General features: G+C 57.3%; 3 protein-coding genes across 7 annotated transcripts; 1 reads left to right on the top strand and 2 right to left on the bottom strand.

The window, feature by feature from the left end:
- Positions 1-46214: 46214 nt before the first annotated feature.
- Positions 46215-50810, bottom strand: med31 (mediator complex subunit 31). Of its 5 annotated transcripts, none has more exons than XM_048557512.2 (5): positions 50563-50810; positions 49672-49803; positions 48628-48702; positions 48041-48137; positions 46215-46854 (listed from the first exon to the last, which is right to left on the bottom strand). In XM_048557512.2, the coding sequence occupies exons 2-5, from the start codon at positions 49709-49711 to the stop codon at positions 46662-46664; spliced, it is 405 nt and encodes a 134-aa protein (XP_048413469.1). In that variant the 5' UTR covers positions 49712-49803; positions 50563-50810; the 3' UTR covers positions 46215-46661. The 5 variants fall into 5 exon arrangements, with proteins under 5 accessions (XP_048413469.1, XP_048413468.1, XP_048413467.1 ...); XM_048557511.1 differs by lacking the exon at positions 49672-49803 and adding an exon at positions 49029-49104 and having other exon boundaries at positions 50563-50668; XM_048557510.2 differs by lacking the exons at positions 49672-49803; positions 50563-50810 and adding exons at positions 49029-49104; positions 50425-50554.
- Positions 50527-68541, top strand: LOC132211031 (tRNA uridine(34) hydroxylase-like). Its single transcript, XM_059655438.1, has 4 exons — positions 50527-50660; positions 55806-55940; positions 62581-62689; positions 67233-68541. The coding sequence occupies exons 2-4, from the start codon at positions 55830-55832 to the stop codon at positions 67502-67504; spliced, it is 492 nt and encodes a 163-aa protein (XP_059511421.1). The 5' UTR covers positions 50527-50660; positions 55806-55829; the 3' UTR covers positions 67505-68541.
- A 3435-nt stretch (positions 68542-71976) lies between these two features.
- LOC125464739 (Na(+)/citrate cotransporter-like) lies at positions 71977-133729 on the bottom strand. Its single transcript, XM_059655437.1, has 11 exons — positions 133621-133729; positions 130981-131117; positions 130343-130557; positions 128143-128341; positions 123741-123863; positions 121173-121388; positions 88807-88928; positions 86823-86938; positions 81990-82151; positions 75450-75587; positions 71977-72980 (listed from the first exon to the last, which is right to left on the bottom strand). Exons 1-11 carry the CDS (start codon positions 133717-133719, stop codon positions 72852-72854), a joined length of 1656 nt encoding a protein of 551 aa, XP_059511420.1. The 5' UTR covers positions 133720-133729; the 3' UTR covers positions 71977-72851.
- Between the last annotated feature and the right edge of the window lie 1256 nt (positions 133730-134985).

Genomic DNA, 134985 nt, shown 5'->3' with positions numbered 1-134985 from the left:
GTCAGTGCTGAGGGAGTGGGCATTGTCGGAGGGTCAGTGCTGAGGGAGTGGGCACTGTGGGAGGGTCAGCGCTGAGGGAGTGGGCACTGTCGGAGGGTCAGTGCTGAGGGAGTGGGCCCTGTCGGAGGGTCAGTGCTGAGGGAGTGGGCACTGTCGGAGGGTCAGTGCTGAGGGAGTGGGCCCTGTCGGAGGGTCAGTGCTGAGGGAGTGGGCAGTGTCGGAGGGTCAGTGCTGAGGGAGTGGGCAGTGTCGGAGGGTCAGCGCTGAGGGAGTGGGCACTGTCGGAGGGTCAGCGCTGAGGGAGTGGGCACTGTCGGAGGGTCAGTGCTGAGGGAGTGGGCACTGTCGGAAGGTCAGTGCTGAGAGAGTTGGCACTGTCGGAGGGTCAGTGCTGAGGGAGCGGGGACTGTCGGAGGGTCAGTGCTGAGGGAGCGGGCACTGTCGGAGGGTCAGTGCTGAGGGAGTGGGCCCTGTCGGAGGGTCAGTGCTGAGGGAGTGGGCACTGTCGGAGGTTCAGTGCTGAGGGAGTGCCGCACTGTTGGAGGGTCAGTGCTGAGGGAGTGGGCCCTGTCGGAGGGTCAGTGCTGAGGGAGTGGGCCCTGTCCGAGGGTCAGTGCTGAGGGAGTGGGCACTGTCGGAGGGTCAGTGCTGAGGGAGTGGGCCCTGTCGGAGGGTCAGTGCTGAGGGAATGGGCACTGTCGGAGGTTCAGTGCTGAGGGAGTGCCGCACTGTTGGAGGGTCAGTGCTGAGGGAGTGGGCCCTGTCGGAGGGTCAGTGCTGAGGGAGTGGGCACTGTCGGAGGGTCAGTGCTGAGGGAGTGGGCCCTGTCGGAGGGTCAGTGCTGAGGGAGTGGGCCCTGTCGGAGGGTCAGTGCTGAGGGAGTGGGCACTGTCGGAGGGTCAGTGCTGAGGGAGTGGGGACTGTCGGAAGGTCAGTGCTGAGGGAGTGGGCACTGTCGGAGGGTCAGTGCTGAGGGAGTGGGGCACTGTCGGAGGGTCAGTGCTGAGAGAGTTGGCACTGTCGGAGGGTCAGTGCTGAGGGAGTGGGCACTGTCGGAGGGTCAGTGCTGAGGGAGTGGACACTGTCGGAGGGTCAGTGCTGAGGGAGTGGGCAGTGTCAGAGGGTCAGTGCTGAGGGAGTGGGCCCTGTCGGAGGGTCAGCGCTGAGGGAGTGGGCACTGTCGGAGGGTCAGTGCTGAGGGAGTGGGCAGTGTCAGAGTGTCAGTGCTGAGGGAGTGGGCCCTGTCGGAGGGTCAGCGCTGAGGGAGTGGGCACTGTCAGAGGGTCAGTGCTGAGGGAGTGGGCACTGTCGGAGGGTCAGCGCTGAGGGAGTGGGCTCTGTCGGAGGGTCAGTGCTGAGGGAGTGGGCACTGTCGGAGGGTCAGTGCTGAGGGAGTGGGCACTGTCGTAAGGTCAGTGCTGAGGGAGTGGGCAGTGTCAGAGGGTCAGTGCTGAGGGAGTGGGCCCTGTCGGAGGGTCAGTGCTGAGGGAGTGGGCACTGTCGGAGGGTCAGTGCTGAGGGAGTTGACACTGTCGGAGGGTCAGTGCTGAGGGAGTGGGCAGTGTCAGAGGGTCAGTGCTGAGGGAGTGGGCCCTGTCGGAGGGTCAGCGCTGAGGGAGTGGGCACTGTCGGAGGGTCAGTGCTGAGGGAGTGGGCACTGTCAGAGGGTCAGTGCTGAGGGAGTGGGCCCTGTAGGAGGGTCAGCGCTGAGGGAGTGGGCACTGTCAGAGGGTCAGTGCTGAGGGAGTGGGCACTGTCGGAGGGTCAGTGCTGAGGGAGCGGGCACTGTCGGAGGGTCAGTGCTGAAAGAGTGGGCTCTGTCGGAGGGTCAGTGCTGAGGGAGTGGGCACTGTCGGAGGGTCAGTGCTGAGCAGTGCGCCCAGTCGGAGGGTCAGTGCTGAGGGAGTGGGCACTGTCGGAAGGTCAGTGCTGAGAGAGTTGGCACTGTCGGAGGGTCAGTGCTGAGGGAGTGGGCCCTGTCGGAGGGTCAGTGCTGAGGGAGTGGGCACTGTCGGAGGGTCAGTGCTGAGGGAGTGGGCACTGTGGGAGGGTCAGCACTGAGGGAGTGGGCACTGTCGGAGGGTCAGTGCTGAGGGAGTGGGCACTGTCGGAGGGTCAGTGCTGAGGGAGTAGGCCCTGTCGGAGGGTCAGTGCTGAGGGAGTGGGCACTGTTGGAGGGTCAGTGCTGAGGGAGTGGGCACTGTCGGAGGGTCAGTGCTGAGGGAATGGGCTCTGTCGGAGGGTCAGTGCTGAGGGAGTGGGCACTGTCGGAGGGTCAGTGGTGAGGGAGTGGGCAGTGTCAGAGGGTCAGTGCTGAGGGAGTGGGCCCTGTCGGAGGGTCAGCGCTGAGGGAGTGGGCACTGTCGGAGGGTCAGTGCTGAGGGAGTGGGCAGTGTCAGAGGGTCAGCGCTGAGGGAGTGGGCACTGTCAGAGGGTCAGTGCTGAGGGAGTGGGCAGTGTCAGAGGGTCAGTGCTGAGGGAGTGGGCACTGTCGGAGGGTCAGCGCTGAGGGAGTGGGCACTGTCAGAGGGTCAGTGCTGAGGGATTTGGCACTGTCGGAGGGTCAGTGCTGAGGGAGTGGGCCCTGTCGGAGGGTCAGTGCTGAGGGAGTGGGCACTGTCGGAGGGTCAGTGCTGAGGGAGTGGGCACTGTGGGAGGGTCAGCGCTGAGGGAGTGGGCACTGTCGGAGGGTCAGTGCTGAGGGAGTGGGCCCTGTCGGAGGGTCAGTGCTGAGGGAGTGGGCACTGTCGGAGGGTCAGTGCTGAGGGAGTGGGCAGTGTCAGAGGGTCAGTGATGAGGGAGTGGGCCCTGTCGGAGGGTCAGCGCTGAGGGAGTGGGCACTGTCGGAGGGTCAGTGCTGAGGGAGTGGGCAGTGTCAGAGGGTCAGTGCTGAGGGAGTGGGCACTGTCGGAGGCTCAGCGCTGAGGGAGTGGGCACTGTCAGAGGGTCAGTGCTGAGGGAGTGGGCACTGTCGGAGGGTCAGTGCTGAGGGAGTGGGCACTGTAGGAGGGTCAGTGCTGAGGGAGTGGGCTCTGTCGGAGGGTCAGTGCTGAGGGAGTGGGCACTGTCGGAGGGTCAGCGCTGAGGGAGTGGGCCCTGTCGGAGGGTGAGTGCTGAGGGAGTGGGCACTGTCGGAGTGTCAGTGCTGAGGGAGTGGGCAGTGTCGGAGGGTCAGCGCTGAGGGAGTGGGCCCTGTCGGAGGGTCAGCGCTGAGGGAGTGGGCACTGTCAGAGGGTCAGTGCTGAGGGAGTGGGCACTGTCGGAGGGTCAGCGCTGAGGGAGTGGGCACTGTCGGAGGGTCAGTGCTGAGGGAGTGGGCACTGTCGGAGGGTCAGTGCTGAGGGAGTAGGCCCTGTCGGAGGGTCAGTGCTGAGGGAGTGGGCACTGTTGGAGGGTCAGTGCTGAGGGAGTGGGCACTGTCGGAGGGTCAGTGCTGAGGGAGTGGGCTCTGTCGGAGGGTCAGTGTTGAGGGAGTGGGCACTGTCGGAGGGTCAGTGCTGAGGGAGTGGGCAGTGTCAGAGGGTCAGTGCTGAGGGAGTGGGCCCTGTCGGAGGGTCAGTGCTGAGGGAGTGGGCACTGTCGGAGGGTCAGTGCTGAGGGAGTGGGCACTGTCGGAGGGTCAGTGCTGAGGGAGTGGGCAGTGTCCGAGGGTCAGCGCTGAGGGAGTGGGCACTGTCAGAGGGTCAGTGCTGAGGGAGTGGGCAGTGTCAGAGGGTCAGTGCTGAGGGAGTGGGCACTGTCGGAGGGTCAGCGCTGAGGGAGTGGGCACTGTCAGAGGGTCAGTGCTGAGGGATTTGGCACTGTCGGAGGGTCAGTGCTGAGGGAGTGGGCCCTGTCGGAGGGTCAGTGCTGAGGGAGTGGGCATTGTCGGAGGGTCAGTGCTGAGGGAGTGGGCACTGTGGGAGGGTCAGCGCTGAGGGAGTGGGCACTGTCGGAGGGTCAGTGCTGAGGGAGTGGGCCCTGTCGGAGGGTCAGTGCTGAGGGAGTGGGCACTGTCGGAGGGTCAGTGCTGAGGGAGTGGGCCCTGTCGGAGGGTCAGTGCTGAGGGAGTGGGCAGTGTCGGAGGGTCAGTGCTGAGGGAGTGGGCAGTGTCGGAGGGTCAGCGCTGAGGGAGTGGGCACTGTCGGAGGGTCAGCGCTGAGGGAGTGGGCACTGTCGGAGGGTCAGTGCTGAGGGAGTGGGCACTGTCGGAAGGTCAGTGCTGAGAGAGTTGGCACTGTCGGAGGGTCAGTGCTGAGGGAGCGGGGACTGTCGGAGGGTCAGTGCTGAGGGAGCGGGCACTGTCGGAGGGTCAGTGCTGAGGGAGCGGGCACTGTCGGAGGGTCAGTGCTGAGGGAGTGGGCCCTGTCGGAGGGTCAGTGCTGAGGGAGTGGGCACTGTCGGAGGTTCAGTGCTGAGGGAGTGCCGCACTGTTGGAGGGTCAGTGCTGAGGGAGTGGGCCCTGTCGGAGGGTCAGTGCTGAGGGAGTGGGCCCTGTCGGAGGGTCAGTGCTGAGGGAGTGGGCACTGTCGGAGGGTCAGTGCTGAGGGAGTGGGCCCTGTCGGAGGGTCAGTGCTGAGGGAATGGGCACTGTCGGAGGTTCAGTGCTGAGGGAGTGCCGCACTGTTGGAGGGTCAGTGCTGAGGGAGTGGGCCCTGTCGGAGGGTCAGTGCTGAGGGAGTGGGCACTGTCGGAGGGTCAGTGCTGAGGGAGTGGCCCCTGTCGGAGGGTCAATGCTGAGGGAGTGGGCCCTGTCGGAGGGTCAGTGCTGAGGGAGTGGGCACTGTCGGAGGGTCAGTGCTGAGGGAGTGGGGACTGTCGGAAGGTCAGTGCTGAGGGAGTGGGCACTGTCGGAGGGTCAGTGCTGAGGGAGTGGGGCACTGTCGGAGGGTCAGTGCTGAGAGAGTTGGCACTGTCGGAGGGTCAGTGCTGAGGGAGTGGACACTGTCGGAGGGTCAGTGCTGAGGGAGTGGACACTGTCGGAGGGTCAGTGCTGAGGGAGTGGGCAGTGTCAGAGGGTCAGTGCTGAGGGAGTGGGCCCTGTCGGAGGGTCAGCGCTGAGGGAGTGGGCACTGTCGGAGGGTCAGTGCTGAGGGAGTGGGCAGTGTCAGAGGGTCAGTGCTGAGGGAGTGGGCCCTGTCGGAGGGTCAGCGCTGAGGGAGTGGGCACTGTCAGAGGGTCAGTGCTGAGGGAGTGGGCACTGTCGGAGGGTCAGCGCTGAGGGAGTGGGCTCTGTCGGAGGGTCAGTGCTGAGGGAGTGGGCACTGTCGGAGGGTCAGTGCTGAGGGAGTGGGCACTGTCGGAGTGTCAGTGCTGAGGGAGTGGGCAGTGTCAGAGGGTCAGTGCTGAGGGAGTGGGCCCTGTCGGAGGGTCAGTGCTGAGGGAGTGGGCACTGTCGGAGGGTCAGTGCTGAGGGAGTTGACACTGTCGGAGGGTCAGTGCTGAGGGAGTGGGCAGTGTCAGAGGGTCAGTGCTGAGGGAGTGGGCCCTGTCGGAGGGTCAGCGCTGAGGGAGTGGGCACTGTCGGAGGGTCAGTGCTGAGGGAGTGGGCACTGTCAGAGGGTCAGTGCTGAGGGAGTGGGCCCTGTAGGAGGGTCAGCGCTGAGGGAGTGGGCACTGTCAGAGGGTCAGTGCTGAGGGAGTGGGCACTGTCGGAGGGTCAGTGCTGAGGGAGCGGGCACTGTCGGAGGGTCAGTGCTGAAAGAGTGGGCTCTGTCGGAGGGTCAGTGCTGAGGGAGTGGGCACTGTCGGAGGGTCAGTGCTGAGGGAGTGGGCCCAGTCGGAGGGTCAGTGCTGAGGGAGTGGGCACTGTCGGAAGGTCAGTGCTGAGAGAGTTGGCACTGTCGGAGGGTCAGTGCTGAGGGAGTGGGCCCTGTCGGAGGGTCAGTGCTGAGGGAGTGGGCACTGTCGGAGGGTCAGTGCTGAGGGAGTGGGCACTGTGGGAGGGTCAGCGCTGAGGGAGTGGGCACTGTCGGAGGGTCAGTGCTGAGGGAGTGGGCACTGTCGGAGGGTCAGTGCTGAGGGAGTAGGCCCTGTCGGAGGGTCAGTGCTGAGGGTTTGGGCACTGTTGGAGGGTCAGTGCTGAGGGAGTGGGCACTGTCGGAGGGTCAGTGCTGAGGGAGTGGGCTCTGTCGGAGGGTCAGTGCTGAGGGAGTGGGCACTGTCGGAGGGTCAGTGGTGAGGGAGTGGGCAGTGTCAGAGGGTCAGTGCTGAGGGAGTGGGCCCTGTCGGAGGGTCAGCGCTGAGGGAGTGGGCACTGTCGGAGGGTCAGTGCTGAGGGAGTGGGCAGTGTCAGAGGGTCAGCGCTGAGGGAGTGGGCACTGTCAGAGGGTCAGTGCTGAGGGAGTGGGCAGTGTCAGAGGGTCAGTGCTGAGGGAGTGGGCACTGTCGGAGGGTCAGCGCTGAGGGAGTGGGCACTGTCAGAGGGTCAGTGCTGAGGGATTTGGCACTGTCGGAGGGTCAGTGCTGAGGGAGTGGGCCCTGTCGGAGGGTCAGTGCTGAGGGAGTGGGCATTGTCGGAGGGTCAGTGCTGAGGGAGTGGGCACTGTGGGAGGGTCAGCGCTGAGGGAGTGGGCACTGTCGGAGGGTCAGTGCTGAGGGAGTGGGCCCTGTCGGAGGGTCAGTGCTGAGGGAGTGGACACTGTCGGAGGGTCAGTGCTGAGGGAGTGGGAAGTGTCAGAGGGTCAGTGATGAGGGAGTGGGCCCTGTCGGAGGGTCAGCGCTGAGGGAGTGGGCACTGTCGGAGGGTCAGTGCTGAGGGAGTGGGCAGTGTCAGAGGGTCAGTGCTGAGGGAGTGGGCCCTGTCGGAGGCTCAGCGCTGAGGGAGTGGGCACTGTCAGAGGGTCAGTGCTGAGGGAGTGGGCACTGTCGGAGGGTCAGTGCTGAGGGAGTGGGCACTGTAGGAGGGTCAGTGCTGAGGGAGTGGGCTCTGTCGGAGGGTCAGTGCTGAGGGAGTGGGCACTGTCGGAGGGTCAGTGCTGAGGGAGTGGGCCCTGTCGGAGGGTGAGTGCTGAGGGAGTGGGCACTGTCGGAGTGTCAGTGCTGAGGGAGTGGGCAGTGTCGGAGGGTCAGCGCTGAGGGAGTGGGCCCTGTCGGAGGGTCAGCGCTGAGGGAGTGGGCACTGTCGGAGGGTCAGTGCTGAGGGAGTGGGCACTGTCAGAGGGTCAGTGCTGAGGGAGTGGGCCCTGTCGGAGGGTCAGCGCTGAGGGAGTAGGCACTGTCAGAGGGTCAGTGCTGAGGGAGTGGGCACTGTCGGAGGGTCAGTGCTGAGGGAGTGGGCACTGTGGGAGGGTCAGCGCTGAGGGAGTGGGCACTGTCGGAGGGTCAGTGCTGAGGGAGTGGGCACTGTCAGAGGGTCAGTGCTGAGGGAGTGGGCCCTGTCGGAGGGTCAGTGCTGAGGGAGTGGGCACTGTCGGAGGGTCAGTGCTGAGGGAGTGGGCCCTGTCGGAGGGTCAGTGCTGAGGGAGTGGGCACTGTGGGAGGGTCAGCGCTGAGGGAGTGGGCACTTTCGGAGGGTCAGCGCTGAGGGAGTGGGCACTGTCGGAGGGTCAGTGCTGAGGGAGTGGGCACTGTCGGAAGGTCAGTGCTGAGAGAGTTGGCACTGTCGGAGGGTCAGTGCTGAGGGAGAGGGCACTGTCGGAGGGTCAGTGCTGAGGGAGCGGGCACTGTCGGAGGGTCAGTGCTGAGGGAGTGGGCCCTGTCGGAGGGTCAGTGCTGAGGGAGTGGGCACTGTCGGAGGTTCAGTGCTGAGGGAGTTCTGCACTGTCGGAGGGTCAGTGCTGAGGGAGTGGGCCCTGTCGCAGGGTCAGTGCTGAGGGAGTGGGCCCTGTCGGAGGGTCAGTGCTGAGGGAGTGGGCCCTGTCCGAGGGTCAGTGCTGAGGGAGTGGGCAATGTCGGAGGGTCAGTGCTGAGGGAGTGGGCCCTGTCGGAGGGTCAGTGCTGAGGGAGTGGGCACTGTCGGAGGGTCAGTGCTGAGGGAGTGGGCCCTGTCGGAGGGTCAATGCTGAGGGAGTGGGCCCTGTCGGAGGGTCAGTGCTGAGGGAGTGGGCACTGTCGGAGGGTCAGTGCTGAGGGAGTGGGCACTGTCGGAAGGTCAGTGCTGACGGAGTGGGCACTGTCGGAGGGTCAGTGCTGAGGGAGTGGGCACTGTCAGAGGGTCAGTGCTGAGGGAGTGGGCCCTGTAGGAGGGTCAGCGCTGAGGGAGTGGGCACTGTCAGAGGGTCAGTGCTGAGGGAGTGGGCACTGTCGGAGGGTCAGTGCTGAGGGAGCGGGCACTGTCGGAGGGTCAGTGCTGAAAGAGTGGGCTCTGTCGGAGGGTCAGTGCTGAGGGAGTGGGCACTGTCGGAGGGTCAGTGCTGAGGGAGTGGGCCCAGTCGGAGGGTCAGTGCTGAGGGAGTGGGCACTGTCGGAAGGTCAGTGCTGAGAGAGTTGGCACTGTGGGAGGGTCAGCGCTGAGGGAGTGGGCACTGTCGGAGGGTCAGTGCTGAGGGAGTGGGCACTGTCGGAGGGTCAGTGCTGAGGGAGTAGGCCCTGTCGGAGGGTCAGTGCTGAGGGAGTGGGCACTGTCGGAGGGTCAGTGCTGAGGGAGTGGGCACTGTCGGAGGGTCAGTGCTGAGGGAGTAGGCCCTGTCGGAGGGTCAGTGCTGAGGGAGTGGGCACTGTTGGAGGGTCAGTGCTGAGGGAGTGGGCACTGTCGGAGGGTCAGTGCTGAGGGAGTGGGCTCTGTCGGAGGGTCAGTGCTGAGGGAGTGGGCACTGTCGGAGGGTCAGTGCTGAGGGAGTGGGCAGTGTCAGAGGGTCAGTGCTGAGGGAGTGGGCCCTGTCGGAGGGTCAGCGCTGAGGGAGTGGGCACTGTCGGAGGGTCAGTGCTGAGGGAGTGGGCAGTGTCAGAGGGTCAGTGCTGAGGGAGTGGGCCCTGTCGGAGGGTCAGCGCTGAGGGAGTGGGCCCTGTCGGAGGGTCAGCGCTGAGGGAGTGGGCACTGTCGGAGGGTCAGTGCTGAGGGAGTAGGCCCTGTCGGAGGGTCAGTGTTGAGGGAGTGGGCACTGTCGGAGGGTCAGTGCTGAGGGAGTGGGCACTGTCGGAGGGTCAGTGCTGAGGGAGTAGGCCCTGTCGGAGGGTCAGTGCTGAGGGAGTGGGCACTGTTGGAGGGTCAGTGCTGAGGGAGTGGGCACTGTCGGAGGGTCAGTGCTGAGGGAGTGGGCTCTGTCGGAGGGTCAGTGCTGAGGGAGTGGGCACTGTCGGAGGGTCAGTGCTGAGGGAGTGGGCAGTGTCAGAGGGTCAGTGCTGAGGGAGTGGGCCCTGTCGGAGGGTCAGCGCTGAGGGAGTGGGCACTGTCGGAGGGTCAGTGCTGAGGGAGTGGGCAGTGTCAGAGGGTCAGCGCTGAGGGAGTGGGCACTGTCAGAGGGTCAGTGCTGAGGGAGTGGGCAGTGTCAGAGGGTCAGTGCTGAGGGAGTCGGCCCTGTCGGAGGGTCAGCGCTGAGGGAGTGAGCACTGTCGGAGGGTCAGTGCTGAGGGAGTGGGCCCTGTCGGAGGGTCAGTGCTGAGGGAGTGGGCATTGTCGGAGGGTCAGTGCTGAGGGAGTGGGCACTGTGGGAGGGTCAGCGCTGAGGGAGTGGGCACTGTCGGAGGGTCAGTGCTGAGGGAGTGGGCACTGTCGGAGGGTCAGCACTGAGGGAGTGGGCACTGTAGGAGGGTCAGTGCTGAGGGAGTGGGCTCTGTCGGAGGGTCAGCGCTGAGGGAGTGGGCACTGTAGGAGGGTCAGTGCTGAGGGAGTGGGCACTGTCGGAGTGTCAGTGCTGAGGGAGTGGGCAGTGTCGGAGGGTCAGCGCTGAGGGAGTGGGCCCTGTCGGAGGGTCAGCGCTGAGGGAGTGGGCACTGTCGGAGGGTCAGTGCTGAGGGAGTGGGCAGTATCAGAGGGTCAGTGCTGAGGGAGTGGGCCCTGTCGGAGGCTCAGCGCTGAGGGAGTGGGCACTGTCAGAGGGTCAGTGCTGAGGGAGTGGGCACTGTCGGAGGGTCAGTGCTGAGGGAGTGGGCACTGTAGGAGGGTCAGTGCTGAGGGAGTGGGCTCTGTCGGAGGGTCAGTGCTGAGGGAGTGGGCACTGTCGGAGGGTCAGTGCTGAGGGAGTGGGCCCTGTCGGAGGGTGAGTGCTGAGGGAGTGGGCACTGTCGGAGTGTCAGCGCTGAGGGAGTGGGCAGTGTCGGAGGGTCAGCGCTGAGGGAGTGGGCCCTGTCGGAGGGTCAGCGCTGAGGGAGTGGACACTGTCAGAGGGTCAGTGTTGAGGGAGTGGGCACTGTCGGAGGGTCAGTGCTGAGGGAGTGGGCACTGTCGGAGGGTCAGTGCTGAGGGAGTGGGCACTGTCGGAGGGTCAGTGCTGAGGGAGTGGGCCCTGTCGGAGGGTCAGTGCTGAGGGAGTGGGCACTGTGGGAGGGTCAGCGCTGAGGGAGTGGGCACTTTCGGAGGGTCAGCGCTGAGGGAGTGGGCACTGTCGGAGGGTCAGTGCTGAGGGAGTGGGCACTGTCGGAGGGTCAGTGCTGAGGGAGTGGGCACTGTCGGAAGGTCAGTGCTGAGAGAGTTGGCACTGTCGGAGGGTCAGTGCTGAGGGAGAGGGCACTGTCGGAGGGTCAGTGCTGAGGGAGCGGGCACTGTCGGAGGGTCAGTGCTGAGGGAGCGGGCACTGTCGGAGGGTCAGTGCTGAGGGAGTGGGCCCTGTCGGAGGGTCAGTGCTGAGGGAGTGGGCACTGTCGGAGGTTCAGTGCTGAGGGAGTTCCGCACTGTCGGAGGGTCAGTGCTGAGGGAGTGGGCCCTGTCGCAGGGTCAGTGCTGAGGGAGTGGGCCCTGTCGGAGGGTCAGTGCTGAGGGAGTGGGCCCTGTCCGAGGGTCAGTGCTGAGGGAGTGGGCACTGTCGGAGGGTCAGTGCTGAGGGAGTGGGCCCTGTCGGAGGGTCAGTGCTGAGGGAGTGGGCCCTGTCGGAGGGTCAGTGCTGAGGGAGTGGGCACTGTCGGAGGGTCAGTGCTGAGGGAGTGGGCCCTGTCGGAGGGTAAATGCTGAGGGAGTGGGCCCTGTCGGAGGGTCAGTGCTGAGGGAGTGGGCACTGTCGGAGGGTCAGTGCTGAGGGAGTGGGCACTGTCGGAAGGTCAGTGCTGAGGGAGTGGGCACTGTCGGAGGGTCAGTGCTGAGGGAGTGGGCACTGTCGGAGGGTCAGTGCTGAGGGAGTGGGCAGTGTCGGAGGGTCAGTGCTGAGGGAGTGGGCCCTGTCGGAGGGTCAGCGCTGAGGGAGTGGTCACTGTCGGAGGGTCAGTGCTGAGGGAGTGGGCAGTGTCAGAGGGTCAGTGCTGAGGGAGTGGGCCCTGTCGGAGGGTCAGCGCTGAGGGAGTGGGCACTGTCAGAGGGTCAGTGCTGAGGGAGTGGGCACTGTCGGAGGGTCAGTGCTGAGGGAGTGGGCACTGTCGGAGGGTCAGTGCTGAGGGAGTTGACACTGTCGGAGGGTCAGTGCTGAGGGAGTGGGCACTGTCGGAGGGTCAGTGCTGAGGGAGTTGACACTGTCGGAGGGTCAGTGCTGAGGGAGTGGGCAGTGTCAGAGGGTCAGTGCTGAGGGAGTGGGCCCTGTCGGAGGGTCAGCGCTGAGGGAGTGGGCACTGTCGGAGGGTCAGTGCTGAGGGAGTGGGCACTGTCAGAGGGTCAGTGCTGAGGGAGTGGGCCCTGTAGGAGGGTCAGCGCTGAGGGAGTGGGCACTGTCGGAGGGTCAGTGCTGAGGGAGCGGGCACTGTCGGAGGGTCAGTGCTGAAAGAGTGGGCTCTGTCGGAGGGTCAGTGCTGAGGGAGTGGGCACTGTCGGAGGGTCAGTGCTGAGGGAGTGGGCCCAGTCGGAGGGTCAGTGCTGAGGGAGTGGGCACTGTCGGAAGGTCAGTGCTGAGAGAGTTGGCACTGTCGGAGGGTCAGTGCTGAGGGAGTGGGCCCTGTCGGAGGGTCAGTGCTGAGGGAGTGGGCACTGTCAGAGGGTCAGTGCTGAGGGAGTGGGCACTGTGGGAGGGTCAGCGCTGAGGGAGTGGGCACTGTCGGAGGGTCAGTGCTGAGGGAGTGGGCACTGTCGGAGGGTCAGTGCTGAGGGAGTAGGCCCTGTCGGAGGGTCAGTGCTGAGGGAGTGGGCACTGTTGGAGGGTCAGTGCTGAGGGAGTGGGCACTGTCGGAGGGTCAGTGCTGAGGGAGTGGGCTCTGTCGGAGGGTCAGTGCTGAGGGAGTGGGCACTGTCGGAGGGTCAGTGCTGAGGGAGTGGGCAGTGTCAGAGGGTCAGTGCTGAGGGAGTGGGCCCTGTCGGAGGGTCAGCGCTGAGGGAGTGGGCACTGTCGGAGGGTCAGTGCTGAGGGAGTGGGCAGTGTCAGAGGGTCAGCGCTGAGGGAGTGGGCACTGTCAGAGGGTCAGTGCTGAGGGAGTGGGCAGTGTCAGAGGGTCAGTGCTGAGGGAGTGGGCAGTGTCAGAGGGTCAGTGCTGAGGGAGTGGGCCCTGTCGGAGGGTCAGCGCTGAGGGAGTGGGCACTGTCAGAGGGTCAGTGCTGAGGGAGTGGGCACTGTCGGAGGGTCAGTGCTGAGGGAGTGGGCACTGTCGGAGGGTCAGTGCTGAGGGAGTTGACACTGTCGGAGGGTCAGTGCTGAGGGAGTGGGCACTGTCGGAGGGTCAGTGCTGAGGGAGTTGACACTGTCGGAGGGTCAGTGCTGAGGGAGTGGGCAGTGTCAGAGGGTCAGTGCTGAGGGAGTGGGCCCTGTCGGAGGGTCAGCGCTGAGGGAGTGGGCACTGTCGGAGGGTCAGTGCTGAGGGAGTGGGCACTGTCAGAGGGTCAGTGCTGAGGGAGTGGGCCCTGTAGGAGGGTCAGCGCTGAGGGAGTGGGCACTGTCAGAGGGTCAGTGCTGAGGGAGTGGGCACTGTCGGAGGGTCAGTGCTGAGGGAGCGGGCACTGTCGGAGGGTCAGTGCTGAGGGAGTGGGCACTGTCGGAGGGTCAGTGCTGAGGGAGTGGGCCCAGTCGGAGGGTCAGTGCTGAGGGAGTGGGCACTGTCGGAAGGTCAGTGCTGAGAGAGTTGGCACTGTCGGAGGGTCAGTGCTGAGGGAGTGGGCCCTGTCGGAGGGTCAGTGCTGAGGGAGTGGGCACTGTCAGAGGGTCAGTGCTGAGGGAGTGGGCACTGTCGGAGGGTCAGTGCTGAGGGAGTGGGCACTGTCGGAGGGTCAGTGCTGAGGGAGTAGGCCCTGTCGGAGGGTCAGTGCTGAGGGAGTGGGCACTGTTGGAGGGTCAGTGCTGAGGGAGTGGGCACTGTCGGAGGGTCAGTGCTGAGGGAGTGGGCTCTGTCGGAGGGTCAGTGCTGAGGGAGTGGGCACTGTCGGAGGGTCAGTGCTGAGGGAGTGGGCAGTGTCAGAGGGTCAGTGCTGAGGGAGTGGGCCCTGTCGGAGGGTCAGCGCTGAGGGAGTGGGCACTGTCGGAGGGTCAGTGCTGAGGGAGTGGGCAGTGTCAGAGGGTCAGCGCTGAGGGAGTGGGCACTGTCAGAGGGTCAGTGCTGAGGGAGTGGGCAGTGTCAGAGGGTCAGTGCTGAGGGAGTGGGCACTGTCGGAGGGTCAGCGCTGAGGGAGTGGGCACTGTCAGAGGGTCAGTGCTGAGGGATTTGGCACTGTCGGAGGGTCAGTGCTGAGGGAGTGGGCCCTGTCGGAGGGTCAGTGCTGAGGGAGTGGGCATTGTCGGAGGGTCAGTGCTGAGGGAGTGGGCACTGTGGGAGGGTCAGCGCTGAGGGAGTGGGCACTGTCGGAGGGTCAGTGCTGAGGGAGTGGGCCCTGTCGGAGGGTCAGTGCTGAGGGAGTGGACACTGTCGGAGGGTCAGTGCTGAGGGAGTGGGCAGTGTCAGAGGGTCAGTGATGAGGGAGTGGGCCCTGTCGGAGGGTCAGCGCTGAGGGAGTGGGCACTGTCGGAGGGTCAGTGCTGAGGGAGTGGGCAGTGTCAGAGGGTCAGTGCTGAGGGAGTGGGCCCTGTCGGAGGCTCAGCGCTGAGGGAGTGGGCACTGTCAGAGGGTCAGTGCTGAGGGAGTGGGCCCTGTCGGAGGCTCAGCGCTGAGGGAGTGGGCACTGTCAGAGGGTCAGTGCTGAGGGAGTGGGCACTGTCGGAGGGTCAGTGCTGAGGGAGTGGGCACTGTAGGAGGGTCAGTGCTGAGGGAGTGGGCTCTGTCGGAGGGTCAGTGCTGAGGGAGTGGGCACTATCGGAGGGTCAGTGCTGAGGGAGTGGGCCCTGTCGGAGGGTCAGTGCTGAGGGAGTGGGCACTGTCGGAGTGTCAGTGCTGAGGGAGTGGGCAGTGTCGGAGGGTCAGCGCTGAGGGAGTGGGCCCTGTCGGAGGGTCAGCGCTGAGGGAGTGGGCACTGTCAGAGGGTCAGTGCTGAGGGAGTGGGCACTGTCGGAGGGTCAGTGCTGAGGGAGTGGGCACTGTGGGAGGGTCAGCGCTGAGGGAGTGGGCACTGTCGGAGGGTCAGTGCTGAGGGAGTGGGCACTGTCAGAGGGTCAGTGCTGAGGGAGTGGGCCCTGTCGGAGGGTCAGTGCTGAGGGAGTGGGCACTGTCGGAGGGTCAGTGCTGAGGGAGTGGGCCCTGTCGGAGGGTCAGTGCTGAGGGAGTGGGCACTGTGGGAGGGTCAGCGCTGAGGGAGTGTGCACTTTCGGAGGGTCAGCGCTGAGGGAGTGGGCACTGTCGGAGGGTCAGTGCTGAGGGAGTGGGCACTGTCGGAGGGTCAGTGCTGAGTGAGTGGGCACTGTCGGAAGGTCAGTGCTGAGAGAGTTGGCACTGTCGGAGGGTCAGTGCTGAGGGAGAGGGCACTGTCGGAGGGTCAGTGCTGAGGGAGCGGGCACTGTCGGAGGGTCAGTGCTGAGGGAGCGGGCACTGTCGGAGGGTCAGTGCTGAGGGAGTGGGCCCTGTCGGAGGGTCAGTGCTGAGGGAGTGGGCACTGTCGGAGGTTCAGTGCTGAGGGAGTTCCGCACTGTCGGAGGGTCAGTGCTGAGGGAGTGGGCCCTGTCGCAGGGTCAGTGCTGAGGGAGTGGGCCCTGTCGGAGGGTCAGCGCTGAGGGAGTGGGCACTGTCGGAGGGTCAGTGCTGAGGGAGTGGGCACTGTGGGAGGGTCAGTGCTGAGGGAGTGGGCACTGTCGGAAGGTCAGTGCTGAGAGAGTGGGCACTGTCGGAAGGTCAGTGCTGAGGGAGTGGGCCCTGTCGGAGGGTCAGCGCTGAGGGAGTGGGCACTGTCGGAGGGTCAGTGCTGAGGGAGTGGGCAGTGTCAGAGGGTCAGTGCTGAGGGAGTGGGCCCTGTCGGAGGGTCAGCGCTGAGGGAGTGGGCACTGTCAGAGGGTCAGTGCTGAGGGAGTGGGCACTGTCGGAGGGTCAGCGCTGAGGGAGTGGGCTCTGTCGGAGGGTCAGTGCTGAGGGAGTGGGCACTGTCGGAGGGTCAGTGCTGAGGGAGTGGGCACTGTCGGAAGGTCAGTGCTGAGGGAGTGGGCAGTGTCAGAGGGTCAGTGCTGAGGGAGTGGGCCCTGTCGGAGGGTCAGTGCTGAGGGAGTGGGCACTGTCGGAGGGTCAGTGCTGAGGGAGTTGACACTGTCGGAGGGTCAGTGCTGAGGGAGTGGGCAGTGTCAGAGGGTCAGTGCTGAGGGAGTGGGCCCTGTCGGAGGGTCAGCGCTGAGGGAGTGGGCACTGTCGGAGGGTCAGTGCTGAAAGAGTGGGCTCTGTCGGAGGGTCAGTGCTGAGGGAGTGGGCACTGTCGGAGGGTCAGTGCTGAGGGAGTGGGCCCAGTCGGAGGGTCAGTGCTGAGGGAGTGGGCACTGTCGGAAGGTCAGTGCTGAGAGAGTTGGCACTGTCGGAGGGTCAGTGCTGAGGGAGTGGGCCCTGTCGGAGGGTCAGTGCTGAGGGAGTGGGCACTGTCGGAGGGTCAGTGCTGAGGGAGTGGGCACTGTGGGAGGGTCAGCGCTGAGGGAGTGGGCACTGTCGGAGGGTCAGTGCTGAGGGAGTGGGCACTGTCGGAGGGTCAGTGCTGAGGGAGTAGGCCCTGTCGGAGGGTCAGTGCTGAGGGTTTGGGCACTGTTGGAGGGTCAGTGCTGAGGGAGTGGGCACTGTCGGAGGGTCAGTGCTGAGGGAGTGGGCTCTGTCGGAGGGTCAGTGCTGAGGGAGTGGGCACTGTCGGAGGGTCAGTGGTGAGGGAGTGGGCAGTGTCAGAGGGTCAGTGCTGAGGGAGTGGGCCCTGTCGGAGGGTCAGCGCTGAGGGAGTGGGCACTGTCGGAGGGTCAGTGCTGAGGGAGTGGGCACTGTCGGAGGGTCAGTGCTGAGGGAGTGGGCACTGTCAGAGGGTCAGTGCTGAGGGAGTGGGCCCTGTCGGAGGGTCAGTGCTGAGGGAGTGGGCACTGTCAGAGGGTCAGCGCTGAGGGAGTGGGCACTGTCAGAGGGTCAGTGCTGAGGGAGTGGGCAGTGTCAGAGGGTCAGTGCTGAGGGAGTGGGCACTGTCGGAGGGTCAGCGCTGAGGGAGTGGGCACTGTCAGAGGGTCAGTGCTGAGGGATTTGGCACTGTCGGAGGGTCAGTGCTGAGGGAGTGGGCCCTGTCGGAGGGTCAGTGCTGAGGGAGTGGGCATTGTCGGAGGGTCAGTGCTGAGGGAGTGGGCACTGTGGGAGGGTCAGCGCTGAGGGAGTGGGCACTGTCGGAGGGTCAGTGCTGAGGGAGTGGGCCCTGTCGGAGGGTCAGTGCTGAGGGAGTGGACACTGTCGGAGGGTCAGTGCTGAGGGAGTGGGCAGTGTCAGAGGGTCAGTGATGAGGGAGTGGGCCCTGTCGGAGGGTCAGCGCTGAGGGAGTGGGCACTGTCGGAGGGTCAGTGCTGAGGGAGTGGGCAGTGTCAGAGGGTCAGTGCTGAGGGAGTGGGCCCTGTCGGAGGCTCAGCGCTGAGGGAGTGGGCACTGTCAGAGGGTCAGTGCTGAGGGAGTGGGCACTGTCGGAGGGTCAGTGCTGAGGGAGTGGGCACTGTAGGAGGGTCAGTGCTGAGGGAGTGGGCTCTGTCGGAGGGTCAGTGCTGAGGGAGTGGGCACTGTCGGAGGGTCAGTGCTGAGGGAGTGGGCCCTGTCGGAGGGTGAGTGCTGAGGGAGTGGGCACTGTCGGAGTGTCAGTGCTGAGGGAGTGGGCAGTGTCGGAGGGTCAGCGCTGAGGGAGTGGGCCCTGTCGGAGGGTCAGCGCTGAGGGAGTGGGCACTGTCGGAGGGTCAGTGCTGAGGGAGTGGGCACTGTCAGAGGGTCAGTGCTGAGGGAGTGGGCCCTGTCGGAGGGTCAGCGCTGAGGGAGTAGGCACTGTCAGAGGGTCAGTGCTGAGGGAGTGGGCACTGTCGGAGGGTCAGTGCTGAGGGAGTGGGCACTGTCGGAGGGTCAGTGCTGAGGGAGTGGGCACTGTGGGAGGGTCAGCGCTGAGGGAGTGGGCACTGTCGGAGGGTCAGTGCTGAGGGAGTGGGCACTGTCAGAGGGTCAGTGCTGAGGGAGTGGGCCCTGTCGGAGGGTCAGTGCTGAGGGAGTGTGCACTGTCGGAGGGTCAGTGCTGAGGGAGTGGGCCCTGTCGGAGGGTCAGTGCTGAGGGAGTGGGCACTGTGGGAGGGTCAGCGCTGAGGGAGTGGGCACTTTCGGAGGGTCAGCGCTGAGGGAGTGGGCACTGTCGGAGGGTCAGTGCTGAGGGAGTGGGCACTGTCGGAAGGTCAGTGCTGAGAGAGTTGGCACTGTCGGAGGGTCAGTGCTGAGGGAGAGGGCACTGTCGGAGGGTCAGTGCTGAGGGAGCGGGCACTGTCGGAGGGTCAGTGCTGAGGGAGTGGACACTGTCGGAGGGTCAGTGCTGAGGGAGTGGGCAGTGTCAGAGGGTCAGTGATGAGGGAGTGGGCCCTGTCGGAGGGTCAGCGCTGAGGGAGTGGGCACTGTCGGAGGGTCAGTGCTGAGGGAGTGGGCAGTGTCAGAGGGTCAGTGCTGAGGGAGTGGGCCCTGTCGGAGGCTCAGCGCTGAGGGAGTGGGCACTGTCAGAGGGTCAGTGCTGAGGGAGTGGGCACTGTCGGAGGGTCAGTGCTGAGGGAGTGGGCACTGTAGGAGGGTCAGTGCTGAGGGAGTGGGCTCTGTCGGAGGGTCAGTGCTGAGGGAGTGGGCACTGTCGGAGGGTCAGTGCTGAGGGAGTGGGCCCTGTCGGAGGGTGAGTGCTGAGGGAGTGGGCACTGTCGGAGTGTCAGTGCTGAGGGAGTGGGCAGTGTCGGAGGGTCAGCGCTGAGGGAGTGGGCCCTGTCGGAGGGTCAGCGCTGAGGGAGTGGGCACTGTCGGAGGGTCAGTGCTGAGGGAGTGGGCACTGTCAGAGGGTCAGTGCTGAGGGAGTGGGCCCTGTCGGAGGGTCAGCGCTGAGGGAGTAGGCACTGTCAGAGGGTCAGTGCTGAGGGAGTGGGCACTGTCGGAGGGTCAGTGCTGAGGGAGTGGGCACTGTCGGAGGGTCAGTGCTGAGGGAGTGGGCACTGTGGGAGGGTCAGCGCTGAGGGAGTGGGCACTGTCGGAGGGTCAGTGCTGAGGGAGTGGGCACTGTCAGAGGGTCAGTGCTGAGGGAGTGGGCCCTGTCGGAGGGTCAGTGCTGAGGGAGTGGGCACTGTCGGAGGGTCAGTGCTGAGGGAGTGGGCCCTGTCGGAGGGTCAGTGCTGAGGGAGTGGGCACTGTGGGAGGGTCAGCGCTGAGGGAGTGGGCACTTTCGGAGGGTCAGCGCTGAGGGAGTGGGCACTGTCGGAGGGTCAGTGCTGAGGGAGTGGGCACTGTCGGAAGGTCAGTGCTGAGAGAGTTGGCACTGTCGGAGGGTCAGTGCTGAGGGAGAGGGCACTGTCGGAGGGTCAGTGCTGAGGGAGCGGGCACTGTCGGAGGGTCAGTGCTGAGGGAGTGGGCCCTGTCGGAGGGTCAGTGCTGAGGGAGTGGGCACTGTCGGAGGTTCAGTGCTGAGGGAGTTCTGCACTGTCGGAGGGTCAGTGCTGAGGGAGTGGGCCCTGTCGCAGGGTCAGTGCTGAGGGAGTGGGCCCTGTCGGAGGGTCAGTGCTGAGGGAGTGGGCCCTGTCCGAGGGTCAGTGCTGAGGGAGTGGGCAATGTCGGAGGGTCAGTGCTGAGGGAGTGGGCCCTGTCGGAGGGTCAGTGCTGAGGGAGTGGGCACTGTCGGAGGGTCAGTGCTGAGGGAGTGGGCCCTGTCGGAGGGTCAATGCTGAGGGAGTGGGCCCTGTCGGAGGGTCAGTGCTGAGGGAGTGGGCACTGTCGGAGGGTCAGTGCTGAGGGAGTGGGCACTGTCGGAAGGTCAGTGCTGACGGAGTGGGCACTGTCGGAGGGTCAGTGCTGAGGGAGTGGGCACTGTCAGAGGGTCAGTGCTGAGGGAGTGGGCCCTGTAGGAGGGTCAGCGCTGAGGGAGTGGGCACTGTCAGAGGGTCAGTGCTGAGGGAGTGGGCACTGTCGGAGGGTCAGTGCTGAGGGAGCGGGCACTGTCGGAGGGTCAGTGCTGAAAGAGTGGGCTCTGTCGGAGGGTCAGTGCTGAGGGAGTGGGCACTGTCGGAGGGTCAGTGCTGAGGGAGTGGGCCCAGTCGGAGGGTCAGTGCTGAGGGAGTGGGCACTGTCGGAGGGTCAGTTCTGAGGGAGTGGGCACTGTCGGAGGGTCAGTGCTGAGGGAGTGGGCCCAGTCGGAGGGTCAGTGCTGAGGGAGTGGGCACTGTCGGAGGGTCAGTGCTGAAAGAGTGGGCTCTGTCGGAGGGTCAGTGCTGAGGGAGTGGGCACTGTCGGAAGGTCAGTGCTGAGAGAGTTGGCACTGTGGGAGGGTCAGCGCTGAGGGAGTGGGCACTGTCGGAGGGTCAGTGCTGAGGGAGTGGGCACTGTCGGAGGGTCAGTGCTGAGGGAGTAGGCCCTGTCGGAGGGTCAGTGCTGAGGGAGTGGGCACTGTCGGAGGGTCAGTGCTGAGGGAGTGGGCACTGTCGGAGGGTCAGTGCTGAGGGAGTAGGCCCTGTCGGAGGGTCAGTGCTGAGGGAGTGGGCACTGTTGGAGGGTCAGTGCTGAGGGAGTGGGCACTGTCGGAGGGTCAGTGCTGAGGGAGTGGGCTCTGTCGGAGGGTCAGTGCTGAGGGAGTGGGCACTGTCGGAGGGTCAGTGCTGAGGGAGTGGGCAGTGTCAGAGGGTCAGTGCTGAGGGAGTGGGCCCTGTCGGAGGGTCAGCGCTGAGGGAGTGGGCACTGTCGGAGGGTCAGTGCTGAGGGAGTGGGCAGTGTCAGAGGGTCAGTGCTGAGGGAGTGGGCCCTGTCGGAGGGTCAGCGCTGAGGGAGTGGGCCCTGTCGGAGGGTCAGCGCTGAGGGAGTGGGCACTGTCGGAGGGTCAGTGCTGAGGGAGTAGGCCCTGTCGGAGGGTCAGTGTTGAGGGAGTGGGCACTGTCGGAGGGTCAGTGCTGAGGGAGTGGGCACTGTCGGAGGGTCAGTGCTGAGGGAGTAGGCCCTGTCGGAGGGTCAGTGCTGAGGGAGTGGGCACTGTTGGAGGGTCAGTGCTGAGGGAGTGGGCACTGTCGGAGGGTCAGTGCTGAGGGAGTGGGCTCTGTCGGAGGGTCAGTGCTGAGGGAGTGGGCACTGTCGGAGGGTCAGTGCTGAGGGAGTGGTCAGCGTCAGAGGGTCAGTGCTGAGGGAGTGGGCCCTGTCGGAGGGTCAGCGCTGAGGGAGTGGGCACTGTCGGAGGGTCAGTGCTGAGGGAGTGGGCAGTGTCAGAGGGTCAGCGCTGAGGGAGTGGGCACTGTCAGAGGGTCAGTGCTGAGGGAGTGGGCAGTGTCAGAGGGTCAGTGCTGAGGGAGTCGGCCCTGTCGGAGGGTCAGCGCTGAGGGAGTGAGCACTGTCGGAGGGTCAGTGCTGAGGGAGTGGGCCCTGTCGGAGGGTCAGTGCTGAGGGAGTGGGCATTGTCGGAGGGTCAGTGCTGAGGGAGTGGGCACTGTGGGAGGGTCAGCGCTGAGGGAGTGGGCACTGTCGGAGGGTCAGTGCTGAGGGAGTGGGCACTGTCGGAGGGTCAGCACTGAGGGAGTGGGCACTGTAGGAGGGTCAGTGCTGAGGGAGTGGGCTCTGTCGGAGGGTCAGCGCTGAGGGAGTGGGCACTGTAGGAGGGTCAGTGCTGAGGGAGTGGGCACTGTCGGAGTGTCAGTGCTGAGGGAGTGGGCAGTTTCGGAGGGTCAGCGCTGAGGGAGTGGGCCCTGTCGGAGGGTCAGCGCTGAGGGAGTGGGCACTGTCGGAGGGTCAGTGCTGAGGGAGTGGGCAGTATCAGAGGGTCAGTGCTGAGGGAGTGGGCCCTGTCGGAGGCTCAGCGCTGAGGGAGTGGGCACTGTCAGAGGGTCAGTGCTGAGGGAGTGGGCACTGTCGGAGGGTCAGTGCTGAGGGAGTGGGCACTGTAGGAGGGTCAGTGCTGAGGGAGTGGGCTCTGTCGGAGGGTCAGTGCTGAGGGAGTGGGCACTGTCGGAGGGTCAGTGCTGAGGGAGTGGGCCCTGTCGGAGGGTGAGTGCTGAGGGAGTGGGCACTGTCGGAGTGTCAGCGCTGAGGGAGTGGGCAGTGTCGGAGGGTCAGCGCTGAGGGAGTGGGCCCTGTCGGAGGGTCAGCGCTGAGGGAGTGGACACTGTCAGAGGGTCAGTGTTGAGGGAGTGGGCACTGTCGGAGGGTCAGTGCTGAGGGAGTGGGCACTGTCGGAGGGTCAGTGCTGAGGGAGTGGGCACTGTCGGAGGGTCAGTGCTGAGGGAGTGGGCCCTGTCGGAGGGTCAGTGCTGAGGGAGTGGGCACTGTGGGAGGGTCAGCGCTGAGGGAGTGGGCACTTTCGGAGGGTCAGCGCTGAGGGAGTGGGCACTGTCGGAGGGTCAGTGCTGAGGGAGTGGGCACTGTCGGAGGGTCAGTGCTGAGGGAGTGGGCACTGTCGGAAGGTCAGTGCTGAGAGAGTTGGCACTGTCGGAGGGTCAGTGCTGAGGGAGAGGGCACTGTCGGAGGGTCAGTGCTGAGGGAGCGGGCACTGTCGGAGGGTCAGTGCTGAGGGAGCGGGCACTGTCGGAGGGTCAGTGCTGAGGGAGTGGGCCCTGTCGGAGGGTCAGTGCTGAGGGAGTGGGCACTGTCGGAGGTTCAGTGCTGAGGGAGTTCCGCACTGTCGGAGGGTCAGTGCTGAGGGAGTGGGCCCTGTCGCAGGGTCAGTGCTGAGGGAGTGGGCCCTGTCGGAGGGTCAGTGCTGAGGGAGTGGGCCCTGTCCGAGGGTCAGTGCTGAGGGAGTGGGCACTGTCGGAGGGTCAGTGCTGAGGGAGTGGGCCCTGTCGGAGGGTCAGTGCTGAGGGAGTGGGCCCTGTCGGAGGGTCAGTGCTGAGGGAGTGGGCACTGTCGGAGGGTCAGTGCTGAGGGAGTGGGCCCTGTCGGAGGGTAAATGCTGCGGGAGTGGGCCCTGTCGGAGGGTCAGTGCTGAGGGAGTGGGCACTGTCGGAGGGTCAGTGCTGAGGGAGTGGGCACTGTCGGAAGGTCAGTGCTGAGGGAGTGGGCACTGTCGGAGGGTCAGTGCTGAGGGAGTGGGCACTGTCGGAGGGTCAGTGCTGAGGGAGTGGGCAGTGTCGGAGGGTCAGTGCTGAGGGAGTGGGCCCTGTCGGAGGGTCAGCGCTGAGGGAGTGGTCACTGTCGGAGGGTCAGTGCTGAGGGAGTGGGCAGTGTCAGAGGGTCAGTGCTGAGGGAGTGGGCCCTGTCGGAGGGTCAGCGCTGAGGGAGTGGGCACTGTCAGAGGGTCAGTGCTGAGGGAGTGGGCACTGTCGGAGGGTCAGTGCTGAGGGAGTGGGCACTGTCGGAGGGTCAGTGCTGAGGGAGTTGACACTGTCGGAGGGTCAGTGCTGAGGGAGTGGGCACTGTCGGAGGGTCAGTGCTGAGGGAGTTGACACTGTCGGAGGGTCAGTGCTGAGGGAGTGGGCAGTGTCAGAGGGTCAGTGCTGAGGGAGTGGGCCCTGTCGGAGGGTCAGCGCTGAGGGAGTGGGCACTGTCGGAGGGTCAGTGCTGAGGGAGTGGGCACTGTCAGAGGGTCAGTGCTGAGGGAGTGGGCCCTGTAGGAGGGTCAGCGCTGAGGGAGTGGGCACTGTCAGAGGGTCAGTGCTGAGGGAGTGGGCACTGTCGGAGGGTCAGTGCTGAGGGAGCGGGCACTGTCGGAGGGTCAGTGCTGAAAGAGTGGGCTCTGTCGGAGGGTCAGTGCTGAGGGAGTGGGCACTGTCGGAGGGTCAGTGCTGAGGGAGTGGGCCCAGTCGGAGGGTCAGTGCTGAGGGAGTGGGCACTGTCGGAAGGTCAGTGCTGAGAGAGTTGGCACTGTCGGAGGGTCAGTGCTGAGGGAGTGGGCCCTGTCGGAGGGTCAGTGCTGAGGGAGTGGGCACTGTCAGAGGGTCAGTGCTGAGGGAGTGGGCACTGTGGGAGGGTCAGCGCTGAGGGAGTGGGCACTGTCGGAGGGTCAGTGCTGAGGGAGTGGGCACTGTCGGAGGGTCAGTGCTGAGGGAGTAGGCCCTGTCGGAGGGTCAGTGCTGAGGGAGTGGGCACTGTTGGAGGGTCAGTGCTGAGGGAGTGGGCACTGTCGGAGGGTCAGTGCTGAGGGAGTGGGCTCTGTCGGAGGGTCAGTGCTGAGGGAGTGGGCACTGTCGGAGGGTCAGTGCTGAGGGAGTGGGCAGTGTCAGAGGGTCAGTGCTGAGGGAGTGGGCCCTGTCGGAGGGTCAGCGCTGAGGGAGTGGGCACTGTCGGAGGGTCAGTGCTGAGGGAGTGGGCAGTGTCAGAGGGTCAGCGCTGAGGGAGTGGGCACTGTCAGAGGGTCAGTGCTGAGGGAGTGGGCAGTGTCAGAGGGTCAGTGCTGAGGGAGTGGGCAGTGTCAGAGGGTCAGTGCTGAGGGAGTGGGCCCTGTCGGAGGGTCAGCGCTGAGGGAGTGGGCACTGTCAGAGGGTCAGTGCTGAGGGAGTGGGCACTGTCGGAGGGTCAGTGCTGAGGGAGTGGGCACTGTCGGAGGGTCAGTGCTGAGGGAGTTGACACTGTCGGAGGGTCAGTGCTGAGGGAGTGGGCACTGTCGGAGGGTCAGTGCTGAGGGAGTTGACACTGTCGGAGGGTCAGTGCTGAGGGAGTGGGCAGTGTCAGAGGGTCAGTGCTGAGGGAGTGGGCCCTGTCGGAGGGTCAGCGCTGAGGGAGTGGGCACTGTCGGAGGGTCAGTGCTGAGGGAGTGGGCACTGTCAGAGGGTCAGTGCTGAGGGAGTGGGCACTGTCGGAGGGTCAGTGCTGAGGGAGCGGGCACTGTCGGAGGGTCAGTGCTGAGGGAGTGGGCACTGTCGGAGGGTCAGTGCTGAGGGAGTGGGCCCAGTCGGAGGGTCAGTGCTGAGGGAGTGGGCACTGTCGGAAGGTCAGTGCTGAGAGAGTTGGCACTGTCGGAGGGTCAGTGCTGAGGGAGTGGGCCCTGTCGGAGGGTCAGTGCTGAGGGAGTGGGCACTGTCAGAGGGTCAGTGCTGAGGGAGTGGGCACTGTCGGAGGGTCAGTGCTGAGGGAGTGGGCACTGTCGGAGGGTCAGTGCTGAGGGAGTAGGCCCTGTCGGAGGGTCAGTGCTGAGGGAGTGGGCACTGTTGGAGGGTCAGTGCTGAGGGAGTGGGCACTGTCGGAGGGTCAGTGCTGAGGGAGTGGGCTCTGTCGGAGGGTCAGTGCTGAGGGAGTGGGCACTGTCGGAGGGTCAGTGCTGAGGGAGTGGGCAGTGTCAGAGGGTCAGTGCTGAGGGAGTGGGCCCTGTCGGAGGGTCAGCGCTGAGGGAGTGGGCACTGTCGGAGGGTCAGTGCTGAGGGAGTGGGCAGTGTCAGAGGGTCAGCGCTGAGGGAGTGGGCACTGTCAGAGGGTCAGTGCTGAGGGAGTGGGCAGTGTCAGAGGGTCAGTGCTGAGGGAGTGGGCACTGTCGGAGGGTCAGCGCTGAGGGAGTGGGCACTGTCAGAGGGTCAGTGCTGAGGGATTTGGCACTGTCGGAGGGTCAGTGCTGAGGGAGTGGGCCCTGTCGGAGGGTCAGTGCTGAGGGAGTGGGCATTGTCGGAGGGTCAGTGCTGAGGGAGTGGGCACTGTGGGAGGGTCAGCGCTGAGGGAGTGGGCACTGTCGGAGGGTCAGTGCTGAGGGAGTGGGCCCTGTCGGAGGGTCAGTGCTGAGGGAGTGGACACTGTCGGAGGGTCAGTGCTGAGGGAGTGGGCAGTGTCAGAGGGTCAGTGATGAGGGAGTGGGCCCTGTCGGAGGGTCAGCGCTGAGGGAGTGGGCACTGTCGGAGGGTCAGTGCTGAGGGAGTGGGCAGTGTCAGAGGGTCAGTGCTGAGGGAGTGGGCCCTGTCGGAGGCTCAGCGCTGAGGGAGTGGGCACTGTCAGAGGGTCAGTGCTGAGGGAGTGGGCCCTGTCGGAGGCTCAGCGCTGAGGGAGTGGGCACTGTCAGAGGGTCAGTGCTGAGGGAGTGGGCACTGTCGGAGGGTCAGTGCTGAGGGAGTGGGCACTGTAGGAGGGTCAGTGCTGAGGGAGTGGGCTCTGTCGGAGGGTCAGTGCTGAGGGAGTGGGCACTGTCGGAGGGTCAGTGCTGAGGGAGTGGGCCCTGTCGGAGGGTCAGTGCTGAGGGAGTGGGCACTGTCGGAGTGTCAGTGCTGAGGGAGTGGGCAGTGTCGGAGGGTCAGCGCTGAGGGAGTGGGCCCTGTCGGAGGGTCAGCGCTGAGGGAGTGGGCACTGTCAGAGGGTCAGTGCTGAGGGAGTGGGCACTGTCGGAGGGTCAGTGCTGAGGGAGTGGGCACTGTGGGAGGGTCAGCGCTGAGGGAGTGGGCACTGTCGGAGGGTCAGTGCTGAGGGAGTGGGCACTGTCAGAGGGTCAGTGCTGAGGGAGTGGGCCCTGTCGGAGGGTCAGTGCTGAGGGAGTGGGCACTGTCGGAGGGTCAGTGCTGAGGGAGTGGGCCCTGTCGGAGGGTCAGTGCTGAGGGAGTGGGCACTGTGGGAGGGTCAGCGCTGAGGGAGTGTGCACTTTCGGAGGGTCAGCGCTGAGGGAGTGGGCACTGTCGGAGGGTCAGTGCTGAGGGAGTGGGCACTGTCGGAGGGTCAGTGCTGAGTGAGTGGGCACTGTCGGAAGGTCAGTGCTGAGAGAGTTGGCACTGTCGGAGGGTCAGTGCTGAGGGAGAGGGCACTGTCGGAGGGTCAGTGCTGAGGGAGCGGGCACTGTCGGAGGGTCAGTGCTGAGGGAGCGGGCACTGTCGGAGGGTCAGTGCTGAGGGAGTGGGCCCTGTCGGAGGGTCAGTGCTGAGGGAGTGGGCACTGTCGGAGGTTCAGTGCTGAGGGAGTTCCGCACTGTCGGAGGGTCAGTGCTGAGGGAGTGGGCCCTGTCGCAGGGTCAGTGCTGAGGGAGTGGGCCCTGTCGGAGGGTCAGCGCTGAGGGAGTGGGCACTGTCGGAGGGTCAGTGCTGAGGGAGTGGGCACTGTGGGAGGGTCAGTGCTGAGGGAGTGGGCACTGTCGGAAGGTCAGTGCTGAGAGAGTGGGCACTGTCGGAAGGTCAGTGCTGAGGGAGTGGGCACTGTCGGAGGGTCAGCGCTGAGGGAGTGGGCACTGTCGGAGGGTCAGTGCTGAGGGAGTGGGCACTGTCGGAAGGTCAGTGCTGAGAGAGTTGGCACTGTCGGAGGGTCAGTGATGAGGGAGTGGGCCCTGTCGGAGGGTCAGTGCTGAGGGAGTGGGCACTGTCAGAGGGTCAGTGCTGAGGGAGTGGGCACTGTGGGAGGGTCAGCGCTGAGGGAGTGGGCACTGTCGGAGGGTCAGCGCTGAGGGAGTGGGCACTGTCGGAGGGTCAGTGCTGAGGGAGTGGGCACTGTTGGAGGGTCAGTGCTGAGGGAGTGGGCTCTGTCGGAGGGTCAGTGCTGAGGGAGTGAGCACTGTCGGAGGGTCAGTGCTGAGGGAGTGGGCACTGTCAGAGGGTCAGTGCTGAGGGAGTCGGCCCTGTCGGAGGGTCAGTGCTGAGGGAGTCGGCCCTGTCGGAGGGTCAGTGCTGAGGGAGTGGGCTCTGTCAGAGGGTCAGTGCTGAGGGAGTCGGCCCTGTCGGAGGGTCAGTGCTGAGGGAGTCGGCCCTGTCGGAGGGTCAGTGCTGAGGGAGTGGGCTCTGTCGGAGGGTCAGTGCTGAGGGAGTGGGCACTGTCGGAGGGTCAGTGCTGAGGGAGTGGGCTCTGTCGGAGGGTCAGTGCTGAGGGAGTGAGCACTGTCGGAGGGTCAGTGCTGAGGGAGTGGGCACTGTCAGAGGGTCAGTGCTGAGGGAGTGGGCACTGTCAGAGGGTCAGTGCTGAGGGAGTCGGCCCTGTCGGAGGGTCAGTGCTGAGGGAGTGGACACTGTCGGAGGGTCAGTGCTGAGGGAGTGGGCCCTGTCGGAGGGTCAGTGCTGAGGGAGTGGGCCCTGTCGGAGGGTCAGTGCTGAGGGAGTGGGCACTGTCGGAGGGTCAGTGCTGAGGGAGTGGGCCCTGTCGGAGGGTCAGTGCTGAGGGAGTGGGCCCTGTCGGAGGGTCAGTGCTGAGGGAGTGGGCCCTGTCGGAGGGTCAGTGCTGAGGGAGTGGGCCCTGTCGGAGGGTCAGTGCTGAGGCAGTGGGCCCTGTCGGAGGGTCAGTGCTGAGGGAGTGGGCACTGTCGGAGGGTCAGTGCTGAGGGAGTGAGCACTGTCGGAGGGTCAGTGCTGAGGCAGTGGGCCCTGTCGGAGGGTCAGTGCTGAGGGAGTGGGCCCTGTCGGAGGGTCAGTGCTGAGGGAGTGGGCCCTGTCCGAGGGTCAGTGCTGAGGGAGTGGGCACTGTCGGAGGGTCAGTGCTGAGGGAGTGGGCCCTGTCGGAGGGTCAGTGCTGAGGGAGTGGGCACTGTCGGAGGGTCAGTGCTGAGGGAGTGGGCACTGTCAGAGGGTCAGTGCTGAGGGAGTGGGCACTGTCGGAGGGTCAGTGCTGAGGGAGCGGGCACTGTCGGAGGGTCAGTGCTGAAAGAGTGGGCTCTGTCGGAGGGTCAGTGCTGAGGGAGTGGGCACTGTCGGAGGGTCAGTGCTGAGGGAGTGGGCCCAGTCGGAGGGTCAGTGCTGAAAGAGTGGGCTCTGTCGGAGGGTCAGTGCTGAGGGAGTGGGCACTGTCGGAGGGTCAGTGCTGAGGGAGCGGGCACTGTCGGAGGGTCAGTGCTGAAAGAGTGGGCTCTGTCGGAGGGTCAGTGCTGAGGGAGTGGGCACTGTCGGAGGGTCAGTGCTGAGGGAGTGGGCCCAGTCGGAGGGTCAGTGCTGAGGGAGTGGGCACTGTCGGAAGGTCAGTGCTGAGAGAGTTGGCACTGTCGGAGGGTCAGTGCTGAGGGAGTGGGCCCTGTCGGAGGGTCAGTGCTGAGGGAGTGGGCACTGTCGGAGGGTCAGTGCTGAGGGAGTGGGCACTGTGGGAGGGTCAGCGCTGAGGGAGTGGGCACTGTCGGAGGGTCAGTGCTGAGGGAGTGGGCACTGTCGGAGGGTCAGTGCTGAGGGAGTAGGCCCTGTCGGAGGGTCAGTGCTGAGGGAGTGGGCACTGTTGGAGGGTCAGTGCTGAGGGAGTGGGCACTGTCGGAGGGTCAGTGCTGAGGGAGTGGGCTCTGTCGGAGGGTCAGTGCTGAGGGAGTGGGCACTGTCGGAGGGTCAGTGCTGAGGGAGTGGGCAGTGTCAGAGGGTCAGTGCTGAGGGAGTGGGCCCTGTCGGAGGGTCAGCGCTGAGGGAGTGGGCACTGTCGGAGGGTCAGTGCTGAGGGAGTGGGCAGTGTCAGAGGGTCAGCGCTGAGGGAGTGGGCACTGTCAGAGGGTCAGTGCTGAGGGAGTGGGCAGTGTCAGAGGGTCAGTGCTGAGGGAGTGGGCACTGTCGGAGGGTCAGCGCTGAGGGAGTGGGCACTGTCAGAGGGTCAGTGCTGAGGGATTTGGCACTGTCGGAGGGTTAGTGCTGAGGGAGTGGGCCCTGTCGGAGGGTCAGTGCTGAGGGAGTGGGCATTGTCGGAGGGTCAGTGCTGAGGGAGTGGGCACTGTGGGAGGGTCAGCGCTGAGGGAGTGGGCACTGTCGGAGGGTCAGTGCTGAGGGAGTGGGCCCTGTCGGAGGGTCAGTGCTGAGGGAGTGGACACTGTCGGAGGGTCAGTGCTGAGGGAGTGGGCAGTGTCAGAGGGTCAGTGATGAGGGAGTGGGCCCTGTCGGAGGGTCAGCGCTGAGGGAGTGGGCACTGTCGGAGGGTCAGTGCTGAGGGAGTGGGCAGTGTCAGAGGGTCAGTGCTGAGGGAGTGGGCCCTGTCGGAGGCTCAGCGCTGAGGGAGTGGGCACTGTCAGAGGGTCAGTGCTGAGGGAGTGGGCCCTGTCGGAGGCTCAGCGCTGAGGGAGTGGGCACTGTCAGAGGGTCAGTGCTGAGGGAGTGGGCACTGTCGGAGGGTCAGTGCTGAGGGAGTGGGCACTGTAGGAGGGTCAGTGCTGAGGGAGTGGGCTCTGTCGGAGGGTCGGTGCTGAGGGAGTGGGCACTGTCGGAGGGTCAGTGCTGAGGGAGTGGGCCCTGTCGGAGGGTGAGTGCTGAGGGAGTGGGCACTGTCGGAGTGTCAGTGCTGAGGGAGTGGGCAGTGTCGGAGGGTCAGCGCTGAGGGAGTGGGCCCTGTCGGAGGGTCAGCGCTGAGGGAGTGGGCACTGTCAGAGGGTCAGTGCTGAGGGAGTGGGCACTGTCGGAGGGTCAGTGCTGAGGGAGTGGGCACTGTCGGAGGGTCAGTGCTGAGGGAGTGGGCACTGTGGGAGGGTCAGCGCTGAGGGAGTGGGCACTGTCGGAGGGTCAGTGCTGAGGGAGTGGGCACTGTCAGAGGGTCAGTGCTGAGGGAGTGGGCCCTGTCGGAGGGTCAGTGCTGAGGGAGTGGGCACTGTCGGAGGGTCAGTGCTGAGGGAGTGGGCCCTGTCGGAGGGTCAGTGCTGAGGGAGTGGGCACTGTGGGAGGGTCAGCGCTGAGGGAGTGGGCACTGTCGGAGGGTCAGTGCTGAGGGAGTGGGCACTGTCGGAGGGTCAGTGCTGAGGGAGCGGGCACTGTCGGAGGGTCAGTGCTGAGGGAGTGGGCCCTGTCGGAGGGTCAGTGCTGAGGGAGTGGGCACTGTCGGAGGTTCAGTGCTGAGGGAGTTCCGCACTGTCGGAGGGTCAGTGCTGAGGGAGTGGGCCCTGTCGCAGGGTCAGTGCTGAGGGAGTGGGCCCTGTCGGAGGGTCAGCGCTGAGGGAGTGGGCACTGTCGGAGGGTCAGTGCTGAGGGAGTGGGCACTGTGGGAGGGTCAGTGCTGAGGGAGTGGGCACTGTCGGAAGGTCAGTGCTGAGAGAGTGGGCACTGTCGGAAGGTCAGTGCTGAGGGAGTGGGCACTGTCGGAGGGTCAGCGCTGAGGGAGTGGGCACTGTCGGAGGGTCAGTGCTGAGGGAGTGGGCACTGTCGGAAGGTCAGTGCTGAGAGAGTTGGCACTGTCGGAGGGTCAGTGATGAGGGAGTGGGCCCTGTCGGAGGGTCAGTGCTGAGGGAGTGGGCACTGTCAGAGGGTCAGTGCTGAGGGAGTGGGCACTGTGGGAGGGTCAGCGCTGAGGGAGTGGGCACTGTCGGAGGGTCAGCGCTGAGGGAGTGGGCACTGTCGGAGGGTCAGTGCTGAGGGAGTGGGCACTGTTGGAGGGTCAGTGCTGAGGGAGTGGGCTCTGTCGGAGGGTCAGTGCTGAGGGAGTGAGCACTGTCGGAGGGTCAGTGCTGAGGGAGTGGGCACTGTCAGAGGGTCAGTGCTGAGGGAGTCGGCCCTGTCGGAGGGTCAGTGCTGAGGGAGTCGGCCCTGTCGGAGGGTCAGTGCTGAGGGAGTGGGCTCTGTCAGAGGGTCAGTGCTGAGGGAGTCGGCCCTGTCGGAGGGTCAGTGCTGAGGGAGTCGGCCCTGTCGGAGGGTCAGTGCTGAGGGAGTGGGCTCTGTCGGAGGGTCAGTGCTGAGGGAGTGGGCACTGTCGGAGGGTCAGTGCTGAGGGAGTGGGCTCTGTCGGAGGGTCAGTGCTGAGGGAGTGAGCACTGTCGGAGGGTCAGTGCTGAGGGAGTGGGCACTGTCAGAGGGTCAGTGCTGAGGGAGTGGGCACTGTCAGAGGGTCAGTGCTGAGGGAGTCGGCCCTGTCGGAGGGTCAGTGCTGAGGGAGTGGACACTGTCGGAGGGTCAGTGCTGAGGGAGTGGGCCCTGTCGGAGGGTCAGTGCTGAGGGAGTGGGCCCTGTCGGAGGGTCAGTGCTGAGGGAGTGGGCACTGTCGGAGGGTCAGTGCTGAGGGAGTGGGCCCTGTCGGAGGGTCAGTGCTGAGGGAGTGGGCCCTGTCGGAGGGTCAGTGCTGAGGGAGTGGGCCCTGTCGGAGGGTCAGTGCTGAGGGAGTGGGCCCTGTCGGAGGGTCAGTGCTGAGGCAGTGGGCCCTGTCGGAGGGTCAGTGCTGAGGGAGTGGGCACTGTCGGAGGGTCAGTGCTGAGGGAGTGAGCACTGTCGGAGGGTCAGTGCTGAGGCAGTGGGCCCTGTCGGAGGGTCAGTGCTGAGGGAGTGGGCCCTGTCGGAGGGTCAGTGCTGAGGGAGTGGGCCCTGTCCGAGGGTCAGTGCTGAGGGAGTGGGCACTGTCGGAGGGTCAGTGCTGAGGGAGTGGGCCCTGTCGGAGGGTCAGTGCTGAGGGAGTGGGCCCTGTCGGAGGGTCAGTGCTGAGGGAGTGGGCACTGTCGGAGGGTCAGTGCTGAGGGAGTGGGCACTGTCAGAGGGTCAGTGCTGAGGGAGTGGGCACTGTCGGAGGGTCAGTGCTGAGGGAGCGGGCACTGTCGGAGGGTCAGTGCTGAAAGAGTGGGCTCTGTCGGAGGGTCAGTGCTGAGGGAGTGGGCACTGTCGGAGGGTCAGTGCTGAGGGAGTGGGCCCAGTCGGAGGGTCAGTGCTGAAAGAGTGGGCTCTGTCGGAGGGTCAGTGCTGAGGGAGTGGGCACTGTCGGAGGGTCAGTGCTGAGGGAGCGGGCACTGTCGGAGGGTCAGTGCTGAAAGAGTGGGCTCTGTCGGAGGGTCAGTGCTGAGGGAGTGGGCACTGTCGGAGGGTCAGTGCTGAGGGAGTGGGCCCAGTCGGAGGGTCAGTGCTGAGGGAGTGGGCACTGTCGGAAGGTCAGTGCTGAGAGAGTTGGCACTGTCGGAGGGTCAGTGCTGAGGGAGTGGGCCCTGTCGGAGGGTCAGTGCTGAGGGAGTGGGCACTGTCGGAGGGTCAGTGCTGAGGGAGTGGGCACTGTGGGAGGGTCAGCGCTGAGGGAGTGGGCACTGTCGGAGGGTCAGTGCTGAGGGAGTGGGCACTGTCGGAGGGTCAGTGCTGAGGGAGTAGGCCCTGTCGGAGGGTCAGTGCTGAGGGAGTGGGCACTGTTGGAGGGTCAGTGCTGAGGGAGTGGGCACTGTCGGAGGGTCAGTGCTGAGGGAGTGGGCTCTGTCGGAGGGTCAGTGCTGAGGGAGTGGGCACTGTCGGAGGGTCAGTGCTGAGGGAGTGGGCAGTGTCAGAGGGTCAGTGCTGAGGGAGTGGGCCCTGTCGGAGGGTCAGCGCTGAGGGAGTGGGCACTGTCGGAGGGTCAGTGCTGAGGGAGTGGGCAGTGTCAGAGGGTCAGCGCTGAGGGAGTGGGCACTGTCAGAGGGTCAGTGCTGAGGGAGTGGGCAGTGTCAGAGGGTCAGTGCTGAGGGAGTGGGCACTGTCGGAGGGTCAGCGCTGAGGGAGTGGGCACTGTCAGAGGGTCAGTGCTGAGGGATTTGGCACTGTCGGAGGGTTAGTGCTGAGGGAGTGGGCCCTGTCGGAGGGTCAGTGCTGAGGGAGTGGGCATTGTCGGAGGGTCAGTGCTGAGGGAGTGGGCACTGTGGGAGGGTCAGCGCTGAGGGAGTGGGCACTGTCGGAGGGTCAGTGCTGAGGGAGTGGGCCCTGTCGGAGGGTCAGTGCTGAGGGAGTGGACACTGTCGGAGGGTCAGTGCTGAGGGAGTGGGCAGTGTCAGAGGGTCAGTGATGAGGGAGTGGGCCCTGTCGGAGGGTCAGCGCTGAGGGAGTGGGCACTGTCGGAGGGTCAGTGCTGAGGGAGTGGGCAGTGTCAGAGGGTCAGTGCTGAGGGAGTGGGCCCTGTCGGAGGCTCAGCGCTGAGGGAGTGGGCACTGTCAGAGGGTCAGTGCTGAGGGAGTGGGCCCTGTCGGAGGCTCAGCGCTGAGGGAGTGGGCACTGTCAGAGGGTCAGTGCTGAGGGAGTGGGCACTGTCGGAGGGTCAGTGCTGAGGGAGTGGGCACTGTAGGAGGGTCAGTGCTGAGGGAGTGGGCTCTGTCGGAGGGTCAGTGCTGAGGGAGTGGGCACTGTCGGAGGGTCAGTGCTGAGGGAGTGGGCCCTGTCGGAGGGTGAGTGCTGAGGGAGTGGGCACTGTCGGAGTGTCAGTGCTGAGGGAGTGGGCAGTGTCGGAGGGTCAGCGCTGAGGGAGTGGGCCCTGTCGGAGGGTCAGCGCTGAGGGAGTGGGCACTGTCAGAGGGTCAGTGCTGAGGGAGTGGGCACTGTCGGAGGGTCAGTGCTGAGGGAGTGGGCACTGTCGGAGGGTCAGTGCTGAGGGAGTGGGCACTGTGGGAGGGTCAGCGCTGAGGGAGTGGGCACTGTCGGAGGGTCAGTGCTGAGGGAGTGGGCACTGTCAGAGGGTCAGTGCTGAGGGAGTGGGCCCTGTCGGAGGGTCAGTGCTGAGGGAGTGGGCACTGTCGGAGGGTCAGTGCTGAGGGAGTGGGCCCTGTCGGAGGGTCAGTGCTGAGGGAGTGGGCACTGTGGGAGGGTCAGCGCTGAGGGAGTGGGCACTGTCGGAGGGTCAGTGCTGAGGGAGTGGGCACTGTCGGAGGGTCAGTGCTGAGGGAGTGGGCACTGTCGGAGGGTCAGTGCTGAGGGAGTGGGCACTGTCGGAAGGTCAGTGCTGAGAGAGTTGGCACTGTCGGAGGGTCAGTGCTGAGGGAGAGGGCACTGTCGGAGGGTCAGTGCTGAGGGAGCGGGCACTGTCGGAGGGTCAGTGCTGAGGGAGCGGGCACTGTCGGAGGGTCAGTGCTGAGGGAGTGGGCCCTGTCGGAGGGTCAGTGCTGAGGGAGTGGGCACTGTCGGAGGTTCAGTGCTGAGGGAGTTCCGCACTGTCGGAGGGTCAGTGCTGAGGGAGTGGGCCCTGTCGCAGGGTCAGTGCTGAGGGAGTGGGCCCTGTCGGAGGGTCAGTGCTGAGGGAGTGGGCCCTGTCCGAGGGTCAGTGCTGAGGGAGTGGGCACTGTCGGAGGGTCAGTGCTGAGGGAGTGGGCCCTGTCGGAGGGTCAGTGCTGAGGGAGTGGGCACTGTCGGAGGGTCAGTGCTGAGGGAGTGGGCCCTGTCGGAGGGTCAATGCTGAGGGAGTGGGCCCTGTCGGAGGGTCAGTGCTGAGGGAGTGGGCACTGTCGGAGGGTCAGTGCTGAGGGAGTGGGCACTGTCGGAAGGTCAGTGCTGAGGGAGTGGGCACTGTCGGAGGGTCAGTGCTGAGGGAGTGGGCCCTGTCGGAGGGTCAGTGCCGAGGGAGTGGGCAGTGTCGGAGGGTCAGTGCTGAGGGAGTGGGCCCTGTCGGAGGGTCAGCGCTGAGGGAGTGGGCACTGTCGGAGGGTCAGTGCTGAGGGAGTGGGCAGTGTCAGAGGGTCAGTGCTGAGGGAGTGGGCCCTGTCGGAGGGTCAGCGCTGAGGGAGTGGGCACTGTCAGAGGGTCAGTGCTGAGGGAGTGGGCACTGTCGGAGGGTCAGTGCTGAGGGAGTGGGCACTGTCGGAGGGTCAGTGCTGAGGGAGTTGACACTGTCGGAGGGTCAGTGATGAAGGAGTGGGCAGTGTCAGAGGGTCAGTGCTGAGGGAGTGGGCCCTGTCGGAGGGTCAGTGCTGAGGGAGTGGGCACTGTCAGAGGGTCAGTGCTGAGGGAGTGGGCCCTGTCGGAGGGTCAGTGCTGAGGGAGTGGGCACTGTTGGAAGGTCAGTGCTGAGAGAGTGGGCACTGTCGGAAGGTCAGTGCTGAGGGAGTGGGCACTGTCGGAGGGTCAGCGCTGAGGGAGTGGGCACTGTCGGAAGGTCAGTGCTGAGAGAGTTGGCACTGTCGGAGGGTCAGTGATGAGGGAGTGGGCCCTGTCGGAGGGTCAGTGCTGAGGGAGTGGGCACTGTCGGAGGGTCAGTGCTGAGGGAGTGGGCACTGTGGGAGGGTCAGTGCTGAGGGAGTGGGCTCTGTCAGAGGGTCAGTGCTGAGGGAGTCGGCCCTGTCGGAGGGTCAGTGCTGAGGGAGTCGGCCCTGTCGGAGGGTCAGTGCTGAGGGAGTGGGCTCTGTCGGAGGGTCAGTGCTGAGGGAGTGGGCACTGTCGGAGGGTCAGTGCTGAGGGAGTGGGCTCTGTCGGAGGGTCAGTGCTGAGGGAGTGAGCACTGTCGGAGGGTCAGTGCTGAGGGAGTGGGCACTGTCAGAGGGTCAGTGCTGAGGGAGTGGGCACTGTCAGAGGGTCAGTGCTGAGGGAGTCGGCCCTGTCGGAGGGTCAGTGCTGAGGGAGTGGACACTGTCGGAGGGTCAGTGCTGAGGGAGTGGGCCCTGTCGGAGGGTCAGTGCTGAGGGAGTGGGCCCTGTCGGAGGGTCAGTGCTGAGGGAGTGGGCACTGTCGGAGGGTCAGTGCTGAGGGAGTGGGCCCTGTCGGAGGGTCAGTGCTGAGGGAGTGGGCCCTGTTGGAGGGTCAGCGCTGAGGGAGTGGGCCCTGTCGGAGGGTCAGTGCTGAGGGAGTGGGCGCTGTCCGAGGGTCAGTGCTGACGGAGTGGGCCCTGTCGGAGGGTCAGTGCTGAGGGAGTGGGCGCTGTCCGAGGGTCAGTGCTGAGGGAGTGGGCCCTGTCGGAGGGTCAGTGCTGAGGGAGTGGGCCCTGTCGGAGGGTCAGTGCTGAGGGAGTGGGCCCTGTCGGAGGGTCAGTGCTGAGGGAGTGGGCACTGTCGGAGGGTCAGTGCTGAGGGAGTGGGCACTGTCGGAGGGTCAGTGCTGAGGGAGTGGGCACTGTCGGAGGGTCAGTGCTGAGGGAGTGGGCCCTGTCGGAGGGTCAGTGCTGAGGGAGTGGGCCCTGTCGGAGGGTCAGTGCTGAGGGAGTGGGCCCTGTCGGAGGGTCAGTGCTGAGGGAGTGGGCACTGTCGGAAGGTCAGTGCTGAGAGAGTTGGCACTGTCGGAGGGTCAGTGCTGAGGGAGAGGGCACTGTCGGAGGGTCAGTGCTGAGGGAGTGGGCCCTGTCGGAGGGTCAGTGCTGAGGGAGTGGGCCCTGTCGGAGGGTCAGTGCTGAGGGAGTGGGCCCTGTTGGAGGGTCAGTGCTGAGGGAGTGGGCCCTGTCGGAGGGTCAGTGCTGAGGGAGTGGGCACGTCGGAGGGTCAGTGCTGAGGGAGTGGGCCCTGTTGGAGGGTCAGTGCTGAGGGAGTGGGCCCTGTCGGAGGGTCAGTGCTGAGGGAGTGGGCACTGTGGGAGGGTCAGTGCTGAGGGAGTGGGCTCTGTCAGAGGGTCAGTGCTGAGGGAGTCGGCCCTGTCAGAGGGTCAGTGCTGAGGGAGTGGGCCCTGTCAGAGGGTCAGTGCTGAGGGAGTGGGCACTGTCGGAGGGTCAGTGCTGAGGGAGTGGGCCCTGTCGGAGGGTCAGTGCTGAGGGAGTGGGCCCTGTCGGAGGTTAATATTTTTGAAGACACTGTGATTTCTGACGTGAAGTTTGATGCAAAACATTTGTTTCACTTCACTGCCATCTGCTGGATCCCTTTTGGAAGTGCAAATGCAGATGGCGGCTGCTGATCCGGCCCTGATACATTACAAAGTCATAGAGTCATACAGCATAGGCACAGGCCCTTCGGCCCAACTCATCCATGCCAACCTGCTCTCCAAAGCTAAACTAGTCCTCCTTGCCCGTGTTTGGCCCATATCCCTCTTGACCTTTCCTGTCCATGTACCTGTCTAAATATCTTTTAAATGCTGTAACAATACCAGCCTCCATCCCTTCCTCTGGCAGCTCATTCCATACACGCGCCACCCTCTGTGTGAAAGTGTTGCCCCCCAGGTCTCTTTTCAAGCTTTCCCCTCTCACCTTAAACCTGTGCCCCTGGGCAAAAGACCTTGTCTATCCATCCTATCCAGCCCCCTCATGGTTTTATAACCTCTATAAGGTCCCCCCTCAGCCCCCGACGCTCCAGGGAAAATAGCCCCAGTCTATTCAGCCTCTCCCTGTAGCTCAAACCCTCCCACCCTGGCAACATCCTCGTAAATCTTTTCTGAACCCTTTCAAGTTTCACAACATCCTTCCTGTCGCAGGGAGACCTGAGCTGTGTGCAGTATTCCCAAAGTGGCCTCACCAGTGTCCTGTATAGCTACAACATGACCTCCTGAGTGAAAGCACTGACCAATGAAGGCCAGCGAACTGAGAACCTCCTTTGCCACTCTGTCCACCTGCAGTACCACTTTCAAAGAACAGTGCACCCAAACCCTTCGGTCTCTCTGTTTAACAACACTCCCCACACGGTCCTCTCGTCAGCTGTGTAACTCCTGCCCTGGGCTTGTCCGTCCAAAATGCAACACCTCGCTTTTATTACCATTATACTCCATCTGCCACTCCTCAGTCCACAGGCAGTTGTCTCCTTAGGCACCCTCTCCATGCCACCAATTTTGGTGTCATCTGCAAACTTATGAAACAGGCCTCCTGTATCTCGTCCAGACCGTTTATAGAGATGATTGACATCAGCGGACCCAGCACCAAATCTTGCGGTACACTGCCGGTCACAGGCTTCCTGTCTGAATGACAACCTTCAACCACTACCCTGTGTCTCCTACCATTAACCAAAGTTTGTATCCAATTGTCTAGCTGTGCCTGGATCCCATGTGATCTAACCTTACTAACCCGCCTACCATGAGGCACCTTGTCGAACACCTTGCTAAAGTCCATGGAGATATTTACTTCGTCAAATTTTTGTCAATGTCAAATTTATGAAACATGATTTCCCATGCACAAAGCCATGTTGACCGTCCCTAATCAGTCCTTGCCTTTCCTAACACAGTTTAGTCCTGTCCCCTCAGGATTCCCTCCAACGACTTACCCACCACCGATGTCAGGCTCACTGGTCCATAGCTCCCTGGCTTTTCCTTCCCACATTGCCTCAACAATGGCCCGACATTAGCCACCCTCCAGTCTTCAGGAACCTCACCTATGGCTTTGATGATACAAATATCTCTATCAGGTGCCCCACAATTTCCGCCCTAGCTTCCCACAGGATACACTTGATGAGTCCCAGGGATTTATCTACCTTTATACATTCCAAGACCCCCAGAGCCTTCTCTTCTGTGATGTGGGCCCTTGTCAGGACATCGCAGTTTACTTCCCTGAGGCTCCTAGCTTCTACGTCTTTCTCCACAGTTATTACTGACACAAAATATTCATTTAAGATCTCACCCATCTCCTGGGGCTCCACATGTAGATGGCCACATTGATCTCTAAGGGGCCCTATTCTTCTCATATCCTTGTAGAATCTATTTGGATTCTCCTTTACCTTAGATAACGCCTCCAATTTTGTTGTCATCTGCGAACTTACAAAACAGACCTCCTGTGTCTCATCCGAACTGTTCGTGGAGATGATGAACAACAGTGGACCCAGAGCTATCTCATTTCCACTTTTTGGCCTCATGGTTTCCCTCTTCAGTGTTCTCCCACACTCCCCAGACTCCTCGAGGGATTCACTCGATCCCAGCTGCCTACACCTCCTTTTTCTTGTCATCCAGCATTCCCTACATCCAACCGGCCTTGCTCCTCATACGAACAAGAATAGGCTCTCCCTGTCTCGTTATTTCACTTCCGAAAGCCTCCCGCTCACCAGGTATCCACTTACCCACAAACAGCCTCCCCCAATCAACTTTTGAAAGCTCCAGTCCAATCCCATCAAAATTGGCCTTGTCCCACTTTAGAACTTTCACTCGTGGGCCGGGCCTATCCTTTTCCATGGCTATTTTAAAACTAATGGAATTAAGGTCCCAAAGTGCTGCCCCATGAACTGCTCACCACTTGCCCTGCCAAGTCACCCCTTGTCTTATGGAAAACATTCTTCAGTGGGGTGGTGCAACTTGGAACTCCAATAACTGGGATGCAGCCCACAACACCAGAGACACAAACAGAACCCTAAGGTGAACAAATACAAGGGTCTAGGCCCGAAACGTCATCCTTCCTGGCCCTCTGATGCTGCTTGGCCTGCTGTGTCCATCCAGACCCACACCTTGTTATCTCAGATTCTCCAGCATCGGCAGTTCCTACTGTCTCTGAGACAATGACTACAGGCTCCTTTTAAAAAGGAGATTGTTTGGTTATAGTCAACACACACTACCAGAAGGGTCAAACGTAGACCAAACAAGCCCAGGGATTCCATGGTGATGAAAGAAAGAAGATGACCAAGAAAAATCAGAAAAAAGGGTGACTCAGACAGATGTCATTTCCAAGTGAAAATCAGGTGGATTATCGAAAGAACACGAGGAAAATGAACAAAGCAGTCAGCGAAGCAAAGAGAGAACATGAGAGGAGAGACTGTGAGCTCACTTAAAAGGATATCCCGATAAGTATATGAATAGAAAGAGAGCAGTAACTTGAGGTTGTGACAATAAAGCTGATGTACACAAGGAGGTCACGAGATATGAATTAAATATTTTGTTTACATCTTTACTAGGACAAAGGACACTGCCAAAGTCGAAATGAAAGAGGGTGAAGCATTGATCAGCTAAAAGTTGGTAAAGGGAAAGTATTATATAGGCTGACTGCACGTAAGGCTCATCTGTCACAGGACACAGAATCTGACAGTTTTGGAAAATGTGAGGAGGAGGCTGCAGAATTTAAAAGGTCAGGGGTGGCACGGTGGCTCAGTGGTTCGCACTGCAGCCTCACAGCACCAGGGACCCGGGTTCAATCCCAGCCTCGGGTGACTGTCTGCATGGAGCTTGCACATTCTCCCCGTGTCTGCGTGGGTTTCCTCCGGGTGCTCTGGTTTCCTCCCACAGTCCAAAGATGTGCAGGTTAGGTGGATCGGCCATGCTAAATTGCCCCCAGTGTTCAGGGGTGTGTGGGTTATAGGGGGATGGGTCTGGGTGGGATGCTGCAAGGGGCCAGTGTGGACTTGTTGGGCCGAAAGGCCTGTTTCCACACTGTAGGGAATCTGATCTAATCTAATCTAGAAAGGATCAGTGCATTGGTATTGAATATAGAATAATAATATAGTATAATAAAATCAAGAAAACTCCCAAGTCGGTAAAGATGCAGAGAGCCCTGGGTTAGTTTATGTCATTCTAGGGGACAGAAGATGTTGCAAAAGTAGCAAATGAAGGAAAGCGAACTCCGGGTTTCAGCAATAGGGACACCCCACTGATTATATAAGGGCCACAGGTTTCAGGTTTGGCACTAATTTTTCAGGCAGCTCTGAGCAAAACCATCTTTACAGCAGCCAAGCAGCATCTCAGGAGCACAAAAGCTGACGTTTCGGGCCTAGACCCTTCATCAGAGAGGGGGATGGGGGGAGGGAACTGGAATAAATAGGGAGAGAGGGGGAGGCGGACTGAAGATGGAAAGAAAAGAAGATAGGTGGAGAGAGTATAGGTGGGGAGGTAGGGAGGGGATAGGTCAGTCCAGGGAAGACGGACAGGTCAAGGAGGTGGGATGAGGTTAGTAGGTAGATGGGGGTGCGGCTTGGGATGGGAGGAAGGGATGGGTGAGAGGAAGAACAGGTTAGGGAGGGTGTTCCTGCTACCTTCGGTTGGCATTGTTGTGGCACTGCAGGAGGCCCAGGATGAACATGTCATCGAAGGAATGTGAGGGGGAGTGGAAATGGCCAGGAGACCGGCTCACCACCTTCTCCTCCGGGGGCATTAATGACATGCAACAAATGCTGGTAACAAACGGGACACTCAGCACCAGGGGCCCCGGGTTTGATTCCACCCTCGGGCGACTGTCTGTATGGGGTTTGCACGTTCTCCCCATTTGCTCCGGAGGTCCAGTTTCCTCCCACAGCCCAAAGGTGTACAGTTTGGGTGGATCAGCCCTGGGAAATGGCTCAGAGTATCCAGGGATGTGGATTAGCCATGGGAAATGCAGGCTTACAGGGATAGAGGAGGGGGAGGGTGGGTCTGGGTAGGATGCTCTGCAATCGGCCAAATGGCCTTTGCCTAGACTGTAATGGGTCCTAAGGTGGTGGGGACTGACTGAGCTGGAGTTCTGTGTGAGACTCGACGAGCCATAAGTTTACAAGTTTGTTCACATTCAGGTAAAGTGTAGAAATGGCCTCAGGCAGTCATACCCAGTGTAACCTGAGCGGGTAGGCAGGTGGGCAGCAGCTAAGTGACTTTCTCCTCCTTCAGTTCTTCTCTCCCTATCCCACTCTTTCTCACTCTCACTCTATCTCTGTCACTCACTCTCCCTATCCCACTCTCTCTCACGCTATCTCTCTCACTCTCTCTATCTCACACTCTCTATCCCACCCCCCACCCCTTAATCTCTCTATCTCTCTCACTCTCTCTATCTCATTCTCTAACTCACCCTCTCCCACTCTGTCTCTCTGTCCTCCCTCTCTTTCTCACATTTATTCTATCTCTCACTCCCCACTCTCTTTCTCTTTGTCTTTCTCACACATCCTCTCTCACCCTCTTTATTTCATCTCACACACTCACATCCTCTCTCTCTTTCTTTCTCATACTCTCTTTCACTCATTCTCTACGTCACTCATTCTACCTCACATTCTCTCTACTCACTCTATTTCACTCTCTCTCATTCTATCTCACTCTCCATCTCACTCTTTATCTCTATCTCACCCTCACACTCTCTCTTTCATTCTCTCACTTTGTATCTCACTCTCTCTGTCTTTCCACTCTTACTCTTTCTCTAGCTCTCACTCTCTCTCACTCGTTCTTTCTCACAATCTCTCTATCTCACTCTTTGACAACCGCCTCTATGACGCTCACTCCATCTCTCTCTGTCTCTCTCTCTCAAATTCACTCTTTCTCTGTCAGACATTCTCTCTCACACTTCTTCTCACGCTGTCTCTCACACTTCTCTCCCTTTACTCTATCTCATTCACTCGCTCCTTTCTGGCTTCTCGTTCTAATATGAGAAGGTCCCTGTTATCCACACTCTTATCTGATTCGCCCTTTCCCAGCGTCAGCCCTAGTTTATATGAACAATGTTAGTTCTGTTCGGTTTTATTGGTAGAGGGATTGAGTTTTGGAGCCATGAGGTCATGTTGTAGCTGTATAAAACTCTGGTGCGGCCGCACTTGGAGTATTGTGTACAGTTCTGGTCACCGCATTATAAGAAGGATGTGGAAGCTTTGGAAAGGGTGCAGAGGAGATTTACTAGGATGTTGCCTGGTATGGAGGGAAGCTTTTATGAGGAAAGGCTGAGGGACTTGAGGCTGTTTTCATTAGAGAGAAGAAGGTTAAGAGGTGGCTTAATAGAGACATACAAGATGATCAGAGGGTTAGATAGGGTGGACAGTGAGAGCCTTTTTCCTAGGATGGTGATGGCTAGCATGAGGGGGCATAGCTTTAAATTGAGGGGTGAAAGATATAGGACAGATGTCAGAGGTAGGTTCTTTACTCAGAGAGTAGTAAGGGTGTGGAATGCCCTGCCTGCAACAGTAGTAGACTCGCCAAGTTTAAGGGCATTTAAATGGTCATTGGATAAACATATGGATGATAACGGAATAGTGTAGGTTAGATGGGCTTCAGATTGGTTTCACAGGTCGGCGCAACATCGAGGGCCGAAGGGCCTGTACTGCGCTGTAATGTTCTATGCTGCCTGGACTGGAGGACAGGTCTTATGGGGAAAGGTTGAGGGAGCCAGGGCTTTTCTTATTGGAGCGAAGAAGGATGAGAGGTGACTTGATAGAGGTTTACAAGATGATGAGAGGCATCAATAGGATGGATAGTCAGAGACTTTTTCCCAGGGTGGAAATGACTATTATGAGGGGACATCATTTTAAGGTGATTGTCGGAAGGTGTAGGGAAGATGTCAGAGGTAGGTTCTTCACACAGAGAGGGGTGGATGTGAGGAATGCGCTGCCCTCAGTGGTAGTGGAGTCAGATACTTTAGAGACATTTAAATGACTCTTGGATGGGCACATGGTGGATAGTAAAATGTAGGGTATGCAGAGTAGATTGATCTTAGCAGAATAATAGGTCAGCACGAACATTGTGGGCCAAAGGGCCTGTACTGTGCTGTACTGTTCTACGTGTACAAACTTTTATGTCTTCTGCCCGACAGAAAAGGGTAGGAGGTATAACCGGGGTGAGATGACCTTTGTTTATGCCAGTTGCCTTCCCGAGGCAGTGAAAAGTATTGATGGAGTCCGTGGATGGGAGGCTGGTTTGCACCGTGGACTGTAGTTCCTGGTGGTTTCGGGAAGAGGAGTTGCCATACCAGATTGCATCCACTTAGGATGCTCAATGTGGTGCAGCAACGCAAACTGGTAAGGTGTCTTTATAGACGTGGTGAATTTCCCTAGCCTCCTCAGGAAGTACAGGCTTTGCTGTGCTTTCTTCACCAAAAAGCATCAACACGGATGGACCAGGACACACTGATGGAACTTGATGCTTTCAACCATATGCAAACAGAGGCATGCCCTCCACTCTGCTTCCTGAAGTCAATGACCAGCTCCTTTGTTTTGCAGACACTGATGTACAGAGTCTTGACTTTACACCACGCCATTAAACACTTTACCTCCTGCTTGTACTCTGTCTCGTCATTGTTTGAGATCAAACTTGTAAATGGAGGTGCTGTGGAATTTAGCCACACGAGCGTGTGTGTGAGTGTGAGTGAGCAAGAGTGAGCGAGAGCGATGGGAGACTGTGGGAGAGCGACGGGAGACTGTGGGAGAGCGACGGGAGAGGGTGGGCGGGCGAGGGTGGGCGGGCGAGGGTGGGCGGGCGAGGGTGGGCGGGCGAGGGTGGGCGGGCGAGGGAGGGCGGGCGAGGGAGGGCGGGCGAGGGAGGGCGGGCGAGGGAGGGCGGGCGAGGGAGGGCGGGCGAGGGAGGGCGGGCGAGGGAGGGCGGGCGAGGGCGGGCGGGCGAGGGCGGGCGGGCGAGGGCGGGCGAGGGAGGGCGGGCGAGGGAGGGCGGGCGAGGGAGGGCGGGCGAGGGAGGGCGGGCGAGGGAGGGCGGGCGAGGGAGGGCGGGCGAGGGAGGGCGGGCGAGGGAGGGCGGGCGAGGGAGGGCGGGCGGGGGAGGGCGGGCGGGGGAGGGCGGGCGGGGGAGGGCGAGCGGGGGAGGGCGAGCGGGGGAGGGCGAGCGGGGGAGGGCGAGCGGGGGAGGGCGAGCGGGGGAGGGCGAGCGGGGGAGGGAGAGCGGGGGAGGGCGAGCGGGGGAGGGCGAGCGGGGGAGGGCGAGCGGGGGAGGGCGAGCGGGGGAGGGCGAGCGGGGGAGGGCGAGCGGGGGAGGGCGAGCGGGGGAGGGCGAGCGGGGGAGGGCGAGCGGGGGAGGGCGAGCGGGGGAGGGCGAGCGGGGGAGGGCGAGCGGGGGAGGGCGAGCGGGGGAGGGCGAGCGGGGGAGGGAGAGCGGGGGAGGGAGAGCGGGGGAGGGAGAGCGGGGGAGGGAGAGCGGGGGAGGGAGAGCGGGGGAGGGAGAGCGGGGGAGGGAGAGCGGGGGAGGGAGAGCGGGGGAGGGAGAGCGGGGGAGGGAGAGCGGGGGAGGGAGAGCGGGGGAGGGAGAGCGGGGGAGGGAGAGCGAGGGAGGGAGAGCGAGGGAGGGAGAGCGAGGGAGGGAGAGCGAGGGAGGGAGAGCGAGGGAGGGAGAGCGAGGGAGGGAGAGCGAGGGAGGGAGAGCGAGTGTAAGGAGTATAGCAGGGGGCTGAGTACTGGGGCACTGGTATTGCAGAGGTGGTGAACTCTGTTCTCTTTATCGACCACAGTCTTATGGGTTAGCAAGTGGAGAACCCAGCTTCAGTGGACTGAGCAGAGTCCTAAGTTTCAGAGTTTGGAGATGAGTTTGGTTGGGCTTAAGCTGTTGAAGGTAGAGTTGTAGTCAACGTGAGGCTTTATCAGGTGCTTTCTGGAATTTCATATCAGCAACGTCCATAAACATTACCATATCCAGTACCTCAGTCACCCCTTCAACAAATTCAGTAAGGTTTGTCAAGCATGACCTGCCCATCACAAATTCACACTGGCTCTCTGATTAACTCTAAACTTCCATGGTGCTCAGTGGCCCTATCTTTGAAAGCAGACTCCAACAATTTTCCCACCCCAGATGTTAAACTAACCAGTCTGCAATTCCCTGGGCTTCCTCTCTCAGCCTTCTTAAAAAGAGGAGCGAGGTGTGCAATTTCCCAAACTGGAGGGATGACACCTGCGATAGGGATGTCTGAAAGGTTATAGATAGGCATCTACAACGTGCTCCCCCCCCTTCCTTTAACACCCTCAGAGGGTAACCATCAGGTCAGAGCTGTACGCCAGTGTTACACAGTGACAGACCCGTCCCCACCGGTACTGTACCCCAGTGTTACACAGTGACAGACCCATCCCCCACCGGTACTGTACCCCAGTGTTAGACAGTGACAGACCCGTCCCCACCGGTACTGTACCCCAGTGTTACACAGTGACAGACCCATCCCCCACCGGTACTGTACCCCAGTGTTATACAGTGACAGACCTGTCCCCACCGGGACTGTACCCCAGTGTTACACAGTGACAGACCCGTCCCCACCGGGACTGTACCCCAGTGTTACACAGTGACAGACCCGTCCCCACCGGGACTGTACCCCAGTGTTACACAGAGACAGATCTGTCCCCACCGGTACTGTACCCCAGTGTTACACAGTGACAGACCCGTCCCCACCGGTACTGTACCCCAGTGTTACACAGTTACAGACCTGTCCCCACCGGTACTGTACACCAGTGTTATACAGTGACAGACCCGTCCCCACCGGTACTGTACCCCAGTGTTAGACAGTTACAGACCCGTCCCCACCGCTACTGTACCCCAGTGTCAGACCCGTCCCCACCAGTACTGTACCCCAGTGTTACACAGTGACAGGCCCGTCCCCACCGGTACTGCACCCCAGTGTAAAACAGTGACAGACCTGTCCCCACCAGTACTGTACCCCAGTGTTAAACAGTGACAGGCCCGTCTCCACTGGTACTCTGTCTATGTTATATAGTTCTAAATTCTCTTTTCAGGTTTTAAAGAGTCTTTGAGGCATCACAGTAACCATTGGTTTATTATTTCACAGAATGACTCTCACTCAGATGTGAATCTTTGTGATAACTACATTACATTGTACTATTCACATATAAAAACCTAACACTCCCCAATATGGCTGTGATCTGCTCTGCAACTTCTAAGTTAACTTTCAGGAATTAACCTTGATGAATTTAGCTTCTGAGTCCAAGAGGCAACTACATTATTGTTACCTCCAGTCAAGGTGAACAGGAGGCACTCAGCTCAATAGGCTCCTTCGTGTTAATCAGCGCTTCATGTAACAGAAATACGGAGGGGAGGCTTGTCCTCCCCTCACTCCCCAGAATCTCTCCACGCCACTGAATTAAATGTCTGTGTGTTATCACTGCAGGACAGGGCTTCCTCACACATTCTGTCACAGGTTCCTTCAAAGCACCTGCCTGGCCCTCAGCCCACAGCACGGTCCCCTCACTTGCTGGACGTGATGTTCTGCTGCTGCTGTTCAGCCAGTGCTTGCTGGAGTCTCACCCGTTTCCGTGAATAATGTTGCCAGTGCAGTAATTGCTGCTCGTCGATGAATTTGGCACACTGCGCATTGACCAGCTCTTTGCGGAAGTGCTCATACTGTAGCAGTTCCAGCATGTGGAGGCACTGGGGGTACCTGTGACAGAAACAGGCACTGAGACACAGACTGGCAGAGAGGCCACAATGGAGGCTGCGGGGAGAGGAGGAAAGCATGGAGGAAGAGTGGCAAAGAGGGGAGGGAACTTCAAGAAACACTGGGAAACTTGCAGAGATACAGGCAGCTTTAAACTGTATCTAACCCCGTGCTGTCCCTGACCTGGGAGTGTTTGATGGGGGGAACAGTGTAGAGAGAGTTTTACACTGTATCTAACCCCGTGCTGTCCCTGCCCTGGGAGTGTTTGATGGGGGACAGTGTAGAGAGAGCTTTACGCTGTATCTAACCACGTGCTGTCTCTGCCCTGGCAGTGTTTGTTGGGGGGACAGTGTAGAGAGAGCTTTACGCTGTATCTAATCCCGTGCTGTCCCTGCCCTGGGAGGGTTTGATGGGGGACAGTGTAGAGAGAGTTTTACCCTGTATCTAACCCCGTGCTGTCCCTGCCCTGGGGGTGTTTGATGGGGGGAACAGTGTAGAGAGAGCTTTACCCTGTATCTAACCCCGTGCTGTCCCTGCCCTGGGAGGGTTTGATGGGGGACAGTGTAGAGAGCGTTACTCTGTATCTAACCCCGTGCTATCCCTGTCCCTGGGAGTGTTTGATGGGGGACAGTGTAGAGGGAGCGTTACTCTGTATCTAACCCCGTGCTGTCCCTGTCCCTGGGAGTGATTGATGGGGGTGCTGTTCCTCTGAGATTACTCTGACAGACTCGGTTGTATAATGTACCGGAATGCATTTCATCCCAGTGAACAGCAGACGCCTTCAGGCCAGGAATGGAATGTATGGCATTTGGGGCTATCCTGGATACGAATCACAGAATGCCGACAGTGTGGGAACAGGCCCTTCGGCCCAACAAGTCCACACCGCCCTTGCAGCATCCTATCTAGACCCATCCCCCTATAACCCACACACCCCTGAACACTACAGGCAATTTAGCATGGCCGATCCACCTAGCCTGCACATCTTTGGACTGTGGGAGGAAACCGGAGCACCCGGAAGAAACCCACGCAGACACGGGGAGAATGTGCAAACTCCACACAGACAGTCGCCCGAGGGTGGAATTGAACCCTTGTCCCTGGTGCTGTGAGGCTGCAGTGCTAACCACTGAGTGGATATTGATCCCACGACAAAGATTACTGTGAAAAGCTGTCCAGTGGGGTGGATACTTACTTCAGGTACTTGGCATATTCTGGCTCCTTCCAGTACAGGAGATACTTGAAGTAATTGACAAACGTTCGGTCTCTGAAGTACCCTCGTTGTGCCAGAACTACCACATTGAAACAAAAAGAAAATTACGGTATTGTCACCAGCACTAAGGTAATGTTGAAGAGAGAATGATACTGTTAACTGGCGAGTACCATCCCCAGGGCATGGGGAGGTAGCTCCTTGTCATTACAGACATTACTGCATCAAAGTGAGTGGGTCTATTACGCTCTTCAGGTGCATGGCATCTACGCTTCACTGGAGCAGACACTTTGGTGCTCAGTGCCTCCTGCACTTCCCCTTCCCCACCCAGGGCTTCGTTTCAAAGTTACATCAGAAGAGACTCACTTCCCTCTCTATCTATGGGTCCAAGTCTGGTTCAATCACAGACATGCTTCAAGAGGCTGGCGATAACACTGATGTGCTGCCTCATGCAGAAGGGAGAAAGCGTCCTGTCGGTAGCTGTGATGAAGCTCAGTGGTTTCTTACTTTACCATGTCACTGCTGGAAACAGCAACTGGCCAATGGTCCAGGGGAATCCCACTGGCACTTACAGTTCAGATAGTTCGGGTTCGCCAGACACTGCACAAACTCCAGCTCCATCTCAAATCGTAGCTTTGCCTGTTCCTCTGGGGGTAGAGAGAGTGAGAGAGAGAGAGCAGAGGGGGGAAAGGACAAGTTACTCATTACCTTAAGGCATAAATTCAACCAAAGTCATCACAAATAAGATAAAATATAAAGTAAAATGATTTTTGTTTGAGAAGGGGGTTTACGGGTTAAGGTCAGACAGGCAAGTCAAGTTGAAGCCTTAGTCAGATCAGCCAGGGTCTTACTGACAGGCAGAGTAAGCTCGACGGTTCAAGTGACCTCTTCCTGCTGCTACTATCTTTTTTAATTTTGCAATCAAGGAAGTGGCAGCCAATGTACACACGGCACGCTTCGCAGGACAACGTACTATCATTGCAGCATGACTTCAAATCCAAACAATAAACGTAGATCATATCTTCTCCAGGAATTCTTATCTTATTTACCTTCGGATAAAACAAAAAAAAACTCTGTGAATGCTGGAAATCTGAAACAAAAAAAAACTGCTGGGGAACTCAACACTTCAGAACTTCTGAAGAAGGGTGACTATACTGGAAATGTTAACTCTGTTTTCTCTCCACAGATGCTGCCAAGCCTGCTGAGATTCTCCAGCTATATGCTGTAGTTTTTTTTAATTTTGTTTTACGATAGTTTGAATCCATTGTATGACTTAATCACATGGAGATTGATGACCTTGAATATGCAAGGCCCAGTTCAATGCTTGGTGCAATGTTAAAATATACCACCAGACCAGGAAGCTCAGCCTCGGTATGAGCTCAGGGAGGGACCTCAAGTGAATCACAAAGGCCCCAGCTAGAGTCAAGGATACATATTAAGCTGCAGTCATACTCTTGCAATTCCTAGTGGTGTGAGAGGGCACATGCACGTGGGAAGGAACAAATGTATCAGATAAACACTAGGTCAAACTCAGGTGTGATGCGAGTGTCCATACATTGATGCCTAAACTCCTACATAAAAGCCCCTCTATTTTACAGTACTTTGGATGTACCTACCCCAAAGGAACTGGAGTGGCCCAAGAAGGCAGCTCACCATAAGCTTCACCACAGCATCTAGGAGGCAGGCATTAAATGCTCACCAACCAGCAAGGTCCACATCCCATGAATAAATTTTTTTTAGGAGCTTAGCTGGAGGAACAAAGGTATTGTTTAATCAGTAGGGGCCAATGACCAAGTTTGGTGAAATAAACAAAGCCTGTATTCTGTGGAATGCAGCATGTTAAAGATGTGATTTTGATGGAGTATTTTGAAACAAGTTGATAAGGAAAAACATCTGGATGTGAGTTTGCTCGCTGAGCTGGAAGGTTAGTTTGGTGACGAGACGTCTGAAAACTAGGTAACATCGTCAATGAGCCCCCGGTGAAGATCCAGAAACTCAACCTGAGTTACAAATCTTCTCAAAACTCGCTAGGAAAAACATTTCAATGTTTGGAGTTGAGTTCAGGTTTACTGGGCATTATCTTAAATTCAGAACCAGGTTAGTCAGCAGAGGAGGCATGTGTGGATCTCTACCCTACAAAAAAGGGAGTTGATTCGAGGGCCCAATCAACCGTTTTGTATCTGAGATCACTAGAGTGCTACAACAGAGGAGCACTACGTGTAATGGAGATAGAGTACAGAACAGCCACTGTCTCAGTTAGTGCCAAAACAGGCTCTTAGCATCGTAGTAAAGGCCATTCGGCCCATAGAAACTGTACTACCAACCACTCAAGGGGCTGATTTGCCTCTTTCCGTTACTGTTATCTTTACCCAGAGTCAGCAGCAAACGTCCCTCTCTCCCAGTTTCAAGAGTGAACGAGAAGGCCCTTACTTCCGCCCCGCCCAATCATGGAGCCAGATATTTCCGCCCCGCTCGCTATCACGTGGCCGCTAACTTCCGCTCCTTACCTGTCTCCATGGTGGCTGGTGCAGCCGCCATTGTTTGTTTCTTCTCTCCGCCTCCCGCTCGAAGAGATTCGGTGTAAACAGCAGCCTCCATTAAGCAGGTCTGACCCTTCTCTTAATCGGTACTAGTCACAGCACCTACCTTCTCGTCAGTTCAAACTACCAGAATGAATAGAACTAACGAGCTGCTCGCAAGCGGGTCACTTCTCCCGATAGCAGCTGCCAACTGAAGTAATTCCACTCCGACTTACAGTGGGAGTCAGTGCTGCCCCCTGGGCTGGAGGATAATCAGGAGGAGGTGGTGCTGCCCTCTTGGCTGGAGGACCATCAGGAGGAGGTGGTGCTGCCCCCTAGGCTGGAGGATAATCAGGAGGAGATGGTGCTGCCCTCTGGGCTGGAGGACCATCAGGAGGAGGTGGTGCTGCCCCCTAGGCTGGAGGATAATCAGGAGGAGGTGGTGCTGCCCTCTGGGCTGGAGGATAATCAGGAGGATATGATGCTGCCCCCTGGGCTGGAGGATAATTAGGAGGAGGTGGTGCTGCCCCCTAGGCTGGAGGACCCTCAGGAGGAGGTGGTGCTGCCCCCTAGGCTGGAGGATAATTAGGAGGAGGTGGTGCTGCCCCCTGGGCTGGAGGATCATCAGGAGGAGGTGGCGCTGCCCCCTGGGCTGGAGGATCATCAGGAGGAGGTGGTGCTGCCCCCTAGGCTGGAGGATAATTAGGAGGAGGTGGTGCTGCCCCCTAGGCTGGAGGATAATTAGGAGGAGGTGGTGCTGCCCCCTGGGCTGGAGGATCATCAGGAGGAGGTGGTGCTGTCCCCTGGGCTGGAGGACCCTCAGGAGGAGGTGGTGCTGCCCCCTGGGCTGAAGCATTGCCCCTGGGAAAGAGGGGAAGGTGGGGCAGTTATGTCTATCAGAGGGACCCTGATGCAGAAGGAGTCTGGGCTTGGGATGACTGTGTTACTGCGCTGAACATGTTGAGAGAATGTGGTGAATGCAGGCTCAGGGTTTCCTGTACAGGATGCATGTTTCTGGGAAGGGTTAGAGAACAGAGGGATCTGGGGAAATGACAGGGAAGTGGAGTTAAGGATAGGCCATCATCACATTGACTAGCTGAGCTGACAGGGGCAGTGTGGTAGTTCAGTGATTAGCGCTGCTGCCTCGTGGCGCCTGTGACCTGGGTTCGATTCCAGCCTTGGGTGACTGCCTGTGTGGAGTTTTCACATTCTCCCCATGTCTGAATGGGTTTCCTCTTTCCATATCTTAGGTGGATTGTCCATGCTAAGTTGCCCCTTGTGCCCAGGGATGTGTAGGTTAGATGGGTTAGCCGTGGGAAATGCAGGGTTACACGGATAGGGTAGGGGTTTGGGTATGAGTGGGATACTATTTAGATGGTCATTGTAGGTTTGTTAGGCCAAATGGCCTGTTTCCACACTCTAGGGATTCTATAACAGACTTGATGGGTCAAATGGCCTCTTTCTGCTCCTACACCCTTATGGTCAGAGATAGGATGGGGGTAATTCCAAATACTGTTGTGTTTGTGGTATTCTAAAGCAGAGTCTGGGTGTCAAACATTTACCTCCTATAGTGACTGGAACCAGGTGGATCTCATTGACTATGAGGTCCTTGGTTGGGGTTGTTAACCTGGGCCAATTAGGAAGCCCTGGCTCAACAACATAAACAGGGGATTTAGAGGAGCTGGCTGACCACAGCCTGTGCACAGTGCACATGTAAATAAATGTGATGGGATACCAGCTTCCGTGCAGTTTGTTCACCACCGTCCCCCCCCACCCCCAACCTCTCCCTCTCCCTCTCCCTCTCCCTCTCCCTCTCCCTCTCCCTCTGTGGATGTTGTCAGGCATGTTGAATGTTTCCTGCATTTTTTCACCTTCCACCTCTGGAATCTCCGGCCTTCCCATATCTTAAATGCCAATCCTTTGGACTACATTAAGGTTTTGTCATCATCTCTCGCTCCACCTTTGTGTTTTCAATTAGGCCCTGGGACATTTTCTAGCATTGAAGGTGATTCTTTCGGTACAATTTGTGGGAAATGTTTTGTGGCCTGTCTAGTTTTGAGGTGTTAATATTTTTGTTGTGACTCAAGACAACATTCTCATGTCAAGGGAGCTGATCACTGACATTCACCACGCAATGACCCAGTTGGCTGGTTTAAAAGCCCAGGACACACTGGGTTCAGCTTGGAATGAATCTGCTGAGACACACCTACCGAGTGTGAGCAGCACAGCGGAGTTTATTTGGATCATACCTGATGCTTGAACAAATAAGATTAAGGCTCAGTGTTTCTGAGGGGGTGCCAGACTAATATAGGGACAGGCTGGTTGAGAAGGCATTTAGCACGCTTGCCTTTTTTTTCTCAGACCTTTGAGTATCGGAGTTGGGACGTCATGTTAAGCTTGTACAGGGTGTTGGTGAGGCCACTTCTGGAGTACTGTGGTCGCCCTGCTTTAGAAAGGATATTATCAAACTGGAGAGGGTTCAGAAAAGATTTGCCAGGATGTTACTGGGAATGAAGGATTTGAGTTATAAGGTGAGGCTGGATAGGATGGGGCTTTTTTCCCTGGAGTGTAGGAGGTTGAGGGGGTGACCTTGTAGAAGTTTGTAAAATCATGAGGCATGGATTGGTTGAGTAGCCGAGATCTTTTCCCCGGCGTTGGGAGTTCAAAACGAGAGGGAATATTTTTAAGGTGAGAGGAGAAGGATTTAAAACAGACCTGAGGCACAGATGTTTCACACAGAGGGTGGTGCATGTGTGGGATGAACAGCCTGAGGAAGTTGTTGATGTGGATGTAGCTACAACATTTGGACAGGTACATCAATAGGAAAGGTTTCGAGGGATATGGGCCAAACCGAGGCAAGTGGGACTGGTTTAGTTTAGGAAAGCTGGTTCAAAGGGGCCATTTCTGTGCTGCACAACTCTGTGACTAGTGTCCTCACAATGGGCTGAAGGGCCTTTCTCGGGACTGTTGTGTACAAATGAGGCCATTCGATCCCTCATATCTGCTCTGCTAGGCAATAAGGTTGTGTCCTCTGCATTTTCCTGTCTGCCCCCAGTGATGGCTACACTCGCCAACAATCTATCTACCTGTCCACCTGGCCTAGAGGGAATGTCACTCCAGCAGGAGGCCCCCTACTTTCTGACTCTTTCTCTGTCGTCTAAATGTAGTGTTTGCCATCTCCTTCAGCCCAGTGTTTCAATTTCCCGGTCGTTGCTGAACTCAGCCTGCCCCATGCTCAGGTGGAGGCCATTGAGCCTGGCCTGTGTATACTAGCTACCCAAATGATCACCTGGTACCACTCTCATGCACCTCACATGTGCAGAAGTATTAAGCTTCAAGAGGAAGCCATTTGGCCCATCATGTCTGCTCTGCCTCTTCAAAGGAACAATCATCATCTGCCTTGATTGAACCTGCCTACTCCACTCACTGAGGCGATGCATTTGTAGAATTCCCCGATGGTATGGGAGCAGGCCCTTCACCCAGCAAGTCCACAGTAACCCTCTGAAGAACCAGGCCCATCCTCTATTCTGTCCCTGCATTTAGCATGGCCAATCCACCCTAGCCTGCACACCTTCGGACTGTGGGAGGAAACCGGAGCACCCGGGGGAACCCCACGCAGACACAGGGAGAATGTGCAAACTCCGTACAATCGCCCGAGGCCGGAATCAAAACCGGGTCCCTGGTGCTGTTTGGCTGCAGTGCTAACCACTGAGCCACCGTGCCGTGCCATTCACTGTATGAAAACATTTCTTCTTGCGTTACTCCTGTTCTTTTACTGATTACTTTGAGCATTGTCCCCTGCGATTAAATATGATTCAGAGTCTTGTCATGCAGTTAGCTGTAACTGCTTGCAGTGTGCTGTTTAATGTGTATTTATGTTTTGAGCCTGCAATTTGGAGAGAAATTACCCTGTGTTTTAACTTAATGTGCTTTGTGAGCGTGTACCTCACTGTCCTATTTGACCCTGAGCTGAACCTCTGACTCCATGCCTGTCTGCGTTGCTGACTTTTTCTGCTGTAAACATGCCCCTTGAGTTTGCCCCATCTGCTGCTGATCCCCTCACTCCTGTCTTTCTCATCCGTAACCTTCCCTGTTCTATGAACTCTCCTCACTTCATCTGATACTTAGCTGCCAACACCTAACTCTTACTGAGTCCCATACTTCCTGTACTCGCTGTCCTACATTCACTCCCAGTTAAATAAATTCTAAAAATTCTCGTCCTTGTTTTCAAATCTTTCAGGTGAGTGAGTCCCTGTCTTTCTGCACACCCTTGGAGTGCTGTTCTTGTACAGATTTTATTCGTCCCAGCACTAGTGGCTTTCAGCAGCAGAGAGGGTCCCAAGCTCCATATCACCCCTGCCCAAACCATTTCAGCCTTCGATCCTCTAAGATTTGGGGCGGTACGGTGGCTCAGTGGTTAGCACTGCTGCCTCACAGGGCCAGGGACCCGTTTTCAAATCCACCCTCGGGCGACTGTCTGTGTGGAGTTTGCACATTCTCCCCATGTGTGTGTGCGGGTTTCCTCCCACAATCCAAAGATGTGCAGGCTAGGTGGATCGGCCATGCTAAATTGCCTGTAGTGTTCAGGGGTGTGTGGGTTATAGGGGGATAGGTCTGGGTGGGATGCTTCAAGGGGCGGCGTGGGCTTGTTGGGCCGAAGGGCCTGTTTCCACCCTGTAGGGATTCTATGAAATATCATGTTCAAAGATGCTCAGAGACAGCAAGATGCTGGGGTCTGAGATAACAAGGTGTAGAGCTGGATGAACACAGCAGGCTGAGCAGCATCAGAGGAGCAGGAAGGCTGACGTTTCAGGCCTAGACTCTTCATCAGAAATGGGCTTTCCTCTTCCTCTGATGTTCCCTGGCCTGCTGCGTTCCTCCGGCTCTGTTCAAAGATACAGCTCGGTTTGTCAGGCCTCAGTGTCATGCTCTGTTTGCTGAATCATTCCTGTGAACACCCCCCGCCCCACCCCGGGGATGTGTATCTCTGATGGGGACCCACAGGACCACAAAAAACTATTGTTTGGCCCAGTGTGTGCTTCACTTTGTGTCTGGATGTTTCTCCCTCTCCCTCTCTTCCCATCTCTCTCTCTCTCTCTCTCTGTCTCTTCAGATCACCAACATTCCTCATCCTTTTCCCTATCCTGGACTTTCCCTGTAGATACCCGCAGTGTTTCTCTTCACCAGTCCCTTCCAACACAGCTTTAAGATCCTGTCCTCCTCACTTCCAGGTGGAAGTCCTTGCCGCTGGGAGAATGGACCTTGTGATCATGTGGATTCGAAAAAGCTTTAATTTAGTGCAAGACCGGGGCTCAGACAGCACACAGCAACGGCTGGCAGAGGATCAGAAGTGGACCCTATTGCTGGTGATGAGCAGAGTGATTCTCTGATATAAAATGTATACATTGAATAGATGGTTTATATGTATCCAAAACCTCACTTCAATCAATGATCCATGATATTGCTGAACAGAGAGAGACACGGGGATGAAATTTCTGGTGTTGCTCTCGTCAGGACACGCACACAAGAATGCCATGTTTCGAACATTCACAGCAGTTTGCTGAGAGGCTGACAGATCGATTCTGATTGGCTGAGGCATTGTGACAGAGAAAGCAATAAGCAACTGGTGACTCCCCTGAGCCCCTAAAAGGGGTAAGTTTCCCTTTAGATTCCCTCGAGCAAATGGGAATGAGTCACATTCCAATCAAATGGTTTTCTGATGCAGGGCCTCGACCCGAAACGTCAGCTTTCCAGCTCCTCTGATGCTGCTTGGCCTGCTTGTGTTCATCCAGCTCAACACCTTGTTAGCTCAGATTCTCCAGCATCTGCAGTTCCTACTATCTCTGAAGGAACAGGCCGTTTGATTTGATCAGCCCATTTCTGGGTTGGGGTGGGGGTGGGGCTTGGAATGGGGGTTGGGTTTGGGGTTTGGGATTTGGGATGGGAGATGGGGGTTGGTGGATTGGGGATGGGGTTGGGAGTTGGGGTTGGGGGTTGGGTTGGGGGATGGGGATTGGGTTTGGTGATGGGAGTTGGGCTTGGGGAATGGAGTTGGGAGTTGGGCTTGGGGAATGGGGTTGGGGATGGGGTTGGGGGTTGGGGGTTGGGGATGGGGCTGGGGGTGGGGGTTGGGGATGGGGGTTGAGGATGGGGTTTGAGATGGGGGTTGGGGGATGGGGTTGGGGGTGAGGGTAGTGGTAGTGGTTGGGAGTTGGGCTTGGGGAATGGGGTTGGGGTTGGGGATGGGGGTTGAGGATGGGGTTTGGAATGGGGGTTGGGGTTGGGGGTGAGGGTAGCGGTTGGGAGTTGGGGTTGGGGGTGGGGGTTGGGGATGGGGGTTAAGGATGGGGTTTGGGGTATGGGGTTGGGATTGGGTTTGGGGGTGAGGGTAGCAGTAGGGGTTGGGAGTTGGGCTTGGGGAATGGGGATGGGGGTTGAGGATGGGATTGAGGGTTGGTGATGGGGGTTGGGTTGGGGTTGGGGATGGGGGTTGGGTTGGGTTGGTGATGGGGGTTGGGTTGGGGTTGGGAATGGGGGTTGGGTTGGGGTTGGGGATGGGGGTTGAGGATGGGGTTGGGGATGGGGGTTGAGGATGGGATTGAGGGTTGGGGATGGGGTTGGGGATGGGGTTGAGGATGGGATTGAGGGTTGGTGATGGGGGTTGGGTTGGGGTTGGTGATGGGGGTTGGGTTGGGGTTGGGGATGGGGGTTGGGTTGGGGTTGGTGATGGGGGTTGGGTTGGGGTTGGTGATGGGGGTTGGGTTGGGGTTGGGGATGGGGGTTGGGTTGGGGATGGGGGTTGGGTTGGGGATGGGGATGGGGATGGGGGTTGGGTTGGGGTTGGTGATGGGGGTTGGGTTGGGGTTGGTGATGGGGGTTGGGTTGGGGTTGGTGATGGGGGTTGGGTTGGGATTGGGGATGGGGGTTGGGTTGGGGTTGGTGATGGGGGTTGGGTTGGGGTTGGGGATGGGGGTTGGGTTGGGGTTGGTGATGGGGGTTGGGTTGGGGATGGGGATGGGGATGGGGGTTGGGTTGGGGTTGGGGATGGGGGTTGGGTTGGGGTTGGTGATGGGGGTTGGGTTGGGGTTGGGGATGGGGGTTGGGTTGGGGTTGGGGATGGGGGTTGGGTTGGTGATGGGGGTTGGGTTGGGCTTGGTGATGGGGGTTGGGTTGGGGTTGGGGATGGGGGTTGGGTTGGGGTTGGTGATGGGGGTTGGGTTGGGGTTGGTGATGGGGGTTGGGTTGGGGTTGGGGATGGGGGTTTGGGTTGGGGATGGGGGTTGGGTTGGGGATGGGGATGGGGGTTGGGTTGGGGTTGGTGATGGGGGTTGGGTTGGGGTTGGGGATGGGGGTTGGGTTGGGGTTGGTGATGGGGGTTGGGTTGGGGTTGGTGATGGGGTTGGGTTGGGGTTGGGGATGGGGGTTGGGTTGGGGTTGGTGATGGGGGTTGGGTTGGGGTTGGTGATGGGGGTTGGGTTGGGATTGGGGATGGGAGTTGGGTTGGGGTTGGTGATGGGGGTTGGGTTGGGGTTGGGGATGGGGTTGGGTTGGGGTTGGTGATGGGGTTGGGTTGGGGTGGTGATGGGGTTGGGTTGGGGTTGGGGATGGGGTTGGGTTGGGGTTGGTGATGGGGGTTGGGTTGGGGTTGGTGATGGGGGTTGGGTTGGTGATGGGGGTTGGGTTGGGGTGGGGATGGGGGTTGGGTTGGGGTTGGTGTGGGGGTTGGTTGGGGTTGGTGATGGGGGTTGGGTTGGGGTTGGGGATGGGGGTTGGGTTGGGGTTGGTGATGGGGGTTGGGTTTGGGGTTGTGGATGGGGGTTGGTTGGGGTTGGGGATGGGGTTGGGTTGGGGTTGGTGATGGGGGTTGGGTTGGGGTTGGGGATGGGGGTTGGGTTGGGGTTGGGGATGGGGTTGGGTTGGGATTGGGGATGGGGGTTGGGTTGGGGTTGGTGATGGGGGTTGGGTTGGGGTGGTGATGGGGGTTGGGTTGGTGATGGGGTTGGGTTGGGGTTGGGGATGGGGGTTGGGTTGGGTGGTGATGGGGGTTGGGTTGGGGTTGGTGATGGGGGTTGGGTTGGGGTAGGGGATGGGGGTTGGGTTGGGGTTGGTGATGGGGTTGGGTTGGGGTTGTGGATGGGGGTTGGGTTGGGGTTGGGGATGGGGGTTGGGTTGGGTTGGTGATGGGGGTTGGGTTGGGGTTGGGGATGGGGGTTGGGTTGGGGTTGGGATGGGGGTTGGGTTGGGGATGGGGATGGGGGTTGGGTTGGGGTTGGTGCTGGGGGTTGGGTTGGGGTCGGGGATGGGGGTTGGGTTGGGTCGGGATGGGGTTGGGTTGGGGTCGGTGATGGGGTTGGGTTGGGGTCGGTGATGGGGGATTGGGTTGGGGTCGGTGGATGGGGGTTGGGTTGGGGTCGGGGCATGGGGGTTGGGTTGGGTCGGGGATGGGGTTGGGTTGGGTCGGGGATGGGGTTGGGTTGGGGATGGGGATGGGGTTGGGTGGGGTTGGTGATGGGGGTTGGTTGGGGTTGGGGACTGGGGGTTGGGTTGGGTTGGTGATGGGGGTTGGGTTGGGGTTGGGGATGGGGGTTGGGTTGGGGTTGGGGATGGGGTTGGGTTGGGGTTGGTGATTGGGGTTGGGTTGGGGTAGGGGATGGGGTTGGTTGGGGTTGGGGATGGGGGTTGGGTTGGGGTTGGTGATGGGGGTTGGGTTGGGGTTGGGATGGGGGTTGGGTTGGGGTTGGGGATGGGGGTTGGGTTGGGGATGGGGATGGGGGTTGGGTTGGGGTTGGTGATGGGGGTTGGGTTGGGGTTGGGATGGGGGTTGGGTTGGGGATGGGGATGGGGGTTGGGTTGGGGATGGGGTTGGGTTGGGGTTGGTGATGGGGGTTGGGTTGGGATTGGGGATGGGGGTTGGGTTGGTGATGGGGGTTGAGGATGGGGTTGGGGCTGGGGGTTGGGGTTGGTGATGGGGGTTGGGTTGGGGTTGGTGATGGGGGTTGGGTTGGGGTTGGTGATGGGGGTTGGGTTGGGGTTGGTGATGGGGGTTGGGTTGGTGATGGGGGTTGGGTTGGGGATGGGGGTTGGGTTGGGGATGGGGGTTGGGTTGGTGATGGGGGTTGGGTTGGGGTGGTGATGGGGGTTGGGTTGGGGTTGGTGATGGGGGTTGGGTTGGGGTTGGTGATGGGGGTTGGGTTGGGGTTGGGGATGGGGGTTGGGTTGGGGTTGGGGATGGGGGTTGGGTTGGGGTTGGTGATGGGGGTTGAGGATGGGGTTGGGGATGGGGATGGGGGTTGGGTTGGGGATGGGGGTTGGGTTGGGGTTGGGGATGGGGGTTGGGTTGGGGTTGGGGATGGTGTCCATCTCCCCATTGTGTGTGGCAGCTTGTCTTCTTTTTCTGTAAGGATCAGGTTCTCTACATCCAAGTGTCATTAACAGTCGCTGCGTGTTTGCAAAGCGGCCTGGGAGTGAGGGGCATGGTCCGTGTAAACCCTGCTGATACACTGATACAGGGGAAGCACTGCCTCAGGACAGGGTGGGAGGGGGCTTGTGTAGAGCAGGAACACCATGAAGGAGTAGATGGGACGAATGGCCCGCTTTTGTGTTGTAGATAAGTCATGAATTTTTAAATACATGTTAATTAGCTTTCATAAGCATGCAGAGATAGTGGGAACTGCAGATGCTGGAGAATCCGAGATAACAAGGTGTGGGGCTGGATGAACACAGCAGGACAAGCAGCATCTCAGGAGCACAAAAGCTGACGTTTCAGGCCTAGACCCTTCATCAGAAACATTTTTCAAAACCCTTTTTTGATGAAGGGTCTAGACCCGAGACGTCAAGCTTTCCTGCTCCTCTGATGCTGCTTGGCCTGCTGTGTTCATCCAGCTCTACATCTTGTTATCTCATAAACATCCATGTGTGTTTTAGTGCGACTGTGATGCTCTATAATCTCCTTTCACAACTTTAGTATTCCCCCCCCACATCAGTATTTTCATTTCTCCAATCCCGCTGACTAATTGGGACACCCTCTCTTCACCTCACCCCCCGCCCCCCTCCTCGAACCCCGTCACTGCCACAGCACTGTCGCTCAGTCCATTCCTGTGCCCCCAGCCTGGAGCTAGTCATCCCCGTGTGACCCAGTTTATATGCCGTTCAGCGAATGGTGTGTGAGTGAACTGTGGTGAACGATTGTGCGTCAGGTACAGATGGTTTTCGTCGCGGTTATGTTCCCACACTCCCTGACCCTTTCCTTTTCAAGCTGTTTCCACAACACACTGTGTGTTCATGACAAAACCTGGCATCGATCTGCAGGAAACTCATCAGTCAAGTGGCGAGCGGCCATCTATAATGAGACAGTGAAATGGGATTAGCTGTCCTCTCCTGGTAATTACAGTACAATCGTTGTACAAACATCCACGGTAGACAGTGAGGGGGGGAAATTACTATTCAGAACAGAACCACACCATGAAAGGCTTCAATCTGGATCTTTCAGAAAGCAGCAGTGACCCTAAAAAAACACAAGGCACAGGACCAGCTCCAATTTCCTCGCAGGTTCTCCTTCAGCTCTGCGCTGCTGCTACCCCCCCCCCCCCCCCCCCGCCAACCCACCACCCACCACCTCCTCACCCAGAGCTATCCTCCTTTCAACACACCGACCATGTCAGAGTTAGAACATAAAACATTACAGCACAGTACAGGCCCTTCGGCCCTCGATGTTGTGCCGACCTGTCATACCAATCTCGAGCCCGTCTAACCTACACTATTCCATGTATGTCCATATGCTTATCCAATGACGACTTAAACGTACCTAAAGTTGGCGAATCTACTACCGTTGCAGGCAAAGCGTTCCATTCCCTTACTACTCTCTGAGTAAAGAAACTACCTCTGACATCTGTCCTATATCTTTCACCCCTCAATTTAAAGCTATGCCCCCTCGTGCTCGCCGTCACCATCCTAGGAAAAAGCCTCTCCCTATCCACCCTATCTAACCCTCTGATTATTTTATATGTCTCAATTAAGTCACCTCTCAACCTTCTTCTCTCTAATGAAAACAGCCTTAAGTCCCTCAGCCTTTCCTTGTAAGACCTTCCCTCCATACCAGGCAACATCCTAGTAAATCTCCTCTGCACCCTTTCCAAAGCTTCCACATCTTTCTTACAATGCGGTGACCAGAACTGTACACAATACTCCAAGTGCGGCCGCACCAGAGTTTTGTACAGCTTCACCACAACCTCTTGGTTCCGGAACTCGATCCCTCTATTAATAAAAGCTAAAACAGTGTATGCCTTCTTAACAGCCCTGTCAACCTGGGTGGCAACTTTCAAGGATCTGTGTACATAGACACTGAGATCTCTCTGCTCATCTACACTACTAAGAATCTTACCATTAGCCCAGTACTTTGCCTTCCGGTTACTCCTACCAAAGTGCATCACCTCACACTTGTCCGCATTAAACTCCATTTGCCACCTCTCAGCCCAGCTCTGCAGCTTATCTATGTTAATACAGTGTAGAGCTCTTTCTACTCTCAAACTCAGAGTATGGTCCCTCGAAACTGTCCCCATCAAACACTCCCAGGACAGGGGCAGCATGGGGTTAGATACAGAGTAAAACTCCCTCTACACTGTCCCCCATCAAACACTCCCAGGACAGGGACAGCATGGGGTTAGATACAGAGTAAAACTCTCTTTACACTGTCCCCCATCAAACACTCCCAGGACAGGCGCAGCACGAGGTTGGATACAGAGTAAAGCTCACTCTACACTGTCCCCCATCAAACACTCCCAGGACAGGGACAGCATTTCGTTAGATATAGAGTAAAAGCTTCCTCTACACTGTCCCCTATCAAACAGTCCCAGGACAGGGTCAGCATGGGGTTAGATACAGGGTAAAACTCCCTCTACACTGTCCCCATCACTCCCAGTACAGGCCCTGATTTGGTTACAGAGTGCTTCAAGTGAGCTGGCCTGATCTCTCTGTCCTTGCCCTATCCCTGTCCCCGTCTTGTTTCAGGATGTCCGGAGTCCCGCTGAGTACGAGGTCAGCCACTTACAGGGAGCCATTCGCGTTGACCCAGAAACCACCGACATGGATCATCTGGTCAAGGATCTGGGCCTGGCAGGTACGGGGCAGCCTAACTCCCATTCCTGGGGTCCTGAGTTCTTTGCTGTGTGGGTAGGCCTTGAGCCTGGTCGGTAGGGGGCAGCCTAACTCCCAATCCTGGGTTCCCGAGCTCTCTGCTGTGTGCGTAGGCCTCGAGCCTGTTCGGTAGGGGGCAGCCTAACTCCCATTCCTGGGTTCCTGAGCTTTCTGCTGTGTGGGTAGGCCTCGAGCCTGGGCGGTAGGGGTCAGCCTAACTCCCATTCCTGGGTTCCTGAGTTCTCTGCTGTGTGGATATGGCTCGGGCCTGGTCGGTAGGGGGCAGCCTTACTCCCATTCCTGGGTTCCTGAGCTCTCTGCTGTGTGGGTAGGCCTCGAGCCTGGTCGGTAGGGGGCAGCCTTACTCCCATTCCTGGGTTCCTGAGCTTTCTGCTGTGTGGGTAGGCCTCGAGCCTGGGCGGTAGGGGTCAGCCTAACTCTCATTCCTGGGTTCCTGAGTTCTCTGCTGTGTGGATATGGCTCGGGCCTGGTCGGTAGGGGACAGCCTTACTCCCATTCCTGGGTTCCTGAGCTCTCTGCTGTGTGGGTAGGCCTCAGGTCTGGGAGACAGAATGCACAGGCCAGATGGGTCCCAGCAAGCCCAGACTCTGAAGGGGACGTATTGGGCTGCCCGTTTCCTACTCCAACTGTCCCTCCCTTATCCAACCTGAACTCTAGTATCTCTTTCTCACTCTTTCTAGCTGCCTTTTCTGTCTCCCTCCTCCTTTCTCTTATTCGTTTCTCAGTTATCAGTACTTTTGTGATCTGTGTTTTGTTTTGGAGGGAGAGCTCATGCTGAGTGGGTCTCTCTATCTGCCAGATACCTCCTTCTGCTAAGGATTACAGTTAGGGGCCAAGCTGTGTGATAACATTCAGCTCATTTCAGTCCAGCTGCGATATTAACAAAGGCTTTTCTCTGGCCTCCCTTCTCACTCATCTCTTCCCCATTGTCCTTCTCTTGAGAAATGAGGAGGGAGACCTCAGGCTTCAGGCACATAATTCTTTGAAAGTTCACCACAGGCAGACAGGGTGGTTTAAGGCATTCGGCATGTGGGCCTTCATTGCTCAGAGCATGGAGTATCGGAGTTGAGGTTGTACGGGGTGGGGGGTGTTGGTGAGGCCTCTCTTGGAGCACTGTGTGCAGCTCTGGCCACCCTGCTGTTGGAAGGATATTATTAAACTGGAGAGGGCTCAGAAAAGCTAAACCACGTTATTACACAGAACGGAGGGTTTGATTTCCGAGAGGTGCGGGATAGGCTGGGACTTTTCTCACTGGGGTGCAGGAGTTTGAGGTTTTATAAAATCATGAGGGACACTGATAAGGTGAGTAGCAAAGGCCTTGTTTCCTAGAATGGGGCAGGTTTAAGGTGAGACGGAAAGATTTAATAGGGACCTAAGGGGCAACTTTTTCACGCAGAGGGTGGTTTGTATGTGGAGTGAGCTGCCAGAGGAGGAGGTAGATTCAGGTACAGTGTATGAAAGATTAATAGGAGAGGGTTAGAGGGACATGGGCCAAACGCAGGCAGGAGGGGCTGGGTTAGTTTGGGAAACCTGGTTGACATGGACTGAAGGGCATGTTTCCAAGCTCAATGACTCCACGACACTTCCCTCACCTCCTCCCTCCTTCTCCTCACATCTCTCCCCTCATTCTGCCCCCATCCCTCTCCTCATCTCTCACCCATTCATTTCTCCCTGCCTCTAGCCCACTCCCTTCTTTCCTCGTCCCACAGTCGTCCCCCAGTCCCCCGTTTCTCTCCCTTCATTTTCTCCTTTGTCTCTCTTTCAAACTCCACAATCTCCACTGGCGTCCCCCCTCCCCCCATTTCTTCACCCTCCTGCCCTCTATCCTGCTGTGCCTTGGACTCCTTCCTCCTCCCTCCGCCCAACTCCGAATGACTGTCCTCCCCCTGTGATTCTCCCCCCCGCTCACTCCCTCCCCTCCCCTCCCCCTCACTCCCTCCCCTTCCCTCCCTGCTCACTCCCTCCCCTTCCCTCCCTGCTCACTCCCTCCCCTTCCCTCCCCGCTCACTCCCTCCCCTTTCCTCCCCCCTCACTCCCTCCCCTTTCCTCCCCCCTCACTCCCTCCCCTTCCCTCCCCACTCACTCCCTTCCCTTCCCCCCCCGCTCACTCCCTCCCCCGCTCACTCCCTCCCCCTCCCGGCTCACTCCCTCCCCTCCCCTCCCCGCTCACTCCCTCCCCTCCCCGCTCACTCCCTCCCGCTCCACGCTAACTCCCTCCCCTCCCCTCCCTGCTCACTCCCTTCCCCCTCACCCCTCACTCCCTCCCCTTTCCTCCCCTCCCCTCCCTGCTCACTCCCTCCCCCCTCCACGCTAACTCCCTCCCCTCCACTCCCCGCTCACTCCCTCCCCCCTCCCTGCTCACTCACTCCCCTTCCCTCCCCGCTCACTCCCTCCCCTTTCCTCCCCCTCACTCCCTCCCCTTTCCTCCCCCTCACTCCCTCCCCTTCCCTCCCCGCTCACTCCCTCCTCTTCCCTCCCCTTCACTCCCTCCCCCTCCCTCCCCCTCGATCCCTCTCCCTCCCCCTCCCTCCGACTCCCTCACATTTCCCTCCGACTCCCTCCCCCTCCCTCCGACTCCTTCACATTCCCTCCCCCTCCCTCCGACTCCCTCACATTCCCTCCAACTCCCTCCCCCTCCCTCCCCCTCCCTCCGACTCCCTCACATTTCCCTCCGACTCCCTCACATTCCCTCCGACTCCCTACCCCTCCCTCCGACTCCTTCACATTCCCTCCCCCTCCCTCTGACTCTTTCATATTCCCTCCCCCTCCCTCCGACTCCCTCCCCCTCCCTCCGACTCCCTCACCCTCCCTCCGACTCCCTCACATTTCCCTCCTTCTTTCTGTCCCCCTGGCTGAGTTGAGGGGTTTGCAACTGAGGTGATTCTGGGCCGATTGGGATCATGGAGGGGACCGTGGGTCTGAGCATGTGGACGGGGGGAGCCAGTCAGATTTGGAATCTGGGATGAATGGATTTGGTAGATCCAGCGGGGTTAGAGATCCAGGCCAGACAGTGCCATGAGGAATCCATAGAGACAGTCGGTTTGGAGATTCCGTAAGATTGCAGACCCAGAAGAACAGTGGGTTTGGGGGATCCACTGGGACTGGGGATCCATTGGGATGGGAGAATCTAAGAATGCAGTGGGTTTGGGAGATCCAGTGAGATTGAGGAATCAGGGACAGAGTACGATTGAAAGTCACGTCAGGGGTGATGCACCTGATAGGAACGCGGTGATTTTCCAAAAGGCCCTTTGACCTCGCTGCCATTGCTGGTGTTTTCCTGGAGTTGAAGCTGCCTGTTGTTTCTCAGCCCCCCCCCCCCCCCCCCCGTGTCTGCCAGTTCTTTCTCAATCTCCCTCCGTGTCTGCCTGTTGTTTCTCAGTCTCCCCCGTGTCTGCCTGTTGTTTCTCAGTCTCCCTCCGTGTCTGCCTGTTGTTTCTCAGTCTCCCCCGTGTCTGCCTGTTGTTTCTCAGCCCCCCCCCCCGTGTCTTCCTGTTGTTTCTCGGTCTCTCTCCTTGTCTGCCTGTTGTTTCTAGGTCTCTCTCCTTGTCTGCCTGTTGTTTCTCAGTCTCCCCCCCCGTGTCTGCCTGTTCTTTCTCAGTCTCCCTCCGTGTCTGCCTGTTGTTTCTCAGTCTCCCCCATGTCTGCCTGTTGTTTCTCAGCCTCCCTCCGTGTCTGCCTGTTGTTTCTCAGCCTCCCTCCGTGTCTGACTGTTGTTTCTCAGTCTCCCTCCATGTCTGCCTGTTGTTTCTCAGTCTGTCTCGGCGTCTGTCTGTTGTTTCTCAGTCTCTCTCCGTGTCTGCCTGTTGTTTCTCAGTCTCCCCCCCCTTCCTGTTGTTTCTCAGTCTACCCCCAGCTCTGCCTGTTGTTTCTCAGTCTCCCCCCGTGTCTGACTGTTGGTTCTCAGTCTCCCCCGTATCTGCCTGTAGTTTCTCAGTCTGTCTCCGTGTCTGCCTGTTGTTTCTCAGTCTGTCTTCGTGTCTGCCTGTTGTTTCTCATTCTCCCTCCCCCTGGCTCTGCCTGTTGTTTCTCAGTCTCCCTCCCCCCGGCTCTGCCTGTTGTTTCTCAGTCTCCTTTTGTGTCTGCCTGTTGTTTCTCAGTCTCCCCCACCGGCTCTGCCTGTTGTTTCTCAGTCTCCCCCCCCCCCCCCCCGGCTCTGCCTGTTGTTTCTCAGTCTCCCCCGTGTCTGACTGTTGGTTCTCAGTCTCTCTCTCTGTGTATCTGTTGTTTCTCAGTTTCCCCTGTGTCTGCCTGTTGTTTCTCAGTCTCTCTCGTATCTGCGTGTTGTTTCTCATCTCTTTCCGTGTCTGCCTGTTGTTTCTCAGTCTACTCTGTGTCTGCCTGTTGTTTCTCAGTCTCTCTCATCACGTTTGCCTGTTGTTTCTCAGTCTGTCTCCGTGTCTGCCTGTTGTTTCTCAGTCTGTCTCTGTGTGTCTCCCTCCGTGTGCTGACACTGGGTTTTCTCATCATCCTGCACAAGAGTTACTTTGGCTTTTCTGTTTCTGCAGATTGTGACGAAGAGAGGGAGGTTGTGTTTTACTGCACCGTGGGCTATCGCTCATCCAAACTGGCACAGAAAATGGAGGAGTTTCTCGCGAGTGATGCTGGGCAGACGCTGCGTGGTGCACTGAGAGTCTATAACCTGGAGGGCGGCCTGGTGAAATGGGCCAACGAGAGCAAGCCCATGGTGGACAGATTCGGCCAGCCAACGAAGCTTGTCCACCCATACAACAACATGTGGGCCTACCTGGTAAAGCCAGAGTTCAGGGCCCCTCTCTGAGCCAGTCAGACTGGGTTCTGGGTGTCTGGTTCATCAGGAAATTACACAGAACACATCACAGCATCAAATGGGAATGTTAACATGGGGCTAATCAGACTTTGTTATAATCTGCTCATGTTATACCGCAATTCATTTCATTTTACTATTAAAATTAATTGCTGCATGTTAACTAAATCTCAGTTAGGAAAAAGGAGAGTATAGTCTTGAGGCAGGCTCTTTATTTCATATCTACGTTTTAATGTTATGATCACTAAACTGCTGAATGAATGCGAGACCTTACAGCGATGATCAGTTTGAACCACAAACTCGATATTTCAGTGACATACAGTCCGTGTCGGGGAACCGGGTTTCGACAATACAACCTTTCTCATTCCTGGGATATCGAGGTCTGTCCTAAAGGGGTGCCGAGGCCAGGAAAGACTTGGATCCATTTGAATTGAGTGGAATGCAATGATTGTTTTAAACCCTGTCGGATTCTGAGGGGGTTTTACTGGCCGAGTGGTCATTACCTCCATGGGGTCAGGTTCAATAACCATTGAGATCAGTGAGCTACAAAAATAGCCTTTTTAAACATCCACAACAGAACAGCTCGAGGTGGTGATGGAATCCAAAGTACAGTTTTACAGTCTCCTCTTTTATACACAGATTTTACATTTTAATGTATCTATTGTACACAAGTTTGCATGACATCTGTCCTGGGGAAGCAGGAGATGGTTTAAGCACTTGCTGAGTTCTGGAACAAAAACAGAAGTTGCTGGAAAAGCTCAGCAGGTCTGGCAGCATCTGTGACGGAAAATAAACAGAGTTAAGGTTTCAGGTCCGGTGCCCCTTCCTCAGAATTCCTAAACGCTGGCAGTTCCTCCCGATGGGATGAGAATGCCTGTCCAGTCTGAGCTTGCGAAATCAGGGGGGTTTAGTCCTTTTGTCTTTAAAGTCAGTAATGTAAGTAAAAATTCTACACCTATTTGATCTAAATAAGAGAGAAATTAAGCATGTACTAATCGAAATTATAGAGGATATTAAATTGATCTCCAGCAGCTGGTTTGTGAGATTTCATTTACTGTCTCTGGTTTTGACAGTTCTTAAACATTCAAGCATTCAGTTTCACAGAAGCGCTGTTTTGATCATAAGTTTCTGAAAGGGAACAGCAGCCCTATTTAGAGACAGTGGGAACTGCAGATGCTGGAGAATCCAAGATAACAAAGTGTGGAGCTGGATGAACACAGCAGGCCCAGCAGCATCTCAGGAGCACAAAAGCTGACGTTTCAGGTCTAGACCCTTCATCAGAGGGTCTAGGCCTGAAAAATCAGCTTTTGTGCCCCTAAAATGCTGCTTGGCCTGCTGTGTTCATCCAGCCCCACACTTTGTTATCTAGCAGCCCTGTTTAACATGTATTTAAAAAGTATAAATCCGTCCATGAATATGAGATGGTAATCCCAAATAAAAGTTAGAAATAGGAATTAGTGTCCTAGAACTAGGTGGTATATAAGGAAACTTGTAAGAGATGAAAATCAGCAGATTATAGGGATGTGCTGGTGAAGGAAGGGGTTTGATGTCCTGCAACCCATTCAGCTTCTGAGAGGTGGTTTCTGAGAGAAGGGCTGATTGATATTAAAATTTTTCCCACAGTTTTGAGAGAGTTATGGAGACATGATGGCGGGAATGGTATTGTTCTGAGCAGGTCACGGTATTAACACCTATTCAGGGGTAGCAGGTCTAAACACAGCTTGTAGAGCTGGATGAACACAGCAGGCCAAGCAGCATCAGAGGAGCAGGAAAGCTGATGTTTCTGATGAAGGGTCTAGGCCTGAAACATCAGCTTTCCTGCTGCTCTGACGCTGCTTGGCCTGCTGTGTTCATCCAGCTCTACACCTTGTTATCTCAGATTGTCCAGCATCGGCAGTTCCTATTATCCCCTAAACATGGGTTGTAGCATGGGCCTGATAAGAATTAAAAGTGTAAAGTAGCAGGAATGGGTTGGCAGCCCAGGAAGGGATGTTTAATTTAGATTAAGAACCAAAAGAACTGCGGATGCTGTAAATCAGGAACAAAAACAAAGTTGCTGGAAAAGCTCAGCAGGTCTGGCAGCATCTGTGAGAGTTAATGTTTCGGGTCTGGTGACCCTTCCTCAGACCCTCCCTTAGGTTATCTTGAAAGAGTAAAATGTACTACAAAAACATGGCTTTAAGAATGGAAATGCAGTATAGTAGACATAGAGCGCTTGTGAGTGAGTTAGTAAAGAGAATTGTACAGTATCACACAGACCCCTGTGGGGGGGGGGGGGGTCGGGGGGGGGATCATCTAAAACAAGGAGCACTCTCTCAGCAGAAGGGCGTGCGAAGGTGAGGAATTTCTGCTCTCAGAGGGTTCTTCATCCAGCTGTGAACTGGAGGCTAGGCCAGTGCATACAGACATTTCAACAAACTGTTCAGGTTGTTCTAACATACGCAGCAAGTGGGGCTTGTATCCCAAAGACAGAGAGGATCAGCACAGTGCCACAAGTCACTGGTTCTAGTCAGCATGGTTACTGATAAGGGAGGAGTGGACAAATCAGCTCTCAGGCTGTCTGAGACCTGCGCTCCCAGCTTGGAGCGTCCAGGGGAAGAGATTCTGAATTTTCCTGCCTGAATCTTCAGTGTTGGCGAGTCCTTCATGATAGTCTAGTTAGTTAACTGTACAGTTAGTACAGTTAACTGTACACCTTCTAGTACACCTTCCTGTCTGCCCCATTGTCCACTCCTCCCTTATCAGTAACCATGCTGACTAGAAACAGTGACTTGTGGCACTGTGCTGATCCTCTCTGTCTTTGGGATACAAGCCCCACTTGCATAGTTTTTGCTCCTTAAGTATAACAGTACTGGTGTTAGGGGAGTGGGGGGTGATTCTTCATGGAAGAGACAGGAATTAAACAGTCAGGTGTTGACAAATGTGTTCTCTTTCAGTAGAAAGTCTGTGAACCTGAACCAACCTGAAACAATAACCCTAAAACTAACACTCACATAAACCTTAAACCTGACTTTTGCCCGAAGAGAAACTGACCCCTGGATCCTAAACCCGGACACTGGGCATTAGCCCTGAACCCTGTGGACTAATGGTCACTCTGGACTCTGATTCTGAGCCCCGGGCACTAACGCCAAACCCTGGGCACTATTCCTAACCCCAGCCACTGACTCCGAACCCGGGGCACTAACCCCGAACCAGCTGCACTGACCGTGAACCCCAAACCATGGGCACTAACCCTGAACCTTGGGCACTGACCCCGAATCCCAGGCACTGACCATGAACCCCAGGCACTAACCCTGGACCCTGTGCACTAACCCTGAACCCCAGGCACTCACCATGAACCCCAGGCACTAACCTCGAACCCTGGGCACTGACCCCGAACCCTGGGCACTAACCCCGAACCCTGGGCACTGACCCCGAACCCCGGGCACTGACCCCAAACCCCAGGCACTGACCCTGAATCCCAGGCACTGACCCCGAACCCCAGGCACTGACCATGAACCCTGTGTACTGACCCCGAACCCTGGGCTCTGACCATGAACCCTGGGCACTAATAAGGCAATAACATTGAACCCTGTACACTAACCCCGGGGCACTACCCTAGTCTGAGCCCAAAACCACTTCAGGGCCAAGCCGAAGGGTTAGGGTAGCTGGGGGGATGTGGTGGGTGGAGAACGGTGGGAGGGTGGAAGGGCATGTGACCTGAGAGGTTTCAAAACACTTGACAGGCTGTGAATTACTTTTCCGCGGCCACCTCACACCGGAACAATACCAACAGGGAGAGCAGGGCCAATGGGCTGAATGGCCTACTCCTGTCCCCGGTTCATTCGTTGTCACCATCCCATAGAATTATCTTGCCCCATGCCACGTTGTGTCATTGCGATCCCGCGGTGCCACTGGCCTCGTGGTGAGGGAGGGAGGGAGTAGATTGAGCGCACACTCTCTGGAAACGAGCAGGCAGAGAGCTGTCCACACCGATGTGCAGAAATGGGTCAATGCTTGGGTCTCACTATCGGGTCACAGGGGAATGGGATGGTCACTTCAGACAAACACCAGCAAGATCTTCTCATCATGTGCAATTCCAGGCAGGAATGACTGGCTGTCTGGACATTAGAGGGGATAGAGTGGGAGGTGAGAGGGAATAGAGTGGGAGGTGAGAGGGGATAGAGTGGGAGGTGAGAGGGGAGCTATCAAATAGTCAACATTCTAACAGACTCCTCTGATCTCACTTTGGACCTTATTAAAAATATTGCAGGTTAGAAAACGTATCAGTTCAGGGTGAGAAGTTGTGCATTAAACCCTCCTGCAGTACACCCAATCACAGTTAGCAACCCTACTGCAGGGAGTCACATGGGATAGGTGAGTTAGATGGGCCGAAGGCACTGTCCTGTCCGAAACCATTTCTCTGCAACTACACAACGAGCTGAGGATGCTTCAGCAGGGAAAGAAAAACAAGTTTCAAACCATAATTCAGGATTAAGATCAGCCATTTTTATTGAAAACGTTTCAATCTAAAACAGGAGAAATGGAGAAGGAGACAGGTTCTAAAACAATGCACTAATTGAGCACAAACCAAACGTGAGACAGAAAGTGACACCGAGCCCCTCTTCTATTTTCACTCGGCTTTTACTGATCACTTTCCTGTTTTGTTGAACAGTGTGGCATAAACAATGAGGACCAGTTCTTGATTCCAGGCTGACAACCAGCTACTGTTTGGGGTTAACTCGACTGGTCACCTCATTCAGCTTCACTCGCAACTGAACAAACACAACTCGCATTTGTATAGCACCTTCCAGACAGTAAAACATTCCACACAGTTCACAGGAGTGTTCGTCAGGCAAACGCTGACGGCAAGCAGTAAGGAGCAAAGTGAGTGGTAGTTTGGTGGTAGAGACGCGCTTGCAATGGGCTGGGGTGGGGTGGGTGTAGTGGAATGAGACAGAGAGGCTGAGGGAGGATTGTTTTGGAGCTTAGAGCCCAGGCAGTCGAAAGCATGGCCACAGGAAATGGAGTCAGTAAAATCAGTGATGAACGAGAAGCCAAAAGTGGAGACATCTTGGTGGGGTTTGTGGGGTTAGACAAGGTTACAGAGTGAGGGAGGAGCAAGGCTATAGAGGAATTTGAAACTGAAGAACCCAACTACAGGCTCCAGCTGTTGGAGATAATTCGGTCTTTCAATCAACACACTTATATTTCCATTCTGTTGAGAAATCACACACAGTCCAGTCACATTGCTCTAGAATTCAGTGTGTGTCATTCACAGCTTCCAATCCTCAGCCCTTCCCCATTCCCACTTCAATCCCCCTCCCCGTTCCCACATGATGGAATATGCAAGCTCCCAGTCTCACTCGCTGTGCGTGACATTAGCCCAGTCAGGGTAGGTATCGAGATCAAACATGGCTCGCCCCCAGGTGTTGATGGCCACAGTGACACTAGCCACTCCAATGATGTTCATCATGAATCCAGCCTTGACCTGTGGAATGGGAAAACCTGACTGCATCAAACTGGATTAAACATACCGTCAAAAATCAGGCCACCTGAAATCTACGTTCCTCAGGTGGGAGGCAGTGCACTAACCGAGATAGGTTCAAGTTGCTGCAGCCCGAAATAAGATCATGTTGCAGACACACTGGAAGAGGCCATTCAGCCCATCATGCATATTTCAAAGGCCGTTCAGCTCTGAGTGTCTACTACAGGCTGAAGATCCTGGGATTGTACTCATTAGAGTTTAGAAGGTTGAGGGGAGATCTAATAGAAACTTACAAGATAATGTATGGTTTAGAAGGGGTGGACACTAGGAAGTTGTTTCCGTTAGACGGGGAGACTAGGACCCGTGGGCACAGCTTTAAAATTAGAGGGGGTAAATTTAAAACTGAAATGAGACGACATTTCTTCAGCCAGAGAGTGGTGGGCTTGTGGAATTCATTGCCACAGAGTGCAGTGGAGGCCGGGACGTTGGATACCTTCAAAGCAGAGATCGACAAATTCTTGATCTCACAAGGAATCAAGGGCTACGGGGAGAGTGCAGGGAAGTGGTGTTGAAATGCCCATCAACCATGATTTAAATGGTGGAGTGGACTCGATGGGCCGAATGGCCTTACTTCCACTCCTATGCCTTATGGTCTTACACAGGAACAGGTGGAGGCCATTCTGTCCCTTTGATCTGTTGGAATGATGTAGCGCAGACATCTCTCCTCTGCAATATTATTCCCCTGAATGTTCACTGGTCTATAAATCAAAACTGTTGCCAACTGCTGAATGTTCAGTGATAGGGAGGCACAGATTGAAGGCGATTGGCTAAAGATCAAAATGGGGAGAAGAGTCTGAAGGTGTGAACATCACAGGCGTATGGGGGCTGAATGAAATGCTCATGGATTGCTTGGCACAGACTCACTGTCTCCTCACATAGTGAACTATTCTGGGATTATTCCTATGACATATTCCATTTTTGAAAGTTCCTATTAAACTTGCTTTGAGCAGCCTGTCCTAGATCACTGTGACAAAAATCAGGTCCTCTCCTTAGTTTTCACCCCTTTGTCCAGCCTCTTAAATCCCATTACTGAGCCTCCCACTCCAGAAACAGTCCCTTCCTGTTTAAGCTCTCAGTATTATTCGAATGAACCTCTTTTGAGCTTCTTTGCTGTCAGGAGAACAGCTTCCCACGTCTCTCCATGTAACTGAGAACCCTCGACCCCCTGAAACATTTTAATAAAGCTCAGTGCCATTTCCAAAGCCTTGACATCTCTCCTAGATGCTGGTGCCAGGCTGGGCACAATACATGGACACTCACCAGGAGTTTCGAAACAAAGCTTTTGATTTAGTGCTTCATTCCTTTGTACTGTTTGCCTGTTTTGATTAAGCTGATGATCTTTCTGCATTTTAACAGCTTCAGTTTGGAAGATACACACATAGCTCCAGGTGTCTGTGCCTGCAACCACTCTAGAACTGCACCCTCTGGTTTACATAACCTCTTCTCATTCTCCCTACAAAATATAACGCTTCACACTTCTCTGTGTTAATCAAAGAATCCCCCCACTGTGGCCGAAGGCCATTCAGCCCAACAAATCCACACTACCCCTCCGAAGAGCATCCCAACAAGACACATTCACCTACCCCGAATTCCCCACGTCTAACCCACCTCATCTATACATCCCACGGCCAATCCATCCTAACCTGCACATCTTTGGATGGCGGGAGGAAACCGCAGCACCCGGAGGAAACCCACGCAGACACGGGTAGAACGCGCAAACTGTATCAGCCATGAAACTGCCCAATCCGTTAGTTTGTCTATGTCCTTTCAAAGAATGTGCTTCTCCCCGTTATTGTTCCCTGGTTTTGTATCATCCACAGGTTTCGAAACTGTGCCCAGCAATATTTGTGTTTCCACATGAGGTAGGTATCGTTGGCGAGAGCGATATTTGCTGCCCATTCCTGAGCTGCTGTGGTCCATGTGGGGAAGGTATATGGCGCTGGGCTGTTAGGAAGGCCGTTCCAGGATATTGACCCAGTAACGGTGAAGGAGAGAGGAGAGATTTCCAAATCTGGGAGACATGTAGTTTCAATGTGGAGTTGGACTCAATAATGTGGACCAAAGTCCAGATCGTGAATATTTAGCAAAGAGGGCAGTGCTCATGACCCCTCAAAATACCAATGTGTGCTCCCAGCAACCTGACACACAGTTGCTCATCACTGCATTCTGTATTTACCATTTTATACAGGCCATGGCAGGCCAACTCCAATTTTCATCTCTATCTCTGTCTGAGAACATGCAACTGCAGCAGGCCATTTAGCCCCTAGGCCTGGTCCGCCATTCAGTATGATCACAGAATCCCTATGGTTTGGCAGCAGGCCATTTCGCCCATCAAGTCCCCGCAGACTGGGAATTCATTTCACTTACCTGACTGTTCCCCTTCACCCTCCCCCCTCCAATCAAAATACTCACCATATCCAACACCCTGAGGTGGCCGTAGGAGAACACGATGGCATTGGGGGGAGTAGCAACAGGCAACATGAAGGCAAAAGAAATGCTTAAAGTGGTTGGAAGCATCAAGTAGAGAGGGTTCATACGGATCGTAGTAGCCTGGATTGGAAAGAATGAGAGCGAGAGGGAGAGAGAGAAAAGGGTTAGCAAGGAGAAGTGGCTGACATCTCCATTCTGCGTGTGTTGTCAGGGATTATGGGCTGTGGGACTGTTGGGTAATGGACGATGATTTAACCAAAACTAAATTGGTATAATCTTTCAATGCTGGGTGTTAGTGTGAGTTGTGTGATCTTTAATAAATCACCAGAAGGCGAGATCAAAATATTCAAGCCGGTGCACATGACAAACAAAATTTGGGACTGAGGTTCTGTGTGTGTCTATTCAGAATACACACAGCCTTGACATGATGGGTGAGGCATGAAACTGGCCCATTGCCTGTTCGTTCACGTGGCTGTTTGAAGGTGAGCAAGGTAGGTAACCGCAGTGTCCCAGCCAAAAATTCACCAGGATCTGGTCATTTCTCACATGTGAGCTAATTGGCTGCAGTAGTTCCAACCCTGTGATGGCAATCACATTTCAGAGACACCTCACTGGCTGTGAGCCGTTATACAAATGCAGCTCTTTTATCTTTTATTCCTGCAGCAGATTATCCATAATTTCGGCAGCAACGGGATGTGCAGAGGTCAGTGACTGTCCCACTGACAGGGAGGCGATGGCCTCGTGGTATTAATCCAGAGACACAGAGAATGTTCTGGGGCCCGGGGTTCGAATCCTGCCGTGGCAGATGGTGGAATCTGAATTCAATAAAATATCGGGAATTAACAATCTACGATGACCATGAATTCATTGCCAATTGTTGGGGGGAAAATGCCACCTGCTTCACTAATGCCCTTTAGGGAAGGAAACTGCATTCCTCACCTGGTCTGGACCTATGTGTGACTCCAGACCCACAGCAATGTGGTTGACTCTTAACTGCCCTCTGGGCAATAAATGCTGCCCCGGCCAGCGATGCCCTCATGCCATGAATGAATAAAGAAAATAAAACCTGATGCTCACAGCAGCAGGCTTTTTAGGTCCCGCTTCCCACTAATAATGATGCATTCCAATCCATTCGATTTGAGCAGTGGGAGGTTGCAGCGGTTGATTGCGGTCAGGTCACTTACCAGCAGTACTTTCCCTCATTGAAGGGGAGTCTGTGGCATCTCCAGGCAGACATCAGCTTCATCCAAAGGCCATTCAGCCCCTCAGGCCTGCTCTGCCACTCTATCCCTCTGTTTTAAATTGAGGATTCCTTCTTTACAATCAGTAATTGTGGGGATTTAAGGCTAGTTCCAGTACTCAACATATTGCAGAAGCTCTCTATACATTGCTCACCATCCTCTTTCCTCTTAGGATCTACAGGGATCGCTTGGTTGAATGTGACAGAGGAAATCTACTTGGTCATCCAATGAGAAGAGGGTCTTTACTTAAACAACATGTAGCTGATTATGTTAGAAACTAGATGTGAGTTACATTATTTCGATAGACGTTGTTACAGAGACTATGGTGAAGATGCAGGTTGTAGGTCTCTCTCATTTAGGACCCGAAGCTGTTCTCCCACCCAGTCTGTATGACATTATCACAGTTGGAGGGTAAGGCCTTTTCAGCATTAACCCTTTCAGATCCTAAACCCTGCTACCACAGGAAACATTACTGACATTTATTCCCCGTCCCTAGTTGCCCCCCTTGAGAAGGTGGGCGTGAGCTGCCTTCTTGAGTCGCTGCAGTCCATGTGCTGTGGGCTGACCCACAACGTCCTTAGGGAGGGAATTCCAGGATGTTGACCCAGCGACAGTGGAGGAACGTTGATATATTTCCAAGTCAGGAGGGCATGAGGAGAGAAAGTTGCAGGAGGCAGCATTCCCATGTACCTGCTGCCCTTGTCCATCCAGATGGAAGTGGTTAGAGATAACAGAACTGCAGATGCTGGAGAATCCGAGATAACAAAGTGTGGAGCTGGATGAACACAGCAGGCCAAGCAACATCTTAGGAGCAGGAAGGTGCTTGAATTTCTTTGCGATGTGAACCAATAAGAATTGGAGATTGTTGAGTATAACTGGTCTCCCCTTAACAGTTTTGCTTATTAAGTCCCTTCTGTGACCTGAAATCCTATCTATTGATTTGCATTCTTGTGGTGCAGCGATATCGTTCCTACCGAAACACCCCTGAACAAGATAGACCTGGGTCAAGTCCCACCTGCTCCAGAGGTGAGTCACACCATCTCTGAACAGACTGATTAAAAAAACACAAATCTGCTGAGAATAACGACTTGAAAAGTGAGCAGCTCTTGGTTCTAGTAGAGGCTTAAAGCTGGGTTATCGAGCTGAAATGTGGCCTGTTTGTCTAATTGGTTCCCAATTTCCGCTGGGATGGATATTGACTGATGGTAGAGAGACCAGCATGTCTTATGTTGTGAAAGTCAGTCTGGTGGTGCATCGGGCAGAGTCCCGAACCCTCAGCTAGGAAGTTCCAGGATCAAATCCCACTCCAGCACGGATAATTAAAAGTGTGTTCATAATGAGGCGAAACAGACTGGGTATCAACGGGTAAATCCTTCCGACAGCCCGTCACTGAGAGGTGCTGAGAGTGGGAGAGGCACACCCAGTAAGGGATAGTTGTTGGATACATCGGGGGCCATTTCTGGAGCTCTTACAAATCCCTGCTTTCCTCGTACACCCCATTCCTGGGACAGTGGAATAATCTCAATCCCATCAATTCCCTGGCATGAGTTCACGTTTGGATGAAGCTGAGGTCTGCCTGGAGATGCCACAGACTCCCCTTCAATGAGGGAAAGTACTGCTGGTAAGTGACCTGACCGCAATCAACCGCTGCAACCTCCCACTGCTCAAATCGAATGGATTGGAATGCATCATTATTAGTGGGATCCCCCAGTAGTCCCTCAGCTCCCTTGGAAGGGTGACCAGGGAAATAGAGGAGCCTGGATGCTGGGGATGGGAATAGGGATAGTGTGGAGCTCTTCTGTACAGTGGGTGGACCCCATCCCCAAGTTGCTCTAGAATGCACAGCATCGACAGAATGGCCATGAGGGACTGTATTAATACCTCTTGAATGGTCGGGGCACAGAGTGGACTGTATTCATTGGTCATTTGCTGTCAGATGGCTTTGTTTCTTTAATTCATTCACCGGATGAGGGTGTCTCTGACCAGGCAGCCTTTATTGTCCATCTCTAATTACCCAGAGGGCAGTTCAGAGTCAACCACATTGCTGTGAGTCTGGAGTCACATGTAGGCGAGACCAGGAAAGGATGGCTGTTTCCTTCCCTAAAGGGCATTAGGAAATGCCATGGTCACATGGGTGTAAGATCAAAAGCTAATTGGTTATCAGAGGCATGATGATTGATGCAACATGTTCAGAAAGAGCAAATCACAGGCTCTGCTCATGTCCCTTCCAGGTTGTGGAGGAATCTGATGCTGAATTGCCAACATAGCGGCTTCCCACCCTCGCAGCCCGACCCCAACCCCCTCCCCACCCACCATCTCCCCAATCTCTCCCCCTCCCCCATCCCCTTCCCCTCATCAATCTCCCACCCTCATTCCAAAAATGAAACTGAAATTGAAATAGAAGTCTAAACGGTTTCAGGTTTGTGATTGGTTTACATTAAATGGGTGATTTAACTCAGTTTTAAAATTAATTCCTGGGATGTGGACATCACTGGCTGGGCCCAACATTTTAGTGCCTGTCGGTCATGGCGATGGAGATGGCGATGGTGATGGTGATGGAGATGGAGATGGAGATGGCGATGGCGATGGCGATGGAGATGGAGATGGAGATGGAGATGGAGATGGAGATGGAGATGGAGATGGTGATGGTGATGGTGATGGCGATGGAGATGGAGATGGAGATGGAGATGGCGATGGAGATGGAGATGGAGATGGAGATGGAGATGGTGATGGTGATGGAGATGGAGGTGGAGGTGGCAAGGGAGATGGCGATGGAGATGGAGGTGGAGATGGAGATAGCAATGGAGGTGGAGATGGAGGTGCTGATGGTGAAAGAGATGGAGATGGAGATGGAGGTGGAGATGGAGATGGCAATGGAGGTGGAGATGGATGAGCTGATGGTGAAAGAGATGGAGATGGAGATGGAGATGGAGATGGCGATGGAGGTGCTGATGGAGATGGAGATGCAGATGGAGATGGAGATGGTGATGGAGATGGAGATGACGATGGAGATGGCGATGGAGATGGAGATGGAGATGGAGATGGTGGTGGTGATGGAGATGGAGATGGAGATAGTGATGGAGATGGAGGTGGTGATGGAGATGGAGATGGCGATGGAAATGTGAAATGGAGATGGAGATGGAGATGGTGATGGAGATGTCGATTGAGATGGCGATGGAGATGGAGATGGCGATGGCGATGAAAATGGAGATGGAGATGGAGGTGGTGATGGAGATGGCGATGGAGATGGCGATGGCGATGGAGATGGCGATGGAGATGGAGGTGGTGATGGAGATGGAGATGGTGAAGGCGATGGAGATGGAAATGGTGATGGAGATGGCGATGGAAATGGCGAAGGTGATGGCGATGGAGATGGAGATGGTGATGGAGATGGAGATGGAGATGGAGATGGAGATGGCGATGGAGATGGAGATGGAGGTGGTGATGGAGATGGAGATGGTGAAGGCGATGGAGATGGAAATGGTGATGGAGATGGCGATGGAAATGGCGAAGGTGATGGAGATGGCGATGGCGATGGAGATGGAGATCGAGATGGAGATGGAGATGGAGATGGAGATGGAGATGGCGATGGAGATGGAGGTGGTGATGGAGATGGCGATGGAGATGGCAATGGAGATGGAGATGGCGATGGAGATGGCGATGGAGATGGCGATGGAGATGGAGATGGAGATGGAGATGGTGATGGAGATGGAGATGGAGATGGAGATGGCGATGGGGTTGGAGATGGAGGTGGTGATGGAGATGGAGATGGAAATGGCGATGGAGATGGAGGTGGTGATGGAGATGGTGATGGAGATGGAGGTGGTGATGGAGATGGCGATGGAGATGGCGATGGAGATGGAGACGGAGATGGAGATGGAGGTGGTGATGGAGATGGAGATGGAGATGGAGGTGGCGATGGCGATGGAGATGGAGATGGAGATGGCGAAGGCGATGGAGATGGAGATAGCGATGGAGATGGTGATGGAGATGGTGATTAAGATGGAGATGGCGATGGAGGTGGTGATGGAGATGGCGACGGTGATGGAGATGGAGATGGAGATGGTGATGGAGATGGTGATGGAGATGGAGGTGGTGATGGAGATGGCGATGGAGATGGCGATGGAGATGGAGACGGAGATGGAGATGGAGGTGGTGATGGAGATGGAGATGGAGATGGAGATGGAGATGGAGGTGGCGATGGAGGTGGCGATGGAGATGGAGATGGCGATGGCGATGGAGATGGAGATGGAGATGGCGATGGAAATGGCGATGGAGATGGAGATGGAGGTGGTGATGGAGATGGCGATGGAGATGGAGATGGCGATGGAGATGGAGATGGCGATGGAGATGGCGATGGAGATGGAGATGGCGAAGGCGATGGAGATGGAGATGGCGATGGAGATGGCGACGGTGATGGAGATGGAGACGGTGATGGAGATGGAGATGGCGATGGAGATGGAGATGGAGATAGTGATGGAGATGGAGGTGGTGATGGAGATGGAGATGGCGATGGAAATGGCGATGGAGATGGAGGTGGTGATGGAGATGGCGATGGAGATGGAGATGGCGATGGAGATGGAGATGGCGAAGGCGATGGAGATGGCGAAGGCGATGGAGATGGAGATGGCGATGGAAATGGCGATGGAGATGGAGGTGGTGATGGAGATGGCGATGGAGATGGAGATGGCGATGGAGATGGAGATGGCGAAGGCGATGGAGATGGAGATGGCGATGGAGATGGAGATGGCGATGGAGATGGAGATGGCGAAGGCGATGGAGATGGAGATGGCGATGGAGACGGTGCAGGTGATGGAGATGGAGATGGCGATGGAGATAACGATGGAGATGGAGATGGTTGTGGTGATGGAGATGGGGATAGTGATGGAGATGGAGATGGCGATTCCCACAATGCTATTGGGGAGGGAATTCTGAGAACTTGACCCATCAACAGTGAGGGAAAATCCATATATGTCCAATTCAGGATGGCGAGGGGCTCGGAGGGGAACTTTCAGGGCATGATGTTCGCATTAGCTCTCCACCTTCATGAACAGTCACCCGACTCATTCCTGTTTATCGAATTCAGCCCCTATTTGACCGAGCTGGCCCGGCATTGTCCAAAGGTCTGCTTACTGGGGAATCCAGCAGTGCCCCCCACCACCTCCCCTGTGGGACTGGAACCCACAGCTTTGTAACCCCGAGGAAACCCTCTGCGCCCAGCCCCCACCACCTGTGTTTCACCCTTAGTTAAGGAACGACACGACAAGCAGAAAGCACATACCATTGAGGCCAGTATCGGGAGGAAGAGCGTGGCTGTGGCTACATTACTTGTGCATTCTGTGAAGGTTGCAACTACCATACACAAGATAATCACGATGGCCCACTGGGGAATGGACTTCAGGGGCAGTAGCTGATTCCCCAGCCACCTGGAAAGACCAGAAACCTGGGGAGGGCGGTGAGAAAAAAACATTAAAGATTTTAGCTCTGACAGAATTTCTGCTGATGTCTGAAAATTAAATTGCAGAACCTCAGAAGTAAATAATACTGATACAATTACCTGAGCCACACGCAGATTGTGTTAGGAAGAGGAGAGTAATGGTGGAAGCAGGGGGCGGGGGGCGGCGGTGGTAGAGGTGAGTTTTAGTTGGTGGGCACTGAGAGAATTGGGACCTCTCTCTTTTAGACCACCTTCACCAAAACTGTCCTGGGATCGGGAAGCTGTTCAACCGTAACGAGGCAGGGCCAGGGTCCTGAAAACTAACCAATAGTTGGGGTGGTGGGGTGGGGAAGAAGGGTCAGAGTTCAGGGATGGCAGTGCAGGGGTCAGGTAAGGGAAGATGCGAGGAGAATACAGGAGAACACTACAGGGATATAAACAAGTCAGTGGAAATGGAGAGATCATGTGGAGTGGTACTTTTCACTGAGAAAAATATAGAACATAGAACAGTACAGCACAGTACAGACCCTTCGGCCCACGATGTTGTGCTGAACATTTACCTTAAGACTAAGGTCTATCTAACCTCCACCCCTACCTTATACTATCATCCATATGCCTATCTAACAGCCGCTTAAATGCCCCTAATGAGGCCGACTCCACTACCCTCTCTGGCAATGCATTCTATGCCCCTACCATTCTCTGAGTAAAGAACCTACCTCTGACATCTCCCCTATATCTATCTCCTTTCACTTTAAAACTATGCCCCCCTCGTAATAGCAATCTCCATCCTAGGGAAAGACTCTGGCTGTCCCCTCTATCTATATCTCTGATCATTTTGTACATCTCTATCAAGTCACCTCTCATCCTTCATTGTTCTAAAGAGAAAAGCCCTAGCTCTCTCAACCTTTCCTTGTAAGACCTTCCATCCATTCCAGGCAACATCCTGGTAAATCCCCTCTGTGCCTTTTCCAACACTTCCACATCTTTCCTGTAATGAGACAACCAGAACTGGACACAATACTCCAGATGTGGCCAAACCAGGCTTTTGTTTAGCTGGAGCATAACTTCACGACTCTTGAACTCAATCCCTCTGTTAATGGAAGCTAACACACCATACGCCTTCTTAACAACTCTATCCACCTGGGTGGCAGCTTTCAGGGAATTGTGGACATGAACCCCGAGATCCCTCTGCTCCTCCCCACTGCCAAAAGAAACTGATCAGATGCAGGAGCAGAGGGCCCTGGCTGTACATGGGTATAAATCATGGAAGGTGGTAGGACAGGGGGAGAGCCAGGTTCCTGAAGCCCACGGTGTCCCCAGCTTTATTAATAGCACAAGAGCAGGGAGGTGATATTGATCTTGTATAAGACTGGATCTATCAAGAGAACTGAGCAAAAGGAGCTGTGAAGTTGTCAGGGCATTTAAACCTCCAGGCCTTTAAACAAATTGAAATAAACTGTCTGTAGTGTTTAAAAAAGAAAAACTGTCTCACTCTGTTAACATAAGGCTAAGGTCATTAATATTGGACCAGCTTTGCATAACCGATTTGGTTACTGTCACATGTACAGTGAAAAGTATTGTTTTTGCGTACTATCCAGACAAATACCTTACATAAGTACACCAGGGAAATCGAACGGAATGTAGAAGATAGTGTAACAACGTCACAGCAGTGCGGAGAACCAGCACCTCTAATAGATGAGTGATCCATTCATAGGTCTGATACCAGCAGGGAAGAGGCTGGCCTTGAATCTGTTGAGTTGTGATTCTGTAATCTTGCATTTTCAAATTGAGGTGCGTCGCATCTCAGTTTGGTCGACAGCTCCAAATTATGAGGCACCATTTAAATGGGACAAAGAATTCCAGTGCTTGTCCTTAGAAGGATTAAGTTTGCAGGGTCCTGGGTGTGGAAGATACTAGCAACATACCAGGACTTTGAGAGTCAGGGGGCAGAAGTGAGTGTAGTGGCCAGCACTGAGGAGAAGGTGCTGGGGAAGGTGGGTAAGTCACCTGGACCAGATGGACTACACCCAGGGTTCTGAAGCAGATAACTGAGGAGATTGTAGAGGCATTGCTGGTGGTCTTTCAGGAATCACTAGAGTTAGGGAGAGTCCCAGAGGATTGGCAAATGTAACACCCCTGTTTAAGAAGGGGAGGAGGCAGATTACAGGAAACTATGGGCCGGCTAACCGACTTCAGTTGTTGGTATGATTCTAGATTCCAACAGTAAGGACGAGATTGCCGAGTACTTGGAAGTTCATGGTAAAATAGAGCACAGTCAGCACAGCTTTGTTAAGGGGAGGCCAGGCCTGACAAATCTGTTAGAGTTCTTTGAGGATGTAATGAGCAGGTTTGACAAAGGAGAGCCAGTGGATGTGATCTATTTGGATTTCCAAATGGCCTTTAGCAAAATGCCACTTGGGATACTGCTAGACAAGACGAGAGCCCATGGCGTTAGGGGAAGGGTGTTGGTATGGGGAGACAATTAGTTGATTGGCAGAAGGCAAATAGTACGGATGAAGGAGTCTTTGTCAGGATGGCAGCTGGTGACTAGCTGAGTTCCATAGGGATCAATGTTGGGACTACAGCTGCTCACGTCTGCACAAATGTACTGAGGGCATTGTTGCTACGTTTGCAGATGAGACAATGATAGATGGGGGGGTACTGTAAGTATTGAGGATGCAGAGGGACATGGACATGCTGGGGGGTGTGGATGAAGAAGTGGCAAGTGGAATATTTTGTGGGAAAGCATGAGGTTATACATTTTGGTTGGAAGAGAAGAGTTATAGGCTGTTTTCTAAATGGGGAGAGGTTTTGGAAATCTTTGTTAGGATTCTCTCAAGGTTAACATTGGGTACAGCTGGCAGTTGGGAAAGTAAATGTCACATTAGCATTCATTTCCAGAGGGCTGGAATACCACAGCAGAGATGTACTACAGAGGCTGTATAAGGATCTGGTCTGATCACATTTTGTTTTCCCTTTATTCGTTCAGAGGATGAGAGCATCCCTGGCCAGGCAGTATTTATTGCCATCCCTAGTTCCAAGTCGGCCACATCGCTGTGGGTCTGGAGTCACATGTAGGCCACACCAGATAAGGATGGCAGTTTCCCTCCCTAAAGGGACATTAGTGAAGCAGAAAGGTTTTCCCCAAAAATCGACAATGGATTCATGGTCATCATTAGACTCTTAATTACAGATATTTTATTGAATTCAGATTCCACCATCTGCCGTGGCTGGGGTTTGAACCCAGGTCCCCAGAACAGTATCTGGGTCTCTGGATTAACAGTCCAACAATAATACCACTAGGCCATTGCCTCCCCTATTTGGGGCAGTTTTGGGTCCTGTATCTAAGGAAGGATGTCCTGGCCTTGGAAGGGGTTCAGAAGAGGTTGACAAGGATGATGCTGGGGATGAAGACCTTGTCATTTGAGGAGCTATCGAGGATGCTGGGTCTGCACTCAATGAATTTTAGAAAGACGGGGTTTGCTGGGGGGGACATCTGGTTGAAACGTACAGAATTTGGAGAGGCCTGGGTAGAGTGGATGTGGAGATGATGTTTCCACGAGTAGGAGAGGCTAGGACCAGCGGGCACAGCCTCAGAGTGAAGGGACAACATTTTCGAACTGAGATGAGGAGGAATCTGTTCAGCCACAGCGTGGTTAAACTGTGGGCCCCATCGCTGCTAAGGACCATAGGGGCCAAGTCATTGAGTGTACTTAAGGCAGAGATAGGTTCTTGTTTGGTAATGGAATAAGGGTTACAGGGAGAAGGCAGGAGAACGGGGCTGAGAAACATATCAGCCGTGATCGAATGGCCGAGCAGATTTGATGGGCCAAATGGCCTAATTCTGCTCCTAATCAATATGCAACTCCAGTCTGTAAGTGTGATCCTGACGTTCTAGTCACAGGGGAAGTTAATTCTCAATCCCATTCCCAATGTGGCCTCCCCTACTGCAAACTCTCGCCTTTAAATTCATCACTTGCCGTCAGCTGCACTGTCAGGAAGTGGAAGTTTAATCTCAACTTGTCCTTTCTAGAGTTCGGCAGTTTGAGGGAATGAAGAATTGAGATGTGGGAAATATTGAAGGCAATGGAAAGATCTGAACTATTTCCTCTGTCGGAGGGAGTCCTGAGGAACGGGGAGAATCTGAAACCATGGGGCGAGCTCTGTAGGAAGTGTTGCCTCAGCCAGAAGGGAAAATCTGAAACGCTCTCCCCTCCAAAAAACTGGGACCATGGGAGGATATCAACTGGGATTTTTCAGGAATGAGATGGATAGGTTCCTGAGGTTTACAGGAAAATGACAATGCCACTGAGTTGAGGTGATCTGGACAGGTTCTTACAGTCCGATCTTAGATACAGAGGGGGAAAGAAGTTGATAGAAATTAATTTTTAATCTTATTTTGTAACATTTTCACAGCAAAAAATTTGTAGGAGAGATCATGGGAGCAGAGTTGGATTGCTCTTTCAGAGGGCTAGTACAGTACGATGGGCTGAGTGGTTTGCTCGTGCGCTGAGCGATTCTATTCAATCCGGCTCATCACGAACCCTCTCTGTTTTCTCTGCAGGAGCAACAACCCAAAGTGGTTGATGATGGGCCCAGCGGAGTTGGTCATTTCAGCCGCCATATTGACCTGTCGGTGTTTGAGCGAGTGAACACTGGAATGGTCAAGGTGCTTACCTCACAGCCCTTAGCCAGCGCAAAACCTCCTCCCAACAGGATAACCACGCTCCAGGGCAGTTTATGGTGGACAATGTCCCAGCTCAGGAGCTTCTTAATAGTTCCTCCTTGTTCAGCTGGAAGGTATTATAAACACAACAATCTCACGTGAGGTAGTGGGAACCGCAGATGCTGGAGAATCCGAGATAACACGGTGTAGATCTAGGCCCGAAACGTCAGCTTTCCTGCTCCTAAGATGCTGCTTGGCCTGCTGTGTTCATCCAGCCCCACACTTTGTTGTCTAAGATGTAGAGCTGGATGAACACAGCAGGCCAAGCAGCATCAGAGGAGCAGGAAAGCTGACATTTCGGGTCTAGACCCTTCTCTAACGCACATTAAATAGAACACCTTATTTATACATTCGCTACAAGGCTTTGTTGTTAAGTGACTGCATCATTTGCTTAGTGAGTCCGTGAGCCTCTGAGAGAATCGAAATGCACCTTCCAAATCTCAAACAGCAGCCCCCAAGAAAATCTCACCAACAGCCCTTGAAAAAGATATTATTTTGACCGCTCGCGTTGAGTTTTTGAGTTTTGAACATTTCCAGGTGATCTAATTGTTTAAATTGATAAAAGGATGTTCAGAGAAAGGCAGAAGTTGTTGGAGAAATTCAAGCAAATCCATTCATCAGTGACGTCTGGAAGCCAGGGCAGAGTGGAATTCTGAAATTCTTGCCCCCAAAATGCTGCTGAGATGGGAGGTCAGCTAAAAACTTCAAAACTGGGTTTGGTAGAACTTTTCAGAGATAGTAACAGCTGCAGATGCTGGAGACCGAGATAACAAGGTGTGGAGCTGGATGAACACAGCAGGCCAAGCAGCATCTGAGGAGCAAGAAGGCTGACGTTTCGGATTGGGACGAGTCTTCAGAAAAATGAAGGGTCTAGGCCCGAAATGTCAGCCTCCCTGCTCCTCTCATGGCCTGCTGGGTTCATTCAGCTCTACAGCTTGTTATATCAAACAATCTCACTCTCGTTCTTTCCCCCAAACAAACTGCTCCTACACGGTTCCTGGGGGTGAAATATGTTTGACATAGCGTCACTGAGTTAGCGACAGAGAGCTGTGGATCAGGAGCCCAGTTTGAACGGTTTGAGGGTGATTGGGAGTGGGGGGGGGCGAATAGAAATGAGGTGACCCCAGCCGTGAGTGTGTAAACACAGCGCAGGTTCATGAGCAAACATGACCCAGTCTCTGACCGTGTTCTCAGGGTGACATTGATAACAGTTCTAGACAAACTCCGAAAGGACGAGGCCACACAACTGACTGAGATTCGGACTCAGGCCGGCCATTCTGGTCTTTGCATTGACTGTTCTTCTCTGATTGGGCTAGAGATACATTGGTGGGGACAGTGTAGAGGGAGCTTTACTCTGTATCTAACTCCATGCTGACCCTGGGTGTGTTTCATGGGGGACAGTGTAGAGGAAGCTTTACTATATCTAACTCCCTGCTGTCCCTGCCCTGGAAGTGTTTGATGGGGGGACAGCTTAGAGGGAGCTTTACTCTTTCTAACTCAATGCTGTCCCTGTTCCTGGGAGTGTTTGATAGGGACAGTGTAGAGGGAGCGTTACTCTGTATCCAACCCTGTGCTGTCCCTGTCCCTGGGAGTGTTTGATGGGGGACAGCATAGAGGGAGTTTTACACTGTATCTAACCCCGTGCTGTCCCTGTGACGGTTTCATGGGGTTCAGTGTAGAGAGAGCTTTACTCTGTATCTAACCTCCTGCTGTCCCTGTCCTGGGAGTGTTTGATGGGAGGGACAGTGTAGAGGGAGCTTTACGCTGCAGCTAACCCCGTGCTGTCCCTGTGACGGTTTCATGGGGTTCAGTGTAGAGAGAGCTTTACTCTGTATCTAACCTCCTGCTGTCCCTGTCCTGGGAGTGTTTGATGGGAGGGACAGTGTAGAGAGAGCTTTACGCTGCAGCTAACCCCGTGCTGTCCCAGTGATATACCTGATACATCCTCCTTTGAGCCCTGCTGCATGCGATTCCATGGTGTGAAGTTTGGTTTCTTCGATGGGATGATGAACATGAGGATTGCAATGGAAATGACCACAGTGGAGTCATTGACGTACCTGAAATGAGAAGGTGGGCTGCGTGAGGTTTGTGGGAGTTTGCTCGGAATACACTTGGGAATGAGATATACCTGCTCCCAGCGTCCTGGAGTCTTACACAGAGGTACCAGGGCAGAGAAAGAAACCCCCACCCCCTCCACCCCACTTCAAACTGCAGGTCAGTGACAATCCCCCACTCCCAGTCCCAGTGCCCCCAATAACATGGACATTTTAGGGAAGTTGGGAATGGGGCTGACGGGTTGAGCTGGGGAAATATTGTGGGATTTGATGTTTCTGTTCCCTTGTTCCACGATTAACACCAACTTTCACATTTTGAACCAAGTCGTCAAACGGAATAACCGCCCCCCCCACCCCCCAACAGCCCATTTCACCCCCTCCCCACCCACACCCCACCCCCACACCGACAGCCCGTCTCCCCCCCGCCACCGACAGCCCGTCTCCGCCCTCCACTGACAGCCCGTCTCCCCCCCGCCACCGACAGCCCGTCTCCGCCCTCCACTGACAGTCCGTTTCCCCCCCGCCACCGACAGCCGGTCTCCCACACCTCACTGACAGCCCGTCTGCCCCCCAACCCCACCGACAGCCCATCTCCCCCCCCCACCCCACCGACAGCCCGTCTCCACCCGATCCCACTGACAGCCCGTCTCCCCCCCGCCACCGACAGCCCGTCTCCGCCCTCCACTGACAGTCCGTTTCCCCCCCGCCACCGACAGCCGGTCTCCCACACCTCACTGACAGCCCGTCTGCCCCCCAACCCCACCGACAGCCCATCTCCCCCCCCCACCCCACCGACAGCCCGTCTCCACCCGATCCCACCGACAGCCCGTCTCCCCCCGACCCCACCGACAGCCCATCTCCCCCCCACCCCACAAACAGCCCGTCTGCCCCCTGCCACCGACAGCCCGTCTCCCCGCAACCCCACTGACAGCCCGTCTGCCCCCCGCCACCAACAGACCGTCTCCCCGCAACCCCACAAACAGCCCGTCTGCCCCCTGCCACCGACAGCCCGTCTGCCCCCCGCCACCAACAGACCGTCTCCCCCCAACCCCACCGACAGCCCATCTCCCCTCCCCCCCCGACAACAGCCTATCTCCTCACACTTGGGAGAGAGGGAATCCAGAGAGCAGCCACGGTGGGGGTGTGTGTGGGGTAAATGGCGGGGGGGAGGGAGGGTGGCAGAGAGGTTCGCACGGAGCTGAGGTAGGGGTGATCAGATTCAGGGCCTGGGGCTGGTGCCAGGTTAAGGGGGGGTCAGTGCCAGGTTAAGGGGGGGTCAGTGCCTGGTTAAGGGGGGGTCAGTGCCAGGTTAAGGGGCGGTCAGTGCCTGATTAGGGGGGGTCAGTGCCAGGGTAAGGGGGGGTCAGTGCCTGGTTAAGGGGGGGTCAGTGCCTGGTTAAGGGGGGGTCAGTGCCAGGTTAAGGGGGTCAGTGCCAGGGTAAGGGGCGGTCAGTGCCTGGTTAAGGGGGGGTCAGTGCCAGGTTAAGGGGGTCAGTGCCAGGGTAAGGGGGGTCAGTGCCAGGGTAAGGGGGGGTCAGTGCCAGGTTAAGGGGGGATCAGTGTCAGGTTAAGGGGGGTCAGTGCCTGGTTAAGGGGGGGGTCATTGCCTGATTAAGGGGGGTCAGTGCCAGGGTAAGGGGGGGTCAGTGCCAGGTTAAGGGGGTCAGTGCCAGGGTAAGGGGGGTCAGTGCTAGGGTAAGGGGGGGGTCAGTGCCAGGTTAAGGGGGGGGTCAGTGCCTGATTAAGGGGAGTCAGTGCCAGGGTAAGGGGGGGTCAGTGCCAGGTTAAGGGGGTCAGTGCCAGGGTAAGGGGGGTCAGTGCTAGGGTAAGGGGGGGTCAGTGCCAGGTTAAGGGGGGGTCAGTGCCAGGTTCAGCGGGGTCAGTGCCAGGTTAAGGGGGGGTCAGTGTCAGGTTAAGGGGGGGTCATTGCCTGATTAAGGGGGGTCAGTGCCAGGTTAAGGGGGGTCAGTGCCAGGTTAAGGGGGTCAGTGCCAGGGTAAGGGGGGGCCAGTGCCAGGTTAAGGGGGTCAGTGACAGGGTAAGGGGGGGGTCAGTGCCAGGTTAAGGGGGGGTCAGTGCCAGGTTAAGGGGGGTCAGTGCCAGGTTAAGGGGGGGTCAGTGCCTGGTTAAGGGTGGTCATGCCAGGTTAAGGGGGGTCAGTGCCAGGTTAAGGGGCGGTCAGCCAGGTTAAGGGGGGGTCAGTGCCAGGTTAAGGGGGGGTCAGTGCCTGGTTAAGGGGGGGTCAGTGCCAGGTTAAGGGGGGTCAGTGCCAGGTTAAGGGGGGGGTCAGCCAGGTAAAGGGGGGGTCAGTGCCTGGTTAAGGGGGGGTCAGTGCCAGGTTCAGCGGGAGTCAGTGCCAGGTTAAGGGGGGGTCAGTGCCAGGTTAAGGGGGGGGTCAGTGCCAGGTTAAGGGGGGTCAGTGCCAGGTTAAGGGGGGGTCAGTGCCCGATTAAGGGGGGGTCAGTGCCAGGGTAAGGGGGGGGTCAGTGACTGGTTAAGGGGGTGTCAGTGCCATGTTATGGGGTTCAGTGCCTGGTTAAGGGGGGTCAGTGCCAGCGTAAGGGGGGGTCAGTGCCTGGTTAAGGGGGGGGTCAGTGCCTGGTTAAGGGGGGGTCAGTGCCAGGTTAAGGGGGGGTCAGTGCCAGGTTAAGGAGGTCAGTGCCAGGTTAAGGGGAGTCACTGCCAGGTTAAGGGGGGTCAGTGCCTGATTAAGGGGGGGTCAGTGCCAGGTTAAGGGGTGGTCAGTGCCTGGTTAAGGGGGGGGTCAGTGCCTGGTTAAGGGGGGGGTCAGTGCCTGATTAAGGGGGGTCAGTGCCAGGGTAAGGGGGGGGTCAGTGCCAGGTTAAGGGGGGTCAGTGCCTGGTTAAGGGGGGGACAGTGCCTGGTTAAGTGGGGGTCAGTGCCAGGTTAAGGGGGGTCTGTGCCTGATTAAGGGGGGGGTCAGTGCCTGGTTAAGGGGGGGGTCAGTGCCTGGTTAAGGGGGGGGTCAGTGCCAGTTTAAGGGGGGTCAGTACCAGGTTAAGGGGGGTCAGTGCCAGGTTAAGGGGAAGTCAGTGCCAGGTTAAGGGGGGTCAGCACCAGGTTAAGGGGGGTCAGTGCCAGGTTAAGGGGGGGTCAGTGCCAGATTAAGGGGTGGTCAGTGCCTGGTTAAGGGGGGTCAGTGCCTGGTTAAGGGGGGGGTCAGTGCCAGGTTAAGGGGGGTCAGTGCCTGATTAAGGGGGCGTCAGTGCCATGTTATGGGGGGTCAGTGCCTGGTTCAGGGGGAGTCAGTGCCTGGTTAAGGGGGGGTCAGTGCCATGTTATTGGGGGTCAGTGCCTGGTTAAGGGGGGTCAGTGCCAGGGTAAGGGGGGTCAGTGCCAGGGTAAGGGGGGGGTCAGTGCCTGTTTAAGGGGGGGTCAGTGCCAGGTTAAGGGGGGGTCAGTGCCTGGTTAAGGGGGGGGTCAGTGCCTGTTTAAGGGGGGGTCAGTGCCAGGTTAAGGGGGGGTCAGTGCCAGGTTAAGGGGAGTCACTGCCAGGTTGAGGGGGGTCAGTGCCAGGTTAAGGGGCGTCAGTGCCTTGTTAAGGGGGGGGTCAGTGCCAGGTTAAGGGGGGTCAGCGCCAGGTTAAGGAGGTCAGTGCCAGGTTAAGGGGGGTCAGTGCCAGGTTAAGGGGGGGTCAGTGCCATGTTATGGGGTGTCAGTGCCTGGTTCAGGGGGTCAGTGCCTGGTTAAGGGGGGGGTCAGTGCCTGGTTAAGTGGGGGGTCAGTGCCAGGTTAAGGGGGGTCAGTGCCTGATTAAGGGGGGGTCAGTGCCATGTTATGAGGGGTCAGTGCCTGGTTCAGGGGGAGTCAGTGCCTGGTTAAGGGGGGGGGGTCAGTGCCATGTTATGAGGGGTCAGTGCCTGGTTAAGGGGGGTCAGTGCCAGGGTAAGGGGGGGGTCAGTGCCTGTTTAAGGAGGGGTCAGTGCCAGGTTAAGGGGGGGTCAGTGCCTGGTTAAGGGGGGGGGTCAGTGCCTGGTTAAGGGGTGGTCAGTGCCAGGTTAAGGGGGGGTCCGTGCCAGGTTAAGGAGGTCAGTGCCAGGTTAAGGGGGGTCAGTGCCAGGTTAAGGGGCGTCAGTGCCTTGTTAAGGGGGGGGTCAGTGCCAGGTTAAGGGGTGTCAGCGCCAGGTTAAGGGGGGGTCAGTGCCATGTTAAGGGGTGTCAGTGCCACGTTAAGGGGGGGTCAGTGCCAGGTTAAGGGGGGTCAGTGCCAGGTTAAGGGGGGTCAGTACCAGGTTAAGGGGGGGGTCAGTGCCAGGTTGGGGGGTGTCAGTGCTGGGGGGGTCGGTGCCAGGTTAAGGGGGGGTCAGTGCAGGTTAAGGGGGGTCAGTGCCTGGTTAAGGGGGGGTCAGTGCCAGGTTAAGGTGGGTCAGTGCCAGGTTAAGGGGGGGTCAGTGCCAGGTTAAGGGGGGGTCAGTGCCCAGTTAAGGGGGGGGTCAGTGCCAGGTTAAGGGGGAGTCAGTGCCAGGTTAAGGGGGGTCAGTGCCAGGTTAAGGGGGGGTCAGTGCAAGGATAAGGGGGGGTCAGTGCCAGGTTAAGGGGGGGTCAGTGCCATGTTAAGGGGGGGTCAGTGCCAGTTAAGGGGGGGTCAGTGCCAGGTTAAGGGGGGGTCAGTGCCAGGTTAAGGGGGGTCAGTGCCAGGTTAAGGGGGGGTCAGTGCCAAGTTAAGAGGGCGTCAGTGCCAGGTTAAGGGGGGGTCAGTGCCATGTTAAGGGGGGTCAGTGCCAGGTGAAGGGGGTGTCAGTGCAAGGATAAGGGGGGGTCAGTGCCAGGTTAAGGGGGGGTCAGTGCCATGTTAAGGGGGGGTCAGTGCCAGGTTAAGGGGGGTCAGTGCCAGTTTAAGGGGGAGTCAGTGCCAGGTTAAGGGGGGTCAGTGCCAGGTTAAGGGGGGGTCAGTGCCAAGTTAAGGGGGGGTCAGTGCCTGGATGGGGGGGGTCAGTGCCAGGTTAAGGGGGGGATCAGTGCCAGGTTAAGGGGGGTCAGTGCCAGGTTAAGGGGCGTCAGTGCCTTGTTAAGGGGGGGGGTCAGTGCCAGGTTAAGGGGGGTCAGTGCCAGGTTAAGGGGGGGTCAGTGCCTGGTTAAGGGGGGGGTCAGTGCCAGGTTAAGGGGGGGTCAGTGCCTGGTTAAGGGGGGGGTCAGTGCCTGGTTAAGGGGGGGGTCAGTGCCTTGTTAAGGCGGGGTCAGTGCCTTGTTAAGGGGGGGGGTCAGTGCCAGGTTAAGGGGGGGGTCAGTGCCAGGTTGGGGGGGGGTCAGTGCTGGGGGGGTCAGTGCCAGGTTAAGGGGGGGTCAGTGCCAGGTTCAGGGGGGGGTCAGTGCCAGGTTCAGCGGGGTCAGTGCCAGGTTTAGGGGGGGTCAGTGCCAGGTTAAGGGGGGGTCAGTGCCAGGTTCAGGGGGGGGTCAGTGCCAGGTTCAGCGGGGTCAGTGCCAGGTTTAGGGGGGGGTCAGTGCCAGGTTAAGGGGGTCAGTGCCAGGTTAAGGGGGGGTCAGTGCCTAGTTAAGGGGGGGGTCAGTGCCAGGTGAAGGGGGAGTCAGTGCCAGGTTAAGTGGGGGGTCAGTGCCAGGTTAAGGTGGGGTCAGAGCCAGGTTAAGGGGGGTCAGTGCCAGTTAAGGGGGGGTCAGTGCCAGGTTAAGGGGGGGTCAGTGCCAGGTTAAGGGGGGTCAGTGCCAGGTTAAGGGGGGGGTCAGTGCCAGGTTAAGGTGGGGTCAGAGCCAGGTTAAGGGGGGTCAGTGCCAGTTAAGGGGGGGTCAGTGCCAGGTTAAGGGGGGGTCAGTGCCAAGTTAAGGGGGGGTCAGTGCCTGGTTAGGGGGGGGTCAGTGCCAGGTTAAGGGGGGTCAGTGCCTGATTAAGGGGGGGGTCAGTGCCATGTTATGGGGGGTCAGTGCCAGGGTAAGGGGGGGGTCAGTGCCTGTTTAAGGGGGGGGTCAGTGCCAGGTTAAGGGGTGGTCAGTGCCTGGTTAAGGGGGGGGTCAGTGCCTGGTTAAGGGGGGGTCAGTGCCAGGTTAAGGGGGGGTCAGTGCCAGGTTAAGGAGATCAGTGCCAGGTTAAGGGGAGTCAATGCCAGGTTAAGGGGGGTCAGTGCCAGGTTAAGGGCGTCAGTTCCTTGTTAAGGGGGGGGTCAGTGCCAGGTTAAGGGGGGTCACTGCCAGGTTAAGGGCGTCAGTGCCTTGTTAAGGGGGGGGTCAGTGCCAGGTTAAGGGGGGTCAGCGCCAGGTTAAGGGGGGGTCAGTGCCATGTTAAGGGGGGTCAGTGCCAGGTTAAGGGGGGGTCAGTGCCTGGTTAAGGGGGGGTCAGTGCCAGGTTAAGGGGGGGTCAGTGCCAGGTTCAGCAGGAGTCAGTGCCTGGTTAAGGGGGGGTCAGGGCCATGTTAAGGGGGGGTCAGTGCCAGGTTAAGGGGGGGGTCAGTGCCTGGTTAAGGGGGGTCAGTGCCTTGTTAAGGGGGGGGTCAGTGCCAGGTTAAGGGGGGTCAGTACCATGTTAAGGGGGGGGTCAGTGCCAGGTTAAGGGGGGTCAGTGCCACGTTAAGGGGGGTCAGTGCCTGGTTCAGGGAGGGTCCGTGCCAGGTTAAGGGGGGTCAGTGCCAGGTTGAGGGGGGGTCAGTGCAAGGTTAAGGGGGGTCAGTGCCAGGTTAAGGGGGGTCAGTACCAGGTTAAGGGGGGGTCAGTGCCAGGTTGGGGGGGGTCAGTGCCAGGTTAAGGGGGGTCAGTGCCAGGTTAAGGGGGGTCAGTACCAGGTTAAGGGGGGGTCAGTGCCAGGTTGGGGGGGGTCAGTGCTGGGGGGGTCAGTGCAAGGTTAAGGGGGGGTCAGTGCCATGTTAAGGGGGGGTCAGTGCCAGGTTAAGGGGGGTCAGTGCCAGGTTAAGAGGGAGTCAGTGCCAAGTTAAGGGGGGGTCAGTGCCTGGATGGGGGGGGTCAGTGCCTGGTTAAGGGGGGGTCAGTGCCAGGTTAAGGGGGGGTCAGTGCCTGGTTAAGGGGGGGGGTCAGTGCCTGGTTAAGGGGGGGTCAGTGCCTTGTTAAGGGGGGGGTCAGTGCCAGGTTAAGGGGGGGGTCAGTGCCAGGTTAAGGGGGGTCAGTACCAGGTTAAGGGGGGGGTCAGTGCCATGTTAAGGGGGGGTCTGTGCCAGGTTAAGGGGGGTCAGTGCCAGGTTAAGGGGGGGTCAGTGCCAGGTTAAGGGGGGTCAGTGCAAGGTTAAGGGGAGGTCAGTGCCAGGTTAAGGGGGGTCAGTGCCAGGTTAAGGGGGGTCAGTACCAGGTTAAGGGGGGGTCAGTGCCAGGTTAAGGGGGGGGTCAGTGCCAGGTTGGGGGGGGTCAGTGCTGGGGGGGTCAGTGCCAGGTTAAGGGGGGGTCAGTGCCAGGTTCAGGGGGGGGTCAGTGCCAGGTTCAGCGGGGTCAGTGCCAGGTTTAGGGGGGGGTCAGTGCCAGGTTAAGGGGGGTCAGTGCCAGGTTAAGGGGGGGTCAGTGCCTAGTTAAGGGGGGGGTCAGTGCCAGGTGAAGGGGGAGTCAGTGCCAGGTTAAGTGGGGGGTCAGTGCCAGGTTAAGGTGGGGTCAGAGCCAGGTTAAGGGGGGGTCATTACCAGGTTAAGGGGGGTCAGTGCCAGTTAAGGGGGGGTCAGTGCCAGGTTAAGGGGGGTCAGTGCCAGGTTAAGGGGGGTCATTGCCGGGTTAAGGGGGGGTCAGTGCCAAGTTAAGGGGGGGTCAGTGCCTGGTTAGGGGGGGGTCAGTGCCAGGTTAAGGGGGGTCAGTGCCTGATTAAGGGGGGGGTCAGTGCCATGTTATGGGGGGTCAGTGCCAGGGTAAGGGGGGGTCAGTGCCTGTTTAAGGGGGGGGTCAGTGCCAGGTTAAGGGGTGGTCAGTGCCTGGTTAAGGGGGGGGGTCAGTGCCTGGTTAAGGGGGGGTCAGTGCCAGGTTAAGGGGGGGTCAGTGCCAGGTTAAGGGGGGGTCAGTGCCAGGTTAAGGAGATCAGTGCCAGGTTAAGGGGAGTCACTGCCAGGTTAAGGGGGGTCAGTGCCAGGTTAAGGGCGTCAGTGCCTTGTTAAGGGGGGGGTCAGTGCCAGGTTAAGGGGGGTCACTGCCAGGTTAAGGTCGTCAGTGCCTTGTTAAGGGGGGGGTCAGTGCCAGGTTAAGGGGGGTCAGCGCCAGGTTAAGGGGGGGTCAGTGCCATGTTAAGGGGGGTCAGTGCCAGGTTAAGGGGGGGTCAGTGCCTGGTTAAGGGGGGGGTCAGTGCCAGGTTAAGGGGGGGGTCAGTGCCTGGTTAAGGGGGGTCAGTGCCTGGTTAAGGGGGGGTCAGTGCCAGGTTCAGCAGGAGTCAGTGCCTGGTTAAGGGGGGGTCAGGGCCATGTTAAGGGGGGGTCAGTGCCAGGTTAAGGGGGGTCAGTACTAGGTTAAGGGGGGGTCAGTCCCAGGTTGGGGGGGGTCAGTACCAGGTTAAGGGGGGTCAGTGCCAGGTTAAGGGGGGTCAGTACCAGGTTAAGGGGGGGTCAGTACCAGGTTAAGGGGGGGCCAGTGCCAGGTTGGGGGGGGGTCAGTGCTGGGGGGGTCAGTGCAAGGTTAAGGGGGGGTCAGTGCCAGGTTAAGGCGGGTCAGTGCCTGGTTAAGGGGGGGGTCAGTGCCAGGTTAAGGGGGGTCAGTGCCAGGTTAAGGGGGGGTCAGTGCCAGGTTAAGGTGGGTCAGTGCCAGGTTAAGGGGGGTCAGTGCCAGGTTCAGCGGGGTCAATGCCAAGTTAAGGGGGGGGTTAGTGCCAGGTTAAGGGGGGGTCAGTGCCAGGTTAAGGGGGGGTCAGTGCCTAGTTAAGGGGGGGGTCAGTGCCAGGTTTCGGGGGAGTCAGTGCCTGGTTAAGGGGGAGTCAGTGCAAGGTTAAGGGGGGGGTCAGTGCCAGGTTAAGGGGGGGTCAGTGCCAGGTTAAGGGGGGGGTCAGTACCAGGTTAAGGGGGGTCAGTGCCAGTTTAAGGGGGGTCAGTGCCTGGTTAAGGGGGGGTCAGGGCCATGTTAAGGGGGGGTCAGTGCCAGGTTAAGGGGGGGGTCAGTGCCAGGTTAAGGGGGGGTCAGTGCCAGGTTAAGGGGCGTCTGTGCCAGGTTAAGGGGGGGTCAGTGCCTGGTTAAGGGGGAGTCAGTGCCAGGTTAAGGGGGGGTCAGTGCCAGGTTAAGGGGGGGGTCAGTGCCAGGTTAAGGGGGGGTCAGTACCAGGTTAAGGGGGGTCAGTGCCAGTTAAGGGGGTGTCAGTGCCAGGTTAAGGGGGGGTCAGTGCCAGTTAAGGGGGGGTCAGTGCCAGGTTAAGGGGGGTCAGTGCCAGGTTAAGAGGGGTCAGTGCCTACTTAAGGGGGGGGTCAGTGCCAGGTTAAGGGGGGGTCAGTGCCTGGTTAAGGGGGAGTCAGTGCAAGGTTAAGGGGGGGTCAGTGCCAGGTTAAGGGGGGGTCAGTACCAGGTTAAGGGGGGGGGTCAGTGCCAGTTAAGGGGGGGTCAGTGCCAGGTTAACGGGGGGTCAGTGCCAAGTTAAGGGGGGGTCACTGCCTGGTTAGGGGGGGGTCAGTGCCAGGTTAAGGGGGGTCAGTGCCAGGTTAAGGGGCGTCAGTGCCAGGTTAAGGGGGGGTCAGTGCCTGGTTAAGGGGGAGTCAGTGCCAGGTTAAGGGGGGGGTCAGTGCCAGGTTAAGGGGGGGTCAGTGCCAGGTTAAGGGGGGTCAGTGCCAGTTAAGGGGGGGTCAGTGCCAGGTTAAGGGGGGGGTCAGTACCAGGTTAAGGGGGGTCAGTGCCAGTTAAGGGGGGGGTCAGTGCCAGGTTAAGGGGGGTCAGTACCAGGTTAAGGGGGGTCAGTGCCAGTTAAGGGGGGGGTCAGTGCCAGGTTAAGGGGGGGGTCAGTACCAGGTTAAGGGGGGTCAGTGCCAGTTAAGGGGGGGGTCAGTGCCAGGTTAAGGGGGGTCACTGCCAGGTTAAGGGCGTCAGTGCCTTGTTAAGGGGGGGGTCAGTGCCAGGTTAAGGGGGGGTCAGTGCCATGTTAAGGGGGGTCAGTGCCAGGTTAAGGGGGGGTCAGTGCCTGGTTAAGTGGGGGGTCAGTGCCTGGTTAAGGGGGGTCAGTGCCTGGTTAAGGGGGGGTCAGTGCCAGGTTAAGGGGGGGGTCAGTGCCTGGTTAAGGGGGGTCAGTGCCTTGTTAAGGGGGGGGTCAGTGCCAGGTTAAGGGGGGTCAGTACCATGTTAAGGGGGGGGTCAGTGCCAGGTTAAGGGGGGTCAGTGCCACGTTAAGGGGGGTCAGTGCCTGTTTAAGGGGGGGTCCGTGCCAGGTTAAGGGGGGTCAGTGCCAGGTTAAGGGGGGTCAGTGCCAGGTTGAGGGGGGGTCAGTGCAAGGTTAAGGGGGGTCAGTGCCAGGTTAAGGGGGGTCAGTACCAGGTTAAGGGGGGTCAGTGCCAGGTTAAGGGGGGTCAGTACCAGGTTAAGGGGGGGTCAGTGCCAGGTTAAGGGGGGGTCAGTGCCAGGTTAAGGGGGGGGTCAGTGCTGGGGGGGTCAGTGCCAGGTTAAGGGGGGGTCAGTGCCAGGTTAAGGCGGGTCAGTGCCTGGTTAAGGGGGGGTCAGTGCCAGGTTAAGGGGGGTCAGTGCCAGGTTAAGGGGGGGTCAGTGCCAGGTTGAGGTGGGTCAGTGCCAGGTTAAGGGGGGGGTCAGTGCCAGGTTCAGCAGGGTCAATGCCAAGTTAAGGGGGGGGTCAGTGCCAGGTTAAGGGGGGTCAGTGCCAGGTTAAGGGGGGTCAGTACCAGGTTAAGGGGGGGTCAGTGCCAGGTTAAGGGGGGGTTAGTGCCAGGTTGGGGGGGTCAGTTCTGGGGGGGTCAGTGCCAGGTTAAGGGGGGGTCAGTGCCAGGTTAAGGGGGGTCAGTGCCTGGTTAAGGGGGGGTCAGTGCCAGGTTAAGGGGGGTCAGTGCCAGGTTAAGCGGGGGTCAGTGCCAGGTTAAGGTGGGTCAGTGCCAGGTTAAGGGGGGTCAGTGCCAAGTTAAGGGGGGTCAGTACCAGGTTAAGGGGGGGTCAGTGCCAGTTTAAGGGGGGTCAGTGTCAGGTTAAGGGGGGGTCAGTCCCAAGTTAAGGGGGGGTCAGTGCCTGGTTGGGGGGGTCAGTACCAGGTTAAGGGGCGTCAGTGCCTGGTTAAGGGGGGGTCAGTGCCTGGTTAAGGGGGAGTCAGTGCCAGGTTAAGGGGCGGGTCAGTGCCAGGTTAAGGGGGGGTCAGTGCCAGGTTAAGGGGGGGTCAGTGCCAGTTATGGGGGGGTCAGTGCCAGGTTAAGGGGGGGTCAGTACCAGTTTAATGGGGGTCAGTGCCAGTTAAGGGGGGGTCAGTGCCAGGTTAAGGGGGGTCAGTGCCAGGTTAAGGGGGGGTCAGTGCCAGGTTAAGGGGGGGTCAGTGTCTAGTTAAGGGGGGGGGTCAGTGCCAGGTTAAGGGGGGGTCAGTGCCTGGTTAAGGGGGAGTCTGTGCAAGGTTAAGGGGGGGGTCAGTGCCAGGTTAAGGGGGGGGTCAGTGCCAGGTTAAGGGGGGTCAGTGCCAGGTTAAGGGGGGGTCAGTGCCAGGTTAAGGGGGGTCAGTGCCAGGTTAACGGGGGGTCAGTACCAGGTTAAGGGGGGTCAGTGCCAGTTTAAGAGGCGTCAGTGCCAGGTTAAGGGGGAGTCAGTGCCAAGTTAAGGGGGGGGTCAGTGCCTGGTTAGGGGGGGGGTCAGTGCCAGGTTAAGGCGGGGTCAGTGCCAGGTTAACGGGGGTCAGTGCCAGGTTAAGGGGGGGTCAGTGCCTGGTTTAGGGGGGGTCAGTGCCATGTTAAGGGGGGGGTCAGTGCCAGGTTAAGAGGGGGGTCAGTGCCTGGTTAAGGGGGGGGGTCAGTGCCAGGTTAAGGGGGGTCAGTACCAGGTTAAGGGGGGGTCAGTGCCTGGTTAAGGGGGGGTCCGTGCCAGGTGAAGGGGGGTCAGTGCCAGGTTGAGGGGGGGGTCAGTGCCCGGTTAAGGGGGGGTCAGTGCCAGTTAAGGGGGGGGTCATTGCCAGGTTAAGGGGGGTCAGTACCAGGTTAAGGGGGGTCAGTGCCAGTTAAGGGGGGGGTCAGTGCCATGTTAAGGGGGGGGTCAGTACCAGGTTAAGGGGGGTCAGTGCCAGTTAAGGGGGGTCAGTGCCAGGTTAAGGGGGGGGTCAGTGCCAGGTTAAGGGGGGGGTCAGTGCCAGGTTAAGGGGGGGTCAGTGCCAGGTTAAAGGGGGGTCAGTGCCAGGTTAAGGGGGGGGTCAGTGCCAGGTTAAGGGGGGTCAGTGCCAGGTTAAGAGGGGGGTCAGTGCAAGGTTAAGGGGGGGGTCAGTGCCAGGTTAAGGGGGGGTCAGTGCCAGGTTAAGGGGGGGTCAGTACCAGGTTAAGGGGGGTCAGTGCCAGTTAAGGGGGGGTCAGTGCCAGGTTAAGGGGGGGTCAGTGCCAGGTTAAGGGGGGGTCAGTACCAGGTCAAGGGGGGTCAGTGCCAGTTAAGGGGTGGTCAGTGCCAGGTTAAGGGGGGGTCAGTGCCAGGTTAAGGGGGGGTCAGTACCAGGTTAAGGGGGGTCAGTGCCAGTTAAGGGGGGGTCAGTGCCAGGTTAAGGGGGGGTCAGTGCCAGGTTAAGGGGGGGTCAGTACCAGGTCAAGGGGGGTCAGTGCCAGTTAAGGGGTGGTCAGTGCCAGGTTAAGGGGGGGTCAGTGCCAGGTTAAGGTGGGTCAGTGCCAGGTTAAGGGGGGGGTCAGTGCCAGGTTAAGGGGGGTCAGTGCCTGGTTCAGGGGGAGTCAGTGCAAGGTTAAGGGAGGGGTCAGTGCCAGGTTAAGGCGGGGTCAGTACCAGGTTAAGGGACGTCAGTGCCAGGTTAAGGGGGGGTCAGTGCCAGGTTAAGGGGGGTCAGTGCCAGGTTAAGGGGGGGTCAGTACCAGGTTAAGGGGGGTCAGTTCCAGTTTAAGGGGGGTCAGTGTCAGGTTAAGGGGGGGTCAGTCCCAAGTTAAGGGGGGGTCAGTGCCTGGTTAAGGGGGGGTCAGTGCCAAGTTAAGTGTGGGGTCAGTGCCAGGTTAAGGGGGGGTCAGTGCCAGGTTAAGGGGCATCAGTGCCTGGTTAAGGGGGGGTCAGTGCCTGGTTAAGGGGGAGTCAGTGCCAGGTTAAGGGGCGGGTCAGTGCCAGGTTAAGGGGGGGTCAGTGCCAGGTTAAGGGGGGGTCAGTACCAGGTTAAGGGGGGGGTCAGTGCCTAGTTAAGGGGGGGGTCAGTGCCAGGTTAAGGGGGGGTCAGTGCCTGGTTAAGGGGGGTCAGTGCCAGTTTAAGAGGGGTCAGTGCCAGGTTAACGGGGGTCAGTGCCAGGTTAACGGGGGTCAGTGCCAGGTTAAGGGGGGGGTCAGTGCCTAGTTAAGGGGGGGGTCAGTGCCAGGTTAAGGGGGGGTCAGTGCCTGGTTAAGGGGGAGTCTGTGCAAGGTTAAGGGGGGGGTCAGTGCCAGGTTAAGGGGGGGTCAGTGCCAGGTTAAGGGGGGTCAGTGCCAGGTTAAGGGGGGTCAGTTCCAGGTTAACGGGGGGTCAGTACCAGGTTAAGGGGGGTCAGTGCCAGTTTAAGAGGGGTCAGTGCCAGGTTAACGGGGGTCAGTGCCAGGTTAAGGGGGGGGTCAGTGCCTGGTTAGGGGGGGTCAGTGCCAGGTTAAGGGGGGGTCAGTGCCAGGTTAAGGGGGGGTCAGTACCAGGTTAAGGGGGGTCAGTGCCAGTTAAGGGGGGGGTCAGTGCCAGGTTAAGGGGGGGGCAGTACCAGGTTAAGGGGGGTCAGTGCCTGGTTTAGGGGGAGTCAGTGCCAGGTTAAGGGGGGGTCAGTGCCAGGTTAAGGGGGGTCAGTACCAGGTTAAGGGGGGTCAGTGCCAGTTAAGGGGGGGGTCAGTGCCAGGTTAAGGGGGGGTCAGTACCAGGTTAAGGGGGGTCAGTGCCAGTTAAGGGGGGGGTCAGTGCCAGGTTAAGGGGGGTCAGTGCCTGATTAAGGGGGGGGGTCAGTGCCATGTTATGGGGGGTCAGTGCCAGGGTAAGGGGGGGGTCAGTGCCTGTTTAAGGGGGGGGTCAGTGCCAGGTTAAGGGGTGGTCAGTGCCTGGTTAAGGGGGGGGTCAGTGCCTGGTTAAGGGGGGGTCAGTGCCAGGTTAAGGGGGGGTCAGTGCCAGGTTAAGGAGATCAGTGCCAGGTTAAGGGCGTCAGTTCCTTGTTAAGGGGGGGGTCAGTGCCAGGTTAAGGGGGGTCACTGCCAGGTTAAGGGCGTCAGTGCCTTGTTAAGGGGGGGGTCAGTGCCAGGTTAAGGGGTGTCAGCGCCAGGTTAAGGGGGGGTCAGTGCCATGTTAAGGGGGGTCAGTGCCAGGTTAAGGGGGGGTCAGTGCCTGGTTAAGGGGGGGTCAGTGCCTGGTTAAGGGGGGGGTCAGTGCCTGGTTAAGGGGGGTCAGTGCCTGGTTCAGGGGGGGTCAGTGCCAGGTTCAGCAGGAGTCAGTGCCTGGTTAAGGGGGGGTCAGGGCCATGTTAAGGGGGGGTCAGTGCCAGGTTAAGGGGGGGGTCAGTGCCTGGTTAAGGGGGGTCAGTGCCTTGTTAAGGGGGGGGTCAGTGCCAGGTTAAGGGGGGTCAGTACCATGTTAAGGGGGGGGTCAGTGCCAGGTTAAGGGGGGTCAGTGCCACGTTAAGGGGGGTCAGTGCCTGGTTCAGGGAGGGTCCGTGCCAGGTTAAGGGGGGTCAGTGCCAGGTTGAGGGGGGGTCAGTGCAAGGTTAAGGGGGGTCAGTGCCAGGTTAAGGGGGGTCAGTACCAGGTTAAGGGGGGGTCAGTGCCAGGTTGGGGGGGGTCAGTGCCAGGTTAAGGGGGGTCAGTGCCAGGTTAAGGGGGGGTCAGTGCCAGGTTAAGGGGGGGTCAGTGCCAGGTTGGGGGGGGTCAGTGCTGGGGGGGTCAGTGCAAGGTTAAGGGGGGGTCAGTGCCATGTTAAGGGGGGGTCAGTGCCAGGTTAAGGGGGGTCAGTGCCAGTTTAAGGGGGAGTCAGTGCCAGGTTAAGGGGGGTCAGTGCCAAGTTAAGGGGGGGTCAGTGCCTGGATGGGGGGGGTCAGTGCCTGGTTAAGGGGTGGTCAGTGCCAGGTTAAGGGGGGGTCAGTGCCTGGTTAAGGGGGGGGGTCAGTGCCTGGTTAAGGGGGGGTCAGTGCCTTGTTAAGGGGGGGTCAGTGCCTTGTTAAGGGGGGGGGTCAGTGCCAGGTTAAGGGGGGGGTCAGTGCCAGGTTAAGGGGGGGGTCAGTGCCAGGTTAAGGGGGGTCAGTACCAGGTTAAGGGGGGGGTCAGTGCCATGTTAAGGGGGGGTCAGTGCCAGGTTAAGGGGGGTCAGTGCCAGGTTAAGGGGGGGTCAGTGCCAGGTTAAGGGGGGTCAGTGCCAGGTTAAGGGGAGGTCAGTGCCAGGTTAAGGGGGGTCAGTGCCAGGTTAAGGGGGGTCAGTACCAGGTTAAGGGGGGGTCAGTGCCAGGTTAAGGGGGGGGTCAGTGCCAGGTTGGGGGGGGTCAGTGCTGGGGGGGTCAGTGCCAGGTTAAGGGGGGGTCAGTGCCAGGTTCAGGGGGGGGTCAGTGCCAGGTTCAGCGGGGTCAGTGCCAGGTTTGGGGGGGGTCAGTGCCAGGTTAAGGGGGGGTCAGTGCCAGGTTCAGTGGGGGGTCAGTGCCAGGTTCAGCGGGGTCAGTGCCAGGTTTAGGGGGGGGTCAGTGCCAGGTTAAGGGGGGTCAGTGCCAGGTTAAGGGGGGGTCAGTGCCTAGTTAAGGGGGGGGTCAGTGCCAGGTGAAGGGGGAGTCAGTGCCAGGTTAAGTGGGGGGTCAGTGCCAGGTTAAGGTGGGGTCAGAGCCAGGTTAAGGGGGGGTCATTACCAGGTTAAGGGGGGTCAGTGCCAGTTAAGGGGGGGTCAGTGCCAGGTTAAGGGGGGTCAGTGCCAGGTTAAGGGGGGGTCAGTGCCAGGTTGAGGGGGGGTCAGTGCAAGGTTAAGGGGGGTCAGTGCCAGGTTAAGGGGGGTCAGTACTAGGTTAAGGGGGGGTCAGTGCCAGGTTGGGGGGGGTCAGTGCCAGGTTAAGGGGGGTCAGTGCCAGGTTAAGGGGGGTCAGTACCAGGTTAAGGGGGGGTCAGTGCCAGGTTAAGGGGGGGTCAGTGCCAGGTTGGGGGGGGTCAGTGCTGGGGGGGTCAGTGCAAGGTTAAGGGGGGGTCAGTGCCAGGTTAAGGCGGGTCAGTGCCTGGTTAAGGGGGGGGTCAGTGCCAGGTTAAGGGGGGTCAGTGCCAGGTTAAGGGGGGGTCAGTGCCAGGTTAAGGTGGGTCAGTGCCAGGTTAAGGGGGGTCAGTGCCAGGTTCAGCGGGGTCAATGCCAAGTTAAGGGGGGGGTCAGTGCCAGGTTAAGGGGGGGTCAGTGCCAGGTTAAGGGGGGGTCAGTGCCTAGTTAAGGGGGGGGTCAGTGCCTAGTTAAGGGGGGGGTCAGTGCCAGGTTTCGGGGGGGTCAGTGCCTGGTTAAGGGGGAGTCAGTGCAAGGTTAAGGGGGGGGTCAGTGCCAGGTTAAGGGGGGGTCAGTGCCAGGTTAAGGGGGGGGACAGTACCAGGTTAAGGGGGGGTCAGTGCCAGTTTAAGGGGGGTCAGTGCCTGGTTAAGGGGGGGTCAGGGCCATGTTAAGGGGGGGTCAGTGCCAGGTTAAGGGGGGGGTCAGTGCCAGGTTAAGGGGGGGTCAGTGCCAGGTTAAGGGGCGTCTGTGCCAGGTTAAGGGGGGGTCAGTGCCTGGTTAAGGGGGAGTCAGTGCCAGGTTAAGGGGGGGTCAGTGCCAGGTTAAGGGGGGGTCAGTGCCAGGTTAAGGGGGGGTCAGTACCAGGTTAAGGGGGGTCAGTGCCAGTTAAGGGGGTGTCAGTGCCAGGTTAAGGGGGGGTCAGTGCCAGTTAAGGGGGGGTCAGTGCCAGGTTAAGGGGGGTCAGTGCCAGGTTAAGAGGGGTCAGTGCCTACTTAAGGGGGGGGTCAGTGCCAGGTTAAGGGGGGGTCAGTGCCTGGTTAAGGGGGAGTCAGTGCATGGTTAAGGGGGGGGTCAGTGCCAGGTTAAGGGGGGGTCAGTACCAGGTTAAGGGGGGGGTCAGTGCCAGTTAAGGGGGGGTCAGTGCCAGGTTAACGGGGGGTCAGTGCCAAGTTAAGGGGGGGTCACTGCCTGGTTAGGGGGGGGTCAGTGCCAGGTTAAGGGGGGTCAGTGCCAGGTTAAGGGGCGTCAGTGCCAGGTTAAGGGGGGGTCAGTGCCAGGTTAAGGGGGAGTCAGTGCCAGGTTAAGGGGGGGGTCAGTGCCAGGTTAAGGGGGGGTCAGTGCCAGTTAAGGGGGGGTCAGTGCCAGGTGAAGGGGGGGGTCAGTACCAGGTTAAGGGGGGTCAGTGCCAGTTAAGGGGGGGGTCAGTGCCAGGTTAAGGGGGGTCAGTACCAGGTTAAGGGGGGTCAGTGCCAGTTAAGGGGGGGGTCAGTGCCAGGTTAAGGGGGGGGTCAGTACCAGGTTAAGGGGGGTCAGTGCCAGTTAAGGGGGGGTCAGTGCCAGGTTAAGGGGGGGTCAATGCCAGGTTAAGGGGGGGGTCAGTGCCAGGTTAAGGGGGAGTCAGTGCAAGGTTAAGGGGGGGTCAGTGCCAGGTTAAGGGGGGGTCAGTGCCAGGTTAAGGGCGTCAGTGCCTTGTTAAGGGGGGGGTCAGTGCCAGGTTAAGGGGGGTCACTGCCAGGTTAAGGGCGTCAGTGCCTTGTTAAGGGGGGGGTCAGTGCCAGGTTAAGGGGGGGTCAGTGCCATGTTAAGGGGGGTCAGTGCCAGGTTAAGGGGGGGTCAGTGCCTGGTTAAGTGGGGGGTCAGTGCCTGGTTAAGGGGGGTCAGTGCCTGGTTAAGGGGGGGTCAGTGCCAGGTTAAGGGGGGGGTCAGTGCCTGGTTAAGGGGGGTCAGTGCCTTGTTAAGGGGGGGGTCAGTGCCAGGTTAAGGGGGGTCAGTACCATGTTAAGGGGGGGGTCAGTGCCAGGTTAAGGGGGGTCAGTGCCACGTTAAGGGGGGTCAGTGCCTGTTTAAGGGGGGGTCCGTGCCAGGTTAAGGGGGGTCAGTGCCAGGTTAAGGGGGGTCAGTGCCAGGTTAAGGGGGGTCAGTACCAGGTTAAGGGGGGGTCAGTGCCAGGTTGGGGGGGTCAGTGCTGGGGGGGTCAGTGCCAGGTTAAGGGGGGGTCAGTGCCAGGTTAAGGCGGGTCAGTGCCTGGTTAAGGGGGGGTCAGTGCCAGGTTAAGGGGGGTCAGTGCCAGGTTAAGGGGGGGTCAGTGCCAGGTTGAGGTGGGTCAGTGCCAGGTTAAGGGGGGGGTCAGTGCCAGGTTCAGCGGGGTCAATGCCAAGTTAAGGGGGGGGTCAGTGCCAGGTTAAGGGGGGTCAGTGCCAGGTTAAGGGGGGTCAGTACCAGGTTAAGGGGGGGTCAGTGCCAGGTTAAGGGGGGGTCAGTGCCAGGTTGGGGGGGTCAGTTCTGGGGGGGTCAGTGCCAGGTTAAGGGGGGGTCAGTGCCAGGTTAAGGGGGGTCAGTGCCTGGTTAAGGGGGGGTCAGTGCCAGGTTAAGGGGGGTCAGTGCCAGGTTAAGCGGGGGTCAGTGCCAGGTTAAGGTGGGTCAGTGCCAGGTTAAGGGGGGTCAGTGCCAAGTTAAGGGGGGTCAGTACCAGGTTAAGGGGGGGTCAGTGCCAGTTTAAGGGGGGTCAGTGTCAGGTTAAGGGGGGGTCAGTCCCAAGTTAAGGGGGGGTCAGTGCCTGGTTGGGGGGGTCAGTACCAGGTTAAGGGGGGGTCAGTGCCAGGTTAAGGGGCGTCAGTGCCTGGTTAAGGGGGGGTCAGTGCCTGGTTAAGGGGGAGTCAGTGCCAGGTTAAGGGGCGGGTCAGTGCCAGGTTAAGGGGGGGTCAGTGCCAGGTTAAGGGGGGGTCAGTGCCAGTTATGGGGGGGTCAGTGCCAGGTTAAGGGGGGGTCAGTACCAGTTTAATGGGGGTCAGTGCCAGTTAAGGGGGGGTCAGTGCCAGGTTAAGGGGGGTCAGTGCCAGGTTAAGGGGGGGTCAGTGCCTGGTTAAGTGGGGGGTCAGTGCCTGGTTAAGGGGGGTCAGTGCCTGGTTAAGGGGGGGTCAGTGCCAGGTTAAGGGGGGGGTCAGTGCCTGGTTAAGGGGGGTCAGTGCCTTGTTAAGGGGGGGGTCAGTGCCAGGTTAAGGGGGGTCAGTACCATGTTAAGGGGGGGGTCAGTGCCAGGTTAAGGGGGGTCAGTGCCACGTTAAGGGGGGTCAGTGCCTGTTTAAGGGGGGGTCCGTGCCAGGTTAAGGGGGGTCAGTGCCAGGTTAAGGGGGGTCAGTGCCAGGTTGAGGGGGGGTCAGTGCAAGGTTAAGGGGGATCAGTGCCAGGTTAAGGGGGGTCAGTACCAGGTTAAGGGGGGTCAGTGCCAGGTTAAGGGGGGTCAGTACCAGGTTAAGGGGGGGTCAGTGCCAGGTTAAGGGGGGGTCAGTGCCAGGTTGGGGGGGTCAGTGCTGGGGGGGTCAGTGCCAGGTTAAGGGGGGGTCAGTGCCAGGTTAAGGCGGGTCAGTGCCTGGTTAAGGGGGGGTCAGTGCCAGGTTAAGGGGGGTCAGTGCCAGGTTAAGGGGGGGTCAGTGCCAGGTTGAGGTGGGTCAGTGCCAGGTTAAGGGGGGGGTCAGTGCCAGGTTCAGCGGGGTCAATGCCAAGTTAAGGGGGGGGTCAGTGCCAGGTTAAGGGGGGTCAGTGCCAGGTTAAGGGGGGTCAGTACCAGGTTAAGGGGGGGTCAGTGCCAGGTTAAGGGGGGGTTAGTGCCAGGTTGGGGGGGTCAGTTCTGGGGGGGTCAGTGCCAGGTTAAGGAGGGGTCAGTGCCAGGTTAAGGGGGGTCAGTGCCTGGTTAAGGGGGGGTCAGTGCCAGGTTAAGGGGGGTCAGTGCCAGGTTAAGCGGGGGTCAGTGCCAGGTTAAGGTGGGTCAGTGCCAGGTTAAGGGGGGTCAGTGCCAAGTTAAGGGGGGTCAGTACCAGGTTAAGGGGGGGTCAGTGCCAGTTTAAGGGGGGTCAGTGTCAGGTTAAGGGGGGGTCAGTCCCAAGTTAAGGGGGGGTCAGTGCCTGGTTGGGGGGGTCAGTACCAGGTTAAGGGGGGGTCAGTGCCAGGTTAAGCGGCGTCAGTGCCTGGTTAAGGGGGGGTCAGTGCCTGGTTAAGGGGGAGTCAGTGCCAGGTTAAGGGGCGGGTCAGTGCCAGGTTAAGGGGGGTCAGTGCCAGGTTAAGGGGGGGTCAGTGCCAGTTATGGGGGGGTCAGTGCCAGGTTAAGGGGGGGTCAGTACCAGTTTAATGGGGGTCAGTGCCAGTTAAGGGGGGGTCAGTGCCAGGTTAAGGGGGGTCAGTGCCAGGTTAAGGGGGGGTCAGTGCCAGGTTAAGGGGGGGTCAGTGTCTAGTTAAGGGGGGGGGGTCAGTGCCAGGTTAAGGGGGGGTCAGTGCCTGGTTAAGGGGGAGTCTGTGCAAGGTTAAGGGGGGGGTCAGTGCCAGGTTAAGGGGGGTCAGTGCCAGGTTAAGGGGGGGTCAGTGCCAGGGTAAGGGGGGTCAGTGCCAGGTTAACGGGGGGTCAGTACCAGGTTAAGGGGGGTCAGTGCCAGTTTAAGAGGCGTCAGTGCCAGGTTAAGGGGGGTCAGTGCCAGGTTAAGGGGGGGGTCAGTGCCTGGTTAGGGGGGGGGTCAGTGCCAGGTTAAGGGGGGGTCAGTGCCAGGTTAACGGGGGTCAGTGCCAGGTTAAGGGGGGGTCAGTGCCTGGTTTAGGGGGGGTCAGTGCCATGTTAAGGGGGGGGTCAGTGCCAGGTTAAGGGGGGTCAGTACCAGGTTAAGGGGGGGTCAGTGCCTGGTTAAGGGGGGGTCCGTGCCAGGTGAAGGGGGGTCAGTGCCAGGTTAAGGGGGGTCAGTGCCAGGTTGAGGGGGGGGTCAGTGCCCGGTTAAGGGGGGGTCAGTGCCAGTTAAGGGGGGGGTCATTGCCAGGTTAAGGGGGGTCAGTACCAGGTTAAGGGGGGTCAGTGCCAGTTAAGGGGGGTCAGTGCCAGGTTAAGGGGGGGGTCAGTGCCAGGTTAAGGGGGGGTCAGTGCCAGGTTAAGGGGGGGTCAGTGCCAGGTTAAAGGGGGGTCAGTGCCAGGTTAAGGGGGGGGTCAGTGCCAGGTTAAGGGGGGGTCAGTGCCAGGTTAAGAGGGGGGTCAGTGCAAGGTTAAGGGGGGGTCAGTGCCAGGTTAAGGGGGGGTCAGTGCCAGGTTAAGGGGGGGTCAGTACCAGGTTAAGGGGGGTCAGTGCCAGTTAAGGGGGGGTCAGTGCCAGGTTAAGGGGGGGTCAGTGCCAGGTTAAGGGGGGGTCAGTACCAGGTCAAGGGGGGTCAGTGCCAGTTAAGGGGTGGTCAGTGCCAGGTTAAGGGGGGGTCAGTGCCAGTTAAGGGGGGTCAGTGCCAGGTTAAGGTGGGTCAGTGCCAGGTTAAGGGGGGGGTCAGTGCCAGGTTAAGGGGGGTCAGTGCCTGGTTCAGGGGGAGTCAGTGCAAGGTTAAGGGAGGGGTCAGTGCCAGGTTAAGGCGGGGTCAGTACCAGGTTAAGGGAGGTCAGTGCCAGGTTAAGGGGGGGTCAGTGCCAGGTTAAGGGGGGTCAGTGCCAGGTTAAGGGGGGGTCAGTACCAGGTTAAGGGGGGTCAGTTCCAGTTTAAGGGGGGTCAGTGTCAGGTTAAGGGGGGGTCAGTCCCAAGTTAAGGGGGGGTCAGTGCCTGGTTAAGGGGGGGTCAGTGCCAAGTTAAGTGTGGGGTCAGTGCCAGGTTAAGGGGGGGTCAGTGCCAGGTTAAGGGGCGGGTCAGTGCCAGGTTAAGGGGGAGTCAGTGCCAGGTTAAGGGGGGTCAGTGCCAGGTTAAGGGGCGGGTCAGTGCCAGGTTAAGGGGGGGTCAGTGCCAGGTTAAGGGGGGGGTCAGTGCCTGGTTAAGGGGGAGTCAGTGCCAGGTTAAGGGGCGGGTCAGTGCCTGGTTAAGGGGGAGTCAGTGCCAGGTTAAGGGGCGGGTCAGTGCCAGGTTAAGGGGGGGTCAGTGCCAGGTTAAGGGGGGGTCAGTAGCAGGTTAAGGGGGGGGTCAGTGCCTAGTTAAGGGGGGGGTCAGTGCCAGGTTAAGGGGGGGTCAGTGCCTGGTTAAGGGGGGTCAGTGCCAGTTTAAGAGGGGTCAGTGCCAGGTTAACGGGGGTCAGTGCCAGGTTAAGGGGGGGTCAGTGCCTAGTTAAGGGGGGGGTCAGTGCCAGGTTAAGGGGGGGTCAGTGCCTGGTTAAGGGGGAGTCTGTGCAAGGTTAAGGGGGGGGTCAGTGCCAGGTTAAGGGGGGGTCAGTGCCAGGTTAAGGGGGGTCAGTGCCAGGTTAAGGGGGGTCAGTTCCAGGTTAACGGGGGGTCAGTACCAGGTTAAGGGGGGTCAGTGCCAGTTTAAGAGGGGTCAGTGCCAGGTTAACGGGGGTCAGTGCCAGGTTAAGGGGGGGGTCAGTGCCTGGTTAGGGGGGGTCAGTGCCAGGTTAAGGGGGGGTCAGTGCCAGGTTAAGGGGGGGTCAGTACCAGGTTAAGGGGGGTCAGTGCCAGTTAAGGGGGGGTCAGTGCCAGGTTAAGGGGGGGGGCAGTACCAGGTTAAGGGGGGTCAGTGCCTGGTTTAGGGGGAGTCAGTGCCAGGTTAAGGGGGGGTCAGTGCCAGGTTAAGGGGGGTCAGTACCAGGTTAAGGGGGGTCAGTGCCAGTTAAGGGGGGGGTCAGTGCCAGGTTAAGGGGGGGTCAGTACCAGGTTAAGGGGGGTCAGTGCCAGTTAAGGGGGGGGTCAGTGCCAGGTTAAGGGGGGTCAGTTCCAGGTTAAGCGGGGGTCAGTACCAGGTTAAGGGGGGTCAGTGCCAGTTTAAGGGGGGTCAGTGCCAGGTTAAGGGGGGCAGTGCCAAGTTAAGGGGGGGTCAGTGCCTGGTTAAGGGGGTGTCAGTGCCTGGTTAGGGGGGGGTCAGTGCCAGGTTAAGGGGGGGTCAGTGCCAGGTTAAGGGGGGGTCAGTGCCAGTTTAAGGGGGGGTCAGTGCCTAGTTAAGGGGGGGGTCAGTGCCTGGTTAAGGGGGAGTCAGTGCAAGGTTAAGGGAGGGGTCAGTGCCAGGTTAAGGGGGGGTCAGTGCCAGGTTAAGGGGGGTCAGTGCCAGGTTAAGGGGGGTCAGTGCCAGTTTAAGGGGGGTCAGTGCCAGGTTAAGGGGGGGGTCAGTGCCAGGTTAAGGGGGGGTCAGTGCCTGGTTAAGGGGGAGTCAGTGCCAGGTTAAGGGAGGGGTCAGTGCCAGGTTAAGGGGGGGTCAGTGCCAGGTTAAGGGGGGTCAGTACCAGGTTAAGGGGGGGTCAGTGCCAGTTAAGGGGGGTCAGTGTCAGGTTAAGGGGGGGTCAGTCCCAAGTTAAGGGGGGGTCAGTGCCTGGTTAAGGGGGGGTCAGTACCAGGTTAAGGGGGGGTCAGTGCCAGGTTAAGGGGCGTCAGTGCCTGGTTAAGGGGGTGTCAGTGCCAGGTTAAGGGGCGGGTCAGTGCCAGGTTAAGGGGGGGTCAGTGCCAGGTTAAGGGGGGGTCAGTGCCAGTTATGGGGGGGTCAGTGCCAGGTTAAGGGGGGGTCAGTGCCAGGTTAAGGGGGGGTCAGTGCCAGGTTAAGGGGGGGTCAGTGCCAGTTATGGGGGGGTCAGTGCCAGGTTAAGGGGGGGTCAGTACCAGGTTAATGGGGGTCAGTGCCAGTTAAGGGGGGGTCAGTGCCAGGTTAAGGGGGGTCAGTGCCAGGTTTAGGGGGGGTCAGTGCGAGGTTAAGGGGGGGTCAGTGCCTAGTTAAGGGGGGGGGTCAGTGCCAGTTTAAGGGGGGGTCAGTGCCTGGTTAAGGGGGAGTCTGTGCAAGGTTAAGAGGGGGGTCAGTGCCAGGTTAAGGGGGGTCAGTGCCAGGTTAAGGGGGGGTCAGTGCCAGGTTAAGGGGGGTCAGTACCAGGTTAACGGGGGGTCAGTACCAGGTTAAGGGGGGTCAGTGCCAGGTTAAGGGGGAGTCAGTGCCAGGTTAACGGGGGTCAGTGCCAGGTTAAGGGGGGTCAGTGCCTGGTTTAGGGGGGGTCAGTGCCATGTTAAGGGGGGGTCAGTGCCAGGTTAAGAGGGGGGTCAGTGCCTGGTTAAGGGGGGGGTCAGTGCCAGGTTAAGGGGGGTCAGTACCAGGTTAAGGGGGGGTCAGTGCCTGGTTAAGGGGGGGTCCGTGCCAGGTTGAGGGGGGGGTCAGTGCCTGTTTAAGGGGGGGTCAGTGCCAGTTAAGGGGGGGGTCAGTGCCAGGTTTTACGGGGGGGTCAGTACCAGGTTAAGGGGGGTCAGTGCCAGTTAAGGGGGGGTCAGTGCCAGGTTAAGGGGGGTCAGTGCCAGGTTAAGGGGCGGGTCAGTGCCTGGTTAAGGGGGGGTCAGTGCCAGGTTAAGGGGGGGTCAGTGCCAGGTTAAGGGGGGGTCAGTGCCAGGTTAAGGGGGGGGTCAGTGCAAGGTTAAGGGGGGGGTCAGTGCCAGGTTAAGGGGGGGTCAGTGCCAGGTTAAGGGGGGGTCAGTACCAGGTTAAGGGGGGTCAGTGCCAGTTAAGGGGGGTCATTGCCAGGTTAAGGGGGGGTCAGTGCCAGGTTAAGGGGGGGTCAGTCCCAGGTTAAGGGGGGGTCAGTGCCAGGTTAAGGGGGGGTCAGTCCCAAGTTAAGGGGGAGTCAGTGCCAGGTTAAGGGGCGGGTCAGTGCCAGGTTAAGGGGGGGTCAGTGCCAGGTTAAGGGGGGTCAGTACCAGGTTAAGGGGGGTCAGTGCCAGTTAAGGGGGGGTCAGTGCCAGGTTAAGGGGGTTCAGTGCCAGGTTAAGGGGGGGTCAGTGCCTAGTTAAGGGGGGGGTCAGTGCCAGGTTAAGGGGGGGTCAGTGCCTGGTTAAGGGGGAGTCTGTGCAAGGTTAAGGGGGGGGTCAGTGCCAGGTTAAGGGGGGGTCAGTGCCAGGTTAAGGGGGGTCAGTGCCAGGTTAAGGGGGGTCAGTTCCAGGTTAACGGGGGGTCAGTACCAGGTTAAGGGGGGTCAGTGCCAGTTTAAGAGGGGTCAGTGCCAGGTTAACGGGGGTCAGTGCCAGGTTAAGGGGGGGGTCAGTGCCTGGTTAGGGGGGGGTCAGTGCCAGGTTAAGGGGGGGTCAGTGCCAGGTTAAGGGGGGGTCAGTACCAGGTTAAGGGGGGTCAGTGCCAGTTAAGGGGGGGGTCAGTGCCAGGTTAAGGGGGGGTCAGTACCAGGTTAAGGGGGGTCAGTGCCTGGTTTAGGGGGAGTCAGTGCCAGGTTAAGGGGGGGTCAGTGCCAGGTTAAGGGGGGGGTCAGTGCCAGGTTAAGGGGGGGTCAGTACCAGGTTAAGGGGGGTCAGTGCCAGTTAAGGGGGGGGTCAGTGCCAGGTTAAGGGGGGGTCAGTACCAGGTTAAGGGGGGTCAGTGCCAGTTAAGGGGGGGTCAGTGCCAGGTTAAGGGGGGTCAGTTCCAGGTTAAGCGGGGGTCAGTACCAGGTTAAGGGGGGTCAGTGCCAGTTTAAGGGGGGTCAGTGCCAGGTTAAGGGGGGTCAGTGCCAGGTTAAGGGGGGGTCAGTGCCAAGTTAAGGGGGGGGTCAGTGCCTGGTTAAGGGGGTGTCAGTGCCTGGTTAGGGGGGGGTCAGTGCCAGGTTAAGGGGGGGTCAGTGCCAGGTTAAGGGGGGGGTCAGTGCCTGGTTAAGGGGGTGTCAGTGCCTGGTTAGGGGGGGGTCAGTGCCTGGTTAAGGGGGGTCAGTGCCAGGTTAAGGGGGGGTCAGTGCCACGTTAAGGGGGGCAGTGCCAGGGTGGGGGGGGTCAGTGCCAGGTTCAGCGGGGTCAGTGCCAGGTTAAGGGGGGTCAGTGCCAGGTTAAGGGGGGGTCAGTGCCTGGTTCAGGGGGGGTCAGTGCCAGGTTAAGGGGGGGTCAGTGCCAGGTTAAGGGGGGGTCAGTGCCAGGTTAAGGGGGGGGTCAGTGCCTGGTTAAGGGGGGGTCAGTGCCAGGTTAAGGGGGGGGTCAGTGCCTGGTTAAGGGGGGGTCAGTGCCAAGTTAAGGGGGGGGTCAGTGCCTGGTTAAGGGGGTGTCAGTGCCTGGTTAGGGGGGGGTCAGTGCCAGGTTAAGGGGGGGTCAATGCCAGGTTAAGGGGGGGGTCAGTGCCTGGTTAAGGGGGTGTCAGTGCCTGGTTAGGGGGGGGTCAGTGCCTGGTTAAGGGGGGTCAGTGCCAGGTTAAGGGGGGGTCAGTGCCACGTTAAGGGGGGCAGTGCCAGGGTGGGGGGGGTCAGTGCCAGGTTCAGCGGGGTCAGTGCCAGGTTAAGGGGGGTCAGTGCCAGGTTAAGGGGGGTCAGTGCCTGGTTCAGGGGGGGTCAGTGCCAGGTTAAGGGGGGTCAGTGCCAGGTTAAGGGGGGTCAGTGCCTGGTTCAGGGGGGGTCAGTGCCAGGTTAAGGGGGGTCAGTGCCAGGTTAAGGGGGGGTCAGTGCCAGGTTAAGGGGGGGTCAGTGCCAGGTTAAGGGGGGGGTCAGTGCCTGGTTAAGGGGGGGTCAGTGCCAGGTTAAGGGGGGTCAGTGCCAGGTTAAGGGGGGTCAGTGCCAGGTTTGGGGGGGTCAGTACCCGGTTGGGGGGGGGGTCAGTGCCCGGTTGTGGGGGATCAGTCCCATGTCACTCCGTTGTGGAATTTAGTATCTGGTGGAAGTGGTGAAAGGGGGCAGCAGGTTGGATTTGGGATCCCTGCAGTTTGTTGGTTCCTGTGTTCCAGGGACCCACTGGATTACTGTTCCCAGTAGTGATCACCCTGTTATCGGAAGGATGTTATTTAAATGTGAGGTTTACCGGGATATTACCAGGAATGGTGGGGGGTCGGGGGGGGGGTTGTGTTATAGGGAGAGGTGGATAGGATGGGACCGTTTTTCACTGGAGTGCAGGAGGCTGAGGGGGTGACCTTCTCGAGGTTGATAAAACCACGGCGGGGGGGGGGGGGGGGGGCGCGGCATGAAGTGGGTAAGTAGACAAGGGCCTTCTCCCCGAGGTGTGGGGGGGAGGGGATTTCAAAACCGGGGAGGGTGGGGGGCATCCTTTCTCAGGGTTCGAGGAGAAAGATTTAAAATGGGCACGAGGGGAAACGTTTCCAGGCAGAGAGTGGGACGAATTTCCTGAGGAAGCAGTGGACGTGGGTACACTTACATTTACAAATAAAACACACTTGGACAGGTACATGAGTGGGAAAGGTTGGTGGCAGGGTCTGGGGGGTGGGGGAAACACGGTCCTGGAGCAGGCAGGTGGGGCCGGTTCAGTTTGCGAACACGGTCAGCACAGTCTGGATGGACCGAAGGGTCTGTTTCAGTGCTGTACGACTATGAGATGAAAGTCGGTCAACGCCCAGGCCCGATGGGGGCTAAAAGCAGCCAAGTCCCCTGACCCTAATGGCTTACATCCTAAGATCCTAAAACAGGTAGCTACAGAGATAGAGCATGTATTGATTACAGTCTTCCAAAACTCATAGTGACAAAGTTATACAGTGTGCAAACAGAGCCCTCAGACCAACTCTGACCAGGTATCCCAAATTAATCTAGTCCCGTTTGCCAGCATTTGGCCCATATCCCTCTAAACCCTTCCTATCCATGTCCCCATCCGGATGCTGTTTAAATGCTGTAACTGTACCAGCCCCCACCACTTCCTCTGGCAGCTCCTTCCATACACGCACCACCCTCTGTGTGAAAAAGTTGCCCCTCAGGTCCCTTTTAAACCTTTCCCCCTCTCACCTTAAACCTATGCCCTTCTAGTTTTGGACTCCCCCCGGGATAAAGACCTTGTCTATTCACCCTATCCATGCCCCTCATGGTTTTATAAACCTCTATAAGGTCACCCCTCAGCCCCCGACGCTCCAGGGAAAATAACCCCAGCCTTTTCAGCCTCTCCCTGTAGCTCAAACCCTCCCACCCTGGCAACATCCTCGTAAATCTTTTCTGAACCCTTTCAAGTTTCACAACATCCTCCCTATAGCAAGGAGACCAGAACTGAACACAATATTCCAAAGGTAGCCCTAACCACTGTCCTGTACAGCTGCAACATGACCCTCCCCACTCCTATACTCAACGCACTGACCAACGAAGGCAAACGTACCAAACACCTTCCTCACCGCCCTGTCTACCTGCAACTCCACTTTCAACGAACTATGAACCTGCCCCCCCAAGGTCTCTTTGTTCAGTGACACTCCCCAGGACCTTACCATGAAGTGTATAAGTCCTGCCCTGATTTGCCTTTTCAAAATGCAGCACCTCACATTTATCTAGATTACGCTCCCTCTGCCGCTCCTCGGCCATCGGCCCATCTGATCAAGGTCCCTCTGTATTTTGAGGGAACCTTCCTCACTGTCCACTACACCTCCAATTCTGGTGTCATCTGCAAACTTACTAACTGTCCCTCCCATGTTCACATCCAAATCGTTTATATAAATGAGAGAAAGCCGTGGACCCAGCACCGATCCCTGTGGCACATCCCCACTCACAGATCTCCAGTCTGAAAAGCAACTCTCCACACCCACCCTCTGTCTCCTACCTTCGAGCCAGTTCTGTTTCCAAATGGCTAGCTCCCCCTGTATTCTATGTGATTGAACATTAATGACCAGTTTACCATGAGGAACCTTGTCAAAAGTCTCATTGAAGTCCACACAGATAATGTCTATGCTGGAAAACTGCTAATGTGACAGCTCTATTCAGAAAGAGAGGCAGGCAAAAATGGGTAACTCCAGGCAGATTAGCCTAATATCTATTGTTGGAAATATATTGGAATCAATTATTAAGGAAGTCATTGCAACACATTTGGAAAATCATAATCTAACCAAGCAGAAACAGCTTCATGAAAGGGAAATCCTACCTGACTAATTTATTAGAGTATTTTGAGGAGGTCTCACCCAGTGTGAACAGAGGGGAACCCATAGATGTGTTGTCTTTGAACTTTCAGAAGGAGTTCAACATGGTACTTCACAGAAGGTAAAGTCAGGAGAGCTCATGGTGCTGGAGGTAGTATATTAGCACGGATAGAGAATTGGCTCATGGGCAGGAAACCGTGAGTGGGAATAAGGAGCATTTTCCCAGGTTGGTAACCTATCACCAGTAAGGTTCCACTGGGATCTGTGCGTGACTGTAACCGTTTACAAACAAATATGAATGACTTGAAGGAAGGAAGTGAATGTACTGTAACCAAACTTGCAAAAAACATAAAAATCGATGGGAAGGTAATCGGCAAGTGGGAGACAGATCACAGAAATATATTGATAGGTTAATTAAAGGGACAGATTTCAAACACAGCAGTTCCAAATTCCAAATTCCTGTAACGTCATTCGTTGTTAAAATTGTTAAGTATCAGTCCTGCAGCATGTTTTCCAATGTTTTCGGTGCCACATAAATGCTCCCTTTTGTTGTCACAGCCCCAGTGGAAATCATCCTGTGAGTGACTGTGTCCAATTTACTCAGAGAAAATCAACAACTGTCGAAGTTCCGAATTTAACTGTAAAAGGAATATACTCTTAATGAAAAATCGGCGGATCAGGAGGTCAAGACCCACTCCCGACACGTGACCACAGGATCCAAACTGAGTCTCCCCTACAGTACTGAGGGAGCGCCACACTGTCAGAGGGTCAGTGCTGAGGGAGCGGGCACTGTCAGAGGGTCAGTGCTGAGGGAGTGGGTACTGTCGGAGGGTCAGTGCTGAGGGAGCGGGCACTGTCGAAGGGTCAGTGCTGAGGGAGCGCCGCACTGTTGGAGGGTCAGTGCTGAGGGAGTGGGCACTGTCGGAGGGTCAGTGCTGAGGGAGTGGGCACTGTCGGTGGGTCAGTGCTGAGGGAGTGGGCGCTGTCAGAGGGTCAGTGCTGAGGGACTGTCGCACTGTCGGAGGGTCAGTGCTGAGGGAGTACCGCAGTGTCGGAGGGTCAGTGCTGAGGGAGCGCTGCACTGTCGGAGGGTCAGTGCTGAGGGAGTGGGCACTGTCGGAGGGTCAGTGCTGAGGGAGTGGGCACTGTCGGAGGGTCAGTGCTGAGGGAGTGAGCACTGTCGGAGGGTCAGTGCTGAGGGAGTGGGCACTGTCGGAGGGTCAGTGCTGAGGGAGCGCCGCACTGTCGGAAGGTCAGCGCTGAGGGAGTGGGCACTGTCGGAGGGTCAGTGCTGAGGGAGTGGGCACTGTCGGAAGGTCAGTGCTGAGGGAGTGGGCACTGTCGGAGGGTCAATGCTGAGGGAGTGGGCACTGTCGGTGGGTCAGTGCTGCGGGAGTGGGCACTGTCGGAGGGTCAGTGCTGAGGGAGTGGGCACTGTCGGAGGGTCAATGCTGAGGGAGCGGCGCACTGTCGGAGGGTCAGTGCTGCGGGAGTGGGCACTGTCGGAGGGTCAGTGCTGAGGGAGTGGGCACTTTCGGAGGGTCAGTGCTGATGGAGTCGGCTCTGTCGGAGGTTCAGTGCTGAGAGAGTGCCGCACTGTCGGTGGGTCAGTGCTGAGGGAGTGGGCACTGTCGGACGGTCAATGCTGAGGGAGTGGGCACTGTCGGAGGGTCAGTGCTGAGGGAGTGGACACTGTCAGAGGGTCAGTGCTGAGGGAGTGGACACTGTCGGTGGGTCAGTGCTGAGGGAGTGGGCGCCGTCAGAGGGTCAATGCTGAGGGAGTGGGCACTGTCGGAGGGTCAGTGCTGAGGGAGTGGGTACTGTCGGAGGGTCAGTGCTGAGGGAGCGCCGCACTGTTGGAGGGTCAGTGCTGAGGGAGTGGGCACTGTCGGAGGGTCAGTGCTGAGGGAGTGGGCACTGTCGGTGGGTCAGTGCTGAGGGAGTGGGCGCTGTCAGAGGGTCAGTGCTGAGGGACTGACGCACTGTCGGAGGGTCAGTGCTGAGGGAGTGGGCACTGTCGGAGGGTCAGTGCTGAGGGATCGCCGCACTGTCGGAGGGTCAGTGCTGAGGGAGCGCTGCACTGTCGGAGGGTCAGTGCTGAGGGAGTGAGCACTGTCGGAGGGTCAATGCTGAGGGAGTGGGCACTGTCGGAGGGTCAGTGCTGAGGGAGCGCCGCACTGTCGGAGGGTCAGTGCTGAGGGAGTGGGCACTGTCGGAGGGTCAGTACTGAGGGAGTGGGCTCTGTCGGAGGGTCAGTGGTGAGGGAGTGGGGACTGTCGGAGTGTCAGTGCTGAGGGAGTGCCGCGCTGTCAGGTGGTCAGTGCTGAGGGAGCGGGCACTGTCGGAGGGTCAGTGCTGAGGGAGTGGGCACTGTCGGCGGGTCAGTGCTGAGGGAGTGGGCACTGTCGGAGGGTCAGTGCTGAGGGAGTGGGCACTGTCGGAGGGTCAATGCTGAGGGAGCGGCGCGCTGTTGGAGGGTCAGTGCTGAGGGAGTGGGCACTGTCAGAGGGTCAGTGCTGAGGGAGTGCCGCACTGTCGGAGGGTCAGTGCTGCGGGAGTGGGCACTGTCGGAGGGTCAGTGCTGAGGGAGTGGGCACTTTCGGAGGGTCAGTGCTGAGGGAGTGGGCACTGTCAGAGGGTCGGTGCTGAGGGAGTGGGCACTGTCGGAGGGTCAGCGCTGAGGGAGTGGGCACTGTCGGAGGGTCAGTACTGAGGGAGTGGGCACTGTCGGAGGGTCAGTACTGAGGGAGTAGGCTCTGTCGGAGGGTCAGTGGTGAGGGAGTGGGCACTGTTGGAGTGTCAGTGCTGAGGGAGTGCCGCGCTGTCAGCTGGTCAGTGCTGAGGGAGTGCCGCACTGTCGGAGGGTCAGTACTGAGGGAGTAGGCTCTGTCGGAGGGTCAGTGCTGAGGGAGCGGGCACTGTCGGAGGGTCAGTGCTGAGGGAGTGGGCACTGTCGGAGGGTCAGTGCTGAGGGAGTGCCGTGTTGTCGGGTGGTCAGTACTGAGGGAGTGGGCACTGTCGGAGGGTCAGTGCTGAGGGAGTGCCGCACTGTCGGAGGGTCAGTGCTGAAGGAGCGGGCACTGTCGGAGGGTCAGTGCTGAGGGATTGCCGCACTGTCGGTGGGTCAGTGCTGAGGGAGTGGGCACTGTCGGACGGTCAATGCTGAGGGAGCGCCGCGCTGTCGGACGGTCAGTTCTGAGGGAGTGGGCTCTGTCGGAGGGTCAGTGCTGAGGGAGTGGGCGCTGTTGGAGGGTCAGTGCTGAGGGAGCGCCGCGCTGTTGGAGGGTCAGTGATGTAGCTGCCATCTCTCAATGACAATGCAGATTCGGGTTGTATTATTTAGTTTCCCATACTCACCCTTTTCCACTTCCACTGGGGAAGAGGGTTCCCCATCCCCAGACGAAGCCGGGATTCCGTGTGAACCAGAGCAGCACTAACACGATGAACAGGGTGAGGACAGCTTTCTCTGCGAAGGACACAGGCCCCAGATTGTTGTATTCTCTCAGGATAATGTTGCGCGCTCTCTGCTCCCTTGGGGAAGTTGGTAAACGCCAGCCCCACAACTTCCGAAAACTGTTGGGAAAACAAGAGCCTGTTGCAACCATTCTCCAGCTCCATTCACCTGGGATGACCCAGTCGGAAATATCTGACAGGAATGATTGAGAGCTTCTCACCGACACAACATTGGGCAGCTATGGAGCTCAGTGGAACCCAGGGTGAATAATCCCTATCAGCATTCCAAGAGTGATCTGGAGAAACTGATCTCTTTTTGCTCACAGATCTCATCTCAGGACTGGATTCCCCCATCTTTTCTTGATTGGTCAGTCTTAATCTGTGCTTGGTGTTGGCCAGGCTTGATTTCAGGAAGCCCGGTCTGGATGATAGAATTGGATGTGGGATCACTGTGGACTCTCTGGGCAATTGCCCCAAAAGGAGGCCAAAAGTAACCATCAACTTCTGGGACTCCTGCTTCCAGCACAGGGTTACATCCAGGGTAAAGCTTCCTCCACTCTTTTCCACCGCAAGTAAAGCTCTTAAACTGACAGTGAAGCTCCCGCTACACAGTACCCGTCAAATACTCCCTGGGTACAGAGAAACCATAATTGACATGTTTGCCTATCATTCTGATCGCAGCTTTCAGAGAATCATTTGGCGTAAACCTCTCAGTTTGTGTAGGGCTGCTCCACTAAACCAGGTGTTTCAATAAAATTTCCTGAAGCAGCACTGTTTGAAAAGCTTAATGCAAAATTGTCAATGAAAAAAGTCAGACAAATTTCATTTGCAAGGTGTGGATTTTTCACAGGATCTCTGTTAGCACGGGGGAGCCAAGAGGGCATTCGCTGCACTGTGCCCGTGCTGGCTGTCAAATGGGAATCAGAACCTGGAGCCAATCTGCTGCCTTCTCCTCCGTCTCCCTGCACCCCATTGCTATCCAAATAACCACCCAATGCCCCTTCCTGAATGTCTCCATTGAATCTGCGTGGACCATGTTTCCAGGCAGTGCACTCCGGACCCTGACCTCTCTCTGCATGAGTAGGATTTCCTCACGTGGCCCTTGCACCTCACTTTAAATCGATCCCCTCTCATTCTCGTTCATTTTATGAAGGGTACAGTTGCTCTCTATCTCTTCTATCCAGCGGGGGATTGGTTTAGCTCAGTTGGCTGGATGGTTGGGTTGCACAGCAGTGTGATGGCAACAGCATGAGTTCTATTCCTATTACTGGCTGAGGTTGCCATGATGGACTCTCCTTCTGAGCCTCTCCCCTCACCCGAGGTCTGTTGGCCTTTGGGTTAATTCACCACCTGTTGTCTCTCCCTGATGGGAGAGTAGCCCTATGGTCAGGTGAGACTATAGTGACTTGACTTGGTTCCATCCAGCCCTGCCCATGATTTTGAAAACCCTCTATCAAATCTCCTCTCACTCTCTTCTCTTGAAAGAGAACAGTCCCAACTTCTTCAATCTGCCCTCATCGCTGAAGTTCCTCCTGGAGCCATTCCTGTAAATTGTTTCTGCACTCTCTCCCATGCGTTCACATCTTCCTTACAATGTGCTGCCCACAAATGGACACAGTACTCCAGCTGAGGATCCTCTTCAACTCCACCATCTTCCCCTTGCTCCTGTGCTCTAATTAATAAAGCTGAGGCCCCTGTGCATCCTGCACCCTGATTCTTTCCTCAGAAGTCAACCTGAGAAGTCAGTGAGTTAGCCTCTGGGGAAGAGATGGGGAGAATCTCATTTGGTGAATGAACCCAGTTCGATTCCCCCTCCGGTAACTGTCTGTGTGGAGTTTGCACATTCTCCCCATGTCTGCGTGGGTTTCCTCCGGGTGCTCCGGTTTCCTCCCACAGTCCAAAGATGTGCGGGCTGGGTGGATCGGCCATGCTAAATTGCCTGTAGTGTTCAGGGGTGTATGGGTTATAGTGGGATGGGTCTGGGTGGGATGCTCCAAGGGGCAGTGTGGGCTTGTTGGGCCAAAAGACCTGTTTCCACACTGTAGGGAATCTAATCTAGTCATGAATGTCATTTGGGTAAGAAATTAAAGAGTGAAAATGGAAGCGATACTTCACTGGAATGGAGTGTCTGTAAAGGATATTGCTGGGGAAAAAAACTGGAATCTTTCTTGTCACTGTTTCTGAGACAATCTTTCCAAACTGTGTATTTTTGTTTCCTTCTGCAATAATGAACTTGTGTTCTTTTGGTCAAAGTATATTGACAGCCTCGTGTGAATGCATTCAATGACTGAGCATCATGGTAATCAGATTGTAAAGAAATAACTTATGGTTTATCAAGCCAGGTCTCACTTTGGGATCAGGCCTGTTATTCCCATCAGCAGGGATTGGGATCGTTACAGTTCCCGTGCCAGAGACAGAGAGAGCCCACAGCCAGCACTGAGCCAGCTCCTGACCTTCAAAGCAGTCACTTACTTCAGTCCCAGGAAAAACACCTGCAGCCAGATCCAGCAGAGAAAAAGCATGATCAGCATGTTGGGAAACGAGAACCCAAACCACGAGGCAAAATTAATCACTTCTCCACTGCCCGGGAAAATCCTTCAAAACCACAAAATCAGAAAGGAGTCTTAAAACATACACTGACGATTCTGATAAAACATTGTTCCTGTCACCTTCAGTCATTCTCAGGGCATCAGTGTCCCATTCATTACCAACATTTGTTGCCTGTTCCTAACTGCCCTGGAGGAGATGAGGAGGTAATTTAAGGCTGATTTAAAAGAGAGTGAATCTTCAGAAAGGTCTCTCTCAGTGCACCGTGTGTGAGTGTGTGTGTGATTGGGTGTGTGTGAGTGTGTGTGATTGTGTGTGTGTGTGTATGTGTGTGTGAGAGAGAGAGAGTGTGTGTGTGTGAGTGTGCGTGTGTGATTGGGTGTTTGAGTGTGACAGTGTCTGTGAGAGAGTGTTTGTGCGTGAGAGAGAGTGTGTGTGTGTGTGTGTGTGTGTGTGTGTGTGTGAGTGATTGGGTATGCGTGTGTGAGAATGTGTGTCTGTGTATGTGATTGGGTGTGTGATTGAGTGTGTGTATGTGATTGGGTGTGTGATTGAGTGTGTGTGTGTGTGTGTGTTTGTGAGAGAGAGTGTGCGTGTGTGCGAGTGTGATTGGGTGTGTGAGTGTGACAGTGTGTGAGAGAGTGTGTGTGTGTGTGAGTGTGCGTGTGTGATTGGGTGTGTGCGTGTGACAGTGTGTGTGACAGTGTGTGTGAGAGTGTGTGTGTGTGAGTGTGCGATTGGGTGTGTGCGTGTGACAGTGTGTGAGAGAGTGTGTGTGTGTGAGTGTGCGTGTGTGATTGGGTGTGTGCGTGTGAGAGTGTGTGTGACAGTGTGTGTGAGAGTGTGTGTGTGTGTGAGAAAGAGTGTGTGTATGTGTGAGTGTGATTGGGTGTGAGTGTGACAGTGAGTGTGATTGGGTGTGTGAGTGCAACTGTGTGTGTGTGTGGCGGGGAGTGATTGGGCGGGGGGCAGTGTCAGTTGTTTACAGTATTCAAGTCAGAGATTGATTTGGACCCAGTGATGGTGAAGGAACGGCGATATATTTCCAAGTCAGGATGGTGAGGGGCTCGGAGGGGAACTTGCAGTGGGGGGGGGGGGGGGTGTTCCCATTTATCTGCTGCTCAATGGAAGTGGGTCGTGGGTTTGGAAGGTGCTGCCTGAGGATCTTTGGTGAATTTCTGCAGAGCATCTTGTAGATAGTACACACTGCTGCGACTGAGCGTCGGGGCGAGGGCGGGGAGAGTGGGATGTTTGTGGATGTGGTGCCAATCAAGTGGGGGGTGGGGGCTGCTTTGACCTGGATGGTGTTAAGCTTCTTGAGTGTTATTGGGGCTGCCCCCATCCAGGCAAGTGGGGAGTATCCCATCACACTCCTGACTTGTGCCTTGTAGATGGTGGACAGGCTTTTGGAGTCAGGAGGGGAGTTACTCAGCAGGATATTCCTAGCCTCTGACTTGCTCCTGTACTCACTGTGTTTACGTGGTAAGTCCAGTTCAGTTTCTGGTCAACACTAACCACAAGGATGTTTTTTTGTGGGAGATGCAGCAACGGTAGTAATTTGTATGTCAAGAAGTGCCAATTAAATTCTTTCTTATTGGTGATGGGCATAGCCTGGCACTTGTGTCGCGTGAACGTCACTTGCCACTTGTCAGCCCAAGTCTGGATACTGTCCAGATGTTGTTGTATTTGAACACGGGCTGCTTCAGTTTCTGAGGAGTCGCGAATGGTGCTGAACATTGTGTAATGCAGTTCTGACCTTATGATGGAGGGAAGGTCATTGATGAAGCAGCTGAAGATGGCTGGGCCCAGGACAGTACCCTGAGGAACTCCTGCAGAGATGTCCTGGAGCTGAGGTGACTGACCTCCCACAGCCACGAGCATCATCCTATGTGTCAGGTATGACTCCAACCTCATACCCATCGACTCCAGTGGCAGCAGCCAGGGAGAGCACGTGCCCAGATGGCAGTGGTGGAGCAGCGATGGTCAATGTTGCGGTGGCACCAAAAGATGGTGGTCAGCGGCGAGGGCAGCTGGTGAGCCCGGGCTGGTCTTGCCGAGTGTGGGTGAAAGCGTGCCCAGTATGGGGCAGAGTGGGCCCTCTTGGGGAAAGCCCAGCCTGCAGCATCCACAGGCCCATGGGGCTTAAGAAAGAACTGTCATGTTTGACTTTCTAAACTTCATTTCTTCCTTTTTCCACCTTCATACGAAGGGGAATGTAGTGCTGAACATTTAAAACTCATTTCTCTACAGATGGTGCCAGGCCTGTTGCGTTTTTCCAGCAATTTCAGTGATTAATATGATGTTGGACTGAAACAACTGAAGGAAGGTTTTGTCACATTTTTCAAACGCAGCCTTTTCTGAATCGATCCATGCTGACTAGCCCCTTCTAACCTGTCTGCCTCCACGTGCAGATATATTCTGTCCCTCTGAATTCTGATAAACTCCTCATCCCAGAGGTTAGACTGACTGGCCTGCAGTCTCCAGGTCTATCATCTTTAACTCCCTTCTGTAAATAACAGGACAATGATAACTTTTCTCCCACACTCTGGCTCCTCTCCTGTGCCTGAGGTGGGGGGGTGTCTGAAAATTACTGCCAGGCCTCCTGAATATCTCCTCACTGCCCGCCCTCAGCAGCCTGGTGCACAGCTCATCCAGATCTGCAGGTTCGTTACTGAAGTGCTAAATTCTCCAGTACCTCCTCTCTCGATGTTAGTGTCTTTTCACGGCCCATCCACCCTGAGATCTAAACTTGTGCTGGCGTCTAGGCCCAAAACGTCAGCTTTCCTGCTCCTCTGATGCTGCTGGGCCTCCTGTGTTCATCCAGCTCTACACCTTGTTGTCTCTAAACTCGAGCCGCCCTTCTCTCCCTCACCTCCTCACTCTCCCTCACACACACAATCGTTCCAACCCCTTTGGCATTTCCCTCATTCCATCCACTGATGTGCTCATGTGCCCTTCACTTTCCTAATTTCCCCTTTATATATTTTTCACACTCCTCTCTGGGCTCTGCCATAGCGAACCTTTGGTATCTGCTGTAAGCTTCTCTTTGTTTAAACCCTGGCCTTTAGCATCCATCGACAGCCGGGGCTTCCCCCATCTTAGTCCCTCCTTTGCTCTGGCAGGAACATACTTGCCCCGAACTCTCACTATTCCCTCCTCAAATGCCTCCCACTGCTCGGACACGGTTTAAGCATTTGCAGTCGCCTCGTGTCAAATTGTACCTTTCCCCTGGTTAAAACTTTTATTCCTCGCCCATCATTATCCCAAATCTAATTGCATCAGGGTCACCATTCTCCAAAATGCTCCTGTCCTGATCGGCCTTCCACCTGCTCAGGCACACGCTTGAATATTCGAGCCCAGAACTGCTCCCTCCCTCGTTCGGCTTTCAAGCATTTCCCCGAGATGCAATTTCAGAGTTTGGTTTCCTCTCTACCTTGAATATTAAAACTATCCCAGTTAAATAGTTGGGTAGTCAACATCCGACTATTACTGCCTTATTGTTCTTTGTTATCTCATCATCTTTCAGAGAATTGTAAGTGTGGAGCTGGATGAACACAGCAGGCCAAAGCAGCATCTTAGGAGCATTCTGGTGAAGGGTCTAGGCCCGAAACGTCAGCTATTGTGCTCCCGAGATGCTGCTTGGCCTGCTGTGTTCATTCAGCTCTACACTTTGTTGTCTCGGATTCTCCAGCATCTGCAGTTCCCGTTATCTTTGAAACATGATGACGTAGCTGATCCTCTGTCCCTCCATCAGTGTTTGGGGCCCATAGTACACACCCAGCAGTGTGCCAGCCCCTTATGTAGCTTTAGTTAGGCCCATATGGTCTCAATTTGATGATCCTTTAAAAGGTATTATCTCTTGTCATTGCTGTAATGGAGTCCCTGCAACACCTCCCACTCCTCCACTGTCCCCTTCCTACTGAATTCCTTCGGACCAGCAATGCTGAGCTGCCCAACTCTCAGTCACCGCTATATCACACCCCCATGTAACTCAGCATGTCTACCTCATTCCTCAGGCTCTTTGCATTGGAATACATTAGCCTTGACAAACTCTCTCCTTTCTTCTCCAGTGGATGTTTCTTGTGAATTTCAGAAGCAGATTTAAACTTCTAATTCCAATCAGGATCCCATCCCATGCCAACTGAGTTTAAATTCACCACAACAGCCTCAGCAAACCCACCCACCCCCCCACCCCCCCCCCCCACCCCCACCACAAGACTGTTGGTCCTGTTTCAGTCCTTATGTAACCCTGTAACACCACATTCCACGTGAGGAAAACGGTCATGTTCTCAGCAATTGGTGTGCCAATATGAAAAGATGCACTCACTGGATAAGTTGTCCCTTTAGCACCAAATTGGGCCCAGTGCCAGTCAGCGTGCTAGTGCCACCGATACTAGCTGCATAGCACACACACAGCGTCAGAGCTTTAAACATATTCATCTGCTCAGTCCTGCCCTCGGAGACTGCGGGAACGTTTCTGCTCTGATCGGGATCGTTTCCCTCCTCCAGCGATGGGGAAATCAGATCTACAAGCAGAAACAGTCACGGAGACATCCCCATCAGTGTGTGGGACAGGATCAAGTCAAGCACATGGCACAACCAATGGGAAACAGAAACTGTGAGGCCTCATAAAATCACATGAACAGGAATAGCCCCTCAAACCTGCTCCACTGGGGGACACAATGATAATTTACCTGTTTGGAGCCTGAACTCTACTTTGAGCCAGACCCTCAGAACAGGTGCGGTGTTAGATTTTCGGAATTACTTTGTGATGTGCATTTCTCTCCAGAACGCCATGCTATTCCCTGCTGCCTTTCACTCAGCAACAATAGGTCAGGGCTGACTGGACAAATACATATGATGAGTCCAAGAGAGTGTGATCATTTCAGATTTCTGGGAATCACACCATGTAATGTCCGAATTCACTGTATATCCAAATCTGTCTGACTCAATCATAAATATAACCAATGACCCAGCTCCCCCACTGCTTGCTGGGGGCGAGAGAATTCCATCCTGAGAGACAAAATTCCTCCTCAGCTCCATCCTCATTGGGAGGCCCCTGTATTTTACCCCAAGCTCTGAGATCGATGTTCCACCTCAGGGGGTAAATTTTCTCTCAGTTCCACCTCATTTCCCCATCAACCCCCTCAATGTAATCCCCTCTCATTCTTCTAAACTCCACTGGATCTATCCTGCTCCCTGCTTCCACATGAGACCGACTGCTTCACACCAGGGATCAGCCGAGTGAGCCTCCTCTGAACTGCCCATAACGTGAGTCCATCTCTCCTCCCTGCTGCAGCTGTGTGCTGATGTCTTGTGGTTCCTGTACAATGACACCCAGATCCCTCAGTACCACAGCCTCTCCAGTTCACTAACCCTCTGCTTTTCCCCACATGCTGATGAACTGTGAATACTGACCCAGTGCTGATTATAGCCAGGGTCCTCTCTAGGAAGCAGAGCTGGATTCTCAGGATTCACTGAGACCCCGCGAGCCTGCTCTGCTATTCAATAGGATCTTGGCTGATCCGACATTCCTCACATCCACTTTCCTGTCCTTTCCCTGTGACCCTTGATCCCCTGTAGATGAGGAATCTATCTGTCTCAGCCATTAATATACAGAAGGACTCAGCCCCCCACAGCTCCCTGTGGTCAGGAGTTCCAAAGACTCACAAAACCTCTGAGAGAAGAAATTCCTCCTCGTCTCAGACTTAAATCAGTGCCCCTTTATTCTGAGCCTGAGACCCCTGGTCCTAGACTCTCCCATGAGGGGAAACATCCTCTCAGCATTTACCCTGTCAAGCCCATTAAGAGTGCTCTATGCTTCAATGAGATCATCTCTCATTCTGTTAAACTCCAGCGATGAGAATCCCAATCTGTTTAACATTTGCTCATAAGACAATCCCTCTATCCCCAGGGATCATCCATGTGAACTTCATGGAGTCAGCGAGTGACGAATAGCTGTGGGGGTAAGATGGTTACAGTCTGCTCACTTCAATCAGACAGTGTCTGGGCTCAGGGAGCAGAATGTACCAGCAGTTAGACACTGGCTGAGACAGACAGCAAGGAGAAGGAATCAAACACAGAACTGTGGGGAGGTGAAACAGAAACTGCTGGAGAAACTCAGCAGATCTGGCAGCACCTCTGCACAGACAGGAACAGGAATTAGCATTTCAAGTCCAGTGACTCTCCTTCAGAGCGCACTTCAGAGCGAAGAGAAGGAAGTTCTGCCGAACCAGTGGAGACTGGGGCCAGGTGGCACACGATTAATGATCAGGCCCATGTCAGAACTGACCACACCACAACAAAGTCAGGAGCAGAGCTCTATGCCCAGTAACACCCTGGGCACCAGCCAGCTGCTCTCAACCCTGACCCTCACCTCACCTTCAGGGATTGAAATGGCCTGGGACACTTTCTGAAGCTTCTCTGGGCGATTGTGGTCTGTTCAGGAACATGGCCTGGGGCCTGGGAGAAAGTAACCTGAGATTGGGATAAGGAAAGCCCTTTGGGAGAGTTAATGTCTCAGAGACCTGACGAGTCCTGTTCAATTTTGGAGCTCTTCGTATCCAGTTCCAAGTTATTTGTTGGCCCTTCGTCTTCCAAATCGGCTCTTTCTGCCTGCACTTCGCTGTAGCTGAGCTGGTTCAGCACGGCCTGTATGATGGGGACCATCATCGCTGTCGTGGCCGTGTTACTGATCCACATCGAGAGGAATGCCGTCACAGTCATGAACCCCAACATTAACCTGGAACAGACACAGAAAACAAACCATTTAGCAATGGTCACATGATGTCAAGCCAATGAGGGCGCTCCTCCTCGATATGAACCTATTAAAGACCCTCTTCTTGATCACTACCTCTCCAGTGGGAGTTCCTCTTGGATGTTGCCCAAACACAGAGAACAGTCTTGACTGCATGGGTTACTGGGTTCCAGGCTGTAAACAATATTGCTCCAACTCTACCTGAAACTAAAGCTGATCTCCTTCCCTCACCGAGCCCAGACCAAACACAAACCTTCAACATCTGACTGTTGCAGGACCAGCTGTTGCCCTTCAATACCTCACCAGCAAACTGCTCCATTTCCTTTCACCCTGTTCTCAAACAGAAAGCAGAGAGCTTCCCCGTGTACCTGATCAAACACAACAGCACAATGATGGAGTAACTCTTACAGAGCTGGTTTCACACCCAAAAGCAGGAGGGTTCTCAGTGCAATCCGTTTGTGAAGATTCCAGTGTTCAATAGCTGTGGCCACCATTAGACCACCCAGGAAGAGGATGTTGGTGTCCTTCAGGTACTGCATACACACCTGGAACAGGAGACACAAAATTCAACTACGTCACAGTGAGAGCCCACAGCGGCAACTACCCCTCACACTGTCAAACACTATTATCCACTGGGTTCTACTGACCACACACACTGGGGTCAGGGGGTAATGGTCAGTGCTGTCCACTCACACTGGGGTCAAGGGGCAATGGTCAGTGCTGTCCACTCACACTGGGGTCAGGGGGTTACGGTCAGTGCTGTCCATTCACACAGGGGTCAGGGGATAACGGTCAGTGCTGTCCACTCACACAGGGGTCAGGGCTTTACAGTCAGTGCTGTCCATTCACACAGGGGTCAAGGGGTTACGGTCAGTGCTGTCCATTCACACAGGGGTCGGGGGTTACGGTCAGTGCTGTCCATTCACACAGGGGTCAGTGAGGTTACGGTCCGTGCTGTCCATTCATACAGGGGTCGGGGGTTACGGTCAGTGCTGTCCATTCACACAGGGGTCAAGGGGTTAACGGTCAGTGCTGTCCATTCACACAGGGGTCAGGGGTTAATGATCAGGGCTGACCATTCATACAGGGGTCGGGGGGTTAGGGTCCGTGCTGTCCATTCACACAGGGGTCGGAGGGTAACGGACAGTGCTGTCCATTCACACAGGGGTCAGGGGTTAATGGTCAGTGCTGTCCATTCACACAGGGGTCGGGGGTTACGGTCAGTGCTGTCCATTCACACAGAGGTCAGGGGGTTATGGTCAGTGCTGTCCATTCACACAGAGGTCACGGGATTACGGTCCGTGCTGTCCATTCACACAGGGGTCAGGAGGTTATGGTCAGTGCTGTCCATTCACACAGAGGTCACGGGATTACGGTCCGTGCTGTCCATTCACACAGGGGTCAGGGGGTTATGGTCAGTGCTGTCCATTCACACAGAGGTCACGGGATTACGGTCCGTGCTGTCCATTCACACAGGGGTCAGGAGGTTATGGTCAGTGCTGTCCATTCACACAGGGGTCAGGGGGTTATGGTCAGTGCTGTCCATTCACACAGAGGTCACGGGATTACGGTCCATGCTGTCCATTTACACAGGGGTCAGGGGGTTACGGTCAGTGCTGTCCATTTACACTGGGGTCGGGGGTTACGGTCAGTGCTGTCCATTCACACTGGGGTCGGGGGTTACGGTCAGTGCTGTCCATTCACACAGGGGTCAGGGGATAACGGACAGTGCTGTCCATTCACACAGGGGTCAGTGAGGTTACGGTCCGTGCTGTCCATTCATACAGGGGTCGGGGGTTACGGTCAATGCTGTCCATTCACACAGGGGTCGGAGGGTAACGGACAGTGCTGTCCATTCACACAGGGGTCAGTGAGGTTACGGTCAGTGCTGTCCATTCACACAGGGGTCAGGGGATAACGGACAGTGCTGTCCATTCACACAGGGGTCAGTGAGGTTACGGTCCGTGCTGTCCATTCATACAGGGGTCGGGGGTTACGGTCAATGCTGTCCATTCACACAGGGGTCGGAGGGTAACGGACAGTGCTGTCCATTCACACAGGGGTCAGTGAGGTTACGGACAGTGCTGTCCATTCACACTGGGGTCAGTGAGGTTACGGTCATTGCTGTCCATTCATACAGGGGTCGGGGGTTACGGTCAGTTCGGTACATTCACACAGGGGTCAGGGGGTTATGGTCAGTGTTGTCGTTTCACACTGCGGTCAGGGGATGGTGGTCAGTGCTGTCCATTCATACAGGGGTCAGGGTGTTACAGTCAGTGCTGTCCATTTACACTTGGGTCGGGGGTTACGGTCAGTGCTGTCCATTCACACAGGGGTGAGGGGGTTATGGTCAGTGCTGTCCATTCACACAGGGGTCAGGAGGTTACGGTCAGTGCTGTCCATTCACACAGCAGTCGGGGGTTACGGTCAGTGCTGTCCAGCCACACAGGGGTCAGGGGGTTACGGTCAGTGCTGTCCAGCCACACAAGGGCCAGGGGCTTACGGTCAGTGCTGTCCATTCACACAGGGGTCAGGGGTTAACAGGCAGTGCTGTCCATTCACACAGGGGTCAGGGGGTCAGGGTCAGTGCTGACCATCACACAGGGGTCGGGAAGCGGGGTCTGGTCGTGAAGGTGCTGTGAGCTGACCAGTCCCCTGGGGAAATGCAGCGGATTGACTGTAAACCCGCTGTTGAACAGTTTGGGCACGTTGACTTCTGATGGTGATGACTGGGACAGTCCAACGTTGTATTAACGGTGATAACAGGCACTAGGGTAATGCACCAGCAGACAGAGCCGCAACTCCGTCCCCAGTATTCACGGGAAGGATGAGAATTAGACTGGGGCACTGTCCTGTTTCTCTCTCACAGTGAAATTCAGAACCCAATCAGGTCATCCACAATCTTATTGGATGGGTGCACCAGTGCTAGTGGGGCTGAATGGCCTATTCCTGTTCCTGATTGGTGTGGTTCTCTGTCCATTTGTAATGTTTTGGTTGTCCATGTCAGGGAGGTGACTGCGGGATTGGGTCGGGAATGCTGCAACTTACTTGTTTCGACGGCATGATTCCAAATATTGGGAAGAGTAGGATGGGAAGGAGGGCAGTGACAGCCAATGGGATGACTTCAGTGCACCAATAGACAGCCATCAGGATCACAACAAATCCGCAATAGGATTCCTGTCGGAGTGGGAAAGAAAATACACTTCAGCTCATGGTCATGAGAACTACAACAACCTGTAATTATATAGCGCCTCTCACTGCAATGAACTGGAGCAGGTTTATCAGCAAAAAGCTGGCACCCAGTCAGATCAGGAGATGTTGGGAAGATGGCTGAGGGCTAGGATTGGTCAGAGAGGTCGGAGTGAAGAGTGCTTTAACGAAGGAGAGAGAGTGAGATGGTGTAGAGAGAGAGAGAGAGAGAGAGAGATGGTGTAGATATATGTATAAATATATATATATATATAGAGAGAGAGAGAGAGAGAGAGGGAAATGGTGGAGAGAGAGAGAGAGATGGTGTAGAGAGAGAGAGAGAGAGAGATGGTGTAGATATATGTATAAATATATATATATATATATAGAGAGAGAGAGAGAGAGAGAGGGAAATGGTGGAGAGAGAGAGAGAGATGGTGTAGAGAGAGAGAGATGGTGTAGTGAGAGAGAGAGAGCGCGAGAGAGAGGTGGTGCATAGAGAGAGCGAGAGATAGACAGTGTAGAGAGAGAGAGATGGTGCAGAGAGAGAGAGACGGTGTTGAGAGAGAGAGATAGAGAGAGAGACGGTGTAGAGAGAGAGAGAGACAGTGTAGAGAGAGAGTGACGGTGTAGAGAGAGAGAGAGAGCGAGATGGTGTAGAGAGAGAGAGAGACGGTGTAGAGAGAGAGACAGAGAGAGACAGTGTAGAGACAGAGATGGTGTACAGAGAGAGAGAGACAGTGTAGAGAGAGAGACAGAGAGAGACAGTGTAGAGAGAGAGAGAGACAGTGTAGAAAGAGAGACAGAGAGAGACGGTGTAGAGAGAGAGAGACAGAGAGACAGTGTAGAGAGAGAGAGACAGAGAGAGACAGTGTAGAGAGAGAGAAACAGAGAGAGACGGTGTAGAGAGAGAGAGACAGAGAGAGACGGTGTAGAGAGAGAGAGAGACAGTGTAGAAAGAGAGACAGAGAGAGGCGGTGTAGAGAGAGAGAGAGACAGAGAGAGACAGTGTAGAGAGAGAGAGAGAGACAGAGACGGTGTAGAGAGAGAGAGTGTAGAGAGAGAGAGAGAGAGACGGTGTAGAGAGAGAGAGACAGAGAGAGACGGTGTAGAGAGAGAGAGAGACAGAGAGAGACAGTGTAGAGAGAGAGAAACAGAGAGAGACGGTGTAGAGAGAGAGAGAGACAGAGAGAGACGGTGTAGAGAGAGAGAGAGACAGTGTAG

This window comes from Stegostoma tigrinum, chromosome 27 (assembly GCF_030684315.1).
Source record: "Stegostoma tigrinum isolate sSteTig4 chromosome 27, sSteTig4.hap1, whole genome shotgun sequence".
NCBI lineage: Eukaryota > Metazoa > Chordata > Chondrichthyes > Orectolobiformes > Stegostomatidae > Stegostoma > Stegostoma tigrinum.
This window is presented reverse-complemented; position numbering and strand designations above follow the sequence as displayed.

Bases quoted from the DNA above. Each gene is read 5' to 3' on its own strand.
- LOC125464739 (XM_059655437.1), bottom strand. From the start codon at position 133,719: ATGGCTGTCTATTGGTGCACTGAAGTCATCCCATTGGCTGTCACTGCC. The intron at 131,118-133,620 runs GTAAGTTGCAGC...CTCCTGTTCCAG, and splicing joins GAATCATGCCGTCGAAACAA to GTGTGTATGCAGTACCTGAA. The intron at 128,342-130,342 runs GTCTCTGAGACA...TTCTGCTTGTAG, and splicing joins AATTGAACAGGACTCGTCAG to ATCTGATTTCCCCATCGCTG.
- LOC132211031 (XM_059655438.1), top strand. From the start codon at position 55,830: ATGGACCTTGTGATCATGTGGATTCGAAAAAGCTTTAATTTAGTGCAA. The intron at 55,941-62,580 runs GTGATGAGCAGA...GTCTTGTTTCAG, and splicing joins AGAAGTGGACCCTATTGCTG to GATGTCCGGAGTCCCGCTGA. The intron at 62,690-67,232 runs GTACGGGGCAGC...CTGTTTCTGCAG, and splicing joins CAAGGATCTGGGCCTGGCAG to ATTGTGACGAAGAGAGGGAG.
- med31 (XM_048557509.1), bottom strand. From the start codon at position 50,653: ATGGAGGCTGCTGTTTACACCGAATCTCTTCGAGCGGGAGGCGGAGAG. The intron at 48,703-50,562 runs GTAAGGAGCGGA...CTCTACCCCCAG, and splicing joins ACCAGCCACCATGGAGACAG to AGGAACAGGCAAAGCTACGA. The intron at 48,138-48,627 runs GTAAGTGCCAGT...TCAATGTGGTAG, and splicing joins GAACCCGAACTATCTGAACT to TTCTGGCACAACGAGGGTAC.